This window comes from Oculina patagonica, chromosome 1, assembly GCF_052425735.1.
Source record: "Oculina patagonica isolate OP01 chromosome 1, crgOcupat, whole genome shotgun sequence".
Classification (NCBI taxonomy): Eukaryota; Metazoa; Cnidaria; class Anthozoa; order Scleractinia; family Oculinidae; genus Oculina; species Oculina patagonica.
This window is the reverse complement of record NC_135758.1, coordinates 45368633-45489911: the sequence shown is the minus strand read 5'-3', so window position 1 is coordinate 45489911 and position 121279 is coordinate 45368633. Positions and strand designations below refer to the sequence as shown.

General features: G+C 37.5%; 8 protein-coding genes across 10 annotated transcripts; 2 read left to right on the top strand and 6 right to left on the bottom strand.

The window, feature by feature from the left end:
• The first annotated feature begins 2158 nt into the window (after positions 1 to 2158).
• LOC144634414 (uncharacterized) lies at positions 2159 to 7043 on the top strand. Its single transcript, XM_078493368.1, has 6 exons — positions 2159 to 2353; positions 4036 to 4376; positions 4478 to 4627; positions 4705 to 4827; positions 5836 to 6071; positions 6681 to 7043. The coding sequence occupies exons 2-6, from the start codon at positions 4061 to 4063 to the stop codon at positions 7041 to 7043; spliced, it is 1188 nt and encodes a 395-aa protein (XP_078349494.1). The 5' UTR covers positions 2159 to 2353; positions 4036 to 4060.
• A 10494-nt stretch (positions 7044 to 17537) lies between these two features.
• On the top strand, positions 17538 to 26430 carry LOC144647327 (uncharacterized). Its single transcript, XM_078507114.1, has 7 exons — positions 17538 to 17853; positions 17950 to 18099; positions 18177 to 18299; positions 19567 to 19812; positions 20905 to 21285; positions 23668 to 24024; positions 24218 to 26430. The coding sequence occupies exons 1-7, from the start codon at positions 17538 to 17540 to the stop codon at positions 24841 to 24843; spliced, it is 2199 nt and encodes a 732-aa protein (XP_078363240.1). The 3' UTR covers positions 24844 to 26430.
• On the bottom strand, positions 25927 to 39371 carry LOC144647319 (uncharacterized). The gene is made up of 9 exons (XM_078507100.1): positions 39128 to 39371; positions 38757 to 38828; positions 34705 to 34871; positions 34154 to 34216; positions 32591 to 32803; positions 28935 to 29189; positions 27292 to 27420; positions 26569 to 26889; positions 25927 to 26246 (listed from the first exon to the last, which is right to left on the bottom strand). Exons 1-9 carry the CDS (start codon positions 39301 to 39303, stop codon positions 25927 to 25929), a joined length of 1716 nt encoding a protein of 571 aa, XP_078363226.1. The 5' UTR covers positions 39304 to 39371.
• LOC144634192 (uncharacterized) lies at positions 36119 to 36971 on the bottom strand. Its single transcript, XM_078493095.1, has one exon. The coding sequence runs from the start codon at positions 36969 to 36971 to the stop codon at positions 36207 to 36209; it is 765 nt and encodes a 254-aa protein (XP_078349221.1). The 3' UTR covers positions 36119 to 36206.
• A 2339-nt stretch (positions 39372 to 41710) lies between the features above and the next one.
• On the bottom strand, positions 41711 to 70262 carry LOC144647310 (uncharacterized). The gene is made up of 7 exons (XM_078507094.1): positions 70151 to 70262; positions 47347 to 47686; positions 46817 to 46966; positions 45410 to 45664; positions 44374 to 44763; positions 42494 to 42836; positions 41711 to 41762 (listed from the first exon to the last, which is right to left on the bottom strand). Exons 2-7 carry the CDS (start codon positions 47672 to 47674, stop codon positions 41711 to 41713), a joined length of 1518 nt encoding a protein of 505 aa, XP_078363220.1. The 5' UTR covers positions 47675 to 47686; positions 70151 to 70262.
• Positions 70263 to 74764: 4502 nt separating this feature from the next.
• On the bottom strand, positions 74765 to 76967 carry LOC144650967 (melanocyte-stimulating hormone receptor-like). The gene has a single exon (XM_078510813.1). The coding sequence runs from the start codon at positions 76149 to 76151 to the stop codon at positions 75228 to 75230; it is 924 nt and encodes a 307-aa protein (XP_078366939.1). The 5' UTR covers positions 76152 to 76967; the 3' UTR covers positions 74765 to 75227.
• Positions 76968 to 80177: 3210 nt separating this feature from the next.
• LOC144633883 (uncharacterized) lies at positions 80178 to 87960 on the bottom strand. 3 transcript variants are annotated; one of them, XM_078492800.1, is made up of 6 exons: positions 87469 to 87960; positions 84173 to 84533; positions 82675 to 82821; positions 82210 to 82255; positions 81826 to 82119; positions 80178 to 81208 (listed from the first exon to the last, which is right to left on the bottom strand). In XM_078492800.1, the coding sequence occupies exons 1-6, from the start codon at positions 87676 to 87678 to the stop codon at positions 80914 to 80916; spliced, it is 1353 nt and encodes a 450-aa protein (XP_078348926.1). In that variant the 5' UTR covers positions 87679 to 87960; the 3' UTR covers positions 80178 to 80913. The 3 variants fall into 3 exon arrangements, with proteins under 3 accessions (XP_078348926.1, XP_078348943.1, XP_078348936.1); XM_078492817.1 differs by lacking the exon at positions 87469 to 87960 and adding an exon at positions 87085 to 87199; XM_078492810.1 differs by lacking the exon at positions 87469 to 87960 and adding an exon at positions 87071 to 87227 and having other exon boundaries at positions 80180 to 81208.
• A 10055-nt stretch (positions 87961 to 98015) lies between these two features.
• On the bottom strand, positions 98016 to 105603 carry LOC144633964 (uncharacterized). The gene is made up of 6 exons (XM_078492902.1): positions 105396 to 105603; positions 101728 to 102064; positions 100974 to 101120; positions 100303 to 100348; positions 99230 to 99517; positions 98016 to 98636 (listed from the first exon to the last, which is right to left on the bottom strand). Exons 2-6 carry the CDS (start codon positions 102053 to 102055, stop codon positions 98348 to 98350), a joined length of 1098 nt encoding a protein of 365 aa, XP_078349028.1. The 5' UTR covers positions 102056 to 102064; positions 105396 to 105603; the 3' UTR covers positions 98016 to 98347.
• Positions 105604 to 121279: the final 15676 nt, after the last annotated feature.

Genomic DNA, 121279 nt, shown 5'->3' with positions numbered 1-121279 from the left:
TGTATTAATATTGACTTTTGCAGCACTGTTTTTAATTTAATTTGTTGGGGTAAACTTGTTTGCGCTCCTGTTAATTTTAAGAATACCTTAAATTTTACCTCGAGAAGAAAAGGCACAGCATTAGTTACTATCATAAGGGTAAGGCCATTCATTTTGCTGAGTTGATATTTACACAATTTTTACTATTTTGTCGATACAAGTTTTTTTTTAATAGTGTTGAGTTTTCTTAGCTAAGGTTTTCATGACAAGTTTAGGATTTGACTTGATCTCTATTTGCTTACATGCACCTGTACACATTGTCATTTTGAATTTTTTTTTTTTCTTGTATAAAATAGGTGCACCTTGTGACTGCTTCGTTGTATCGGTTCGTGTTTTCTAGTGTATGTGATGTAACAAGTTGTAATACCATTTTATAGCTTACTGAGTGTTGTAATTTTTCTTATCAGAGTAACTTATATTTTATTAATTTATAGTAGAAACTCAGTGGTGTCCGAGAATCTGATTGGTTCTCCCATTACTTTCTATTTAACAATAAGACTCCTCATCCTCGTTTTCGAATAGTCAACTCGGCTGTGCCTCGTTAACTATTCGCTCATAGAAAACTCGGGTTCGTAGTCCAATTATTAATTGTAAATTGTAATTCGGAGAACCACAGTTTTGTTAGCTCCGCTATTTAGTGTCACCCGCAGAAAATAAATACTTTTTTATAAACTTACTTACGTACTAATACCAAACGTTGGATGTATTAACATAGGCGTACGAGCCGGGGGGGGGGGGGGGGGGGCGAGGGGGCAGTGCCGAAATATTTCGGGCAAAATGCTTAGAATTCGGGCAAAAAGCCCAGAGAAAAAAGTAGAAAATAAGCCGACAAATCTCAACGTTGCGTTCAAAGCGAATTACATCAACAGAAAAAGTATTGGAAATATAGTGAACTTTGTGGTTCAAGTCTAAATTTCTCATTTATCTGTTTTCATTTCCTCTCGCAAATTGTTATAATCGTGTTCGATTTTTCTCGCAAATTCTGCGTGAGCACTCATTTTAATGTCAGTTTGATTCAGTTGCAATCATTTGGAAGTGAGTGGGAAATTGGCAAGGGCGACCAGAAATTATGCTTTTGCATAGCCTGAGCGTTTGCGCGCGGTGGATCCAGTGTTAGACCTTTGAAACAAAGCTGTTACAAATGCTTGTGACTCAAATGCTTAGAACTTAGGGCTAGCTCAAAACTTTCAACGAAATGTTTTAACCCATTTACCCCAGAAGGTTTCACACGCTGTTGTATAACTTTCAAGTGGGGGGAAAACGATGTAAATTTGCTCCCCCAAAAAAGTTTAATTTTTGCTGAACAAGAGTGGCTAAATAAAATATTTCTTAAGATAATTAAAGGGATTCAGTGTATTGACATCTTCAGGCAACGCCACGAAATTAATTAAGGAACTATAGTTTCTTTTAAGGAAGCAGGTTTGTACACAATTATTTTCTAATGCACGTTTAGTTGTCCATTTATATGCCTCTTTATTCGGCTTTCAACGCACGTCATATATTTTTCGGGCAATAACGCCTCCGCCCCCCCAGTTCCTATGCTAATCAATACTATGCGATGATATGGATACTTTTGAGATGTACCTAACTGCGATAACCTTGTGATACAAAAGAGAAGAAATGAAGAAGACAAATTGAGATTTATTAGCTCAATCATTATCAATAGTTTGCATCATTCAGGTGGAACCCATGTTACTTTTGCAAAAACAAACTAAGAGAAGAAAAACTATACTTTAAAAATTTACTACAATCCGAGGATGTAGTTTGTATGCCTAATTAACTCCCACATGGCTTTTGGCAATTGTTTGCCAGCGAATGAAACAATTACCTATCACGAAGCGAGTCATAGTGTCCTGGAAGCCTCCTTAATCGCATTCTAATTAAATCTGTGAGAACAAATCTCGAGGCTTCAATTACTTTGCAGCTGACACATAACTGAAAAACGAACATTGTAACACTGAATTTAACTAATGTAAAAAAGGTTGTATCTGATACGCGATCAGTTCAGCATGCCTATCATTTGAAACCATCACACAAAAAGGTGATTGAATAGGTTTTTCCATCACCTAAGTTTTCCTTCTCGTTGTCAACGCAAACAAAACGCAAGGAAGCCTTTCCTTTCGTTAATGATTAATAGGTGTACGTTTTCAAAAGTGTTACATTAATACAGCTTGAGACAGAAAAACTGTCAAAAACTTTTCACTAGAGTAGACGGGGGGTAATGTTTAAAGTTCTTTTCTTTTTTTCTTTTTCATGAACATTACAAGTTATCATTTTGTTGAAACAAGGAAAGGAGAGACAGTGCACTGTGTAGGTAAGGTAATACATTTCGCTTAAATTGATCGTTCGCAAGAAAATATTTATTTGGATTTGTTTATTAGATACACGACCTCAAAATAACAGTTTTCTAACAGAGAAAAACAACAAAGGAGTAATAATAATGCGAAATAAACAAGGATGATTTCAACTGACGAAGATTAAGATGGATTACGAACAACAAACTTGAAAAAACTTGCCAGATGCGTTTTCCGTGATGTAGCTCCTTTAAAGCCATCGATTCTGTGGGTTAACTTCTATTAAGGCTCTGACATTATCGTGTTCTATTTATTCACTGAGCATGTAAAACACAGCAAAACTCAGTGTTTAATTTACATTTAAGTTAATCTTATGTGGAAAACAGAAAATGTAAGAAAGAACTTGATTGTAAATTTGTAATTGTAAAAATGTATCAGTTATCTTCAGAAGTTTTGTTATCCGTTATGCTGATAAACAGTTAATGTTGTACGGCAAACAGAAAATACAAGAAAGAACTTGATTGTAAATTCGCAATTGTAAAAAATCAGTTACTGCAGAGGTTTATAACGCATTATCAACTTCCGTGATATGGTGTGCTAATAAAATATTGAATGTGAACTTGTAATTCTGAAAAACACAAGTTAGATAAGTTATTTGTTGTCTTAGGTTGCGAAATCTGACATCACTTTTGCGTTAACCAAATCGGGATATCTAACCTGGCCCAAAAATATATCGACCATCACACAGCAAAAATGAAATTTCAAAAGAAAACTATTCTGAGTTTTTTTATTCAGTTCTCAACACTAAATATAATAAAGATTATTCGAACGCAAGAAGATTTCTTCATACAACATTTATGAACTCAGATTGCCAATTTGAATAATTCAGTCATTCTTTTGACTTTTACATCGATCTCAAGTCACATCTTAAAAAAAAATAAATAAAGACGAATTGATATATTCCTTTAGTGTCCTTAAATACGGGAAAAAGTTAAGAGAAGTTAAAACTTGACAATGCAGGTTAGGGAAAGTTTCTCTATTTAATTATTTTTTCTTTTGTTTAATGATATTTACATTTGTGGTATTCTCGGTCACGAAAACATATACCTAACTTTTTAATACTTTTCTTGGCTAAGTTTTCCTTCCAGTAACAGAAATATTGTGTAAATATGTGGGAGATTCCGTCCGCTTTTGAATTTCGGTTGACACAATTCTTCGCATGTAACAAGCTTACTTTTGAAAACTGATTAATTGTATAGAAATCAGTTGTTAAGTTTCATCATAATCCATGCCTCATTAGTACGTTCTTCGCAGTAGAAGGCGTTGTTGTTTTCCAACAGCAAGAAGCAAGCTCTTATGATCTCTTGTGTTTAACTGACCAAGGAAATTTAAAATAATTGAACTCATCTTGATCATCTCATTAAACTGCCACAGTTACATGTAACCAAAAAAATTCATGTGCCACAAAAATCAAACATAGCGCGGCAAGGCTTAAAAAAATTAAATTCGATCTCGTTTCAGTTGAATATGGGTAGCCCTTAGTTACAACGATAACGCTATGTAGTTTTTTCCTTCTAATAGTTTTAAACTTTCGAGATCGAGGAGAAAAAAGGTTATTATTAGGAGCTTGTAGTGGCTATAGGTAATGTGACCATTGCGAAATTTACCAATAACAGGAAATACGAATGCCTTTTCTTTGCAGGACATTTTTCCTCACTTAAGCTGCAATGCGTCCAACTCAGTTGTTTGCAGTTTTGTTTTTTCTGGCGTTGTCCTGGAAGTGTAATGGTGAAGCCGCTGACCAGTGCCCGGCACAGCAACCAATCTATGGCAAAGCTTTGAAAGGTTTCACATTCACGTCTTTGGCGTCGCCAACTGCTTTTGGATGCTTAGTAGATTGTCATTATGAAGACAGATGCCAGAGCTACAATTATGTTATGAAGACAAATATCTGCGAGATGAACAACAGAACCAAGGAGGCTAAACCAGAACAATTTGTGTCAGATCCAGATCGGTTCTACATGAAGCGTGGAGCACATAGAAGTAAAGTTATTATGGTTATAAATCAGTTTGAATTATTAGTGAAGATTTCATCTAAGGTGTAAGCTAATATTGTTGAATTACACTCTTTTTACTCTCATCAGAGCAACTTGGTTCCATTCCCGCGCTGACAGCTCAGTCATGCAAGGAAATCAAAGCAAATGAAGGAGGACAAGCGGTCAGCAGTAATTCGTGGTTGGATCCTAGTGGTTCTGGAAATGTTATCTTGGCTTACTGTGACATGAACACAGAAGGTACGGTTTGGTAATGCTTCATTTGAGTCCTATTTTAACTGTGAAACAGTGCTTCACTCATGTGTTGCGATTTCTAGTTGCAGATTTTTGCATCCGGCATCGCTGCCAGAACGGTGCTTCGTGTGTGAATGGTCACGTGAACTACACGTGTCTGTGTAATGCAGGGTGGACTGGTACCCACTGTGACTCATCTATGACAGGCAAGCAGATTTTCATGTCATTCAAACAAATTTTTCATATTTCAGTGATGCAGATCAAAGGCTTGGCAAAGGAGTACTTATTCTGCTGTTGCACTTGTGTTAAGCTGTTCACATTCCCCTATTTAGTTCCTCGTATTGTTGTTCTGTTGTTGAATGCGGGCAAAGAATAACATGCAATCGGGCCTTTTTTTTTTCGCGGCGGGAGGAAAGAACTCCCGATCGCAGGTTAGGAAAAGAATCGCAAGAGAACGGGAGGCACGAGGAAGTGGGTAGGGCTTTCCACAAGTTGCTCGAAATTTCTGAAAAAGGTGCTCGTAAGTTTCTCCAAAAATCTAAAAAAGTTGCTTTTGGTTTAAAAAGATGCTCGAAAGTTGCCCACCAAAATCCAAACCGCTGCTTTTTATCAAGAAAATTTCTCCAAATAAATGCTTATTTCCTTTTGAAGGTAAGATTTCTAAGCGGTTTCATGCAATTTCTCTGCAACAGAAGTATCTAAATAACATTTTAAGGCAAAAATTTGTTTAATTACAATGATTTCTTTCACTGAGAAAAATCGTGAAGACGTCATATTTGCTGACTAATTTTGAAATAAATTATTTTAAGTGTGAATGAGTTGAAAGTCGAAACGTCTTTGGATGTTTCACAAAAATCTTCGGAAACTTTGTTAATCTTCGGAAACGTTCAGTTGGCCTTCGGACAACACTCGAACAATCTTCAGAGATCTTCGGTACCGGTCTAGAAATTGCTCAAAATGCAACAAGTTGCTCGAAAGGATAAAAGTTGCTTAAAGGGGAAAACGTTGCTCGAAATACGAAAAGTTGCCAAAAAGTTGCCGAGCAACTCGTGGAAAGCCCCAGGGGGTGGGAGCGGGGAGCGAGGAAAAAGGCTATCTTGCCCGCTCGTGGTTATGGACCTTCGTCGAAGGCTTCATTGCGAACCACAAACACCCCTAAAAGAACCTGACCAATATTCACCATCTTGGCACTTGTTTTCTCCTATACGATAAAGGAACGAGCTGCAAGGAGATAAAAGACGTATTCCCGCATGCTCGTGATGGAATGTACCAGGTACAACCGGAGAGCAGGCTCAGCGTATTGGTGTACTGTGATATGACGTCATTTGGCGGAGGATGGACAATGTGTTACTCAACCGACGACAAAGTGAATCTGAAGACGGAAGTGACGTATGAGGAGGATCTGCCCTATGGTACAAACGGTTACAGAACGGACTGTAACTACATCCCGGTAAATATCACGCGTCTAATGTTTCCCCTGTTTTTGGTTAGAATGCCATTCATGCCTCCACGGACCTGATTGTTTCTGAGCTTGTAGTATTTAAAAAATATTATATTAAATGAGTAGCAAGGGGTAACCTTCTACTATGCAATAAGCGAGAGCCGGCGAGTTTTCCTTCCCTTTTCAGCTGTCCTATTAAACAATAGAGTGTTTCTGTCGAGGAACTATCGGCTGACAGTTGCCCCGCGGTTGGCCCGAGAAGCGAATCTTCAAAAGGGAAATATGCTTGTTTTACTGCTGGAATCAGCAATGTCAATAGCGTACTCTATAGTGATAAAAAAATGAAATTTTAAGCTCGTTAGTGTCGGGTGTCACTTTTAAATCAAGTGAGTCTCTCCGTAATGCTCAGTGGTTAGAGCGCCTCCCCTTTGTTTGGGAGGTCATTGGCTCGATTCCCGCCGGGACTCAGTTTTTTCTTCCTAGGATTGTGACGTGATGAATATTACATCTTTCTCATAAAACTTACAATCTTTCTCTTTTTTTATCATACATGTATCTTGCTGTTGCAAAAATCGAGTTCAACAAGGGCCCTTGCAATATTTTTTTCTTTCGTTGCAGTTTCGTGAGATCATGTTTGTGGACGAAACCACAGGAGACAAAGCCATTTTCACATACAAGCTCAGTTCCACTCTTGTTGCCGCGGAAAATTACGGAACTCAGTTACCGGAACTGTGGATAGGGCGAGGCGTAGCAGACACGAGTTATGAATACCAGCTACTGATCTGTGATCTGTCATTTTATTCTGGTTTCTTCGTTTCTGGGTATACCAACTGTTATAAAGGATGTGTCCACTGGTGCGCTGATACCATCTCTCCTTACTTCCGAACAGCAACTTCGCTGTCAAATTATGGCGGAGTCGCTTTCAACGTCAATGGCCATCGCCCCCTAAGCAATAGACTGATCAGTGTGGGGCTGCGATAAGATTAGCAACGATAACGGAGACTGGGTCGACCATGAAGGAGTGAAGACGTGTTTTTCACCCGCTCCGCTCGTTTGAATCGAAAATTGTGTTTCTTTAGCGTCTCCTTCAGTGTATGGCGACTGAATTATCAAGCAATTTGAAACGAAAAACCAGAAATAGCAGCAGCTCTGAAACTGCCTCCCCTGACGGCAAAAGAATTTGCGAAGAAAGCGATAGTACCAACAACCAGTTCATCGCAGAGTCAAATATGTCCGAGGTCATAGCTAAGCAGCTCCAACAAATACTAGACAGACTGACGAGTGTGGAAGGAAAATTGGACGGTGTTCTTCAGAAGGTGCAACACCTTGAAACTGCTTTAAGCGGTGTTCAGTCTGAGATAAACGCGCTCCAAACCAAGACTACTAAAATCAAAGAAGCAACCGACGTGATGGACGCGGGGCTTACTAATCTCAACACCGAAGTACAAGAACTGCGGCGTAAAATAAATGACAACCAGAAGGAAATCAAGGCCGCTAACGATCGCTGTTTGTATCAGGAGGTTTATAATAGACGAGAGAATTTACGCTTGCTCGGCGTTCCTGAATCTAGCGACACAGAAAACACCAGCGAAGTAGTTTACCGTTTCATCGAGATGGAGCTTGAAATCGATAACGCTAGGGACATAGAGTTCCAACGCGTTCACCGCATTGGTAAGAAGAAAGTCGGAGCACACAGACCGATCATTGTGCGTTTTCTGAGATTCCCCGACCGAGAAAGAGTTTTTAAAAAAGCACTAGAGCTCAAAGAAGATACCGAAGTCAGAGTGTACACAGATCTTCCCAAGGAAATTCAAGAACGCCGTAAAAAGCAATGGCCGAAACTTAAAAAGGCAAGAGAAGAAGGAAAAGTCGCCTCTTTCGACAGAAAGGAACCAGACAAGCTATATATTGATGGACAGTTTATTTCAATGTAATGAAACATTTAGAAAGTAAGGTAAATTGTTTTTGACGCTTTAGAATTGTGTTTTTCCCTATATTTCGTATTCAAATTACGGAGTTGGTTTCGCTCCAGATCCCATGGGCTGCATAACGGATAACAATATCTGCGGTCTTTATAACCTTTTATTGTATTTAGTGTTAATCGTGTTTAATATCTGTACCACTGGGAATCTCTCTACTAATTACAATTCATTATTCCTATATTCTTTTTTCGTGTGCAATTGCAAGTATAAAACGAGCTTTGTAGTAGATTTTACTGCCATCATTCGAGAAGGAATGCGCAGATTTTAAATTATTATCGTTAAATGTTCGAGGTATTCGCTCTCCAAAAAAAAGAAAAGCTCTCTTCATGTGGTTAAATGAACGGAAATATGACATCGTCTTCCTCCAAGAAACATACTGCACTGCGGACGTTGAAGACATCTGGAAAACACAGTGGCAAGGTAAGCTTTTCTTTTCGCACGGTACTAACCATAGTTGTGGAGTAATGGTCCTAGTAAGAAGTGATTTAGATTTCAAATTAAAATCTGTCGAGGTAGATAATGAAGGACGCTACATTATAATGGAAGCCGACGTGCAAAGTTCAAATTTTTTGTTTGTAAATATTTATGCGCCTAATAAGGTACAAGAACAATGCCGATTTTTTGACAATTTGAACAAGGCTATCGAAAATTTCGTTGTCGACAAAGAGAATAAGATCATTATTGGAGGAGACTTTAATGTCACGCTCGATTCCGATCTTGACTGCGCTGGCGGAAACCCGTCTAACAAAGATTCAATAAAAAATATCCGAGATATATGTCTAGATTTCGATTTGGTTGACATTTGGAGAATAAGGAACCCAGATACTAAACGCTTTACATGGAGACAGAAGAAGCCGTTTATTCAAAGGAGATTGGATTATTGGCTTATAAGTGATGTTTGCCAAGATGATATTGAAAAATCTGACATCATATCATCAATCAACTCTGATCATTCTGCAATTTTTCTTCATTTTAATAATATTGTTGATCAAAAACATGGCCCTTCATTTTGGAAATTCAACGCTAGCTTAGCCGAAGACGGCAACTTCGTGACCTTGATAAATGAAAGCATCCCAACCTGGCTTGAGGAGTTCAAAACAATTGATGATAAGAGATTGCTTTGGGATTTAATCAAATATAAAATACGGCAACTTTCAATAAAATATGGAAAGGAAAAGGCACGCAAGAAAAGAAAAAGGATAACGGATATCGAGGCTTCGCTGAAGATCTGCGAGGAAAATTGCAGCAGATGTCCTTCCGCTGAAAATCGTGAACAATTCGAAATTTTAAAATTAGAGTACGACAGTATTTATGATGATTTAGCTCAAGGTGCAATTGTTCGATCTAAAGTAACTTGGTATGAAAAAGGAGAAAAGAGCAATAAGTACTTCTTGAACCTTGAATCGCACAAAAAAGCAAAAAGCTCTGTCCGTAAGGTTTTAAACGAAGATGGTGTTTTAGTAACCGATCCAAACAAGGTATTGTACGAAATTGAAAAGTTTTACTCGAACCTTTATAAAGCTGACTCGCTAGCCCCATCGAATGACTCGCTAACGTCTTTTTTAGAAAACCCAGTAATCCCTAAACTCACCGCCAATGATGCTCAAGTCTGTGAAGGGAAGTTAACAGTTGCCGAATGTTTTAAGAGCCTCCAATTATTTGAAAAAAACAAATCGCCTGGCGATGATGGCTTAACGGTGGAATTTTATAAGGCTTTTTGGAATGTCGTTGGCAAAATAATGGTGGAGAGCTTAAATTACGCTTACGATCACGGTGAACTGTCCAACTCACAGAGACGGGCTATTATTACACTTATTGAAAAAAAAGATAAAGATAGAAGGGACATTTCTAACTGGAGACCAATTTCGCTCATTAATGTCGACGTAAAAATTGGTTCAAAAGCCATCGCTAAACGACTGGAGGCTGTTTTACCCAGTATCATACACTACAATCAATCTGCATATGTCAAAGATAGGACTATCTGCGACGCTGTTAGGTCTATTGAGGATATTTTGGAATACACAAAAAGATACCAGATTGAAGGGAGACTGGTCTCAATAGACTTCAAAAAAGCCTTTGATTCTGTAAGTAGGGACTTTCTGTTTCGGACTCTTTCTGCGTTTCACTTCGGACCTTCTTTCAAACAATGGATCCAGACTTTTTACACCAACATTTCAAGCTGCGTTTTAAATAATGGGTTCTCCACTGCCCCTTTCGAAATTCAGCGTGGGGTAAGGCAAGGAGACCCGCTCTCCTCTTGTTTGTTCATCATGGTTTTGGAGATTTTGACTATTAATATACGAAGCAACAAAAACATCCAGGGAATCACGGTAGATGGAGAAGAGATTAAATTGGAAATTTTTGCAGATGACATGACTGCATTTTTATTAAACGATACTTCTTTGGCAAAGTTTCTTGACCTTTTAGACGACTTTGGAGAGTGTTCTGGTCTCAGAATGAATCAGGATAAATCAGAAATAATGTTACTTGGAGGATGTTCAAATTTGTTACCAGATCACCTTGTTAATCGTCTAGAAATTAAGACGTCTGTTAAAATCCTTGGAATTCATTTCACGTACGATTTATGCGCCAAACGAAAGTTAAATTGTGACGATCTGATTAAATCGATCAAAGAAAAGCTAAGAATCTGGAGGTGGAGGGACCTTACAGTTATTGGTAGGATTCAAATTATTAAAACTTTCATTATTCCAATTCTCCTATATCGTGCAAGCATGATATGTCTAGACAAAGAATTCTTAAACGAGGCAAATAGCATTATATTCAATTTTATCTGGAAAGGAAAAGATAAAGTCAAACGTTTAGCGCTTGTTAGCGATGTCGAAGATGGCGGACTCAAAGCTCCTCATCTCGAATCCATTATTAGAACCCAAAGAATACTTGTTTGCAAGAGACTTGCAAACGAACAGACCAGCAACTGGAAAACTATTTTATTGCATTACCTTAAACCTGTTGGTGGCATATTTATCCTCTGTTGCGACTTTGATGTGAAAACTTTGCCTATCAAGCTTCCACCCTTTTATGAAGAATGTCTAAAATACTTTTCAGAATGCTCTGTATCGAATAAAGGCGTACAGAACCTATCAGCTGCTGAAATTTTAAAAACTGTTCTTTGGAATAATAAAGCTATTTGCATCAATGGCAAGTCTGTATACAATCACAAGCTAGCGAGCATCGGTATACGTAAAATAGGAGATTTAATCGCTGAAAATAATGAACTTATCACGAAACATAAGTTACGTGAATTAAATATCTCCCCATTAGATGCCTTTAGACTCACTTGTGTCATCGAAGCAATTCCAACCGAATGGCGAAGATGTCTAAAAACGTGTCAATATATTACTGCGAAGCCATTCAACCTACAAGACCAGATACAACTACATTTAAACGGACAAAATGTGCAGATCAGTAAAGCTGTATCAAAAATCATTTACAAGGAATTACGTGATAGGATCATTACTCCACCTACAGCGCAATTCAAATATAATGATCTATTCGAAAACGATGTGTTGGACTGGAAGCAGATATATAGCTTACCGCATCGAGTTGCCCTAGACACAAAACTGCGCGAATTTCAATATAAACTTTTAAACAGATGTCTCGCAACGAATGCTTTTCTTTGCAAAATCGGCATTTTGTCATCTCCAGCTTGTTCTTTATGTGGAGAAGCGGACGAATCCCTCGAACACTTGTTTGTAACTTGCCATTATTCTGTAAATTTTTGGGGGGAGGTTATTAAATGGATTAGCAGCCTTGACATTCAAATAGTCTCTCTTTGTTGTAAAGATATAATATTTGGGATAACAGTCTCGAAAGAAGAATTGTTTGTAAATCACATTTTATTAATCGCGAAAAAATATATTTATTCTTGCAGATGTAATAAGGTTAAACCTTCTTTTCTGGTGTTCCTTGCTAAAGTTAAGACTATCTACAAACTAGAAATGATGGTAGCTAAATCTGGCAACAAATGGCCAACCCATTTAAAAAAGTGGGGCAAGTTTATAAAAGTGCATCAAACTGATTGTTAATTATTATCGCAGAGCGTTTTTTTTTTTATACTTGCAATTTCATCACTTGCAATTCAATATACTTATAATTCAATTGTTTTTCACAGAGCTAGTATACCAGTAACTCCCAGGTGGTACAGTGTGTGTGTGTTTGCGTGAGTGTTTTATTTACTTATTTATTTCTTTATTTATTTATTTTTTTTTTTTGGATATCTGTGTGTTCGAATTGTAATATAAATATGTATGTTATCTTTTGTGTGCTGTAAAAAAAAAACCTTTGAGTATGAAATAAATATCATTAAAATACAAAAAAAAAAAAAAAAAAAAAACGATAACATAAGTAGTAATTAACAGACGAATTCTTAACCGTTTGAGGGAGCTACAATCCCGGCCGAAACTCTTAAGATTCAATGTTGTTTTTTTACGAAAACGTTTCTCGGCACACATACTGTAGCAAATGTTAGCAAAAGCGAATGTCAACATTGAATGGGGGGGGGGGGGGGGGCGGAAGGAGTGAGGACTGTTTTCATTTCTCATGTTGCAATGGCTGTAATCACTGCGATAAAACATTGAGAAGAGAAGTTGTCTCAACAGGTTTCGTCCGGGATTGTAGGTCAGGGTTTTTCAATTTGGCGAATATTCTTCGAATTTTCACTTATGTCCTGGATTCAACGCAATTATTGTTTATTGAGTAATTCATGTTTTACTGTGTTATTCGACATTTTCATATTACTTCGTATTTGACAGATTTTGGTGTGTTTTGTGAACTTTTATTAATGAGAACCATTCGTGATGACTGTCATGAAGACGTGCATCTCATTAGCGTTCAATCCTGAACATATCTGATATTACTTTGTGTATTTATATGAATTACGTAGACTTGATAGACTTTAAGGTGATGGTTTAAAATCCTTTTCATTTATTCTCGGTGAAGATTATCTGTTTTGGTACATAGAGGTTCGTTAAATCGAAGTTGTACCAAAACAGAAGATTATCTGTTTTGGGTCCTTTTTAGGGAATATTTGCCACACTAACACTGATCGTTCAGTATTGAGTTCCATCTGTTCATTGTGACATCAAGTTATAAAATAACACCACGAGTACAGAACTACCCATACTATCAATTTTAAAAACTATTAATTACACAGTTGAGTGAACAATATTAAACAAGGCGACGGTGAATTTTAATTTCCGAGTCCGGGCTGAGCCTGCAGTTTTCGTCTCGCTTGGACAGATATTGTATGCTGAAAATATTATGTCATTATATTACATTGAAACTTCGATTTAACGAACCTCTCTATAGCGCAGTCCTCGATATAACGAACGATATCCTTCGCCCCAGTAATAGTAAAATGTATGAGAAAGTACCTCGATATAACGAAACCTCGCTATAGCGGACAAATTTTGCCAGTTTCTTGGCCCTTCGTTATATCGAGGTTCCACTGTATCACCAGTAAAGGGCCACCCATACTATCAATTTTTTAAAAGCTATAAATTAGACAGTCGAGTAAATAAGAACCAGGCGACGGCGAATTCTGCTTTCCGAGTCCGGGCTGGGCCTGCAGTTTTCGTCTCGCTTGGACAATAGCGACCTTCAGATTTGACTACGAGTACGAGATCGAGTACGAGTACGACTTATAATTTTGGGGTGATAAGTGGTTAAAAGAGGCACACGAATTTGGTTTGAAAACTCGTACTCGTACTCAATCTCGTACTCGTAGTCCAATCTGAAGGTCGCTATTGTATACAGTCCCGAGAGTAAAAACCTTACTTTTTTCTAACTTAGCCTAACCAGGGTCTTATATAAATGGTCGTTAACACACATTTAGGCTATTTACGTTCTTAAAATAAGTTCTTATTTTCTGAAGAAAATATACATTGATGCTAATAGTACTTTAAGTGGTATTCGGCTTATTCCTTGTATAAAATCTGCATACCACATAAGTGCTTATGTAAAATTGAAGCACTGATCATTTAGAATATGACATTATATACATGTACAGTAATGCTTTGTCTAAACTTATTTCTAAGAAGTAAACATTTTTAATTAACAATTAGACTACGAGCCCGAGTTTTCTATGAGCAAATAGTCAACGAGGCGCAGCCGAGTTGACTATCGCTCATAGAAAACGAGGGCGAGTAGTCTAATTGTTTTAGTAGAAACTCTAAAGGATTGCAGTCCGAAACCTACAATATTGTGCACTTTTAAGACAAAAATCAAGAAAATTTACCGCTTAAAGAGCTACTCTCGCGCGCGACTGTTTTCTATCGGCGAATAGAAATCAGTGGGAGAACCAATCAGATTCGCGGATTTCCAATAGAACACAGCTGAGTTTCTACTAATCAATTTTAGAAAATAAGAACCTGTCTCCAAATTTGAGGCTAAATAGGTCTAATTGCTAAATGGCGTCTAATTTGCAAATTTTAGCTTAACAGGTTCTCAAATCTCAGGTTCATACTCACGGGTTTTTACTGTACTGTAAAACTAACTTCATTATATTAATAGTATATTAGCTTTTCTGTGTGCAGCATTCATCCAAAAAGATGCGTATTATTTATCCTTATTCTATTGGCGATAAAGCACGTTGTAGAGTTAACAAGAACCATGGGATGGCGAATTCTGGTTTCCAAAACCGGTTCGAGACCGCAGTTTTCGTCTCGCTTGGACATATACTATATGCTGTAAATATGATTTCATTATATTACTAGAATACAGCTTCTCTGTATGCAGCATTCATCCAAAGAGATGCGTATCATGTATCATGTATATACATGATTGCACCAGTGATGGATCTAGGGGAGGGAACCGGGGGGCCGCCCCCTCTCTCAAGTCTCCCTCTCTCTTCGGTCCCCTATTTTCGGTTGAAGCCCTGGCCGGGGCACTTCGTTATGTTCTTGGGCAAAGCTTAAGACACTAATTGTATAGTAAGAATCGGCGAAGTTACTGCTGGGAGTAACCCTGCGATGGACTAGCATCCCATCCAGGGGGGAGTAGAAATACTCTTAGTCGCTTCAACTGGGATAAACTACGGCCTGATGGGCTAACAGGCTCGAACGCAGACTTTGCCTTACCTTACCTGTTAATTGGAGCAAAAAAAGGGCCCGTCTTTACTTCACCTCCCCCTCTCGGAGCAACTGTGTATTAAAGAAGACTGACTCATAGTAATATATATATATATATATAGATGTTTTCTTCGACAAATGTAAGCATGTTACCATAGTTTTAGGTAAACAAAATTGTAAACGTTTGTGCTTTGTTTGAAATTTCAAAGAGTAATTTTTTTATCGTTCAACACAAAACTTGTCGTCCACCTTTTTGTTAACGAACACATTGTATATTTAAGCTTATTTAAAAAAATATGCGTTCTGGCCATCAGATAGGCAAGTCAATTGTGGTTGTCTGTTTCGGCAGCGGCGATGTTGGGTGTTAAGCGCTCGCTGCATGTTTTTTTTTCGTAGAGACGTTGGGCTAGAAAGGCCTAAACGTGAGCCGCATATGAAGTCTTTCAGATCAGTAGTAATTTAGCTCAAACAAAACCAGCGGATGGAAATTAAACACGTAACCTTAATTATGGCTAAAAATAAATGTGTATTAATATTGATCTTTGCAGCACAGTGGGAATGCTGCAGGACATGAGCTTTGTAATGTTAATAAAGAAGGAATTTTGAAGTCTTTAGAACTCTCTTCAGTCATAAAATATTAATTGGTCACGAGCAGTTTGTTGAAAGTAATCAGTTTTCAGTTTGATTTGCTGGGGTAAACTTGTTTGTACAAATGTTTTTAAGAATACCTTGAATTTTACCTCGAGAAGGAAAAGCACAGCATTAGTAACTATCAAAAGGTAAGGCCATTCATTTTGCTGAGTTGATATTTACCCACTTTTCTATTTTATATACTCTGACGATACAAGTTTTCCTTTATACAAGTGTTGAGTTTTATTGTCAAGGTGTTTCATAACGAGTCAGTTATGATTTCTGTTTTCTTACATGCCAGTACAAATTGCCATATTGAAAGTACTTTTTTAATGATTCGTCGTAATTTGGTACACTTTTCCTGAAGCTGAAAACCCGGATTATTTTCTTATAAAACGCAATTCCTGTCGCCTATTTTGACAGTGGCAAACTACATTTCCTCGACTGTCAGTGTTTGAGTCTAGTCAATGGATAACAAACTGAATTACAGAAAGAGAGCCTAGAAAAGGAAAGGTTACGAAAACTTGATTGCGAATTGATAACTTTCGAAATAAAGACCTTAATAGAATTCGTACTAGGTGACGTAATTGAAATTGTTGGCATAAATCTTCATTCATTCAATTTGCACATTCCGCTATTTAAACAAATATACAGTTTCTTCAGTTTACGAAACATAATGCATACGCTTATAATCAAGCCAGCAACAAAGAAAGTTATCCAGCTCTTGAGATTGTAAAGACAATTTGTTTCCCTTTCACAAAACCAAAGGAAAGGCTCCCTAATGTTAAGGTAATATTTTTCACACACATTTCAAACACAAATATTGGAAAAAAACATTACAAGTCAGTCGTGCAGTTTTAAAATAAGGCGTTCTGTTTTCACGAATGTTCAAAGTGCTTGTTACTGGTAGCGTGGATCACTTCTAGCAAGCAGCCAGGTTTCAGTTGTTCAAAGGGTGGATACATCGCTAGTTTTCATAAAAAGATTAAAATCATCCACCCAAGCATTATATACCGTAGCCTGTTCCAGGTTCTCGGTTTATGGGGAAGAGCGAAAGAAGCGGGCGAGCGCGGAAAAAAAAACGAGACGGAAGAAGGCGTATATATACCGTAATGTCGATCTTTGTTTCGTTGCAAACCACTTTTAATTAACCTCGGGCGACAAAAATAGCCACATAAAATCTTGGGTGGGTTTGTCATGATATTCTTGACTTCTCTCAACTTGTCCGTTCCCAGGATTGTTTTTGAACCTCCTTACTCGTTAATGCGGATCCTTAAGTGCTAACCGTACTCTAAATTACTACATAAGATTTAAGATGCCGATGGTCTTGTGGCAGTTCATGTTTCAAACATGAAACACATTCTGCGCTGGTTAAACCCGACGCTTTAAACGTCAACTTCATTACTATGATAGACGGTTTCCGAGTAAATAGGGATCGCAAATTTGTGTGAAGTTTCTCCAGTGCAAAAATGGGTTGTTTTATGCATAAACGAATAAACTTAAAAACGTGTTTGGAGTTTTTTGCCTTATAGTTGCAATGCATCCAAACCTGTTCAGTTTTATTCCTGGCGTTATCCTCTTCAATTCTGCCTTTGTATGCCGACACTTGAATTATGACAGTTACATGTAAGAACAGAACAAGATCTAGAATTTAACTAATAAGTAACAGGCACCTATGGTTATTCGTACGACGTGATCAGTTTAATTAAAATATTTTTAATAACTAAAAAAGTGTGCAATTTCTTTGCAGGACATTTTTCTTCACTTAAGTTGCAATGCGTCCAACTCAGTTGTTTGCAGTTTTGGTTTTTCTGGCGTTGTCCTGGAAGTGTAACGGTGAAGCCGCTGATCAGTGCCCGGCACAACAACCAATCTATGGCAAGGCTTTGAAAGGTTTCACATTCACGACTCTGGTGTCGCCAACTGCTTTTGGATGTTTAGTAGATTGTCATTACGAAGACAGATGTCAGAGCTACAATTATGTTATGAAGACAAATATCTGCGAGATGAACAACAGAACCAAGGAGGCTAAACCAGAACAATTTGTGTCAGATCCAGATCGGTTTTACATGAAGCGTGGAGCACACAGAAGTAAAATTATTGTGATTATAAATCAGTGTGAATTGTTTGTGCTTCTGTTAAATTTAAAGCTGATTTTGTTTAAAAACTTTTTTTTAATCTCATCAGAGCAACTCGGTTCCATTCCCGCTCTGCCAGCTCAGTCATGTAAGGAAATCAAAGCAAATGAAGGAGGACAAGCGGTCAGCAGTAATTCGTGGTTGGATCTTAGTGGTTCTGGAGAGGTTATCTTGGCTTACTGTGACATGAACACAGAAGGTTTAATAATACTTAACTTCTCATTTTATGTATATAACTGTGAAGTAGTGACCTCACTGGCGTGTTTTCTTTCTTAGTCGCAGATTTTTGTATTCGGCATCACTGCCAGAACGGTGCTTCGTGTGTCAATGGTCACGTGAACTACTCATGTTTGTGTAACGACCAATGGACTGGGACCTCCTGCGAATTAAATGCGACAAGTAAAAACACTTTTTGGTTTTTATGCTTTACATATTTTATCTTTCATAAGCATGGTAAATTCCATTTGATTCTATTTATTTAGCCTAATGTAACTCAAAATGACGAGAAATTGGAACATTATAGCTAACTTTTGCTTACTTTATGACATTTGTTTACTGACATTGGCATTGACAAAACTTTATTTATCCACGGTTTAAACATCAGTTTATTAAAATAACTATAATACTGTTTTACGTGTTTGCCGTGTGGGTGCCCGTTAAGGAGTAAACGTCATTGATTCTCTTTCTAAAGCTTGAAAGGGTTAATGGCTTACGTAGTTTAGATGGCAGTCCATTCCAAGGAACAGCCTGGAACAACCAAAACTGCAGGGCGTTTAAGATAGTTAGATCTTAGTTTAGGTATTTGCAGGATGTTCTCAGAGTTACGGATAGGGAAACGGACAACATTGGAAAAGGGCTATAAGGCCTGATTTCACTAGCGACATTAGCATAAGCACAAGCATAAACATAAGATACGTAATGATAGCACCGTCATACGCATAAACATAAGAACTAGCACAAGAAAAACGAAAACACTTGTTCTTCTTGTGTTCTATATACCAGGAATCGCCACGACATAAGCATAAGCATGTCCCTTCCGCAGTACCTTCTCCTATGTGTAGTATATAGTTTCTTTATATTGTTTAGTGAAAGATTTCCACCGCTTCTTATATTAATTTGTAATATTTCTGATCCGTTGCCACTGTATTGTGAATTGTAAATGGTATTTTGTAAATAGCGTTGTAATATTGTAAGTATTTTTTTTTTTTTGTGTGTGTTATTTTCTAAATGAATAAGAATAATAATAATAAAAAAAAATGTCCCTTCCGCAGTGAAAATCAGCCTTTATAGGTCACAGACGGGATAATTGGAGAAAATGAATAATTTGTTGGGAAGTGACTGGAGAAAATACTCTTGGAGGATTATCACACAAACAAGTTCTACTAGATCACTGCTTCATAGTTTTTCATAAAACTTAGTCTCTGGGCAGGATTTCATTAGTCTGGACAATGTTTTGCCCTCGGCCTTTATGGGCCGATAGAGCAACCTCCAGTATAATACTTTAAAAAAGGTGTTTTATATCGAAGTGCATTTTTTGGTATCTCATCAAAAGCAACACTCCTTCATATCGGGTACAGTCCCTATAGGAAGGTATTTTCTCGTATTTCCCAATGAATTTCTCGCTGTTCTTAAGTTAAACTAATTTCTCAAGTTTCTTTTTGTAAAGGCACGACTTCCACGTGGCCATCCGGGACTTACGGACTCCCTCGAACCAGGCTTGGCTGCCCTCAGTCTTACGGCTTTGAGTGGAAAACAGGTTGGAGGTATCAAAATACGGAAGATACCAACCCAATGAACGACTATTCCGACATTTTTCACATGGACGCCACAGTCTGGAAAAATGATTTAAACATAAGTTTCTGCATTAAGGAAGAGAACGCTTCTGATGCAAAGCGTGGAATATGGCCGAAAGGTAAGAAGTTGTTATTTAGGACATTATCAATGAAGGCTACATTCAAATCAGGGGCTGCCAACAGCGTTAGGCCTTTCAGTACTCTACAGTTTACACATGCAACTAATTCACACATGCTTGTTAGTAAGAATATTGTAGGTAGGATATTTGCGTTATTTATTTGCGTTATTTTCCATTTATTTTAATGCAATAAATACATTTAAAATTTTATTACCAGTAAACAAGCAACTACTTATACCTAATCGTACGTTTTTGGTACGCTTCGGCGGCATATCAGGCGAGTTTGGTCAATATCCATGGCGAGACCAAACGAGCCTGATATGCCACCGAAGCGTATTAAAAAGGTACGATTAGGTATTTACCGTACCCAAATTCAGCCAAAAATCCGGTAATATTTATTGCTCTGTTGAAGTTATGCTTGCAAGGTACGTACTGCAAATTGTGTTGACTTGGTCTTCAACACTTTTACCAAGTTCCTGTTCTGCCTTTTTTCCACTCTTTCCACTCATTTGTTTAGAGTTTCATTCTCTAAATTTTCAAAATCAAAATTAAGCGAAAATTTGGAAATTCCCACTCCATTTTTTCAGTCTGAATGTCTCAGTACTCGACGGCAAACATCGCGCAATTGGCGAGCGCGCTCAAGTTTAGTTTTGGCGGAAAAGTTTTTCTCTTTTTACGACCACTAAACACCGCTAAATTTAAATTACGAAGTTCTGTTTTATTGTTAAAACCTCTTCTTAATTCATCGTACAGTAACACTCCTTTACTTCAAAGTGACCGTGATATGGTGGCATATCAGGTCAGTGACTTGATATCATAGGATATCAGGACAGTAGATCGCGCTTCTGATTGGCTACTTGTGAATTTGGGTACGGTAATGATTGGAAGGGGTTGGTAGTGTTAAAGAATATGAAATTAAAATTAAGCTCTTTTCAGTACTCTGTTGCGTGGATGTAGAAAATAACATACAGAATGTAAGCTTTGTGTGTTTGCGGGTTTGGTGGGGGAAGGGAATCTCCACAGTATTAACGCGGTGTAAATTATTTCCAAAATTAATATTACTGATATTTAGATACAAATAACTCTTTTCAGGTCAATATTGTATCTACAAGAAAGGGGTTTGTCCAAATGGACTCAACGACGGATTTATATCCTGGGATGACGAAGATGACACCGACAACAGCAGTATCGGAGGAACACTTCCTGATGGCATATACGACAGCGATACTGAGATTTCATTTTGTTGTCGAACGAATGGTGACAAATCAGATCCCATGCCCCTCCCTGTGAACAAACCATTTTATTTGCTGGCTTATGGTTCGTCTGAGTGTCAGCAAGTAAAAGGAGCACTTGTTACTGAGGAGTTCATAAAATATGATACCGAGGACGATGACAACATAGATGATTGGGATGGTTCTCACCCAAACATTACAAACCCAGATTTTCCTACAGTAACCTATTGTTACTACGAAAGTAAGTGCTTACTAAGACCGCAACTAGCGCGCGTACTTAATAATGCGTAGATAAAGGTAAAGTTTGTGTCCGAGCCAAGTGGCCTATACTGCCGGAGCTTATCCCGGTTTCCGTAGCATTAAGTGACTAGGAGTATTGCTACTCCCCCCTGGATGGGATGCTAGTCCATCGCAGGGTTACCCCTCAGCAGTAAATTCACCGGTACCCATTAATACACCTAGGTGGCGAGAGGCACTGTGAGAGTAAAGTGTCTTGCTCAAGAACACAACGCAGCGCCTCGGCCAGGGCTCGAACCCGAGCCGTTCGATTCGGAGTCGAGAGCGCTAACCATTAGGTCACCTCGCCTTCCACATACGTAGATATTAATGTTTTATAAATGATTTCCACCTGTCATCCACATGGACAGTCTTTCGTGACTGAATGAGATCACCTGAAGGTGACGTTTACAAACCTCAAGTACCCTGACAGCCTTATCAACTCTACCATTTCTCACTCTGTCGCCTCAATATTAAATTGACCGAAGATGCGGTCGTGCCAGCTCAACTGCCTGTCAACGAAGATACTGTTCACCGAGTGGTTTTGCCATTTAATGATCAGAACTCGACCGTTGTGCAAAACTCTTATCGCTAATTTTTATTCTTAAAATGTTTGTCCAAATTTAATCCATAAAGTAAAACTGAGGAAAAGCCTGACTCGTGCAATGTTATCGTTTGGTAAAAATCAAATAATTGACATCTGCGAAAATTTATTCATACTACGACAGATCTTTTTTATATGAAAATAAAACAAGAAATCCACCGAAGGAGTCCATATATCATTACTTGTTGAGATTATGCTCCATTTTGAAACATAACGGTGCTAAAATTATGGCTAAGTAGCTTTTCCCCCTCCAGAGATGGGCCTAGAACAACAAGATGAAGTTATGATGTGAATTATTCCAGGGATGCTAATTGTAATAAGTTTTCATTGATTTTCGCAGGAAAAGGGGCAGATTGTGAAAACGTCTGCACGACTTTTTCAACTTGCGATCAAAACCTTGTGCATACCTAACTAAAAATAATCCCCATTTACCTCCGGTGGACGTGTATGGTTATTTTTAACAAAGCGAGACAACAAATTTTACTGTGTTTCTATTGATGTACAGTTGGCTTTTGACTGTTTTTTTTTTTTTTTTTTTTTTTTTTTTTTTAAATTCATTCACAAAAACAATAACACTTATTACACGAAAAGAAACTACGTAAAAAATTACTTACATTAACAACATACAAAAAAAGAAAAATTAAATAAATAAATAAAAGGGCGACTCCTCTGCCTAAAAAGGTTGGCTTTTGACTGTTGACGTTTCGATTTGATTCTCACGATAGTGCCAGTGATAAGTGGTGTATATAATAGTCTCTTACGACTTTAGGTTGCTTTAACAATAGGTTTATTTCTTTTATGTATGAGAGTTTTAATATTAAAACGTCCCGTTTTTGGCTGTATTCATGGTCCGAACGTTAGACTATTCGTGAGAATTTAATGGACATTTCAAAAGCATTTGCGCTTACACAAGCGATGAGAAATCGCCGGAGAAATGGCCTGCAATGAGCGAAGTGTAAAGAGCATCTGAAAAAAGTCATGAGTTCGGTTTTGCAGTCGATTGGGTGGTAGGATGAGTTTAATATCAGAGTCCCTACCCTTACTACGAATAATTTGCAAGGCAGAATCGTTAAATAATTAAATATCTTTTCCCTTACAACTCTAAAGTACAAAGAAAATTAAAATTAAAATGAAATAGTTATACAGTCAACTCTCTCTAAGACGGACACCGTCGGGACCGGCCCCAACTGTCCGTCTTAGAGAGGTGTCCGCCTTATAGAGAGTCGAGTTAACCTGACACCAAAACTTTTGAGATGATAAAGCTAAAATGCTATGCACAACGAATTCACGTCTGTTTTAAGTCGCTAACTTTAGCAAAACCTAAAAAGTGGAACAAAAATAATATCAGAAATTTGTCTCATTTGCTCATTACAAACGGTAATACTGTAAGTAGAAAACTACCTCTTTGGTGCCCATACGCAGAGAAGTAATACGTAATAGCGGATTCTTTTTGGTAAGTTTGGTATTCTAAAGACGCTGACTCGATACCAAGTTTTGAAGTATTATTCACTAAAAAATAACTTCTTGTGCGTGTCCGTTAGCGGTTTCAAAGTGTCCGTTGTCAGTCTTAGAGAGGTGTCCGTCTTACAGAGAGTTTTGTTATAGTAAAATAACTGAAAAGCGGCAGGGACCATAAACAGGTGTCCGTCTTATCAGGTGTCCGTCTTATAGAGGTGTCCGTTAAGAGAGAGTTGACTGTAGAGTGTTCTACTAAGCTGATTGGTGCGATTTCTTCTCTTACAGCACCAGTAAAAGCAGACGCAGTCAGCTCATGCGCGAGCCTCCTAGAGAGGACAACTGCATTTAGTGGTGTGATTCGCTCAAACTACAAACCATTGTACGGTCCTAATATGGAATGTAACTGGACGATCTCCGTCTCCTCTAATGCCACTTTGGAGTTGGTCTTCTTGAAGCTTACAACGGAGGTATCTTTCGACCTTATTCAGGTGTACGATGGTGGATTAACGTCTTCTCCGCTGATTGGCAGCTACAGTGGAACGTCTGTACCTGATGCTGTCAACAGCTCGTCAAACCAGCTCCTCGTCACATTTACATCCGATTCATTGTTCGAATATTCTGGATTCGTAGCCACATACCAAGGTATGGGTGATGATTTTTGTTTGATCTTCCATGTTGTTGTTGCAATTGGTCACCTACTCATCCATTACGTAGCCTGCCCCCAGTTTAAGTCTAATAATGTCTTACGCAGATAAAGGATTTAAAATAAAGATTAGAAACGTTATCCACAAGAGCTGAGAAGTTTGTTTTCTTTTGTTCTTTTTTGTTTTATCAGCTGTTGGTCCTGGCTCTGTTCGTCTTGTTGGTGGAACCTTCTCTTGTGGAACAGTTCAAGTATTTTATAAAGAACAGTGGGGCACAGTGTGTGACGAATCCTGGGATATCGATGATGCTCACGTGGTCTGCCGACAGCTTGGCTTCTTTGAAGCAGATCACGCATTAAGCGGAGCTCATTTTGGTGAAGGATCGGGGCCGGTGTGGATGGATAAAGTGGCATGCACCGCCAGGGATTCGTTCCTTTACAACTGCAAGCAGCGTGGATGGGGAAGCAGCGACTGTGCTCACAGCAGAGACGCTGGTGTCAAATGCGCCGTCGTTCGATTGGTAAACGGTGACGTCAACTTTGGACGAGTGGAGGTCTTCCATGACGGCCAATGGGGGACAGTTTGTGGTGATAACTGGGACATCACTGATGCCAATGTTGTGTGTCGCCAGCTCGGTTTCTCGAATGCAGCTTCCTTCTCGGGTAGTGCCAAGTACGGTGAAGGCTCTGATCGCATCTGGATGGACGAGGTGGACTGTCAGGGAAGTGAAGCTTCGTTGTTGGAGTGTGCTCATGAAGGCTGGGGACAGCACGACTGTATTCATAGCAAGGACGCTAGTGTGGAGTGTGTCAATTAGCTAAAAAAAGCAAATGTTCATTTTCGTTTTTTGAATTTCTTCTTTTCTGAATATAACACTCCGGTCAATTAACAATTATCCTGCGAAATCGCGCGTTATATCATTCTCATAATGGCTGCGGTCACATCTTGGCTACGAACTATAGTTAGTCAGGGATAACAATAGTTAGATATTTCGGTAATGTGACCGCTTCTCTGTTCACCCTTACTATAAATGTACGCCTCGGTGCCAAATCAATACAGACTTACTAAAGTCATACTCAAGCAGGGTTCTGGGTTAGGGTCGATTTGCACTAGCGGACAAGTTTGAAATGTCATGAATTGTTCGCGACAACATTGTCCAGGCAAGTCAAAGACATCTTGAAGAGAACAAAAGGTGAAATTTTTAGTACAATAGCTTTGCACGTGCTTCTGGCATCCCTGTACATTTCTCAGCACGGTCGTCTTGGGCAAACAACAAATATACAGTACCACGCGGTAAAAAATTCTTAAAAAATTCTCATTTATAGTACGCATGTTCTCATGCAGTGGAATAATGAGTCGTCTCAAGATAACTTCTTCTTTTCTCCTTCTTACATTGGGCAAACACTTCGCTTATAAACATGCTTTGCCAATCGCAGAAAGATTTTGCGGCTAAATTATGATAGTATGTTACATTCTGCTCATTCTGAAAGATTGAACAGGATAATTGTTTTATTATCAATCGAAGCTTTCACAAAACACTACCATATCATTGGTCATCAGAAACCTGTACACGAAATACTTGTAATTGAACAGCGTACGCATCTTACCCAAGTAATTGTACAGTACGCGTCATTTGTGCGTCCTGTCTTTTTAGTTTATCGTGTAAAAAAACTCAACTGTTATGTTTTTAATAATTTTGGTTATTGTTAACAAATGTTGTTATAGTTCTGATTAACTGATAAACTATTCAAGTTGCGAGTTGTAAAAGTGTTGTAAAAGGAGTTTTTTTAAACAAACAATAGTAACAACGGAAATATGATGAAATGGTTAAAAAAGGCTTCCAGATAGAACATCCAAATGAATCTCAAAGGTGACGTGTGAAGGGGTACAGTTAAGTGTTTTAATATTCCTCGTAGGGAACACCTTCAGCATAATCATAATAAGGTTCGTCGTCTTGATCATCTCCATAGTAAGTATGCGGAACAGAAAGAGTAGGATCGACGCTTGCCATAGGAATCGGTTTAGCCACTTCATCATAATACTCTTCATCGGAATAGCCCGTTTCCTCGGGATAATCCATGCCCTCGGGATAGCCCTCGGGATAAAACATTTCATCTCCCTTGTAACCCATTTGGTCAGGATAGAACATCTGCTCATGACCAACACCAGGAAAGAACATTTGATCGGGATCATACATCTCTGCAGGGTAGAACAGTTGATCTGCAATAGTAAGGAACAATTTTTATCAAAATCGGTAAGGAACATTTAAACGGGATTGGGAGGGGAACATTTGATCACGATTAGTGAAAAACATAATGTTGACTGCATTATGTTGTTATTGTAATGTATGAGTTGACAACCTACACAAAATGAAAACATGAAGTTTTGTCAAACAAACGGGGGGTTCTCCACTGAAATCTAGAGATTGATTAAAATCTAATAAATCAAGAAAATCGTGTCATTATTTACCGTGAGAATAGCATGACCTACCCAGGAGTGTTGTTCAAACCTGGGAGCCCCAATCGCAGGACTGAATACCTACCCTGATATGCAAGCTCCTTTTTCTTTCTACAGTTGGCACATTTTATGCACATTTTCTTCAACATCAGGATGATAATGATTAACAGAGCTATGCCAATAGCACTGGCGCAAAGCACAACAAGGATGGTGTCCCAAGCACCCCTTTTAAGGTCCTTCAACAAGTACTTGGGTGTTGTGAAGCGGGTCCGTCTGTTTGGGCTGCACTTGGTGATTGCATTGCCTTCGTACCCTTTTGGACACACGCACTTGAAACTACCAGGCGAATTACGGCAGTAACTTTGTTTGGAGCAGTTGTGTGTCCTGATCTTGCACTCATCCCGATCTAAAATTCATCAGAAAAAGGCGGTTTCACAGTAAGAACTCGTTACCTACCCTCACACAACAACAACAACAACAACAACAACAATAAAACAGCTTCTTTTGGCCAAAAAAAATTATTCCTACATACCAAGAGACGAGAATTAACAATTGAGCTACGACAATTGAGGTAAGAGCCGCCCTGATATGCCACCAGGCTCAAACCCTAACTTAATACGGAACCTATATAGATCAGAAGTACCTCTGTATAGATTGATGATATAGAGAGTGGAAAAATAGATCAGATACTTCTCCACCTGGGTGCATGGTTGCGTTAGTTCAACACCAGCCAACAGCATTTTCAGTGTCAAAATGCAACCCATAGGTAATTTATAACAAATATATAAAACAAAATGTAACAACCAACCTTTACATTGTCTGTCAGCATCAAGGAAATACCCATGGTCACATTCACAATTATAGGACCCCGGAGTATTGATACATTTCATATCTCCCTCACAGAGCCGCGTATTTTTATCTGCACATTCATCAATATCTAAAAATGAACAATTAAATTAATTAATATTTTTCAGTACGTTCAAGTATTTGTTATTGAAATTTGTCTACGAGATGCAGAAAGAAAAATGATGAGATATTTTTCAGCTTTAAAATGAGCAAAAATGACTGATGTTATTACAACCTCGTTCCCAGAGCCACACTCCGTTTACTCCTTCGGGTAAAAATTTATGCAGGTAACTCAAATGAGAATTAAAAATCGCTTTACACTTAAGCGTGCACTTTCGATTTATGGTGCACACAAGAAGTTTGGAGAATACGAAAGAAGCAAACGAGTTGCGCGAGGCGAATGCCAAGAGCAAATTTAGCTTCCTGAGTGTTCTCCAACAAACTCGATAGTGCACAGCTAAAAGTATAAACCATTTGTTTTATAACATTGCCGGTGGAAATGTAGACCTAAATCCGCATTAGAAACTCGTGGAGAAGAAAAAAATCTGGACAAAACGATTTACACATGCTATCAGCCAGCACTAATGGATATTATAGTTCAACGATTCTAATTGATTTAAATTGATCAAGTGACGCGATAGTGTTCGTCCGCAAAGGGCACCATCAGCCCATAGTGTCTGTCCGAGAAAAATGCCCGGATGTATAGTACTCGCCCGTTAAAAATGTTTTGTGAAAAAGCGAGCCTTCAGACAGAAAAACCCAATAAATTCACTGCATTTAGTGGGTTTCTTGTCTGGTTTTCTTCTGTTTGTGATTTTGGCTTTCAATTAGGTCTTTTATCCTAAAAAGTAAATTATACTTCAAAGATGTTCGTTTTTGAATGGGTACGCAAAAGGAAATTTAGTGGTTAACAATAAAAACGATAGAGTGTTTTTGCTTCGGAACTATCAGTTTGATAATTGCCCCTTGGAAATTCGATGTTCATTCTTTGTTTTAAGAACATTAAATTTTCAAGGGGTAACTATCAGTCCATAGTTCCTCGACAGAAACACTCCAATATTTAATTTCAATGGTGAATTTGATTGCGCGGCTCTGCCGACTATGTTATAATAGTTTAACCGGCTCATTGCATCACGCTCTCACTTGATCATACAAGTCAAAGTATATGAGACTCCTCTCTCTACCTTGCCATAGCCCCAAACCCCAAGACTAACAGCTACTCTAAAGTTAAAACCATGGCCCTAACCTCATCAAGGCTACTTCCACTACTCAAGGATACTCTTGCTGAATTCGTAGGCTAGCCTCTAACAGAGGGTCTCAATGGGGTAAACCGTTAGCCGTAAAACGGCAAACATTTAGCCGTTAGTCGAAAAGTTGTAAAAGTTTACTGTAAGCCGTAAAATATGTTAATCGCAGAAATTTCCAGCCGCTAAAAGGAAAGTCTCATGATTCTTGTCAAGCCTTTTTGTGTTTTTCACCTTAAAAGGCCAATACTCTTAATTAGGAAAAACGGAATTGATAAAAGTGTCTGCCGAATATGTCATGTCTGTATCTCTATAAGCTTTCTCTTTCCACGTATGAAAGAATAACCAGTAAAACACCCACCTTTACAGACATTTCCATCCCTTCTGTAGTGTGATTTACATTCACAGCTGTAACTGCCTTGAGAGTTATGACAATCCATGTTCTTATTACCACAGGGATTATTCAAACACTCGTCAGTGTCAAAACATTCACGAGCTTCGCGCTTGTATTCAAATCCTGTCTTGTTACAAATGCAATCATAAGAGCCTATAGAGTTTTTGCAGGTATTACTTTCATCGCCGCAAACGTACGGGGTTTCTTTGCATTCATCGATATCTGGAAAAGCAAAAGAGATTAATGGCAGTTAACCAAGTGGAAGGTATAACTTAAATATTATTTTTAGCATCCATCAGAACATAGGCGGCGGAGCAGGGGGGAGCAGGAGGGTTGTAGCCCCCAAACCCCCCCCCCGCCCCCTCCCCCCAGTCATATAATGCCGGACTTTCCACAAACCCCTTCTCCGCACAACGCCACTAGTAGATGTTCAAAAACTGTTTTATGGATTGTTTTTGACGCTATCTTTGACATTGGCAACTTCAGAGCCAACATTTTGTGCCCTCCAACGACAAAAAAGCTTCCCAAAAAGCATCATAAAGTAGGATCGCCTGGACTGTCATTAAAAAATTAAGGGCAAAACTTGTTAAAATAAAAGGATTTCTCTCACTGAGAACAATCGTGAAGAAACTGGTTATGTCTTGTCTGCTGACGAGTTTTTAATGTTGAACGAGCGAAAAACAAAACACCTTCGAAACTTTCTTTATCTTCCAATAAAGTTCGAAAAATGATCGGAAATGTTCGTGTGGCCTTCAAGCAACAATCGGAGACAGTCTTCGGCCCCACGTTCCAAAACGCTCCGCCGCCTCTGCAGAGTACGAAAATGACTCCAAAGCACATCATCCTGTAGCACTGATAAGCATACACTTTTTATTTCGCAGATTATTAAACCCTTCATTTCCCTGAATTTTAGCAGAAAAAATAAAGTGGATAATTGCCATTAAACTGAACCTTTAAACAAGTGGTTGTAAAATATTTGATATTCGAAGTAAAACGTTGGAACCTTTTCCAATTAAGAAAACGGACAGAAACTGAACTTCTTCCAGCTCAGGATGTTTTTTTTTTATTTCCTTCTCAACATCGTTTCCTAACTTTGGAACCTCAAGTCACTTTGAATTAATAAATCTCCACATTTTTTTCAGATTTTAGTGACCCATAAATAGTGATTACCTAATAGAGATATTTAGTATATACTTAAACAGTGGATAGCGTTTTTGGCGCTCGCTGATTGGCTACTCGAACTCCGAACATCCTTGTTGTTATTCAACACATGCGCGCGCCGCCCATACATGGTCAAATTGTTAACGTTATCTGTCAATAATAGTTGAAAACTGCGTAGCGTCTTTTATGCTAGAAATAAATGTTAATGTTCCAAAATGACGCTAAATGGCGGTATAAAAGTGCTCCGACGTTTCGGCAATACTGCCTTTTTCAGGGTGGCACGAAGAAATAACGAGTCCGTTATTTGTAGTCGTGTGCCGTTCTGAAAATGTTTTGAAAATGTTCCTGGCACGCGCCAAAAAATTGCGCGCGCGTGTGTGTGCGCGTTCATCCCTTGGGGAGCGAGCGTTTGAAACTTGAAGATTTGTCTCATCTCCTCTCGTTGGCGGACGTCTTTTTTGAAAGCCCTGATTTGAGTATGGCGACCCGAGCGTCATCAAGTGAGTGGCCTGGGCTGTTAAAATGAAACGCTACAGGCAAGTCATTCCTCTTGTGAATAACGTCGAGGCGGTGTTCTCGGAAGCGGTCAGCCAATCTGCGGCCTGTCTCCCCGATGTAGACTGTCGTAGGGCATTTACGGCACGAGATACAATAGATGACGTTATCTGTGGTGCATGTAAAATGCCCTGTGATCTTGATTTGTCCCCCTGGTGATGGGATTGAGGCAGACTGGTTGATGTGGGGGCAAGTACGGCAGATGGTACGACCGCAGGGGAAGGTACCCGGTTCTTGCTCTGGTTGCGTTTGAAAGTCGCAATGGACTAACAGGTCCCTCAGGTTTTTGGCCCGTCTGTAAGCCTTTAGTGGTGGTTGTGAAAAGATGAGTTTGGTGGAATCATCATCTGCCAAGATGTTATGGTTGCGGCTTAATATGTTACTGACGGGCGTGTTCTTGGGATGATATGTTGTGACCATTGGCACTCTGTTAGTCGCGGTCTGGTTTGTGTTCTTTTCAGCCAATAGAAGAGTTCTTGGTGTAGAAGCTGCCTTACGTCTGCCCTCCCGCACAAGTTGAACAGGATAACCACGCGCGACGAAGAAAGACTCCATTGTGGTGGCTGATTCTGCGAAGTCGTCGTCCTCGCTGCAGATTTTCGGCAATCGTAAAAATTAGCTTGTTGGTATAGCCGCTTTACACTTGAAGGGATGCGATGACTTGAAGTTGAGGTAAGAGTGGCTATCTGTTTCTTTGTAGTATATCGAAGTTGCGATGCGGTCATCACGAGGTGTTATGTACATGTCCAAGAAGTTTCAAACGCTCGCTCTCCAAGGGATGAATCGCGACTTTTCATTCATATAAAGTACACACACGCGCGCGCAATTTTTTGGCGCGTGCCAGGAACATTTTCAAAACATTTTTAAAACGGCACACGACTACAAATAACGGACTCGTTATTTCTTCGTGCCACCCTGAAGAAGGCAGTATTGCCGAAACGTCGGAGCACTTTTATACCGCCATTTAGCGTCATTTTGGAACATTAACATTTATTTCTAACGTTATCTGTCATTCGTACATAACAGATATCCTGCGATATACGTAGGTTGCGAAGATTATTTCGAAATCTTGTAAAGCGCTGCATAATGACAGTTTTACTATCTACAAAATGTGTTTCGTTGACAATTTGTTGAATAATAAAACAATTATCCTGCTCAATCTTGCTGAATATCGTCTGATTTTAGCCGACTCGGCCTACGGCCTCGTCGGCTGAGTATCAGGCGATATTCCACGCGATTTCGCAGGATAATTGTTAACGTATTCACCTCCGAGCAACGCGCGCCAGAAAAGTGTAATCGTTGCAGGGATACATTAGTCCAAAGTCATCCTTTCGGGTAATATTATCTCACTGTTTTAGTATATACCTGATTGTAGAAACGTTGACCCGTAAAAAGCAAAAACCGTGAACGATGCGACCCAAAATTAATGTTTACTAAGAAATCTGACAAAAATCATCCCCATCTGTGACAGAATAAACATTATGATATGAGAGGTTGCATAAATCATGCCCTTTATGCTCTTTATACCCCAAAAGAAGAAAATATCTTGATTATCAATAAATAGAATATATCTCAGCGCACCAATGTTGCCTTCCCAGAATGACATTCGGTCTTATCGTTAATGATTTATGCTTTTCACAGGGTCAACCTTTCTTCAATTAGGTGTATACTATACTTCAGTGTTGGTGGCTAGTGGTGGATATTTACCGAGCCGCGAATATCCACCACTAGCCACCTCCACTTCGGTGAATAGTTGTTAAATAGTGATCTCAAGCAGACACCCCACTAATTTAAAATCTCTAACAGGACTCACTTATCAAGCTCTCCAAACACATTACAGAATTAGGCTACATGGTTGCGTTTCCTAACTTTCTGCAAGCAAAATTAATGAAAAGTTATTAACTGACCAACACATTTATCTTGGTTCTTGCTGAAACCCGTTCGACACAAGCAGAAGTGGCCTCCAATTGTGTTGTTACATTGTGAGGTTGTTTCATCACACTTGTGAGCACCAGCGTCGCATTCATCGATATCTTTACATTCCCCACTTGTGTTGTAAAAACCTTTCTTGCATTTGCATTCATATAAACCATTTGTGTTTGTACAAATAGCATTGTTGTCTGTTCAAGAAAAACACAGAAAAAAAGAAACAGTTTAAACCTTTTTAAAACTTTAGTTTTTACTACAGTCACACCACATTAATGTCAAATTTTCTTTAGTTTAGATAAGCATCATGTTTACAAGGTCAAGTCTTGAAGAAATGCCTCTGTTTGTTAAAGGTTGCACTCTTATTAGACGTTATTGATGGACCCGGCCCTATGAAACTAATTAAAATAGATTAGAAGAGTCCTGTTCCATTGATTTCGTGATCGAGTAAATTGATCTGTTTTTAACTAAGACAACATAGCACACCACAACAGTCCACGTTTGTCGAATAGAGATGGAACATTTTATTTTATTTATTTATTTATTTATTTTTTTTTTGGGGGGGGGGGGGGCGGCTCTTTTGTTAACACAACAGAATGCAAAATGATAGAAATATAAGGCTACCATAATAAAACATACTTGTGGTTAGGATAAATACCGGCTCATGGGCTCAATTTTCACATTTTATGGTAAAGAACTGGGTCCATAAAAGAAGTGACAATGTTAGCGTTAGGTGTCCATTAAGTGGGGTTCAAATATATTCCGTAGCTATGTGACTACGCCAAAAAGTGACAAACATATCCAGAATTATATCCAGCAATTAGTTTTTGCGCGCGCTAATTGGACAAAACGCGTCACGTGGTACAAAATCGGACGACGGGTATCAGACATACCCCGTCCCATTCGATATCCATCTTGTGATTTTAGAGACAAGCACAAAACAACGAATCTCAAATCCAACTTTTTAACTGAAACACAGTGTTAAAAAAAATACGTAAACCAAACACCTTGCATTTATTTCAACCACAGTAACGCCGTAATTATCACTGTAGGGTATTATTCCTATTTACCGGCGATAACAATTCTTTTCGCACGTGCAAGATGGACATAAATATGCAAAACAAAGCGTGAAGGGAAAGAAAAAAAGACAAACACCATGCCAAGATAGTACATATCACCAATGTTAGCAAAACTAATGCTTGAATTCTTCGGCTTCTAGCATCCTTACTTCATTTTATTTTCTTCAACGCCGAGATTCCGTGCAAAAATAGAAAAAATAGAGAAACAACTAGACACAGATCAACGACAAGGGCTGTTATGAACTAATTTAAATTCGAAATTATTCGAAAGCTTATAAGAACTAACTATAGTTAACTGCATTGGTGTGACCGCAAAGACGGCCGAAAGCATCGATGTGACTGCAGCCAGTGTCCATGATCAACTACCAGATATACTCAAACAGATGAGCATCTTTTAACATAACTGCTTTTTGCAAGGCACTTAATAACTTTGGAAGAACGCGGTTCTACATATATCACACATACCTTCTTGTGCATTTCTTTTTTGGATACTAAGGAATGGTTGGCTGTCCATATGTTCAGTAATATCTATAGCGAAGAAAGAAAAAACGGACACAGCAAACATATTTTAATCAGATATATAACCTACAACGCAATAAGAACACGTACATATCATTCGATCAAGCTGTGATTTGCCAAAGTTTTTTTTTGGTTTTACAATACTATTCGATATTGAATCTATGGTCAGCATCAATCATTTAAGATCTTTAAAAAAACCTTTCAATAATCCTTAAAGTGCACCTAACCCCAAATTGTTTTTCTATCTTTCTCAATTTTCCTTTTTTTTTCTGATCACTTAAGTGAAAAAAGTATGGTCATAGGATTTTTACTTTATTTTCTGTGAATTTTCAAAGTTAGTAAAATTCGCGCCTTTTTGCTTTACCGCCGAATGGAAGGAGAATGGGTCCTAGTTGGGTCTGTGACGTCGCTGGGGAAGCCATCTTTTAAAGCGAAGAAGAGCAGATGGAGCGAAAAAATCACTAAAGATCTTGCAAGGTTTGTCCAGGGAAACTCACCACACAGGTTGAATAAAGACTTAAGAGCTTTGTTGTGAATCTTTGATGGTGTGGCACATTGTATACTGTCTCCATCTTGAATAAAAGCTGGTGAATTATCTCTTATAAGCTTCAATCTAAGCAATTCAATATTACAATCACAGTGGAATGGGTTGCCTGTTAGATACCTGCAACAACGAGAAATATTGATTGAGATATTTATTTTAATTAATATGAAATTGCTTCAACAACAAAGCTGAGTATCTTTATATTTTTACTTGTTTTATTCAATAGTATTTAGCTTGCCTTTTTATAGAGTTTTTGTCACTTTCATTTCGTAACGATTAGTGCTAAAAGGGGCTATGTCAGGCAATTTTAGGCAATTTCGGCACTGATCAACTTTTCATAGAATTAACTGAAATATCACAATAACGGCTTAAAACTATAAAATAACTCAAAAGAAACATAGAAAGGCCAAAAAGGGCATGGATGGGCAAAATTCGAGAGGGATAAAACGGATTGCGTTCGGGTAAACTTGAAAAACATCGGCCCGACTTTTTTCAAGTTTTTCTCAATTTGTATGAAAGTGTCATTTACAATGCTCAAAAATCATACTTGATTGTTATGTGGCCGTGATTTTGCCAATAAAAGACTTTCTGCTCTGCCAATTTAAAGTTTAGAGCTCTAATTAACAAAAATAAGTTGAGTTACCTAAAATACCGTGACCTGGCCCCTTTAAATATTTAATCGTAACTTTTTAATTTTCGTGTTTTACACTCCCCTGTCTTAGTCTACCTATAAAAACATTTACAAAAGCTTCCTTGTAAAACTCGAAAATGACCTCAGACAGAAAAGTCGAGAGATCGTTTTTATGGTAAGTCTTCTGAATTCATCGTATCCTAAAAAGTCTTTCGAAGAAACTGTCTGACTTAAATAAGATGAAATACAGTATGCAGTCACGGTAATTTCTGATAGAGCAGGGGAGCAGGGATGGCGCAGTGGTGAGAGCGCTCGCCTCCCACCAATGTGGCCCGGGTTCGATTCCCGGACCCGGCGTCATATGTGGGTTGAGTTTGTTGTTGGTTCTCGTCCTTGCTCCGAGGGTTTTTCTCCGGGTTCTCCGGTTTTCCTCCCTCCACAAAAATCAACACCTCTAAATTCCAATTCGATCGGGAATCCGAGGGCCACAGGTTTGTCAGTCGAAAGACTGTTATGTGCAACCCTCGTAAAACAAAGTTGATTTGATAGAAATAACAGCTATTTGACAAGAAAAGCAAAACGTCTAGTTATGAACTTGATCTGGACATCTACAACGCAAACGTCTAATGCACCGTATATCAAACTGAGCTGTAGTTATTTTAGATAGATAGATGGATAGATAGATAGTTTATTGATATTCTTAGATTGCAGTCTAAAAACTGAATTGCGTAAAAATTTACAGAGATAAATTATTAAAAATACAACTATTAAAATCTATTATAACTATATTAAAAATACAACTATTAAAATCTATTATGACTATATTAAAAATTTGACATAGAAGGAAAAAAACTATGTTTAAAACGATTTGTTCTAGCCTTACATGCTTGAAAATGACGTTGACTTCTGAGGTTATACATATTTACATTTTCTTGTGGTATGTACTTATGTAATTTGTGGCTACTATCGAGCATAATCTTATTAAAGAGTTTCTTGCACAGGATAGAACGTCGTTCCTTTAGGGTGCTTAGATTGCAACTTGATAGGATATCCTGATATGATGCTTGTGGATCGATAATAAATAGCGCGCGTTTCTGTACACGTTCTATATCGTCGCTTAGGTAAGCGGGAAGGCTATGGTGAAAAGCCGGCGCGCAATACTCTAGAACTGGTCTTATGCATGTACAATAGAAGTTAAGAATGACCTTTCTTGGGACACAAGCTCTTTTTAGTAATTTGATAAAATATAGTCTTTTGTTGGCCTTCTTTATGATTTCCGTAACGTGGTTATTCCAATGCAACGTATCGGTGATGGTGACACCTAATATCTTAACACTGTTGACCAAATCTAGATCTAAACTATTAATCGAAATGGGAGCAAAAGACTGTTTGATTTTCTTAAAGTCTATTGTTAACTCTTTGCACTTGTCCACATTAAGTTGGAGCTTGTTGCAGCGCGACCAGAGAGCTACCGTGTCCACAGCTTCCTGAATGTTACTTTCACTGTCCTTTGCGATCACTTCAGCAAGGGTAGTGTCATCGACGTATTTCCAAGTCTGTACATCAGAGGGGCTGAGATCATTTATCATAAGGACAAATAACCAGTGGCCAAGCTTGGTGCCTTGAGGCACGCCAGATGGTACGGTTCCCCATTCTGAGAAACAGTCGGCAGAGAGTTTCACACGTTGTTGTCTGTCCATCAAAAAATCACAGACCCAACGAGCGACACCACGTGGTATACGAAGAGACAAGACTTTGTTGACTAATGTTTGATGATCGATCAAGTCGAAAGCCTTCCTGTAGTCTAGTTGGATTATTCTCACTGCAGCGCTGGTTCCGTCTGTGGCTTGTGCCCAAGTGTGCAGCATGGAAACCAGAGCGTCGGCGCAGGAGGACTTCGGTATGGCGCCAAATTGGTTGGGGTCAACAATTTCCAAAATAGCAGGGCCAACATAAGCATGGACAACAAAGTCCTCAGCAACCTTTGACAGAGCAGCGGTTAGCGAGATTGGTCTAATGTGCTTCGAGACGACCGTAACAGGCTTGACTTTGGGTAGTGGGGTAACATCAGCATATTTCCACTGCGAGGGGAGCCTTTGCTCAGCAAATGATGAATTTAGTATTGAACACACCGGGTCAGCAAGACAGTCCGCATACTCCTTGAGAACCCAATTAGGCACTTGGTCTGGCCCCGATGCCTTGCGAGGATTTAAAGCAAGGAGGGCCGAAACAACACTGGTAACACTGAGGTTGACAACATCCGAGTCAGGATCAAAGGGAGGAAGAGTCTCAAGAGGGTTGTACTCCTGCATAGGCTCCAGCAGGGCGGTGTTAATAAGATCAGCAATTTCCTTTGGTGACTTGTTCTCGATAGCATCCAAATGGAGTTGCGATCGAATGTCATCTCCGCCTGTAGCAGTAGTCATCCCGGCGATCTTTTTCACTTCACTCCACCACCGACTCGGATTGGTGGTCTTTAAATTGTCCACCTTTGAGTTGAAGTAACTTTTCCGGCATAGCCTCCTTTCGCGATTGACATGGTTACGCAAACGGCGAAAGTTTTCAGTGTCTCCGCGAGCAAAAGCTTTGCTGCGGGCTTTAATGAGATCCTTGAATTGAGCTGTTATCCAGGGTGCGTCATTCACATGAAGTTTGACCGATCTTAGCGGCATAATGATATCCATGCCGGTCCTCAGAAAGTCAAGAAATACGCGAAGCTTGTCCTCACATCTAGCCAGAGTGTCGAGCACAGACCAGTCCACTGAACTTAAGTACCTGCCAAGTTCAGCTCTTCGACTGCCTCGGGTGTCCCTTCGAATTACAACACGCCGACTTGAGTTACGCGAGGGGCGTGGCTTAGGTTGCAGGAAGACAACAGAGTGGTCAGACAGGCCAAAGGGTGGAAAGATCTGTACTAGATTCTTATCGTACACTTGTGACATATTTGTTAAAATAAGATCTAGAGTGCGTTCGCCGCGAGTGGGTGTGCGAACAAGCTGCTTCAGTTTGAACTGCGTCAACAGGCGGCTGATATTCAAGCGGTTGAAGTCTCCAGTCAAAACAATACCACATCCGGGATACAGCCCCTCGATGGTCGTAAGTGAGGTCGTCAGATACTCCAGCATTGTGTTGTCGCATGCACCTTCTGGGTGAAGAGTGTGGTACACAGTTCCAAACACAATGCAAGGGTATTCCCGAGGCAGGCGAGAAGGCCTGAGATGAGCCCATAACACCTCCAAGTTAGGATGATACAGGTCAGTCAGGGCCTTGAACTTGATACTGTTGTGAATGTAAAGCCCAACGCCGCCGTGGATACCAACTGTGCGGTTTTCTTATATAACGTACTGTTTAAAAATATTTTCCATCAAACTTACACTTTTTGTAACTTTTCAAGGTGTTTCCAATCTTCCTGAGTGATATGTGTGATAAGGTTGTCTGTAAAATCACTGAGTGAGGAAAAGGACAAGAAAAAGGATGAAACATCTAAATGTAAATACGCCATATTAAAAAGTTATTATTTTACGTTGTAGACGCTTTCTTTTTTGTCAGTGTCTTAGAGCATACCGTTTTTTTGCGTGCAATGATCTGTGCATTTTACTTTAAGGACGAAGTCCTTAGCAAGAACCTTTTATATTGACCTGAAACCGATTTACCGTAAACATCGATGAGTAGACAAGAGGTAAATATTTCTTCAGGAAAAACTGTATTTCGGACGTCAAGGAAAAGGTAAAAGTGCTTTACTTACGCTATTTGTATTCCCTTCGGTATCTTGGGTATTCTGCTCAATCCCACCCCCCTGCACTGTAGCTTTTTTCCAAACTGAAGTACTTTGCATCCGGGGGAGGCGCTCTTCTCTCCGTTTATAGAAGCGATGATCACCCCAAGAAACACTAAAATATACATGAACCGACGGCCGCCCATCTTTTTTTTTTTCTTTTCACATCTTTGTGTTGTTTTTTGTTTGCTCTTCGCTGTGACGCAATATAATGACTTGCTAATTGAGTTTGAATGTACGTCATAGAAAGAAACTTACATGGATCGATGTGTCAAAAATGGAAGAGAAATTAAAAGCTGAAGAAAAGCAATTACAAAGAACTAAGGACTGCCTTTTTCATTACATCTATGAGTCACCTTTCAGTATATTTTCAAAGTTAACCTTAACTCAATACTCGGCCCCAGAATTACGCGAAATCATAAGCGCGCGCAAGACTTGAACGAACGGAAGTAAGCTTAATTATCTCATGATTTTACAAAATAATAAAACCTTTCGGTGATGGCGACTTTGCTGTTGATTCCAATTATTTTTTTAAGGTTTATTAGGGAAGGGGGTTGGGGGTCAACTTTCTCTTTCTCAAATCATCACTTGCAGAACTCTAGTGCGCGCGGTCACACTTCTTAAACATAGGTTCGTGTTTTGAGCATAGAGTGTTTAAATTGCTTGAAACGCAAACGAGATATTCGCATAAAAATCTGTACCCCGCCTTAAAGGATATGTGAAAGAATTAAAGTGCACATTTTGATACTGTTCAGAAAGCATTTTCCCAAAATTTTAAAAATAAAAATAAAATGTTGTAAGTGGCTGAATATTCAAAATATTCAAAGCATAAAGTTACCTTCCTCGTAGATTGCGATGATTCGCCATCCAGATTGATTGAGCAGGAGGGCTTATTAAAAACATTGCACTTTCAGAGCTGGGTTATTTGGTTGTGGGCGTGTTAGGTTGCGTATTTACCTTAGAAAACTTGCCTCGTGTGAGTACTGGTATAGACAATAAGCTTTCGATCCTACCAACAATTTGTCACACTTGGAAAAATAAACGCCTTTTGTTATAACAAAGTCGATTATTTCCGCGTGTTTCGGCGTTATTTCCGTTAGGTCGAACCAAGTCTACGGACCTATTTTGAACTTTCCTTCAATTTGAAAGTAATCAGAAAAGTGACTTTAAGTTATGTGTTACTGGCAAGTAGCGAAAACAAATTAAAACGGATTCCGCTGAAAGTTCGAGCAATGAGTGCGAAAATTAAGTACCAAAAATCTACTCATTGCACGGCAACATTTTGTATACTATTTAAAAGATCTCATCGAAATTCATTTGTCTTAGTGACCCCGCAATTAAATTCTAAAGCATTCTCGAGAAAATTAAAGTCAAACCTCGAAAAAATGTATTAAACGCGCGCCATTTTGTTTTGAACTGGCGCAAAACGTCCGTTTTAACTGAAATAAAGACAACTTCAAATCCATTTTTCTCTCGCGGGGTCAGCTTGAGTGCTAAATTTTTGGCAGGTTGTTGTTAGCTGTACTAAAACTGTTGCCATGCTAAGAGGTCTTTTTGGTAACTTTATTTTTGCCTGTATTGCTCGAAAATTGTGCGGAAACCATCTTAATAACTTTGCAAAGTACTTCATAATGTAGTTATCTCAAAGATGTTGAGCCGTTTTAAACTAGACTCAGTCAAGTTTTGCGATTAGTATTATTTGCAATAAAAAAATGGTGATCAAATTTGTTTGTAGCCCGAAATCTCACCCGTTGGCATTCGTTTCCATCACTCAATCCCGCACGCACAGACTAACATGAAGCTGTTATGGTTACTTTTTGGCGAATGCGCTGTTAGTGATTTGTCTTCCAGATTTATGATTTTAGTAGTGACTGAATTTAAAACTAACAAAACATTTCGGAAAAAACACTTTAATAATTGAACCAATCACTAGATTAAATTACAAAAATTATGTGGCGAGCTGATCCCTTCTTACCTAAAAAAAAGATCGTAAGTAAATGGGACGTTTTTGTGTTGAATATTCTTTATTGATCTTCTGCACTTACAACATAATATGAGTTTCTTTACCATGTCTCAGCTGCCTGGGGATTGGAGGGTGAGGGAGATAACCCTGTATAAATTACATAGTTAAGTGCCGCTTGACCGAAAGTGTAATTTTCGTACATTTCAGTCTGAAGATGGGCGTGATTCAGGATCAAGGAATCAGTTTTCCGGAGTCCCGAAGGCCGATAATGTTAAGCTGGCTTAAGTACAGTTTGATATCTTGAAACGAAATTTAGCACCGGAGATGAGTTTCTCTGGAATAGGGTGCCGTACAGAATAAACGATCTTAGGGTCGAGCGACACACCTCACACAAACCCCTGACACTTACTCAAAGGACATATTCACAAAGTACAGTCAATCAATATTAATAATTTATCTAGCCTGCGTCGCAGACAGTCAAAACCGCCGGTATGGTCCGTCTGCGCAACGGCTCCCAAAAGCTTGTGTTGATATCCCACAGTTTTGCGAGGATTTTGTGACATGTCCGGCTACAACGCAGGCTTTTTTAATCATGCCAATCTCACGTCCTTGCATGAGGAGGCCACTACAAAACTGACAAATCTGGAAATATATAAAATATTTACAGTCACTGGTAAAATATTAAAGGCACTGTTACACGATAATTCGCATGCTTGTGATTGTCAGAATAATGATAATACCATAGAAAAGTGAACTTTACATGAAAAAAACGGATTCGAAGAAAGAAAAAATCCATTCTGTAGCAAAGAAATGACCAGAGAGGTTTTTAAACTACATAAGAGTACGCCAATGAACACTGTAGAATTACTGCAACGTGTCTTTACAAGGAAAAAAATGTATGAGCAACAATTATTTTCGCAATAGTAAATTGCTTGTAATTGTGTTTTTCGAAAAAAAATCAAAATCTGTACGCAATTATCTTAACCATTTGTGTATCTGGCTTTTTTCATTCAGGAGAGTCTTTCAAATTTGCAAAATGATCATGATCTGTGAGATATCGTGCTACAGTGCCCTATAACACACGCAAAACCTTAATGTTTTTTTAATACCAAAGACATATTCTCTGCATGTACCTACCAACATCTACTCACAGTTACATTATGGGTAAAGGACAAACTACCGAGAAAGTCACACAATGAGACATAAGCAATTTTGGCCAGCCGTCCACAAACGATGTTTGTCTAACTAAAATCGTACAGTTTAGAAAACACTTCCAAAGTGGGAGGTTGTTATACAGGACCGTAACTAGCAAGAGGCAAGACGAGGCACTTGCCTCGTCTAGATTTTTACCCAAAATTAAAAACCAAATTAACCTCTCATCAGAGGATTCGTTCGATGAATCAGATGTGAATATGACGAGGAGCTGGTTTGACGAACTGTTTACAGCACCAGGCACAAAGGTTCCACTGTAGCTGCCAATAAGTGGAGAAGACGTTGATTCACCATCGTACACATGAATTACGTCTCGTGACTCCTCTGTTGAAAGTTTCCGGAAGACCAACTCCAAAGTGGCATTGATGGAGACGGAAAGCGTCCATTGACAATGTGCATTAGGGCTGTACTGCGATTTGTAGTTTGATCGAATCACACCACTGGATACAGTTGTCTTCTCTAAGAGGTTTGAACATGTGCTGACTGCTGTTGCAGTTGACGGCGCTGCCACAAAGAAAAAAAACAATGTACAATGAGTACGTTTGCTGTTGGGTCTCATTGTTTGTCAGGTAGACAAACAGCAAATCCCAAAAGTCTCGTTGTTACAAAATCTTCCTGTTTGCAAATACTTCAAGTTTATTGACTGATAAGTCAAGATGTCGTGGAAGAATGGCAATGAACGAAAAATGCACGGGCAATTGAACCCACAAACGGATAACACGTTTTTTAAATAACCATTTAAGATTAACAAAAAACATGATACTAAAATAAAATGTAATTTGCAAAAAATATGCGAGTGAAATTGGTTAAGTATCAAGTATTGTATAATATGTCGACAAATTGGTCCTTATGGGCTTAGCCCTGATATAGAACTGAACATAGAATTTAAATCAAACTTTTCCTATTGGTTTTTTACCTTATAGGAGCATAAATTTTGAAATGAAAAGGGGCTCACCATATTCGTTTAGGAGCAGGAGGACGTTGTATATCCCGCATAATTCCTTTGCGACACTGCAAAAGTGCCCGTTTCCGGTGATAGCCAGTATTTGTCAAACGTAGAAATTGATTTTATTCATTTTAAGGTATTAGAACTGCTATAAGGTCAAAAATAAACCATACCTAAAAACTCGCTCTTTTCAAAGATATTAATAAAGTTAACACAAATACAAGAGATGGGGGCTTCTTTTAGCTTAGAAGTGGAGAAAAAAAAGGCGAAAGTTGGTTGCTATAAGCGCCATTTTGCGATGTTAATGATTAGCGCTCTGCCATCCGAGTCGATATGACCTCGCGTTGACAGCAATATTACATGAATCGGCTTTACAACATGCGATCGTATCTACGCAGTTCGAGCGAAATTTTAGTAAAAAACGGCAAAATTCTTTCGTATTTCATCTTCAAATATAATTCGAAAGCATCGACTAAATCTATGCCTCTTGTTAAGCCTTCTAAAGCTCACAAAGAAGCTGTCGTGATATCCGACCCTCGCACAGCCCAGAGAAGACGCAGCATGAGTTCCGTAACGCAATTGCGAAATCTGGCGTTGCTATGTGTATAATATTTGTTTACGCCGCCATGTTTTCGCCGACAGTAATCGGAAAAATCCGTATTTTTTCGTGCTTGTTCGTGTAGCAATCGTAACAATGCGGCCTTAAACACAATGTACAGCGGTTTACCTCTGAGAATGCGTGATGCGTTATGCGTGATGCGTTACTCGGAATAATTGTCTTTTGTCCAGTGATTTATCATTACTCGCGCCACGTTAATAAAAGGCGAGCACAACATAGCGAGTTTACCGACTAAGAAAAATCACATCTCAATTCACACCGCGTGCTCGATTACACTTCCCAAAACGATAAAAACATGCATTCCTTGCTTGATGCGTTACTCGGAATTATTGTCTTTTGTCCATTTTATCATTTACTTATCGACACTGCCATCTAAAATTACGCACTCTCGTACCAGTACCTTTTCTAAGTGCGTCAAGGCCCGCACTTTTTAACCGGTGGTTACCACTGGTATTCTAATATAATTCAGCACTTACTTTGATAGTAACAGTAAGTTATTATACGAGAGGTCGTTGCATCACCATCCCTTATATTTGGGTGAGCACCACTCCATGTATCTTTGTTGTTAGTGTCCTCGTTATCATATTGTATGAACTCCTCAGTTACAAAAGCTTCTTTAACTTGCTGACACTCAGACGAACCATAAGCCAGCAGGTAAAAAGGTTTGCTCACGGGTAGGACCATGGGATCTGATTTGTCACCATCCGTTCGACAACAAAACGAAATGCTAGTATCATGGTTGTATATGCCATCGGGAAGTGTTCCTCCGACAGTGTTTTGGTTGTTACTGTCTTCGTCATCCCAAAATATTAACCCCTCGTTGAGTAGTTTTGGACAATCGCCTTTCTTGTAGATGCAATATTGACCTAAGAGAGTGTTTTAGTTAGTTTTTAATTAATAGATATTTTATTTTATAGATATTTTAAATTTTTGAATTTTAGATTGTAATTTTAGTTAGGGGACCTAAATAGGGATGACCTCGTGGTTCTGCTTTTCAGATTAAATTTGTGTGTGTTTGAATAAATGATTATTATTATTATTATTATTATTATTATTATTATTATTATTATTGTTATTATGAATGCTTAGTTACTACATCAACGGACAAGTATAATTCTGATTTCAAGTAACCGAAGAGTCTTATGCAAAAATGGTCGCCAGTGTCTTCAGCTGCCTTGTCAAGTTTCTCCTAAAAGCATTGCGTATTCAGTAAGCATACAGCAGGATCCCGCTATAAAAAAATTGTCTCCAACAATTTCTCTTAGATTTAATCATACTTTTCAGTCATTCACTGTTAAAATATCCCCGCTATCTCAAACTTGGTTATCTCCAACTCTCCTCTATCCTTAACAGTTTGCGGTTTCCCTGTTAACTCGCAAAAGTTTTCTCTTTTCCTTAAGAGTTTGAGATAGTGGGTTCTTCTATAATTAAGCATACACTGACTACTACTTCTAAAAAAAAGCATTTCTAAAGTGATACTGTTTTAGCCTAGAATAGTTTGCAGTTTGTTACCTTTGGGCCACATGCCTTCATTTTCAACCGGATTGTCCTTTACCTTGATGCAAAAACTTTTGTTCATATTATCTTTCCAGATCATGGCGTCCATGTGAAAACCGTCCGAAAAGGCGTTTTTAGGGGAGGAATTTTCTGTGTCTTGATATCTCCAACCTGTTTTCCAGTCAGAGGAGTATGACTGAGGACAGCCCAGCTTGGATCGGGGAAGTCCGTATGTCCCAGATGGCCAGAGGTAACTGCTTGTTGTCGCAACTAAATTATTTAATGAAAATTGCAAATAGTTAGCATCACACAATTACCCCGAGGTTTCTGTCGACAGACAGTTGTTGAGGAGCGAATACCCATTCAACTATCAAAAGTCGATAGAGAACAAGAAAGAACAGTCTGATTATTTTAGCAGAACAATGCTAAAGCAATCAGACTGCTCAAACAATCAGACACTTGCATCAGTGACCCACTCGCCTAGCAGCTCGTGTGTCGTTTTTTTTCTCGCTTCATTTTGCCATCAGCTGTGATCTATAACTAAACAGACGCACGACAAAATGGAATCTATTTGTTGAAATATACAGGCTACATGTTAGTTGCATTGAAGGCCCCTTCACATTTTCAGAGTAAAACATCTTACATCTTTTGACAAAAGAAGCAATGTAAATTATGTAAAAACGTTTAAATGCAAAAACCGGTCGCATTCACAACTTCACGTAAATACGGAAGTTATCAGTAGCGTCACATGGGTAAAAACTTAAACATTTAGCCTTGTTTTTAAACAAGGCTCAAAAGTAAAAGGTAACTCCATGTAAACTATGATAGATGACGATAGCTTACGTATGATTCTCTAAAACATTGAAACGTTTTCACTTTGCTCCTCCTTTATTCTCCGCGCGGTTTGAGACTGGCGCTGCTTACGCATGCGAGTGTTTTGTTTCTTGCGGTGTGTTCACTAATAGTTCTCGCCATGCTAGCAGCTCACAGCGTGCCAAAATTTCCAACCACAGAATAATGTCCTTAACAATAACCTTGAGGTATGTAGAAAAGGCAGGCACCTCCTTAACAACAAGGATTACTATAAGCTGTGTTTTCTAAACTCATAACCAGGCTCTTGTCAAGAGAACTTCCGGGAAGTAATGTTTGGTCGGTTTATTAAATTGGCTTGATTACAGTGTCTTGTTGCCTTCTTAGGCGAGAAATTTCAGAAGATCTCAAATGCCACATCAGTTGTCATGTAAGGCATCAAACACAAGAGAGAGAGTGTTTCACCACATTTCTAAACACCGAGAAGAAAGTTGCAGATGCGACGCGCATCAAAGTATTTTGACGACCCTCGAGGTGTTTGAAAATCGTAAAAATCTACAATCATGCATTATTTGTATCCTACTTAGTAAAGTTAGACAAAAAATCACTAGCCTGTCATATTTAAATAACAATGGATCAGAGTGGGCTCTCCAGTACTGTGACGATCCAACCAGTAATTTCCGCTGACCACTTCTTCTTCTTCACTCGCCTTGATTTCCTCACATGACTCAGCTGGAAGGTCGCGGATGGATCCGATGGGTACTGGCCGCCAAATTAAAGAGAAAGTAAAACATAAATATGTAAAAACACCTTTCGCTGTTTCAGTTTCATTTATTTGCTTACTTGAAAAAACCTAGAAATTAATAGACAGGCGCCTTTACTGGTCAGTCACTCGCCGGATTTCTAGCCGAATTTGGATACTGCCTGTGAACCGATCCTAACATTAGTTTAAATTATCTATATCAGGGACCTCTGAGGTCACTGCGGTAACTTCACTGATACGTCGTCTCTCCTTTTCTATGGCATTTGCAAAACCATTTATAGTACTTTACATACTCACAATGTTAAGAGTAAGGAAAATAACTACACTCAGTAAGGAAAATTAATATTTTCAACTCGGAACTCTCTGTCTAAACACATACCCCTTTTAAAGTTATTGGACATGTAAATTCGGCTCGGGTCAGTGACGTAATCTGCAGGTCTTGCTTCCTTGCTTCTGTTATTCAGTTCGCAGATATTATCTTCCATGACATAATTTAGGCTTTGGCATCTTGGATCATTCTCACATCTTATGAGGCAATCACCAGGCAAGGGCACCTTGACTTTATCAAACGTGTGACCTTTAAGAGCTTTTCCGTAACTTGATGATTGCGATCCGCATTGACCAGCGGCCTTAACGCGACTCATCCGGGACACCAAGAAGAGGAAAGAGGCGACAGTCAGCAGTCTCAGAAAGAGATGGGCCTTCATTTGAAGATGAGTCTTAAATAAAAACAAGATACATAAGACATGACACATTTTACAGGTTTCAAAAAAGTAATTCTGTTTCGTTTTGCGTTTGCTTGTTGAGGTTTAGAAAGGTGATGTGACATTCTATAAAATTCACCCCTATCCTTTAGTAGCCTTGAGCTACTCCACGAGATCGATACAGATAGAAGGTTAACGCTTCAGATGTTATAACCGAAAGGCGCTTGATGAGATGCCGTCTCACTGCCAATCCTTTAAATCTTTATCTCTCCGTTTTTGTTCAGTTTTCTTCAAAGAAAATCGAACAATTGAACTTCAAAGCTTGAAAACTAACGCTGGCACGGTATTTGAGACTAACTATTGCTTAAAATCGAGGAGGTGCGATGGTAATAAATGCCCTTAGGGTAAGAGAAACTCCTAAATAATAATAATAATAATAATAATAATAATAATAATAATAATAATAATAATAATAATAATAATAATAATAATAATAAAACAATCTTTGAAGAGGAAGCGCCCGTCACGTAAATACGTGGTTTTCAGGGAGGTCTTCTATGGAAATAAAAAAAGTATTAAAATCTAAAAGGAATTACAAATGTCACCGATCTAAAATATACAATAATTGAAACTACTAAAACTACCTACTATCCTAAAAAAATTTAATTACAAATAGTTATCTATTAACATAATATAACGTCGTACAACTAAAAATATTTGTTCATCGTCTAAAAATGTTCATCCATTAAGAACCTTGTAAGGTTTTTCTTAAAAATCGTGCATGGCATTGACTTTCTTAAAAATACTGGGAGAGACATCCAGACGTTTGTAAAACGTAAGTAGGACACTCTCTTTCCGCTTTCCGTTTGTCCTGTTCTTGTGTACTCAAGCTTGTAGTCAAGTCGTTTTTCAATTTGTCAAAAAATTTAATTAATTTTAACGGCTCCTCTAAAACGTCGAGAAACTCCTGCTGTGTGCACCTAGTTCAGAGTCACGTCGTTTTGATTGGTCGAGAAATGAAAACTGTTTTTACTGCTATAAATAAAATGCACGAGAAACTCCTGTACCTAAGTTAGTCACGTGGCTTTTAATTGGCAAGAAATACATTAACTGACTTTTTAAATTACCGGGGAAACTCCTGCTCTTAAATGAAATGACGAAATTTCGACAGCGACATACAAACCCGTTCGAAATTGCGACTAGACAGGCTTTCAAATTCAGACGGGGGACAAACATACCTAACCTAACAGAGCCTCGACAAAAACATGTCGTAGGGTGACAAAGTTTTCCATATTTTGTGAAGAGCCATGAAACGCATCCCGAACATTTTCTTTTCCACTTCCTCTGTGTACTGAAATATTTTAAAAAGTATTTTCAATCATTTTGTTCCCTTCTTAAAGCGAAATTCTCTTTTTCCCTCCTACGGTTTAAGCTTTCGGCTTTTCAGACAACTTAAACCATTCTTGATTTGTAAGATAGGCTCGCTACTTGCGTGCAAATTGCCTACATTATCGTTATGAATGGTAATTATTTATAACATTAATGTCAATCTTTACTATAAATAACATTCATTTTCTTCACTCTTACTGGCTAAGAGCATGTAACCAACATCATTGTTATTGTTTTTATCACATCTTTATTTATTCTTATTCATGGTCATTGGCACACTAAACACAGCCGTTTTACTTTTTTCCCGTTTAAAGTTCTCACAAGTTATTGACAAATGGAACACATTTAAAAAGCCCCGCTACAGACAAACACCATTCAACTTCTAGAAAAGAAAAAAACAAAACAGTAACAATGTAGGTTTTACTGAAACAATGTTGTTATTAAACAGCCTTAGTTTTCTAAACATTTCACACGTTTAATAATTCAAATCCATTAGGGTGCTGACATTCATCGTTAGCAATTTACGGAATCCTTACACCTTTCAAGTTCCTTTTTTGGAAAACTTTCCATTTGTCATAAACTACCGAGAAATGTTTTAAATAACACCCCTCTAATATTCGTACTCGTTTTGTGCGTAATTTGTACTCCACGAAGCGGAATTAGATAGTAAATGCGTATATTGCAGCACACAAACACTAAACAGCACCGGAAGACCCTATTGCAACAATTTCGAGAATAAGCCGAAACTTTGTAGTATAAAAGTCTGTGTAACGGAAAATACCGTTCTATAACTGACCAAAGTTTTTCCAAACAAAACAGTCTTCGTTGTATAAAATATTGAAGCAAAATTGGTCAAGCAAGCAAGAAAGAGTCAGGAAACAAAAACAGCTCCTAAGTTGACAGTTTCCAGAATTTTGTTTCAAAGAGTCATTAATGGGAACGCATCGCGAACCGCAGTGAAATGTTCGAAAAAGTGCTTCACATACGTTCCTACTTTCTCAAAGCAAAATTCTCTTTTCTCCCCCCACGGTGTAAGCTTTCGGCTTTTCAGACAACTAAAACTGTTTTTGATGTTGTAAGAGATAGGCACCGCTACTTGTGTGCAAACTGCCAACATTATTGCATTCGAAGGTAATAACATTTCCCTAGGTTATAAAGTTTCCGAATTTTATTTTTAAGAGTCCTAGCGGACGCGTGGTAAATATTTATTTCCCAATGCCTATCACCGAAATTTTACTGACCTTCCTTAACTGAAGCAAACTTCTATTTTCTCCTCCGACGATGTAAGCTTTCTTCTTTTCAGAAAAGGGTAAAAAATTCAATGCAACTAAATTTGTCCTTGATGTTGCAGGAGATATGTTTGCCCAATTTTTATGAGGTACTTGCGTACCATCTGCCTACATACATTATATAATAGGCCATTTCCGAGTTACCCTTTGCCTCTGTTTCAAAACGAGTCTACGTGCGAAACTATTCATATGAAAATGAGTTTCACCTACAGGTCCATTTTCATGCAAATCAAATTCATTTTCATTTGAATGGTTTTGCACGTAGACTCGTTTTGAAACAGAGGCAAAGGGTAACTCGGAAATGGCCTATCGCAATTTAACTTTTATGTTAATTTATACCTGAACAGAATTATATTATGTATAGGCAATTTGCTTAATATTCACGATCACACGATGTTATGGCCACAGGTTTCAAAAAACTTTACATGACTCTTCGCAGAATTTTTCCATAATAAGAAAGACAAATTTGTGAACGGAATTTAGTAGAGCAAGGAAAGGAAATAAAAACAGTCCCTGGGGTGTCGTGAAAGCACTAATGAAAAATTATGTTTAATGAATAAGCAATGCCTGATAAACAAATATGGCAAATGGAATCTTTTATTTATCATCCTAATAAAGACTGGCATAGACAGTTTCGAGAATAAAACTATTATCACGGGAGGGAAAATACGTATACCTTTCTGTAATTAAAACTATCAAAAAATTGAAACACTCTTTGTGGAACAAAATTTCGAATTGAAATTAGTCGAGCAAGCAACGAAGAGTCAGGTATCAAAAACAGCCACTTATGTGACAAAGTTGTAATTCCCGAATTTTGTTTTAAAGAGTCATCAATAGGACACTACATGCACTGTCCCGCGTTTTTTTCACATACCCCTTTCAAAAAAAAAATGAAAACCAATCCTGAAAAACAATCCTGAAAAACAATCCTGAAAAACAATCCTGAAAAACAATCCTGAAAACAAACCTGTAATCAAAACTTCTTATACTCACAGCGGAGCGTTTCATAGTATTTTATTTATAAAATGCATGAAACTTATGATCAAATATAATAAAATATTATATTTGCTCCTTATCTTAACAACTGACACAAGCCTGAAAACATTCTTATAATCTTTTTTATTTTTTTACTGGCCTGAATTCTAATCTGGAAATTAAATCTTGAATACAGTGCTGGCAATACGCGATAGCTTTTTTGGCAGTGTTAGTGCGTTTAAACAAGCCTTTATTCATAACTGAATTATTTATCTGTTTGATTCAACATATTGTTTCACATCTTGAAACAATTATCTTTACGACAAACTTTTCCAACATCTAAAATATATATTATTTACTCATTTCAACAAGTCATCAGCTCGTTGTATTGAAGATTTTTTTATATTAAAACGTTCTAGTAGCTCCTTATATTCTTTATAAATCTGTTCTCTTTCTTTTATCTCAGCTAGTGTTGTATGAAAAAATACATTTTCACCATCTTCCTTTATTTCTGTTTCTGAATATTGTGTTGATTTATTTGAATCCATACTTATATATATACATTATATAATTTACAGTTCTTATAAATTGATGCTTTTATTTTGTATTTTATTTATAAAATGCATGAAACTATGATCAAATATAATAAAATATTATATTTGCTCCTTATTTTTACAACATCTTTACAACTGGCACAAGCCTTTATTTCATAACTGAATTATTTATCCGTTTGATTCAACATATTTTTAAAATTCTATTGTCAATCTCTTTATTAATTCATGCTTTTTCTCGCTTATTATGTCATGTGCATCATCTCTTGATTTTTCATTGTATTTGGCTATCGTTCTGTATCGTTTTTTGTTTATATTACAGTCATAATACAAATAATTATCTTTGGTGTTGTCTTTTATCTTTATTTTACCATCTAATTGAGCTATTCTTGATCGCAATTCTTTTTCAGTTTCTATTTGTACTTTATATTCAATTTTTTTAACTTTTTTCTTTATTGGATTCATTTTTATATTTATTAAATTATTTCCGTATTTGGTAGCATATTCTTCGATATATTTACTTTCTACTTTTTCAAGAGATTTTCTATTATCACATGGGCAGTTTACCAATAATTCTATAATCGGATCATGGTTTTTCAATTTATATACTTGGCTGTTTTTATTAGTTAAATGCCATTTAAAACGTGTTTTTATATCCTGACATGTGCTGCCAATGTATTTTTTATCATTGTTAAATGAAACTATATATATTTTGCCATATATATACAAGCTATTAATTCGTGAATTAATTAGCTCAATATCGGGTTGTTTCCTTATTTTATAAACACTATTCAGATCGTTGTTATTTAGTCTAATATATTCTAATTTTGTTGTCCTTGATAAAGCCGTATATAGCTGTTTTTTATCCATTCTATTAGTATCAAATATGTTATACGGTTCGTTGATATTTGCGCCCTGATATTTATATACAGTAATACAAAAGCTAGGAATAAAGTTATCCTCAAGTTCTTTCTGGTTAAACCAAATATCATTTATGTAATATAAAGTGGTTTCTCTTTCTTCCTTGATATCTTCAATTTTGAATTGCATTGTATTATATATATCTTTGTCCTTGATATTTGATGTTGCTATTAAAGGCATATTTTTACAAACTACATAAGATTCTTTCTTGCTATTATAATTGAAATTTACCTTGTAATGTTGTTTGTCTTTACAGAAATCTTTACAACATTTAGTATTTACATCTATCCTTGTTTTGTTTAGATAACAAATGTTTTTCATTAATGTGTCATCTGTTTTTTTAAACTGATGGAATAGCTTACCTTTTTTTAAGAATTTATTTAAAACAGTATAAGCTTGTATTATCATATCGAGCACAATCCTTGATATATTTTAATGTTTCAATATTTGGGCACATTTGATGGATAGCAGATGATTTTACATAGTCATATGATATCTGAGATCCGTTTTCTACTGCTGAGCATTGATTAGGGTCTCCGAACAAATATACTTTGATATTATGTTTTAAAAATGCTTGATATAGCATTGTCATCCATTTATTAGGTACCATAGAAAATTCATCTATAAAAAGGGTTTTTCCTTCAAGAGAGCTCATATCTCTTCCTTTCCATTCGCAAAAATACGAATCGAAAGTATGACATATTTTATTTGTTTCATTGATATCGAAATCATTTTTGATCAATCTAGATTTGACGTTTTCGATAGCTTTGTTTGTATAGCTTAAAACCAATGGCTTGTCCTCTTTAATGACCATATTGCATAATTTTTGTGTCTTTCCTGTCCCAGCTTTTCCATTGAATATGGCTCCCTCACCTAAAAAATCCTTATATTGTGTCATATCAATATTATCTCGATACTTCTTTTCAAAGTAAGAAAAACTACTATCAGTCACATATGCTTTTCCTATGCATTTTATATCAAATTTGACATCTTTTTTATGCTTGAATAAAACTCGGGGATTTTGTATGAGAAATCCATCAGTATTAATTGAAATAATTTTACTCTCATCATCATAGCATTGGTTTAATAGCTTTATACATTTTAATATAGCTCCTGATATTACGAATCGATTGATACTTGTATAGTCCGAGAATAATCGTTGAATCTTAGTCTCTTTGATAAGAAATATATCATCGTAATTCGATATTGTAATATCCCTATTTTCGTTTAAAGCACTAGTCCAACAGCATAAAGTAGTATCAATATCTGATGAAATAAATCCATTGTTTGTTTTGTTATATTTGCGTCCTAAATTACCTATAAAAGCATTAACCATCATTTTTGCTTCCTTTTCATCAAAATTATTGAACATATACTCGATATACCCTTTGAAAGTGTCTGGTTTTAATGCTTTTTTTGATACGATTTTGTATTTTATCTGGCTCCTCGGCATATTTAACATATCGATGAGATATTTTATGAGATCCTTGTTATAAAAACCTGCCTCAATTTTAATTGGAGCCTTGTAATATTTTAACACAAACTCATCAATATAGTATTCACCATTGTCGTTTAATTCGTCTTCATAGTCAAACTCTTCGATATCGTCGTGAATCGTATATATGGGAATTGGTGATGAATTGTTTAATAATATGCTTGGATAGCACTTAGATATATCAATAGATACTAACTTCGGTATATCTTCGTCTGTTATTTCGTCCATAGTCGCCCATTGAAGGGCCCTTGGGTAATATTCGTCGAGAATTTGACGTGTTTTGATATTGTAAGATGACTCCGGTATAAAACCATTTAATTGTTTATAAAGAGCTGAAGATATGCTTGTAAAACTTTGATTATACCATCTAAAATCATCCGATTTGTATATATCAAACAACTTGTCACATATACTTTTTCTTTTGTCATATTCATTGTTAAGCACATACATATTACGATTGTGATCAATAAAGCCATCCAAAACACCATTATTGTCCCAATGCATGTACTCGACATAGTAATTAGATTTTTTTGTGTATAGGTCTATTGCGATGGCCATTTTTGTATCCTTTGGTAATATAATAATTTGATTTGTACATGTAATTGACTTTATTTCATCAATATTAGTTAATTTTAGTATATTTTCGTGATATGAACTCCATTTGAATTCTGCCATATGTTTTAATATGTTTTTGCATCTACCTTGATTAGCTTTAGATGCGGTTATTTTTAAATTTTCATCTGTTATAGGCCATAAATGATGGTCTTTTACTATATATACAAGGCTACAAATACAATCATTTGCAATATGAGATATAAATTTTTTATATTGACTGTCAAAAGCATGAATAGATAACTTTGGATGACAAACTGAACTCCATTTAATAATCTCATATGTGCTTATTTTTGGTCCATTATCAACATATCTATATATTTCATCTCTTAATCTGCTATAATCATACTTTTTGAATCCTTGTTTGTTTTTAACTTGATCCCATATATAATCAATAACACAGGTATTATTTCCATGCTTTTTAATTGGTCTTTGGTCCCTTAACAAGTAGTTTACAAGCTTAAGATTACCCATTTTGTGTTTAATAAATCGTTTCTTTTTCAATACAATATAACTGTATTTTATGTGTGAAATATGCTCTCCTGATAACATATTTATATTTGATTGTAAAATGGTATATAAACTGAATTTTAACATGTCTTCATGAGATATATCATTTGGTATTTCTGTTTCAAATGGACCATACGATTTTTGAATTTCGGAATTCAGTATATCATTTATTATTTTTACATCGATAGTTAATGATATGTTGGTGTTTTTATCCATTTTGTTCAGTCTTTCTTCAAATAAAGAAATAAACGATTGTCTGTATTTGTCTTTTGCATTTGATATATTCTGTTCATTTCTCCTTGCATTGTAATAGAGAAAATTGCTCCATTTCAGATTCTATAATTTGATCTGTCTTTTTATCTCTGTGTTGTTTTTCGATATTTTGTATTTTATCGTATTTTGATTTGAATAGTTTGTCTCGTGTTTCATGTATTTTACTTAATTTTAGTTCTGTTGTAATGATTTGTTTTATCTTTCTGTGATATTTGATATCATTTATTACATTCTGACGTGTTTTTTTATTTAATAAATCTTTCCATTTATGGCCTAAAGCTTTGGCATCTTTTAAATATTGAGATGATAATTTTTTCAAATAGCTTTGATTTGTTTTATTCATATTAATATTATTAGAGAATATATTTTTAAATAATACGAGTTCTGGTGAGATCGTATTATTTTTTAGCGGGTTTTGAGAGCGTTTTTTGAGAGCGGGTTTTGATAATTTTTTTGTTTTCATTTTTTTTATACTATATGAAATTAGTATTTCTTTAAGTGTTTATAGTAAAATTATTTTTTTTATTTTTTTTAATTTCATGTTTTTGAATAACTAGATATATTTATATATTTAGTCATTGTTAAAGTGCATGAAAGTGTTTTATTGTGTATTGTTATTATCAATTATTTCAAATCTATCATCATCTTCTATTGCTTTGATAACAGCATTTTTGATATGTTTTTTTGACTTCAAATGTGTCCATTTAGCTGCTAATGAACTATCGTAATTACATATATCGCATTTCCATCGTTTATTTAACATATACTTAGTCTTTGAATTTTTGATAGCGTTTATTCTATCAGCGTCGTTATCATACTTTAAATTTCTTCCCATTTTCTCTTATTATACTATAAATGATATTTCTTTATATCTTTTACTATAAATATATTGTGCGTTTAAAAATAACCAGTAATAAAATATTATTGGTTGTCATCAACAACAATAACAGTATCATATCAATACTGTGTAACCAGCCTTATAGCCTTCTTCAATATATGTTACATAACTTGTCTTTATATATGTGACTGTTATAGTGCGTTTAGATATAAACAGATAATTATTTTCTTTAATATATATATAGAATGACTGATATAACATTAAATATCAAACACCTTTTAGAATCTGATCAAAGCTCGAATGATATAGCCTTCATTAATAAAATGTATTGTATTCAGAGCATCCTTAAAACAAATATTTGTATTATTAAAATGCTATCTTCAGACATATCAAATGAAGACAAAAATCATGTACGTTTAAAGTGTATACCTGAAGACCAGAAACGACGACGGGGAAGGCCTCGTAAGGATCAACATTAAATACATAATTATTCAGTTTACGGTTTTAGCCATAAGTTATAAATGATTAATGAGTACAATGTTTTTAATGACGTGATTTCTATTGACCAATCATATTTCAACAAATTTTACTCAAAAAGTTTACTCAAAAGTTTACATAAAAGTTTATACAAAAGTTTACTCAAAAGTTTACTCAAAAAGTTTATTCTGAAATTTACTGCCAAACACAGCTGTGCCGTGAAGTTATGTGTGTTATATATATAATGGTTTGTAATTCTGAAATCCACGATGAATTAAAAAATTTAAAAGAACCTATATGCCCTTTCTGTGATCAACTATTGATAAAAGGTATCAAGGATGCTGAGCAATGCTGTAGTAAGCAGGATATAGAAAATATAAATGGTATGGATGTCTGTCTAAATTGCGGTTTGGTTCATAGTTATGATTATGTCAGTGAGTATATTGATTTTTATGAAAATATGCATAGAATACGGCGAGAATCGGTATATCATCGTAAATATCACATCGAGGCTGTTTTAAACGATTTATGTATTAAAAATAGGGTACAATTGACTAGTGATCAAAGGAATCGAATTTATAAAGTGTTTGATATTATCGAATCCGGCGCTATTCCTGTTGTAAACAAAGGTAGAAAAAGACTTATATCAACCAAATTCATAATTAAACAGCTTTTTTTGATGATGAATCTACCTTGTGAATTTATCAAAATTAGCAAAAGCAAGAAAACGTTAGCCTATTATCGATTGTATTGGAATGAGATTTTGTCATTAAATTTTGGCGAAATAAATCGGATCATCCAATAAATTTCTTATCATATTTTCGTAGGTACTTGTCGATTATCGGACAGGTATCCGTCACATAATCGTCAATGTTCTTCATTGAAATTATGACGCTAGACGGATTGTAATCACCGCATCTCATCGTGTTTTTAATTGAGTTGAGTAAATGCTGGTAGCTCTGATATGCATATGTACTATTTTGAATTTTTAAATCGAGATTTTGATGATGCATCCAGCCTTGTATTAAAAGCGCTATTGTACTAATTGCAACCAAACTAACACCTCCTGTAGCAATACTTGATGAAATGGAGCCGGATGCAAAGAGAATAGACAATGAATTCCCTAATAATTTCCATTTTTTGAAACGTTTAACAGCCTGCTTATAAGCCCAACATTTTCGATGATATGTTTGATAATAAGCTTTCAATTCTATAATTTGTTCTTCAGTCAGTTCGCTTGATATATGGTTCCATGTAAATATGCATTTTCGATGTTTAGTCATATATATTAGTTATATATGATTTTTTTGCTTTATCATTTTGTTATTTTACCATTGCGCTTGTTCTTTATTGTGTAATACAGCTTCCTTATGTTTTGAATTAATCTATCAATAGAATCAATAATATTGCTAACCAATTTCACTGTTTTCATATAAGTGAATTAGATAAAATCGTTGGAGTTAGATAATTTATTCAAAGAATACATCGTATGTTTTATCTAAAAATTGAATTTTATGATAGATGGGCCCATTTATCGGGTATGTATTTTTACTAAAACCGATTCTTTGTATATAGTAACCTGAAGAAATTTGAAGGCTAGATGCATTCAGCGTATACCCCGAGAAAATTTTATCGAGACTAATGCCGTTGTTACAAATACCTATTCTAAATTGATTACCTATTTTAGTATACCAGAGATTCAAATATTTACCTATATAACCAGCTCTAATTTGCTCATAAGATACATCTAAATCATAATCGAGTGATAACTTATTAGACTCTACTTTCACCCATGGATAGGAAAAACTACTAACATTGTCGAAGTTAATTTTAATTCTTTCAGCGGATTTATAGTCATATTTAAATACCATATATATAGTCCAGTCATCGGATTCAGTGACATTTTCATTTAAATTAATTTCGAAACCACTCATAAAGCCCTTTTTTGGATCAAAATCTGATAACAATTTTGTGGGATTAAAGACAAGATTGCCATTTAATCCAGACACTACAGCACCGTTACTATCTGACATGATGAATTCAGATGGATCTGTTAGATCATAAAAATACTCAAAAATTTTATGGTAATAGCTGATGTTTCTTTTTTTATCCATTTTTAATTCAAGATCAGACTTCAAATTGTCCCGAAAATTTTTTAACTGTTCAAAATTAACAGCTTGGTCATTAGTAGTAGCTGGTTTAATACCATAAATAGCCTTTGTTTTCATATCAATCGATGCATTGAAAGCTATTCTATCATTTTCAACATAATATAGCTGATCGTATATCCTAGGATCAACGTTACTCTGATAACCTTTTATTCCATAAATCACGATATATGTTTGTAATTTTGGGACATATGCGTTCCCTGATTTCATCTTTAAAACGATATCAACATAGAGATAATTATTAGGATGTTGCTGATATTTATTAATTTGTGCTATTGTTCGACTATATCCATCATAAACTCGCGTAGTTGATTTGTCGATGTTGTCGATTGATGATACAATATCGATATCTAGACTATCATGATCTATTTCAGCTGGAAAAAATAGCTCGAAAACCATTGTGTATCGATTGATTGGTAAACTATATACATTGATACCTAATCTGCTTGAGTAGTATCCTTTATTGCTGTCAAGTACCAGCTTACTGTCTACAACTTTCGTATTGATCTTATGGTATGAATTCGGATGATCGATTAAACTGCCTAACTTTATATCATCTTCCTCGCTTAATTGATTGATACTATCGGCCATTATATGGGCAAACGTGTTTTCTTGGCCAACGGAAGTTATATGACTGCTATCAACATGATCAAGCATATATTTTTTGTTTACAGCGTCTGTATCATTGGTTGGGTTTTTTAGATGGGTTATATTATACCCACCCATATGGAGATTTGCCTGCATCATGTTACTACCGTGAATATCAAGCTTGCTTTGAATTTTTTGAGTCAAAACGCGTCCTACGACCTTCTTTAAAAAACTGTTATCAACGTACGATTTGTCTGCTTTGTTTTGAAGGCTTTGAGCTAAGACACCTCCTGATTTCTTCGTTAAATATGTATTATCAGCGTACGATTTGTCAGCCTTAGTAGCAAGTTTGGTATCAATTTCAGTCCTTACTTTGTTATCCTCAACACTAACATAGCCTACGTTTGGTACAGATCGATCGTTATATAAACTTGGATAATACACTTCGGTATTTTGCAATGAAAGGCCGGCACAATCAAACACTGTTTCATTTCTGTTCTTTTTAAGGAAGAATTGGTTAAGATATCGTTTATTTACGGCCGTCTCGAGATCCCTTGAATAATTTTCAATTGAATCATCAATCGCAACGTCATCAGGCGTTTTTAGCCCTATTACTCTCTTTTTATTCAAATTGAAATTACCTTCAGGCGTAACATCAAAGCCGACTCCTGGGTCACCCTTTTCACCTCGAGGGCCTTTAATTGGTGTAATATTAGTGTTATTTGATTGTAATAAACCGTTTGAGTAACTCATATTATATCAATCAGTTATATTATATTATATTTTTTCATTGAAATTCTTAGTTACGAATTTTCGTGGCTTATCAATATATAAAAAGCTAAATGGGTCTGCAGTTGCTTTGAGATAGTCGTTTTTACTGATTCCAAGTTCTCTGCAAATCATTCCTTGTTCATTATTAGATGGGAATTCGAAAATACAGTGATGAGTACAATTTAATCTGATTGTTTTATCGGTATTATAATAGCTTTGAGATAAATAAATGCAACTGCAATTTTTATTTCTTGAATTTGTAAAATAGTTGCGTATTTCGCTATCATTTTTTGATCCCGTATTGAGATAATCGTCAAAGATGACTAGTTTTTGGCCTTCATCTGATATTTTATCAAGCGGTATTATTTTATCATTACTTGCTTCAATAACAGAATAACCAGCCTCTTGACTAATGGGTTCAAAGGTATTGAAAAGATGTTGATATTTCGATTGCTGAAGATTTTTCCCATAAAGATATATTTTATCATAAAACAAAAGCCGGTATATCATATCAAGTAAAAGGTTGGTTTTACCCCCACCCGAGGGAGAATAAATCAACATTCTGAAACATTGATTTGGCATGAAATCGTATAGTTGTCTAAAGTTTGAGGCCATATCGTCTTTAGTGTCATAATTCGGTATTCTCATTATATTATATGGGTATATTATTTTCAGTTCAACAAGGTGTTCAACACGGTGTACATCAAGGTGTTAAACGCTATGTTAAATGTTGATTTTTATATTCAATTTTCATTTTTTATGTAACGTAATAATATAAAATAAAATGAGTTTACTTAGATGGAAAGATCTTGCAAAGAGTAAATCTGATTTGGGCGATAAAATCAATTATGTTAAAAATGCAATCACACAAAATAATATCGGTCAGCAGACAAGCCAACAGTCATTAGCGAAGGTATTCAAACCAGTTACAAGTAAATTAGATGAGGTAATAGAAAGTAATTTGCAGATTCCCAAAGTACCAAAAAAGCGTGTCAAAAAGGTGATGAAAGGTGAACAAGAAGGTCCAGATTACGCCCCCGAGGTTGATCCTTTTGAGGAAATGGACGTAGATAATATCTTTGAACCTCAACAACAAAAACAAATTCCAAAGCAACCACCTAGATATTCAGATGTTTTTGGAAAAGAAGGGCCTGATTATGGGACTTTTACTGAAGATGAAGGTGAGATTGTAGAAGCAGAAAGTGAAGAAGACGCTGATGATGATATAGAAGTTGAAGATGAATCAGAAGATGAAATAACACCCGAAGATTTTTATCTACCTTCTATAGACGATATCAAAACAAAATTAGTTGATAAAAAGAATAAGACAACATATTTGAAGAGTATCATTGCACAAGCAACCCATGAACGAAACAGATTAAAAGGTTTCAAAGCAAGCAATACGAAGAAATTATCAGCAAAAAAAATTAGTGCTAAAGAAGCTAAGGAAACTGGTTATCAGTTGGATAATTCAAATAAAGTTTTAACAGCTTATATTAATGAAAACAATGAGCTTCTTAAAACTATTCAAAAAAAAGGTTCAGGGATTAGAAGAAAGCATAGAGGGGGTTATGTTATGTTTTTCAATGATCCTAAAAAACTCCTAAAGAAGCTGGAGATCATCATCGGTTCAATAAACGCAGGAAACACATCAGTTGAAATGCGAAATATGGGAGTCGCTATATTAGACACGCTTTTAAAAAGGTCAACTATAAATAAACAACATTATAAACAGATATATAATCTGTACTTTAAAGTCTAATTTATGTAACTGTATTATATATATGGATCGTGAGTTAGTATTATCATCATATAGTGTTAAAAATCAAGGGAATAACACTCCTCAAAATTTTACAACTAAATTCAACAGGCCTATAACATTGGATAGCAATTACCAATATATGATAGGTCTCAATCGTATTATTAACATGTCATTTACATGGTTTAATGTAAATCCCTCATATGGTAATCAGCTGATTAAATATAGTTCTGATAATGGGAATAAATTTGAAGACATAACTTTCCCTGCAGGTGTTTGGAATTATTCTGAATTTGATGAATATATTAAAGAGATTACTAAGACGGGAGATGATGATAACCCTATATATCCCATCTCTATTGATTTTGATTCAACAACATTTCGAGTCACAATCACTTTATCTCAAAATTATCAACTTGATTTGACGCATAGCAATTTCAACGACCTTATAGGGTTTGATAAAAAGGTATTAAAGGATGCGGTTAATATTGGTCCAAGAGTCCCAAATCTAAGCCAAGATACCGATATATTAAATGTACATTGCGATCTAGTCAATACTTCTTTAGTCGATGGCGAAGAGTCGGATATCATTTATACTTTTTCAACCAGCGTACTACAGCCGAGTTATTCGTTTACAATCGAGCCTCGTAGGGTCACATTTAATCCGGTTAATAAGCAACAGATAAGTAGCATTCGAATATACATCACAGATGGGAAGAGACGGTTAATTAACCTGAATGGAGCGGATACGTCTTTTTCATTAATTTTGAAAAGGATAGAATAATATAACATAATAGTATATAATGAAACCATATGAATTCAAGAGGTTTTACCATCCAAAATTTGGTAAATTTGTATATATGCACAAAGGGTCAGGGATTATCGTTGATAACATTTTCAAACCGATGAAGAGTGTTATGTCGTCTGTTGTTAAAAAAATTGTCAAGCCCTTAGGTAAGAAGGCGATAAAATCAGGTATTTCTCATGCAGGTGATAAACTGGGTAAAAGGGCATCAGAAAAAGCCGGAGACCTTATAATGGAAAGGCTTAGGAATATGAGGAAGGGGAATTCAGGGCAAAAGGCACTATCCCCAATCTTACAGAAAGTAAATGCCTCACCTGTCAGACACCAACAGAAAAATGAAAGTACTGATATGATCATCAATAGATTAATATCAGGATCAGGTGTAAAAAGAAGGCGTTGAGTAAAATGAATAAAATGATTAAAAAAATTGGTACATAATTGCAAAATTATGTAACATAATAATATATGTCTTTTAGAACAAGCGAATACTTACAGAGGTCCGAGTTGGTTCGATATCAACTCGATGATGTTATTCGAGTCCCAGCTAACGGTCAGCACCAACTTAAAAACGGCTATAAGTTCACGATTAACGATAGAAGTTCATTCTACGATTGGTATAATGCGTATTTCGAGGTGCAATTCCAGGTGCAAATGTTAGCTGATGGAGCAACAACGGGGGCAAATCGTATCACAGTTATTAATGGAGCACATTCATTGATTGCCCACATGATGATTAAATCAGCAGGAAAAATCGTTTATGATACCGATAATCTCCATAAAGTTACTTTCGTTAAGAACCTCCTCGAATATAGTGACGATTTTAGTCGCTCAGTAGCAAAAAATAGTCTTTGGTATCTAGATACCGACCATAGGATAGCAAATGCTAATCAGAATGCAGGGTTTGAGGCTAGGCGACTTTTGACGACAGGTCTCAATGATGTCAATGTTGTTATACCTCTAAATCGTTACAGTTTCTTTGAAGAGCTGGAAGGTCGAATGTTACTCCCAATGCAACTCCAGTTCAATATACAGTTACAGAATGACGCCGAATTACTTCAAAAGGCCGATGATGTAGCTGATGGACGAGTGGTCCTTAATAGATTCCTTCTATGGGTCCCAAAATTGACTCCAAAGGACAGCCTATATGATAAGTTTGTTAGTTCCTTCTTGGTAAAGAACACTTGGACGTATATGCGCAAAATGTATGAGGTTTCCGCACCAACGAATAGCAGTGGATTCTTCCAGATCTCATCCAGTATTGATAATGTTAAGGCTATCTTTGTATATCTACAGCGAGCTAAATCAAACAATGCAGATGAAAATCCCTATGAATTTGATACCTACAATATCAATCTTGACCGTGGGAATGGTAGTTATTTGACAACATGCCGATTGGAATACGGCAACGGAGTGTTTTATCCTGAGACCGAATATGATAGTGAGTCCAAAGTTAGGATCTTCAATGATTTGATGTCTTATGGTATGAGAAAGAATGATTACAACAGCGGTACACAACTCAACTTGGCAAATTACAACTCTCTCTATCCTATTATCTTTTTTGATTTATCATATCAAGCAGAGCGAGTAACTAGAGACCCAAAGCAGTTGATATTCAGATATAAACTAAACGCTAATAGTGCGGGAGATAGTCCTTTCAACGTCCATGCCATCGTTCTTTATGATGAGACAATCGTCATTGACAAGGTGGGGAATGAGCTGGTTATTGTATAAATCAATCAATTGAATATTATGTATAAACCATTCTATTTTGTATACGTTTTATAAACAAGAAATTATATAACATATAATATATATACAAGTAATGACAACTTATCACTCTCATAAAGTGAATCTGTCAGAAGGACAGCGAAGGAAGCTTTTGACTGCTTATAGAAATAAAAGTGAGATCACTATTCGCTTAAGCAATTCAGATATGACTGGCAATGACAGTTTAATGCTAACTCAACGACAAATCAATAAATTGAATAAGGCTAAGAAGTTAGGTGTTGGATCTGATTTAAACATCTCAAAGGCACAAATTCGAAAGGTCATTAGGGTCGGTCATGGGGCACCGCGAATTGGTTTTCCAATGATTGGAATTAGTGCTCCGAAAACGCAAACAAGATCAAGAAGGTCAACAACTAACAAATCAACAACTCATGACACAACAACGAAAAAAGACGGGGGTAAAATCAAACTACCAAATAAGAGAAATGCATTATCTTACAGACCGCCACCATTCATTGGTTCTTGGGATCAATATAATAAATTTCTCAAAACTGGGGGATTAGTTCTTCCAAATTATATTTCAAAAAAAAAAGATTTCAAAACCCAAAAAAAAGTAATCAAGCCAAAATTTCATAAGAATATACCCATGAGTAATTTTGATCTCATACAATGGTGTAAGTATTTGAATATACCAATAAAAGATGTACTAATGAGAGATGAGACCGTTCCACATAATCACAAATTAGGATTATTCATTTATAATCTTGAACCATCCTATATGAGCGGAAGTCATTGGGTTGCAACTTATGTAAAAGATAACGCTATCAATTATTTTGATAGTTTCGGTATGCCTCCATTTCAAGAAATAGTCGATCACGCAAAAAAGAAGAATTTAACATTGATACATCAAAACAATCAGATACAGAGCATAAAGACTACCACCTGCGGATACTTTTGTCTATACTTTCTCAACGAAATGAATAAGGGGAAATCGTATTATAATTTATTGAAAGTGTTTGACATATATGACACAATGAAGAATGAGAAATTCATTCAACATTATTTCAGAAATATATAACTTATATATATATAATGGTAAAATCGTATTGTGTGAAACAAAAAAAAATAACAAATTGTGTACCTAATTCTGAACAATATGTAAGATCAAAGAACGGAAGACTTATGTTGCGTTGCGTTTGCTTAGAATGCAAAATCATTAAAACCAAATTTGTCAGTGAGAAAAAGGGGCAAGGAGTTGGTGAAACGATTAACAATAAGGTCGGCGAAAAGATACCCGGGTTCAAACAATCACAAGACGTTGCAAGCTTCATAATGGGTATTACCGGTGGTGATAAGGATTTATTTAAAAAATTTTGGCGAGGTGATTTTGCGAAAGGCATGGTAAACCCTCGTAGCGGTATTCAAACAAAGAGTTTTTGGAAGCCAGCAGGTTCGTATGCTCACGAAAAAACCGATCCAAAATGCAATTACAGTGAATATAAAAACGGTAAATGGATTAATCATTATTGCGATTAATATCTAATCAATATATATATAATGGTTAAATCATATTGTGTTAAACAAAAGAAACAGACAGAATGCGTACCAGAAAGTGAAAAATATGTTAAAACCAAAAATGGACGTTTAATGCTTAAATGTAGATGTGTTGAATGTGGAATCATTAAAACTAAATTTGTCAAAAGTCAAAGTGGTGGAGCTCTTGCACGTTATAAACCCCCTTCTACTGTTGATAAAATAGCCTATGTAGCATCAAATTTCGTAACTCCATCACCTAGCTTTGCTTCAATGGCAAGACTTTTAGCAGGGCAAGCTCTCAAAGGTGTAAAAGACAATGTTGATTACTATAAAAAGGGTAAGGGTTTTGATATCCACAAAGCTATTCTGAAAGTAGCTCCAAAAGAAGGCTTTGTTATACCCGGCCATAAATATACCGGTCCCGGGAATCCTCTTGAAAAACAGGTCAAATGGGATCCAAATACTGGTAAAATACTTAAGATATATCAAAAACCAACTGGTAAAACAGATGCTGTATCGATGCAACATGATGTAGATTACAGCGTCTGTGCAAATAAACCCTCAAAAGATCAAGTAAAGTGCAAAAATGAAGCAGACAGGAAAATGGTTAAATCCTTAGACGCAATACCATGGAAAGACAGGCAATGGGGACATGCTTTGGCTCGAAATATAATAGCTGGTAAATCGAAAGTAGGTATGGGTATAAAAAAAAAGAAGTCAAAAAACGTAAAAAGCCGTCGGGCGAAGAAAACTGGCAAGAAAAATTAGCTGATGAATTACACACGCAAATAAAGAGGAACTTTACTCGACGGCGTGTTATTGTGAATCATATTGACGAAATATGGTGTTCGGATTTGGTCGAAATGCAACAGTTTAGTAAATGGAATAAGGGATATAGATATCTTCTCATGGTACTGGATGTTTTCAGTAAATATGGTTGGATAGTGCCTCTAAAAGACAAAAAAGGTGAAACTGTAACTCAAGCATTCAAAACCATATTCAAAGAGGGACGTAAACCTCAATATCTTTGGACTGATAAAGGGAAAGAGTATTACAATAAAAATATGAAGGAGCTTTTGGAAAAGAATGGTATAACACTATACTCAACCGAAAATGAAGAGAAAAGTAGCGTATGCGAACGATGGAATAGAACAATTAAAACCCGAATGTGGAAACAATTCACTGCTCAAGGTAATACGACGTACATCGATATGCTACCCAAGCTGATAAAACAGTATAATAATACCAAACACTCAAGCATTAAAATGACACCCGTAGAAGCATCGAGGAAAAAGAATGAAGGCTTAGTATATTTCAATTTATACGGTGATATGAAAACATCAAAACAGAAACCGAAATTCAAAATAGGTGATAAGGTTCGAATATCGAAGTATAAAAGAAATATTTTCGATAAAGGGTACACGCCAAACTGGACAGAAGAAATTTTTACCATCGATAAGATACAATACACTAATCCTATTACTTACAAATTGAAAGATCTCAATAATGAAGACATACAAGGAAGTTTTTATGAACCTGAACTGTTAAAAGCAAAACAGGACGTATTCAGAATTGATAAAGTCATTCGGAGGGATTATAAGAAGAAACAAGCTTTAGTGAAGTGGAAAGGATATAATGATGATTTTAATAGTTGGATACCAATGAAGGATCTACAACATATATAAAATTCGTGCTTATTGACTTAGGCATCTTGAATCAATTCTGAGAATAAAAGTTTATTTTATGACAAACGTTTATATAAAAGTTTGTATAAAAGTTTATTGTAATATGATTGGTTAGTTAATATAAACAATAGAACATTCGAATGTATTGTATTGAACCAAATATTATGAAACCATGACAATAATGCAGATGTTTAACCTTGAACTATAAAATATTAATCACCATAATTTTAAAAAAGTCATAAATATATATAAAAAATAACGAATCACAAGAAATATATAACATTAAAAATTTACCATAACTGTCGGTTAAAAATATATAAAAATTTCTAAAGTATATATATAAATGGTTGAAGTTCGAAGATATTTTACTGAAAAAGACAAGATGGATGCAAAAAGAAGGTCCAAGACTTTATATGCATCTAAAAAGGAATGGTTTTGTGTCATTTGCAATAATTATAACTATAAATTATCCGGTAAATGGAGACATCTTTTGACACAAAAGCATATTAATAACAGCATCATTTACAACAAAAAATCAGATTAAACGCACTGTATAAATGATATAAAAAATAATGTATAATAAAATATTATAATGGCATCAAATTACATCAAAGAAAAATTCGTTGAGATGATGAATATCATAGAAAAACATTGCATTAAAGACAATACACTTTTCTTACAATTAAGTGAAAAGGAACAATCAAATATATTAGTTAACATTTGTACTGATCTCGGTATAATATCAAATATGATCCTACATAAAAACATGTTCAAAAATCTGATAAAAATACAAAAATATTATATTGAAAATGTAATATAAGACGTTCATTTTAAACGCACTAAGATGCAAGATTTTTAAAAAAGAGTATAAGAGATTTTGAAATAAATTTCAAAAACATCATAAAACTCGGCTTCGCTTGGTTTTTCCAGATTGATATTTCAGTTATGATATCAAGGCTTGTTTAAACGCACTATTAATGATATAAGAAATTAATATATTGTGTTATTAATATATAATGGATAATAGAGCTGAGTTTAACAAGATGTTAAATGTCTTATTTAAGCATTTAAAACCAAACGCAAGTGATATAGAAGAATTAAAAAGTATAATCAAAATTTGTAAAGAATTAGGCTTTTCCAGAGACGAAACTTGTGCTATGTTTCGTTATAAAAGTATGAGTGATAACTTGTTAAACATTCAGCGCTATCACATGGAAAAGGTAATATATAAGAATTTTTATAAAGATCGTAAAAGAGATGATCAAACGCACTAATATGCAAGATTTTTAAAAAAGAGTATAAGAACTATTAAGCCAAATGCCACAAACAAATAAATATAATTGATCATATAAAATAAAATTTTATATGAACAAGATTTTCTCTTTTATTTTATTTTAGAAAATAAAAAAGAAAAGCTCCGCTAGAATCCATAGCTTGAATCCATAGCTAGAATCCATAGCTTGAATCCATAGCTTGATTTAAACGCACTTCCAATATTTTTTAAAAAGAGTATAAGAAGTTTTTTGATAACCAAATCTAAAACCAACTTTGAAACCAATTTGAAAAAATAATACATTTAAGAAACAATTTTGACTAAAAAATGAAAGTTATGATTGGTTGACATACTAAACATAGGGCAGATGTTCAAGGTGTTTAAATATTAATAATGAGACAACTCAGCGGGGTATATACCTGATTTTCCATATTTTAAAAAGAGTATAAGAAGTTTTTTTTTATTTTGAACCTAGGGTTGAGTTAGGGTTGGTTTTTCAGGCTTGTGTCAGTTGTTAAGATAAGGAGCAAATATAATATTTTATTATATTTGATCATAAGTTTCATGCATTTTATAAATAAAATACTATGAAACGCTCCGCTGTGAGTATAAGAAGTTTTGATTACAGGTTTGTTTTCAGGATTGTTTTTCAGGATTGTTTTTCAGGATTGTTTTTCAGGATTGTTTTTCAGGATTGGTTTTCATTTTTTTTTTGAAAGGGGTATGTGAAAAAAACGCGGGACAGTGCATGTAGTTAGGACGCATCGCAAACAATTTCCGCTTTCCCCATGCAGACGAGTGAAATGTTTCAAAAAGTACTTCACACACTTTCTTACCTTCTCAAAGCTAAATTCTCTTTTTCCTTCTACTGTAAGAGCTTTCGGCTTTTCGGACAACCAAAACTGTTCTTGATGTTGTAACCGACGGATAGGCACCACTTCTTGCGTGCAAACTGCCTACATTATTGCATTCGAAGGTAATGACTTTATTTATAACTTTCATGTCAATCCTGATTAGAAAAAATCAAATCAAGTGTATCTTTCTTACTGGCTAAGAGCATATAGCTACCATAGTGCTCCTTGGCACACTAAACACGACCGTTTTACCATTATCTTTCTGTCGAAGATCTCGCAAAATAAAATGAAAAATAAGGTCAGACAACTGAAAGACACCGTTCAGTGAAAGAACAGAAAAACAACAAAGCAGTAAAATGTAGGTTATTAACTTCTTACTTAAACAGTGTTGCATATTAAAACAGTTTAAACTATTTTTTTTAAGTTTTATATCGTTTAAAAATTCAACACCATTACAGCGGTGGCATTGATCAATAATAATTTATCACAAACGGAAGCCTTACACCTTTCGAGTTCCCTTCTTATAAAAACATTTTTTTTATAAGACGCGGGCAAAGAAATGTTCAAAAATACACCAGTTGTATTTGATCCGCGTCTCCAATCCTTCGTGTCTCACCCGTTGTTGCTTTAAAACGTGAAAACGCGAACTTTAGAAACTCCCACGTCACCTTTACTCTCTCCTGGCATTTACCGTTGAACGCAAATCATGATTGTCGTGCTGTTTAGGATGAAAAGGATATGAGACAAGCGAAATGCGACAAACTAAACAGCAAATAACCGCTGTCTGGCAAATGATCTTACTTTTATAGTACTTTTCTGTAAAACAGATGGTTATAAACTCTACATTAAAGCCATTAAAGCAGACATACCGTATTTTCATTATTAAATGCCCCCGGCGTTTATTAAACTTACCCTGGTGGACTCGGCGTTTATTTGGCTTATGCAATTTTTTCGAGTCTGTTGTTATCAAAAAGGGGTTTTATACATTATTGTTGATAATAATAAGAAGAACTTTATTTAAGTGTCTAGTCTTCTAGCTTGGTCATATCTTGGTCATATCTTGCAATTATCGCGATTTTTTGAGCGGAGCGGGACGAATGTATACAGGCTATGCAATTACAACTACAGCTTTTATGCCTCAAACACAGGAAAACCTGGCGTTAATTCGAGACCCAGCGTTTAATCGAGAAAATACGGTAGACTATGCGAACGATTTGGAATCAGAAAGGTCACCGATAATCTAAGCCAGGCTGTTCGGTGGCATTTTGTAATTACTACGCACTTTGTACTAAAGGATGCAGCATTTTGTAATTACCTGTGATATTTTGTATTAAATGGAAACACAGGCGGCCCAAGCTCACGCTGAGAGGAGTTTGATAATTAACATAGTAATCGTTTGAATACGCGAAACGTTACTCGTCGGGCTTTGCGACATATGGAGGTGTTCGGTGTTAAAACGGTTTGTATTTATAAACGTTTGTATGGGAAAAACGCATTCGGATTTAAAGCTAAATATCATGATTTTTGACAATAAAATCAACTTACCTCTATTCATTGTTGCCTCGTCTGTTATTATCTCGTTTCTCAAGCCGATCCAAGGCCTTTTAGGCGAGTTATGTCTTTTCGAGTTTCCACTGCTAAGAAGAAGTAGCAATGGACAACAATGGTGGAAACTCGTTTCGTGCATTCAAACAATTAATATGTTTATTACTAAAACTCCTCAAATCATGACCTTGGCTCGCCTCAACGCATTTTGTAATTAGGATTTGAGCATTTTTTGAAAACGGTAAGTCTATGCAATTTGTAACTATTTTCATAAAAAAGTTTATTTTCTTTTGCCGTAAGTTGATTTTCTTTCTCCCGCGTGAGTTGATATATTTTGATGTGAGTTTATTTCATATTGCTATGAGATTATTTTGTTTTACCTCAAGAGAATTTGTTGTTTCATAAGATACTCATCTTGAACCTATGGGCCACCGTACTTTAAATATTTTTGCTGTTTTTTTTTTCTTGGAAATATTAGCGGAGCTCGCAAGGCGCCGAAGGCGCCTTGTGCGGAGCCCCATAGACAGGCAAATGGTATGAAAGAAGGAACACTATGGAAATGAGTTTTCATGGTCAACATGGATAGCGGCATGGTTCGCGGGCGCGTACGTACGGCGTACGGAGTCGCGCAAGATGGCCGCCATAGTTTGATGGTAGAAATAGTGAAGCAAGAAGGCCGTATAAAGGCGGCCGTATAAAGGCGGCCTTTAAAATTTAAAGAGGTTTGAAAAGAAAAACAAGAAGCAATGAAACAAAATGTGGCTGAAAATTACGTGTAGAAAGTAATCGACCGCCAAAAAAATGTGGACATTGAGAGCCATAATCGATCGATGACTTCGGTACTCGTTGAATATATCCTTTATCAATGTAACAGATATTGTGGAGTCTACTAAACTGTTGCGGAACTATAACAGGATCGCGAAACTGTTTTCTATTGCTACAAAGCAGATAATTTACTGTACTCTAAAGTAATTTTTCGTGCCATGAGTAATGATGTTGCCCCGCTTTAAGATTATTATTTCTGTCGTACTGCTGACATTCGGTTTAACCGTGAGCTATTTAAATTTGTCTTGAACCTATAAACCGCCATAAACATTAGTACTTTGGCCGCTTATTCACTAGAATGAAAACATTGTAAGCTCCAGTGAAAATTAAAGAGGTTTGAAAAGAAAAACAAGAAGCAATGAAACAAAATGCCATCTTTTATTGTCAATGAGTATGAATCAACTTTAAGAGCATCCATCGGCAAAACGCGTTTGATTTCTAACGTACAGTTAAACGGAGTTTTGGGGTCAGGGGAGAATGATGTACTGGATAATTGTGAGCTCGCTTAAAGAACTTTTTTACCGTTGTACGTGTATTCGAAGTCGGCATACGTGATGGCAGACTAAGTTGACTGATGTTGAATTTGACGAGTGAAGGCCGGTTAGTGTCATAACTTTTGAAACCTTTCCAAAAGGGAGACCGATGGCAGCAGTATCTTGATTTATAGATTGCAAAGGTGAGCTATCTGAAATCATTGTTTGCTTTGACGTGCATTGTTGTCGATAATATTTAACTTTTCCCTTCGCGACTCGCCATCTTCCTTTTACTGCTTTTGATAATATTTATTCGGGTATTTATCTCAAGCCATTAAAAATAACACAGTGACGGTATCCGTATTCCTATTTTTACGAGAAGCCAGAGTTCACTCAGAAAGAACTTCTACCCTATTGCTGATTTAGCTGATCTAAAATGTTTTGTTTGATAAGTTGCATAAATGCATGTAAGTGATTCTAGTAAGCGGTGTTGACTTCATTACATTTCAGACCATTTCAATACGGAAATTTCACACAATCTTCAGTATCGACTAGGGGTGGAAATCAAATCTGGGCCTTTCTGTTGCTAAATGACGAAGTTCATAATGATTTAATGTATTTATCTTATCATACTGTAGGTTTGTAATGTATTGGAGGTTCGTTTTGTAGTCAAGGCAAATAAAAATTAAAATGAATAAGAAAAATGCAATTTCTGGGATCATTGTAAAGCGTTATCGCCTGTGCATGCATGTATGCGTGCCGGTTATTATACTCAGGTTATTCCCGAAGGGGACAACTGCGCAACATAGCAATTGACTTGTTTGTTCAAAGTTGGGCTCCTTTGTTGAATAAGGGACTACTTATCCAACAAAGGAGCCCAACTTTAAACAGACAAGTCAATTGCTATGTTGCGCAGTTGTTCCCTTCGGGAATAACCTGAGTATAAAAACGATGTAGCCTTGTAAATAATATTTTTATAATAATAAATAAAAATAATATTTATAAATAGAATATCGATGTGTAATTTGCACTGGTGTTACACTTTTTGCACTATTGTTACAACTGAACTGCACTGCTCTCAGCCAATCAGAATATTGAAAACAAACAGAAGCTTGTTGAAATTCCCAACTTGAGGGAGACTGACCAGATAGCAATATACAAAGCGTGGGGAGATTGAATTCGGTTTCAGTGATTTGTTTATCCCTGCACACGTACAAGTGCTATGTGTATCCCTTGAAATATGGACGTGATTTGGGATTACAACATTTACAATACAATTACAATAAAGTTTTTAATGAAAACCTGTAGTTGTAAATTTTTAAATGAAATGAACTTGTAATTTTTAATTAAGGTTTTTTTCAATTAGTTTTAATGTCGTTTTAAATATTATCCTTATTGTAATGTAATAATGTAGTTTTCATTCTTATAGGGCGTCTATTGATAGCAGTAATTTTGTAATTTATAATTCTTGAAAGAGCAACCCTGTTTAAATAAAGGCACTCTTCTTCTTCTTCTTTAATCAAAAAAACCTAATTAAAAGGAGCAAACAAACCTTCTAAACTTTTGTTGAGTAAAACGGAATCTGAGATTTGCAATATTAATTACTGTAAAAATAACACAGCCAGTTAACAGTTTAACAAAATAACATAATACTTCAGCAGGTTACAGTTACACTTCAACGCTTATTACAGTTATATATGATCCACGACAAAATATTTTCTACGTCGGCTTTGCTGTTTTTCTATACTTTTTTTTGTATCGGACTATCCCTACTTCGCTGTGAAACAGGTGACACAGATTCACCTTTCGAGACAAACGGAACTGGGCACACAGAGATTCATTATAAGGTTAAAGAAGAGATGTCATATGACCCAAAAACCCTTCCAAACTCATTTCTTTGTAGGCTTATTTGAGCAAAATAAGTAGATGACTGTGGAGAAAAGAAAAGATAATTTGGTGCCCGAAATTCAAACGAATGGGTTTATAACAAATGGTCTTTTCCTATTATTGCACGTTTTCCCATTTTCCTATTTTTTCTCCATCTTTCCAATCCTCCACTTTTACTACTGACCTGTAGCATTGTAATTTATAAGGACTTGTGTTTTAGGACAAGGGGCATTCTAGTAAAGGGTTGTACGCTTTGTTCTAAACTGATTTATTTAGACTGGTAAACGGCTTGATGTCAATACGTTGTTAGGTTCGAGTCCAAGAGACAATTAATCAGAGAGACAATTCAACTGCTTGATCGTGTCCTTGACTGCTTGTTTAACTTCTCTCATCTTCCAACAGTACAAAAATGGATTCAAGGTTGAGTTGAACATAAGAAGAGTATCTGTTACATCCCAGGCGAGGATAAGAGAAGGCGATGGTAATCCAGTAACAGCCAGTATAGCTGCGACAATGCCAAATGGGAGATAACAAGCAACGAATGCTATCTGCACCCACAGTGCGCAGGACACTGTTTTTCTGTAGCGCGCTATATTCAGTGGAATTCCGCCTCCTTTCGGGTGTCTTTGGTGAACATGGTCTTGAACTGCGGCTTGGTGATGGCCAAGCTTGAGATAGATTTTCGTATAATAGAAGGTTGAGGTTACCATGCATAACAACATTGATGCGCACATTATGTTCATAGCAATACGGTAGTTATAGAATGAAAATATTGCAAAGGCAATGTTTGAAAGCCAAAAAGTAACAACGAGGGCCCATATCCGCCTCAAGGTTACCACTTGTCTGTATCTTAACCCCAACAACAGGGCAAGGAGTCTGTCCACGCTAACTGCAGTCAGTGTTAACAAAGATACTCCACAAAACACTACGCCTAACGTCTTAGAAAGGATTGCAGAATAGTAACAATGTTTGGAATACTCTGGAGACAACAACCCGTAAGCGTAGATAGGCTGTGTGATGAGACCCACACAGAGATCAGTGCTTGCAAGGCAACCCAACAGAAGTTTTGATGGCGGTTGAAGGGACGAAACCTTTTGAAGAGCAACAATGACCATGATATTCTCCAGAAATGCAGTGGCGGACAGAAGACTATTTAACGCTGAAATAAATGTCTCTGTATGTCCGTCATACCCAGGCATGCAAAGAATCTCTTGAGTCGTCATGTAGTTTCTATCGTCAGTTAAGTTCGTCATTTTCTGCTTGATATAGTCGTCTTCTTTGCAAGGACTTTAGGTACTGTTCCTTAGCTGATTATTCAAAGAAAAATTTTTTATAAATCCATCCAGCCAACATGTTTCGTCGTGCGGGTCACTTGTTTCCTGTTGATTGGAACGTATAGTTTAACGGCATAAATCGCCATCAGAAGGGTTTACAAAAGTACTGGGGTTTATTTGCGTAGAACGAGTATTCAGAGTTGTTCTTTTTACCTTGTTTCACATTATCGAGCACTGATCATTTCGCATGTCTTAGCATTTGTATGCTCTTACGACTCGTGCTTAGGCTTTGAACAGCAGAGGAACGTTTATGAAACACCCTTCCTTTGTCAGTAAAGGTAAGTGAATAGGTTCACAAATCGACATATTTTGACTTTGAAAAGCTCACAGACTGCGGAATTTCGCGATAAATTGAACGGATTCGCGAATTTTGAAAATAAGGTGGATCGCGGATAAGCGTGCGTTTCTGAAAAGTCCCGAAAACCTTTCGAGCCCGAAAATAGTCCCGTAAAGCTCCCGAAAACGTTTCTTCGTGTTTCTCAAAGTGCACAAATATTTCGGGCCAAAAAATCATTCTGTCAGAATTCGGCAGTACAAACAAATTTCAAAACATTCTCGGGCGCGACACCGAGATGAACTCTCCTCTTGGCGCAGAAACAAAACGGTTCGAAACGTCTTGAAAAGTTGGCATCAGAAAACAAACATCTTCAGTCCATTGCAGTGAAACTAAACCACAGAACGTTTTCAAGTAGACCGGATCCGGATTGGAACGAAAAGAGTGGAAAATCGACCGATTGGGCCAAGAAATAGCACGGATCGGCGGATTTGCATACCCCTCGACCCCTCGTCTCATTGTTTTCTATCTGTAATGAAAAGCCACGAAACATGCATTTTGATTACTCCCTTGGAAAACTTTGGAATTCCATTTGTAGCCCTCGATTTTTTCCCTTTCCAGAACGTTGCTGGCTTCGTTTTTTAGCAAATGGCTCCAATCGATTTTTTGTTCGGTAAATAGGAACATGAATGCTTAATGCTAATCTAAAGTAACATTTTTGGATATGAAAACCTATATTAATATTATTTTATGTACCTGAAAGTTCGGTTTCCAATCGCTTGTTCGCATATTTTTGAAGCGAATAGTCCCAGTTAGGAACTTTAAGTCACGTTTCAGAAAAGACGAAACTGAACTCTATCAGCTGCTGATATTTAATGGCTTACGCTAGAAGCTTCGACAGGTAGTCAAACCAACCCGTGAGATGTTTGACGCCGAATAATTGGCACAGTTTTTCAACCGTTTCCATTAAGAGCAAGATTTATGAACAACAGTTACAACGTCATCATGACGTAAATGTCGAGGTAACATCAGAGTAAACTGCGTTGGGTCTATTCAATGTTAAATTTTGATGTGTGTTTTGATGTGTGTATACATCTGCTCACGTATCTCGAGAAAAACAATCGGGTAAAGAGTTTTTACCCATTTCTTTTTCTTGAAAATTTTCTTTGTCATCAACACACTGGTACGTAAATTTGTGTTCTTAAATCAAGAATAGAGCGAAATAAAAACTATTGCCAGAAATGTCGAAGCAAAGCTTGTCTTTTTTTAATTTTCCTGAGTCATGAGACCATATCCTCAACTTCTTGAATGTCGAACTTACAAATATATATATGTTATTTGCCGGCCGGGAGGTCAGGCGGTTCTGATTGTTTGTGATGTCGATGTATGACGTTCCGCTGCATTTTGTTGGCTTCACTTTATAAAAGAAATAGAAAACCCGAACATTTTTAACGTCTACTGATGCCTGATGAAAACACTCGGGGGAAGAACCAAAGAAGCACAATTAAAAGCACCCTAAGTTGAACATATACCTTTGAATTCTTGTAATTGTAAACTGCTCGTCCATTTTCATTTACTTAAATAGCGAGAGTTACAGGTGGCACCAAGGGTGCTTACCATTTAGCCAAAAAATCGGAAATTTCGGTTTGAAGTGAAATGGAAAGGTAATTTTCCGGAAATCGTGGACTACGTTTTGAGGTAGTCCTTTTATTCCGGTTGGAACGAACCGACGGAAATTTTCTTACCATTTGGACAAATCTTCCGTTTCCAGGCCCTTTTGAGGACCTCCGCGCGGTTTTTGACATGTTTACAATATGGCGTCTCTATACCGATATAGAACGCGTATGTTTACTTCGACCATAGAAATGTCAGCACTTGTTTAACAGGAGAAATAAGCTGCCTGCCTCTGGTATTCCACGTTAGAAATGTGTTAATAATTTTTCTCAGGACAGGATCAAGCTCGAACGTGCCAATTGTCACCCGACTGTGAAATTCACTCGGTGCGTAGGTGGGAACAGCTACCTTAAAATAATCTTGTATTTTGTTTAAATCGCGTCTCATGGAACAGCTGACGGCAGTAATAATAATAATAATAATAATAATAATAATAATAATAATAATAATAATAATAATAATAATAATAATAATGATGATAATGATAATGATAATGATAATAATAATAATAATAATAATAATAATAATAATAATAATAATAATAAAAGCTTTATTTAACCTGGAAAGAAATAGCATCAGCTAATCTTCTTCGCCAAAAAGTTTGTTTTCTTCCTCAAAATATTCAGCTATATCGACAGAAAACAACACTGAATTTCGCGCTAGATAGAGTGAGCGGAAAGGAACGCCTGGTCGAATAATGGTAAGCGAAATCTCATCCGGTTGGTCGTTATATTCGGAAAATCGCTTACCATTATGCAACGGTCACACCAGCCGGAGTTTCTTACAAATGGTAAGCACCCCAACAAGGAACTTGCTAAAGATTTTTTGAAACTATACATGAGTGCGCGACGCAAAATTAGAAGTAAAGCGCACAGCGTAATGCAGCCGTCGTGTTTCTCGCAAGAAATTCTGATTTCCCTCTTTAACAAAGCCTTGCAGGCTACAAAATGCCATTTCTGTGAAAAATAAAGTTGCGTGAGAAGTGCTCGTGTACAGCTCGCGTGAGTTTTGCTGAAAAAGGCGAGTAACTTTTTCAATACGTTACTGTCCTACATGACAAAATATTTGTTTGCCCCTTTTATTCACGCGTCACGAAGCGACCTGCTAAGAAGTCTAGACCCACCTGCGCAGCAGCATATTATTTAGATGATAGAAAATCCTAATAAAAACGGTAGAGGGACCTGAATTTTGTTTAGTGTATACACGTTCTGTCCCAGCAGCATGCCCATTTCGTGTGCGACGTAATAACGTAACAAGGACATTTGACCCGGCCAACCGATAAATTCTGTTGGAAGCTATAGCAAATGGTCAGGAATGTGTATACAATAATAAATGTACATAAAAAAAAGAAGTGTCGACAATCGATTTCCATATTGAAAGTATTATCTTTCTGGAGAGAATGTTCATCGAGTTGAGTGCCATGAGGCCCAGGGGGGTACTCCGGGATCAAAGTGACGGGGATGATCGAATGGAGGCAAAACTCAGGACCCAAAAAAATCCCTAAGTCTCCCGACATTACCCAAAAAAATCCCTGGACCAAAAAAAACGCCCAAAAAAATCCCTAGTCAAATTACCCCTAAATTGCCAAGGCCGCGCCAAGGCACTTTAGTTTGATTTTAATACCCAAAAAAATCCCCTATTTAAATCAAGTCACCAAAAAAATACCTGCCAAATTCTCCTACCCAAAAAATCCCGGAATCGAAAATTTCGACCCCAAAAAAATCCTTCGCACATCCCCGTCACTTGGATCCCGGAGTACCCCCCCTGGGCCATGAGGCAGACAGTCACGCCATACCCATTTAGTTGCTTATCGTGGGGACACAAAAGACCTGCTTGCTGTAATGTTAGATAGGTGATATATAGCAATTCGACTCATATATTCACACAATGGTCAGTATATTCAGTTGTATTTTTCAAACAGTTTCACAATGTATTATAAGAATAGCATTTAAAGCTTTACAAGATAAAACTACTCAACAACTATTTAACAGATGAATTAATTTGTGAGAATTTCTCAAAGAGATGGGACATTGGTGCAAGTGTTGCAAGTAAGTAAGTAAAGTCTTTATTTAACGAGGGTAACACTAAAATAGCATAAAAACACTAACAAACCAGTGGCCCTCAATAATTATTTACATTAAAATATAAAAATACACAGAACAATACGAATATTAAAACTATGGATAAACTATGAAATATTACGAATAAAAATACAAGAAATACGAGATAAAATATTAAATGGTAAAAAGAGTAAAAGTGTAACTAAATTACAGAATAAAATGAAAGTTGCCGTGAGTCGAAAGCTTGAACTCGATCAGTCTCCTTCTTTTGCTCTGATAAAATACACCGCTGATATATTTAACGAAATTCGCTCAAATTGCTAAGAAACACAACGTAATGATAAATAGCAACACCGGCTATTATTCGTCCCCTTTATTCAGCAATTTGACTTTTATCTGTAGTTTCAAAATTCTACACAGACTCGTATTTTTAAAATGTTTTGATATGCAGATATTATGCTTGGCCTTCCGATATTTCATCCCTGAATTCACATGATTGGAAGGCGAGAATCAATACTTTTGTATCACCACATATAGAAGAGATGAAAGAACCTTGGATAAGAGGTCGAAATTTCTCAGAGACAAATCCAGCCGTGCATAGATTAATATATGCGCCGTTAAACCTCGTGTAATCTACACAGAAACAGGATTAAAACTGGCGGTCATATGCAAATTAGATGAAGTTGCTAAGTGCGTGATCAAGAAACAACTCGTTCTTTAGTTCAGTCTCCGACAGCTCGTGTGTAAAAATAGTAAGATCGCTGAAGTAAGCGTGAGTTGTAGTCGCACTGTCCCTCTTCAAGCCGATGTCGTAGACGGAATGGCCTGAATTCTTGAAGTCAAGAACTGGATTGTCACTGATAACAATTTCCGCTTTCACCTCTCCATTGATGTACAGTCGAACTTTACGATCCGCACGTCCCCAAGTCATCGCCACGTGTCTCCATACATCTGTGTCCACAATGTTACTACAAAAGAATACGAAGTGACCTCATACCATAGATAACAACGTAAAATGACATCTAACTCAGATTTATCACAGCAAACTAGGACTTTTAGCATTATTTATCTTGAACTTAATATGTGTTTATTCCGGCACCAGACAAAAACAAATCGAATTACCCTTCTTTGACTTCTTTATTAACCAGAGCTTGTCCTAGACATGAGATAATGTTGATTATAGCCAAGAAACTTACAAACTTCATTTTTAGATTCATTTTCTATGGATGTTCCTAGACGTTGAATTAAACTGAAATTCAAAATGATTCTTTTCCAATGATTTCATAAGCTTTCATAAAGATATATTTTCCATAGTGATCTTACATTCCTCTGTGATCCCGCAAATGGCGATGAACAATAAAGTACGCAGTTTCTAGATGTATTTATAAGTACAGCGCTGTTTTTGTGATCGAGAAGAGCAGTTTGAGCTCTGCCTAAAAAGCATGTAGATGGTAAACAAATAATGCAAACGGAATTTTTTTAACAGCACAAAAGTTCCCTTTCTTCCAACAAACGCCGCTTTCTTAATTTCCTCGCCTGAAACGCTGGAAGCGAGGGTATATTGAGGAGAAAAAGCCTCACTTACTTAGACCCTGTGCTAACGCTTATCACATCACTGATCGCCGCAACGTTCCGTCTTCCTTGAAAATGCAGTCTACCATCTGGATGAAGGCCAAGCCGAAACTGGTGAGGAGATGACCAATCAGCATAAATTTCTTGTGAACTTGATAATGGCGATACCAGTTTGATCCACACTGCAATGGTCAGGTCGGTTTGTTGGAATGGAATGGCTGATGTCTCGGCAAACGTCCCTTGTGTTCCGTCCAAATACAACACTTTTCTACCACTTTTCCTTACAAACTTTGCAGTTCCGCGTAAACTATTAACAAAGACAATAATTTTTCTTTAATTGCAAGGTTTAAAATTAGATTCGAATGGAAATCTTAACTAACAACTATGACATTCTTACTTAAGCATGTTGTCCGTGCCACTGAGCGTCCAGTAAAAGAGAGTACCTGGAAAACATAATGGATCGATATTGATATAAACGGTATGTCCGAATCTAAAGCCCTGGCCAGACGGTAACGCAAGTGGACGCAAGTAGTAGCAAGTTAAACTTGCGTACAGACTTGCGTTCCCCAGGTGGCCAAACGGACACGCAAGTTTTAGTCGCAAGTGCGCGCAAGTTTTAAAAAAGTCATTTAACATGCAACGAGGTTCAATTCAGTATTTAAAGTAAACTGCAAAAAATGCGTTTACTCGAGCAACCTTTGCTAAAGATTAAGCCGTCTGGTAGCATCACCAGACAAGCTTTGACCTGTAATCTGCAATAGGGTCTAAAGACAGATTCTCCCTGTAACACCTGAAGAAGCTTCCTCATAAAAAAGAGTTGGCATGCACTAGATAGAAAGAATGCACAGAACTAAGGACTAACCTTTCCCAATATGACAATATATCTGAATGGCTTTCCCAGTTCTGTTACGATCCAGCCAGTAATCACCGCTGACTGCTTCTTCCCCTTCAATCGCCTTGATTTCTAAACATGATACTGCTGGTACCTCGGGGACGGATCCAATGGGCACTTAGCAAAAATAACGAAAAACAGAGCAGACACTAGCTTTACGATTACAGTGAAAACTGACATTTAGCAGCTTACGTTTCTGTTTGTCAGTAATCAATTTCTATGTTGAAAAACTAACTTGTTCAACCTTCATTCTAAGAAGGGAAAGATCGTGTTATAAGTCACAACACAATCATAAAAAAATTATTTTCTCGAAACAACCCAATTTTTCATTGTTTCTTTCCTTCTGCAGCACATAAGACGTGTAAGCCTTTGATCTCCTTTAAAAAAAATTTTTCATTTCAATATATGCAAGAAGACCGATGACAGTTTGCGGCTTCTCCGAGCATGCCGAGACTTTACGAGAATGGGGAGAGCACGAAAAACTTAAAAAAAGACTACATCGTGTAGATTGCATTAATGGCCAACACATTCTCAGAACAATTAGTAAAAGAAATGTGTACCAGTCAATAAGGAGAGTTAAGGAGGCTCGATGTAGTTTTTTTAGCCGAAGGGTGGTTGTTTTGAAAATTAAAATTACCTAGGAAGCCAATGTTCGATTTTTGCCAAAATACACCATAATGATCAAATATGACCAAATTTTAATTTTTTACCAGTCACTTAGTCACAACGGTTACCATAGCAACGATTGACGTTTTCTTTTGTTCTCAAACAAGCTTGATTTTCTCGAAATCTAGATTGATTCTTGGTGTTTATTTTTTGATATGTTAAAGTTTAGTACATTGACTAACTGTTGACGAAATTTTAGAAAAATCTGTAAGAGCATTTTCAAGTAAATCAAGAATGAAATTTTCAGAAAAACACCGTTTTAATATAAAATAGGCGCTTTAAAATTGTTTCGTATTATTTGAGCACAGTTACTCTCACTGAAATATAAATACTTACACCATCAAAGACCATTAACTAAAAGCGAAAGACATTTTGCTTTAATTTGTTAAAATATATCGACTGCCGATTGTAAGAAATTATAAGAAAATACCAAAAACTTCATTCTTGATTCACTCTAAAACGCTCTCACAGATTTTCCTAAAATTTTGTGTACAGTTAGTCAATCTACTATACTTGAACATATCAAAAAATTAATACCAAGTGTCAATCTAGATTTCGAGAAAATAAAGCTTGTTTGAGAACAAAAGAAAACGTCAGTGGTTGCTATTTCTGACAAAGCGACGGGTAAAAAATTAAAATTTGGTCATATTTGATCATTATGGTGTATTTTGGCAAAAATCGAACATTGGCTTCCTAGAAAATTTTAATTTTCAAAACAACCACCCTTCGGCTAAAAAAAACTACATCGAGCCTCCTTAAGAGTTATTTATTTTAAACTTGGAGGTCCTGCATGAACACATACCTCTGTTAAAGGGAACGGTCATGTAAATCCTCTTTTGGTCTGTAACATAATCATCAGGACTAGTCTCTTTGCTTCTGTTATTCAATTCGCAGATATTGTCTTCCATCACGTAGTTGAGGCTGCGGCAATTTGGTTTATTCTGGCATCTTTTGATGCAAGCATCTGGCCTGTTCACCTTGAACTTGTCAAACGTGTGACGTTTAAGAGCTTTCTTAAAAAATGACCCTTGAGTCTTGCATTGCTCAGCGGCATTACCAAGTGTGATCCGGGACACCAAGTAGAGGGAAGCACCAATGGTCAGCAGTCTCAAATAAATATAGACCTTCATGTAAGCGCTCTTCAACAATCTGTCCAGAGGGCCCTTGAATAAAAACAAAACATTACAACACATTACTACTGACTCTACTTAAACTGCTGGAGCGATCTGTGGTCATACCTTAAAATATAAAAAAATGGTTTAAACAGATCTAAAAATATAAAAGGATACTTTAAATTTTCGATCGCCTTCTGCGGTCTTCTTCAGAGAATGATGGATTTTGCAAGGTTCGCAGAATTCTAATAAGTTGCATTGACGTTATTGTTCGTTGCCCCCCCTGGGGAGCAACTAGCGATGCGTAAACCCTTGGGAAGGGCGCTCTTTCGTTTATAGTGTTTTTGTCGAGGAAAGAATGTAAAGACTCCAGAAACAGTCTTTTGTTCTTGCTGCTTACACCTGTTTCAAGAATTTCGGCGTAACTTGGATGTATGTCGTGGCCGATTTCTGCATGATGTTTAATCGCGGAGTTGATATTTCCGTTTGTTCCGGGCTTGTGTTCGGCCACTCGTGATTTCCAGCTTCTTAAACAGCCACTTACACTCGATAAACGCCAACATTCAGTTTACAGTGGAGATGCCTACAACAGCTATGGGCAAGAACAGCATAGCCTTCCTGGACACCAACAATACCGTTAATGAGGATGGTAGGATCGAGGTGGGTGTATACCGCAAGACCACACATACGAGCAAGTATTTAGACTTCCATTCACACAGCCCAACGCAAAGCAAGAGAGCTGTCGTTAAGACTCTAATGGACCGAGCTAAGTGCATTCCATCAACAACCGCGCAAAGACAAAACGAGAAACAACGCGTTATTAATGACTTAAAAGCTAACGGTTATCCCGAGAGCTTCATCAAGTCAGCTGGCGAATCAAACAAAACAAACATGCAACCAAGAACCCAGGAGAATCCGAAGGCATACACGTCCATCCCGTATTTGAAAGGAGTGTCGGACCGCGTTCGACGGATTTTGAGCCGCGAAAACATCAAGACAGCGTTTAAACCAGTACGAACGTTAGGAAATGTCTTCAAAAAGCCCAAGGACCGACCGAATAAAGAGCGGTTGAAAGGAATTGTATACAAAGTGACTTGCAGGACATGCTCATTTGCATACGTTGGGGAAAGCAAAAGAAGCTGGAAATCACGAGGGGCCGAACACAAGCCCGGAACAAACGGAAATATCAACTCCGCGATTAAACATCATGCAGAAATCGGCCACGACATACATCCAAGTTACGCCGAAATTCTTGAAACAGGTGTAAGCAGCAAGAACAAAAGACTGTTTCTGGAGTCTTTACATTCTTTCCTCGACAAAAACACTATAAACGAAAGAGCGCCCTTCCCAAGGGTTTACGCATCGCTAGTTGCTCCCCAGGGGGGGGCAACGAACAATAACGTCAATGCAACTTATTAGAATTCTGCGAACCTTGCAAAATCCATCATTCTCTGAAGAAGACCGCAGAAGGCGATCGAAAATTTAGAGTATCCTTTTATATTTTTAGATCTGTTTAAACCATTTTTTTTATTTTTTTTATTTTAAACATTACTACTTTGTAGTGTTCATGTTAGCAAGTGTGATTTACCAAACTTTTTGATGCAGTGAATCACACAACGCAGAGTAAAACCCAGAACGTCTTGATGCCGGATCTCTTTTTGTAGAAATGCTCGTACCAGACGTCACTTAAGCGTGTAGGAAAACTAATTTAAATGAAAGGCTGGCACAGCGGCAAGGGCACTTTTAATAATGTAATAAACCAATATTTTGAATAGTACAACAAGTCTTCTTCAGGGTCAGCGCTAGAATGACCCTGAATAAGACTAGTTGTACTACTTGAAATTTTGGTTCCTTAAAAGTGCCCATGGCGTAGTGCCAGCCTTGCAATTTAATTAGTTTTTCTGTGAATAACTGTTTTGCCATAGGGCGATTTTTGCAGAAGTCATTGGTGTGACAATCAAAGTAGTTTGCAAATTTTATGTCGTCCGGCATCACGCACTGTCCAAGAAGTTCGCCGAGCATCCAAATTGGATACCTCAGTGATAAATTTACAATTGTCCTTCTTAGTTTCTTGTGCTTTGACCCTAACGAATAACGGGAGCGATAATGATAACGTAACAGTTTTAAATTTAATTTTTGTAAGATAATTTCAAACTCTGTAGGTACGCTTCTCAATCAGGTGAAAAAAAGCATCTGCTAGACACCCGCTGGCTTTGTCTTTAAAACTTGGCAATATTGTTTTCTTAACATCTTACCAAAACGACCATAATGACCGATCATAATCCATAATCCAACTCCATTTCAACAATTGGAGCGGTATAGCCTAATTCATTTTATCAAACACTCGAGACAGTATTTTATGGCATTCCCAAGCCTCGAGGACAGAGTTGAACGACACCCAACGGAGAAAAGATACTTAGTTATTTTTACGCCAAAAAAAAATTAATAAACAAATCGAAATTAAGAAACCCGAGAACGGAAACGATCAGGTTATATAGTTTTGCTAACGCTATCACGGGACCGATTATAGCGAACCTTGCACGTTTTTGTTGTTGTCGTTGAACTGTTTTACAAAATTTTCTACTTACATGCAATTTCCTACCTGTGCGAAGAAACTTTCTCCTTCTCTTTCAATTACGGAAGCTATCGACAGCTGGCTCACACTGTTCTTCGTGTAACAGGAGATATGCTCGCTCAATTTGAAAAAAAAATTGTGTAATTTCTTGACGTTGGACTACCTTCACCCTTGACACATGACTATTTGTACTTCGTCGAGCATTTAGTTTTTCTTTTGCGAAAATTTGATCATATACAGTCATCGCTCTGATTGGTTATGGAGTTGTTTGCACGAGGTTACGTAAACACGATTACCATTGAAGTTCATTGTATTTTGGTAAATTTGTTTTGAAAAAGAAATTGCCGGAAAGTTCTTCCTTTTGTTAACGGGCAAACTAGCAAAGCTTACTACTTTTATGCAATTTTTTACCTGTTTGAAGAAAATTTCTCTTTCTCTTTCTCTTTCAATTACGTAAGCATTCGGCAGCTGGTAAATCCTGTTCCTTGTGTAGCAGGAGATATGCTCGTTCAGTTTGAAAAAAAAAACTACCTTTGTGTAATTTCTTGACGTTGGACTACCTCCATCCTTGACGCATGATTGATCACAATGAATAGTCATAACTTTATTAATACTTTTCATATCAATAATTTTTCTTTTATAAAAAATTGATCATACAGTGTTCGCTCGGATTGGTTATAAAGTTGTTTGTATGAGGTTATGCAAACACAATTATGATCGATGTTCATTGTATTTTGGTGAATTTTTTTTAAGAAATTGCCGGAAAATTCTTCTTTTTGTTAACAGGCAAACTAGTAAAACTTACTAACTCTGCTAAAACTGAGCGTATTTGGGTCTGGATAGCTTGTACAGCTTGAAGAAACTGTGTCTATCCGTAAAAAGAAATTAATTATTAATGGTTCGCAGATCTCGAAACTCTGTAGGGACACTTTGTTAGTTATTTCAGTCTCAATCATGTCAATATTTTACTCGGTGGAAATTAACATGTTAGTATTGCACCCTCTCAAAGAAATGTTAGGCTTCCCTCTGATTGAACAGCCTTTCAGGCGACCTGTTTGGACGACTGGGCAGACTTATTTACACGAGGCATGGACTAACTGAAAATACAATCTGATAATTGCAATGACACTATGATTCAGCTACCAGAAGATAAGAAATATAAAATTCCCGGGTGTTTACGTAGCAACAGTCTGATGTAAACACTCGGGAATGTTAAGAAGAATTTGAAGGTACTTATGTAGACACTCGCGTTTAGCTCGGGTTTACATAAACTTTCTGACTTTCCCAAAGACTCGAGATCAGGCTTGCAGGCTGTCGGCTATCACCAGGCTTTGTAAACACGCCCGGCATTTATACCTTTTGACGCCGAATGCAAAGCGTCAAGCTAGTAGAATAAAAATTATTAAAGGCAAGTTCTCGAACTCCTCCAATCATAAGGTCGATTAATAAAACGTTGTTTTATGCAAACGTGCAAAAGTGGTGGACCGGAAAACGTTTATTTAGAGCAATAAAATACAAAAAAAGGCGAAAAGTTAATATTTATGTGATCAAGAAATAATTAAAAACAGTAGTGTAAAACTCGAAAACACTATATTCATTCTTACTTCTAGACACATTGCTACCCAGTCCTTACAAAAACATGGAACAAGCCTTTTATTCAATATCCTCTTTATACTACTCAAGCAAACTCAAGTTAAGTAGGGAAAAGTTCTACGTTAAAGATGGCCTTAAATTGGTTTCCACGAAATCGAATATCACGAACGCATGATCGTCTCACTTTATCTCCTTGTTTGTTTGGAATGGGCAACTACTACTTTCGTAAAATATGACAACGCTAGACAATGCCTGGCGACATTAACTTTGAAATAACTTTTAGAACTAAAGAACACCTCATGATTTCGTCTGCTTCAATTTTAGCGATATCTTCCGTAAATAAAAAATAATAATAAATGGTGTTTATAGTGGTCATGCACTTAGCTTCATATCTCTACGAGGTAGCTAGTTAACATTCCTTTACTTTTAACTTCATTCGCTCTGTCCTCGTTTTTCATTTGATTGGCCTTGCTTTATTGATGTCAGATGTCATTTTTCAGATTAAGGAACTGAATCTGAAACTCCGCTCTACTTATTCAGCACAAATACGTTAAGGTCAAGTCTGCATACGAGCCTAGTGGCGCCCATCAGCGTGTATTTTTTTTAAATTTAGTTTTCTTTATGTTTCATATCCGTTTTCTGCCGTTTGGGTTGCTGGCCGTAAATATTATACCTTATTATAGGAAATTAACGCTTGTGTTAATTAAGGTATTGGAAATTAACGCGACTTAAATTAACGCGAATTGAAGGAAAAATTACTTCCCAATAAAGGAAATTAACGCGAAAGAGAGGGTAACACTTCAAAATGAAGGAAATTAACGCGACGTACACAACTGGAACAAGTTTATTTCAACACTTGTAGGCGTATAATCTTAAACGCAAACAATGTTCATGGTATTTTTCCCACTTCAAGCGTTCTTCGCAGTATCAGCGAAAGTGGTAGATGACCACCCTGATAAAATAATATTTTTCCTTTGAGTTAAGAACGTCTGGACTGTAACGAGAAATTGGGGCCAAAATAATGAAACAAGAACATTGAGAAGCTTGAGAAGCTTAAAATCGGGCGCTTTGCCTTGAAAGGCAGGGTTCAGTACAGCAGAAACCACGAAGCAGTTACTTAAGTAGCACTCAGTCCGACTGTGTTTGTGTAAGTCACAGGGCTTGCATGAGCTGTATTAGTGTGCATAATATAATATCTAGAACGTTGTCGAGATTGCATTATTACTTATGACATGATGGTTTCAATTTATAAATGTATCTCACACATACAAATAAACGATTGAAGTAGACGACTAGACAATGTAAAGTTTTAAGACTTAGCAAAGTGCAGTGTATTGGTATACTGTAAGGTGCGGTTTCACCTGAAGGTCGGTATTTTCCAGGCATTGCACTTTGATGGGACAGTACTACAACTGTTTACCGGGGAACTACTATTGTCAAGAAAATATAACTTTTGTGTGGATTTTTTACTTATGTATAGCAATAAGGTTTGTCCTGAACAAAGTACTGGGAATATCTTATGACCTTAAACGGAAATTTATTGGTGTTAGGTAAGAATTATCATATTTGCGGAGTTTTTGAGTGAGGTGGGGGTCAATAAATATGTTGGGATGGAGAGGACAAAAACGTGACCTGGGGTTTGGGGGTGGTTCCCCACTGTCTTTTTGTGTATGTTGGTGTTCCTAAAGGTTGGAATTGCTTCGATTTTTTTCTAGGCTTAACTAAGAATACGGCGTAGCCGGTTGGTTCTGGCAGGTGCGTGTTTTGTCAAATCTTAAAATCTATCTCGAATAGCGATCTCATTAACGAACTTCAAAAAAAATTAATGTTTAAAAATAAAAGTGTAGTAGTAATAACGGGATTAAGGCCCGGCCAAACGATCGAAATTTGAACGCAAATATCCAATTTTGCGTTCAGTGTTGCGATCTGCACCTTTGCAATGTTGCAACATTTGGATGATGTTGGGCAAGTTGAAATGGTAATTTTCACAAATCTCGCAAATTTTTGAGTTGCGTAGTGTTGATTCGTTTGGCCACATTCACGCAACATTGTTGCGCCTAAGCATGCGCACTAGTTCGATTTGTCGTTTCAAAGAGCCAGTGGAATCATGGGTTTTTGTCTTTAAAATGGCGGACAATGGCGCGCAATTTGAAGAGGCAAAAAAGAAAACGCCAAGAAAGTGGACCGAGAAGGATACAAATTCTCTGATATGTTGGGGCCCGTCCCTGTCTATGGAACGTATTTGAGAAATATACCACTCAAGGGAGGCTAGTAGTAGCGCTACTGATGATATTGCTAAAATGCGCCAACGCCGAAACAGCTCATACTCCTCCATATTGGATACAATCAGCCCACGCTCGCGCCAGACATACGCGACAGATGTTGCGTGATGTTGCGTGCGTTTGGCCACCGCTTCGCAACATCTCACAAATACCCAAATGTTGCGATTGTTGTGTTGAATGTTGCGATCGTTTGGCCGGGCCTTTACATCAATAATATAAAAATCACAAATTACCGTACAGAAATAAAACTTAAAATGGTTCATAAAATCGTTCATCAGCTGTAGTCGTTCATAAATACGTAAATACAGTCACGAGAAGCTTGTTCATGCAAGTCGATGGCTTTCACAATCACAACTACAAGCAAGTCAATCGCACAAAAAATTATTTATTGAGCTGCAGTACCTTTGAAATGAAAGCGCTTCAATTGTATCCTCTTCGATTTTCTTTGGTATTGGATCGTTGATAATTTGAGGAATATACTTTTCTTCCACTTCTACAAGCTTTGAAGCTGAAGACACTTAATATGAGATTTTCGTGCATTATTTAATACTACTCTGAGTTTGCTGACGACAGGTAAACTATCTTTTTAAATCGCGCGTGGATTTTGACAGGAACGATGAATATGAAAAATCTTGTTCTTTTTTAAAATATATTATTTTCTGTGCTTGCAATTCACAGTGGGGTGGTCTTGATGTGTCTTTACTTGTAACTGTACTAGAAACGCGGACTTGTAAAACGCCTCTAGACATTAATTCCTTGGCCACATCATCTTACGGCTCTCTTCAATACTATTCTCAAAAAAAGTAACCTCAAAAAAGTCAGAAGCAAATAAGTCGAAAGACCAATTTGAAATATAACGGAAATGTTCTATTCACGAACGTAGGAGTCGTGTAGGCCCGTCACCTTTATTTACCACATACTGCCCCCAAATTAAAACAGTAACCTAGAAAAAGTCAAAGAAAAAGTCGAAAGACCGAATTTAAAATTTAACGGCAAATATTCTAATGTCACGAACGTAGGAGTCGTGTAGGCCCGTCACCTTTATTTACGATTGACTGTTGATTTCTGGACGGGCCCCGTTCTACCTCGTGCGAGCAATACAAACGACTGCACTCAACAGGCGTCAAGTAGTGGAAAGAAAGAAAATATACACAACTATAGCATCAATCCCGTTGTTTTAGTAGGGGTTTGCAGAACGAAATGTGCTATACTGCAAACTCTCCACGCTAAAAAGACTAAGTGCTCAAAAAAGCTAGAAATATGCCGTCGAAGAAACACACAAGAGCTTCAAACACAAATTGTTTCGCTCGCTAAACCGTTTAGTTTTATCCGATTTACAAGCGCTTGTTTTACAAGTCCGTTCTTCAAGTCCGTGCTTAACAAGCCCTCGTTTTACAAGTCCGCGTTTTACAAGTCCGCGTTTTACTAGTCCTCGTTTTACAAGTCCGCGTTTTACTAGTCCGCGTTTTACTAGTCCGCCTTTTACAAGTCCGCGTTTTACCTGAGTCCGCGTTTTACTAGTCCGCGTCTTACAAGTCCGCTTTACTATCCGATACTACGACCCACTAGTCCGGTCTACTATCATCTCTACTTCCCCCCCTCTAAATATCCTCGGTCCCTCCTATCTCATCTTTCTCTCCACCTCTTCCTTCTCAATGATTTATAATTTTTTTTTTTCTCTTTTCGTCTTCCGGCGTCGCTACAATATCATGGGTTACTACTTTTAATTAATTTTTTTGTTCCAACCGCTATAACTAAACGTCGAGTGTATCTTTCATAAAAAAAATCCGTTATACGCCGATCCACTCACCACTACCTACTCACCAACCTCCGATATTACTCATCTTCTTAATTTTTTTTTTACCCACCTCACCCAAAAATCTCCGCCCGGTTAACCTTTTTAACCTTTCAAAATTAGCGTTCAAATATTCCGTATAAAAAATAACCTTTACCACACTCTTTAAAATCCTCTTCATGAATTAATTTATTTTCTTTTTTTTTCTTTATACTTCATTTTTATATTTTTCATTTTTTTGTTTTTATAATTTTTTTTTTCGTTCCTTTCTTTAATAAAATAAGAATTTTTTTCTGTTTTCTCCGCGTTTAAAATTTTTCATCACTTTGATTTACTTTTCTTTAATATTTACATTCCATTTTTGCTCAGGTCTTCAGAACTCTTACTAACCAAATCTAAATATTCAAAAATCTGTACAAACTTCTACTCTTTGTGACAAACGACTTACGACATTTTAATAAATACACATTCTTTAAATAAAAAAACTTTTACGGCGGAGTCAGGCTCAAAAATACCGCAGATCACACCCCCTTCTATCAGAAACAAAATTATCTAAAAAACTCGTGAGTCATACGTACCTTTTTCTTTACAAAAAACTTTAATTTATATGGGCCCGTCTCGGCCACTTTGTGTTTAACGCGTTTTTTCACACTCCAGTTGAATCAAAGAAAAGGTATTTCCTTCAAACGTGACTGATTCATGTGCTTTAAGTATCTTGAGTTTGATCGTTCTTCGATATAGAAAGCTCACACGTCGAGTTTACGCGGAGGTAGGTGAATTTGCATTCCCGAAAAAGTTGTTTGTTTACGGCTCCAAATTCATGGCTGTAGTTAAATTGTATTTTATCCAAAAGCCCCCACCATACGAGCTAGTTTTTGGCAAGTGAAATAGAAATTTTTCTGTTCATTAATTTTCGTTGAACCGTTGTATTTTTTGGTTTTTTACTTCGAATTTTTTCTTGCGACGTTTGCGTATTTGCCAGTTCTCGGCCACCCTGCTCGCTATCACAGCTTAGCGCTTGGTTTTTAATATAATTTTCTGCTGCTGCAGTAAAATAATTTTTTTTTTCTGCTGACTCTTTTCTTTTTTTACCACTATTTTATTTTCATAATTTGGTATCGTCCCTGATGCGCTAATAGGCGCGTTATCTTCTTTCTAAAAAAAATATAAAAATTTGGGATCGTTATTAGTTTAGGTGATTTTACTGTGAAATATTAGATTTTTTTAAGAGAACTTTTTAGTGGCCGAGAACTGGGCCAAGGTGGCCGAGAACTGGGCCCACAAATGGAGCTTTTATTTTTATTTTGCTCGGGCATATTTTTACCGTCGTACTTTCACAAAACTATTTGTGCTCTGGGAGACGTCTTCTGAGGAAATTACGTAAGTGGCCGAGAACTGGGCCAAGGTGGCCGAGAACTGGGCCCACAAATGAGCTTTTATTTTTATTATTCTCGGGCATTATTTTTGACCGGTCGATAGCTTACACCAAAAGCTGAATTGTAGCTAGCTCTGGGATTTCCTCGGTTCTTCTGAGGTGAAAGTTTACGTATGGCCGAGAACTGGGCCAAGGTGGCCGAGAACTGGGCCCAAAATGGAGCTTTTATTTTTATTATTGCTCGGGCAAATTAATTTTTGACCGGTCGATAGCTTTACACCAAAAAGCTGAATTAGCTAGCTCTGGGAGAATTTCGTTCCTGCGGTTCTTCTGAGGTAATTACGTAGTGGCCGAGAACTGGGCCCCATACTGTACTTTGCACCGTAAGCTTTTTTCTCTGTCCTTCCGCCGGCAAACCTGATTACACATAACCCATCGCAGTGTGCCTGCACATTTCTGTCAAAACTAAAATGAAAACTTCGGTATGCGTCACCCGTAGCGGTTTTGTAGCCCCCAGCTATCCCCTCTTTTTGGCCGCGCCAGGAGACTACGCTCTAGGACGACCAAAGGGTAAACCTTAAATCGGCCACGCCCGATTAATTAAGGTCATGGAAATTAACGCTCCACTTAATTAACGGTGCGGAAATTAACGTTAACAAAAATTAACGCGACTTAAATTAACGCGAATTTTTGAAATTCGCGTTAATTTCTATGACGCGTTAATTTCCTATAATAAGGTAATCGGTAATATTTAAGCTGATCCAAGCCTAACAAGTAGATTTGTTGCTGGAAAAGTAGCAACAAATGGGGATGCCGTAAAGATGTTTTATGCTTTATAATAAACCGTAGACTATATTGGTCGAAAGAGTTCCGTTATAGTTTTTTTTATGGTAAGGGCAACAGTGGATATAGTCACTGATATAGTTCAGGATAAGATTTTTTAAAACTGAGAAACTGAAGGACCGTAAACATGAAGACATTCAATAAATTAATTCAAGGTGCCTTTAAACACACTAAAGAGGAGTACACGGTGCAGAACCTGATAAGGCTCCCTCTTATTGTCCCTCGGGTAAAGTGCATGTCTCAATCTCGGCACTTCTCACTGCGAGCGAAAAAAATAAGATCGACAAAAGATTAAACTCGGAGAATTTCTTGGACAACCATATTTATATATGGCGACCGGTGAGCGGGTGGCAACCTCCTCCAATAGAAAACAATTTTTTTCTCGGGAAGCATTTTGTAAGTTTGTAATATTGGATATTATAATTCAAACTATTCCGCGAAATTTTTTCCTTTGATGTTTCCGAGAATCATTCTAAAAGAAAGAACTGTGGATTACAAAAATTACTTTTAAAATAAGGCTCGTGAGAAACGTCGCGTTGCTGTTTTTTTTTTTGGTTGGTTTCATGAGGAACGAAACGTTTTGTTTTGGATTCGATGTGAACTATTTACACAGCATGTCTACTAGAACGCTCGTTACCACAATGTCAACACGTTGTACTGAAGGTGAACAAACTCTTTTTTCATGTTCTTCAAATATCAAAAGGATAATCTTCAGCAACCCCAATGCTTTTAACAATGCTTTTAAAGTTCGAATAAAGCGATGTATTGGCGAAAAATATAAAGCGACCTCTTAGCGTGTTTACTTTATTGTTAATTAAATTTAAAGAACACGTAAAAAAAAGTTGCGAAAAACGTCTTAATTCACGAGTACTTTTTACTACATTTATACAGTCAAAAAAACTCTTTTTTAATAAAACTTTGTTTAATTAAGAGTACTGTATATTATTTATTTGAGTCAGCGGCATGTAACTGATTTTAAATCAGTTACTGCGGCTGACTTTTCCCATAACATTAAATAATATACAGTACTTGTGATTAATTAGCAACGCACTGAAAGTGTAGAATTTGACGGAACGGCAAGGAATTTTAGCTTTCAGGAAGGAAATTTTCGTGGCTGGTCTGTCCGCCAAAGACTCATCAGGACTCGGTGAAGCTAACTCGTCGAACATCGCGCGGTCCCGCTAGCGTCAAATGGTGCTTCTTAATCGCGTAGCATCCAATGCGTAACGTTAAATTGTAATGAATACTTTCGTGGCTGTCTACAAAAACTTTTTTGGCATAGTCAACGTATTTCCGCCAGTCGCTTTAACGATACGAGGAATGAGAGTCAACTGTAACTGAATAATTTAGATGTTAGCTAGTTCGGGCGGTTTATTCCCGGGTTTATAACATAGAGGGCAAAATTACTGAATGCTGATTGGCTGAGACAGAGGGCATTTTTCCTTAATTTTGGTAATTGCCCCGGGCAAAATTACATGATCCTGATTGGACAAACAGGAAAATTGCTCGTTTCTGATTGGCTGAGCGCGCTGCACTTTGTTGGCTTCAAGACGGCGGGATTTTGAGCAGAATTTTCAAACACAGCGCTCGCTTGTACATAGATCTTTTCGAATTGGACTTCAGTTTCCGCAGATAAGTGATGAAAATGGAATGGAAACGGGGTGATAGCTTGAAACGAAAGCTGAAAAAGAAGATTATTACAGTTAAACGGTAAAAAATTGCATCAGACACTTGCGAGTGTGCGACGATTCAAACTCATTCATAGCGGCCGGCAACTGACATCTCCGTTTCACTTCTTCATCTCTAAGACTCATCACCGGCAACCCAGGATATAAAAGGACATATATAGTTTGTTCTGTGAAAGAAGGTCACATTTACCGGACAAATTATTCTACAATTTGTTTGAGGTCGTCGTTTGCTGTTATCTATGTCGAGGACTGACATGTGAGCCGCTCGTAGAGTAAAGCTTCAAAACGTGCAAACAGGTGAATAAATTAAGCTTACGTTTATATTGAGTGTTCGCTTGTTTAGTTGTTAATAGCTTTTTTTTAATTATTTTCACGACTTTCATACCTTTCTTCATACAACTGTCAGCGTTATTCTCTCCGACGTCAAATTGCTCGTTACGAGGAACGTTTTCGTTTCGCACCAATGCTTCGCGCTGTACAGTTTTATTAGCAGAAATTTAAATTTTACCCTCTTGTCATAAACAAGTAATCACATTTTCCTCGTAAAATTAAGGATAAATAAATTGCAGAGTCGCGAAGCGACGAGGGCAATTTCCTGACTAATTTCCTTGTCTTCCGCATCAAAACCTGTTTTCCTCAATTCCTCACAATTTAACCCAACCTTGCCAAAACCGGTTTACTCAACACCCAAGGGACCAATATATGATGCTGTTATTGGTTATTTCGGTTGTTAATCCAATTATCCTCATTCCCAAGGGAAATACACACGCACCCTGAAAACAACTAGGATGCCCTTAGGCATCCCAAAAACAGAAACGATATACGTACTTTGCCTGCTGCTTTGGTTTCGACTACCTCCATAGTTTAATAATAAAAATAATAATAATAAAAGCTTTTATTTATACACGATAAATGTTTTGCAGCATAGCTGATGTGGTCGTGTTTACAAATTACTAACTGAGTAACAACCAGTGTGGCTAGGTTTAAGGATTTCCAGTCTATGAAACCGGTATTCGGCGTTCCCCATTCAGCATAACTTACAATTCGACTGGTAACTAATAAGCTAGCTAAAAGCATTGTGGGAAGGAGGATAACAGTCCTGTCATTTCTCCTTAACACACGCATAGTCTCCTGAGAAGATGGCAATATCTTCCTATTCTCCGGTGGACTGGTTGCCTTTAAAAGGCGAGCCTTGGCCAATGGACAGACCTAACCTTTTAATGAAGCGTATCTACTAATGCCAATAAGAAGAATTGCTTTATGGCCTTTTTTAAAGCTAACAATCAAGAGGAAAAATACTCGGCGAGGATTTAAGCAAAATCTGCAATAATGACAGCAACGAGCTTTATTTCTTTATTTGCTTGTAAATCTAATGGGCTTAGCCTAACTGGTTATTGACAAAAGCAAAAGAGTACATAGATTTGGCCTTTGAAGATGTATGTACAAATTCACACCCAACCTCCAAAAAAATAATGTCTCTAACATCGATTTTAAAACTGTGAATGTCTACTGTCTGTTTTCCTTATTAAAGAAATCAACCCGAACTTCAAAAATTTGCGTTATATCATCTTATCTCACCTCGTTTCACCTCACATCAGATCAGTTTCTACCAGAACATATTATAAAACGATGTCTTAAAGCCTCGTCGAGATGATGTAAAAACCTGGTATTAGTGGGGTTTCCTAAACTAATGGCAACGATCTTAATGTTCAAATTATATAAAACTGTGAAGTGGGTGATTGAAAAACAATTCATTTTTCAGTTCAGTCTCCAATAGCTCATTGATGAAAACAATGAGATCGCTGAAGTATGCGTGAATTGTAGTCCCACTGTCCCTCTTTAAGCCGATATCATAGACTGAATGGCCTGAATTCTTGAGGTCAAGGACTGGATTGTCACTCATAACACGCTCCAGTTTCACTTCTCCATTGATGTACAGTCGAACTTTACGATCCGCACGTCCCCAAGTCATTGCCACGTGTCTCCATACATCCGTGTCCATACTGCAAAAAAATTGCGAGGAAACCTTATACGATAGAAAACAATGAAACTCGATGTAAATTATTTAAATTACAGCAATTCAGCAATTACAATTCAAAACTCAAACATCCTTTATGGGCATTTCTATTTTATTTTCGTGAAAGCCAAATAGATAAGCAGGTATTTTTTGATATTTTCCTGTGGATGAGGGGCCAAATAGGATGCATTAAATGTCCCCTTTTTATATTAAATTAAAATTACAAAAATTTTAAGGTTTTATTTTTTATTATTATTTAAAAAAAATTTATTAATTTTTAATATAAATAAATAAATATACTTCTGATGTTTATAACCGTGTATAAAGAAATGTAATAAATAAATAAATAAAAATAATCCTTCTCTAGAGGAAACTGTCGAGCAAACAGATAACTGAATATGATTTGAGTTTGAGCCGTCTTTCGAAAACTATTATCTGGACCTACCTCGAATATTACATTAAATTCAAGCAGTATCTAATGGGAGCATAGCTTCTATCAGATGCGTTTCGCTTCGTTTATCAGATTTAGAGCTAACTTGATATAATTTTATTTAGGCCGTGTTGCAAAAAAAACATTACCTCGTCCCTGTGCAACCATGGATCAAATCATTGGACACTTGATTTCTTGCTTGGACACACAGCTTGCCAGCTGAATGAAGGCCAAACCGAAACTGGTGAGGAGATGACCAGTCAGCATAAATTTCTTGTGAACTTGATAATGGCGATACCAGTTTGATCCACACTGCAATGGTTAGGTCGGTTTGTTGGAATGGAATGGCTGATGTCTCGGCAAACGTCCCTTGCGTTCCGTCCAAATACAGTACTTTTTTACCATTCTTCTCTACGAACTTTGCAGCTCCGTGTAAACTATTAACAAGGACAATAATTTGCAATTAATAACAGGGTTTAAAATTAAATTCGAATGGAATTCCAACCACCAAATATAAATTGAAGAAAAAAGAATGGAATCACGTAAGTCAACTAATGTGTTAACCCTCGGACGTACAAGGGGGGGGGGGGGTGGATGCCACCCCCCCGTAAGGTTTTTTCCAAATTTTGAAAAAAGCATTTACCCTACAATGCTGAAACTTTCGGTAGCTGTTCATTCATCCTTTGCGGAAATTTTGATATGTCAACCATGTGCCCATGGTATATGACGTTGCCATGGCAACGTCATAAATACAAGCAGGTCTTGCCCAAAATCGTCATTTTTAACATTTTTCTTAATTTTTTCCAGTTTTTTAAAACAGAAGTGCAAGATTTGTTTATTTTTACATTCCATAAGCATTCTAGCTTGATTTTGCATCAATTTCCGTTATTTTGTGACTTTCTAAGAAAATGTTGAAATCCAAGATGGTGGATCCAAGATGGCGGCTCTTATGGCGTCACGTGACGTCATATGACGTCACAGCCAATTAAAATTATGTCATCTTGTAGAGTAAGCTAAGGGCTTTCTTGTCAGAGTAAAATAATTTCGCTACGCCTTAATATAACGAAAACTCCGGGGAGGGGTTCCATCCACCCCCCCCCCCCCCTTGTACGATGATGGGGGTATGAGTTTGCTTGTACGTCCGAGGGTTAATACCAAAAACCCCTTTTTACTGCATGCACAACAGAGTTTTACCAAAGACGTCCTTTATGACATTCGTTACTTTAGCTGGTTGTCCGTACCACTAAGCGTCCAGTGAAAAAGAAAACCTGTAGAACAAAAAGAATGAGCTTTAGTGATGGAGGTGTTAATCTTTATAAACTGTAACTTCGAGTTGACCAGTTTTCTAGCTTCATTCATTTCTTTTAGGTTGTAAAGAGTTATCCCATTTCAATATCTCTAGTGTATCATATCTTACAAAGATCATTTGATTATGCCGTTTTTAGTAGATGTAAAATCTCAGAAAACCTTTGTCGACAAATTTAGAAGAATAGTAAATGGAATCAGAACAATTAAGAGTGCTCGTTAAATGATGTGGAAACTAAAAGTATGCATATTCCACAGATCAAGGTATGAATGAAATAGTAACAATTATATGCCATTTCAACGAGCTTTGACAGAGATCTGGGCAAACTCCAGTAAAAAAAGCTATTCAGAAGAATAAATGGAAATGCCTTGGGCGCACCTTGCTAAAACCCGCTGGTAGCATCACCAGACAAGCTTTGACCTGGAACCCGACAACAACGCCCCACGTTTCCATTAAAGAAATCAAGTTCTAGACAAGATTTAGCACGCACCAGTTAGAAAGGGATGCACAGAACAGGAGGATGTGCAAGGAGTGAAGAGCGAACACATCTACCATTTCGTTCCATATAAAAAAAATTAGGGACCAACCTTTCCCAATATGGCAATATATCTGAATGGCTTCTCCAGTTCTGTGACGATCCAGCCAATAATCACCGCTGACTGCTTCTTCCCCTTCAATCGCCTTGATTTCTAAACATGATACAGCTGGTACCTCGGGGACGGATCCGATGGGTACTAAGCAAAAATAACAAAAAAATAAAACATTCACTAGCTTTTCAATAACAGTGAAAACTGACATTAATTTGCCAGTAATCAATTTCTATGTTGAAAAATTTACTGGGCCAGCCTTCATTCTCAGAGGCGAAAGAACTATTAATTCCCCCCCCCCACCGCGCCGCGCAACAACCACCGGCCCCAATTCATAGTATAATCACTCTTTAACAGTAAATTTTTTTTTCTTGAAGCAAAAAAAATCTGACTTTTCATTTTTTCTTTACTTCTTTAGTTCTGAAAAAACAATATTCTTCCCCAATACATGTCAAGAAGACGTGTAACAGTTTATTACCCTGCAGTAGGGGGAATAAGTGCCAGTTGATGCCACTTGTCCGAGAAGTGACTGAGCCCGCGGTTTTCCTCCCACAACTTGCTAAGCAATATGACGTATTTATACGCGGCTTTCGGATCGCGCTAGATTTTGATTGGATGAAAGACTTCGGTGATTCTTCGAGTGCTTCAATGACGATTTGCCAAAACTGGCACTTATTCCCCCGACTGCCTGGCCAACCTGGGTATCCGGGCACATAGTTTGTTTAAACTCGGGGCTCTCACCATGAACACATACCTCGGTTAAAGGACACGGTCATGTAAATCCTCTTTTGGTCTGTAATATAATCATCAGGTCTCGTTTCTTTGCTTCTGTTATTCAATTCACAGATACTTTCTTCCATCACATAGTTGATGCTCTGACATCTTGCCTCATTCTGACATCCTGTGATGCAGACATCAGGGCTGCTAACCTTGAACTTGTCAAACGTGTGAAGTTTAAGTGCGCCACCGTAATTCGATGACTGCGATCCGCATTGCCCAGCGGCTTTAACTTGAGGCATCCGTGACACCAAGTAGAGGGAAATAGCTACAATCAGCAGTCTCGCAGAAATGTGTTGCTTCATGTAGGGACCCTTGATGAACAGAATAATCTTTTTAAAAAATCAAAGAATAAATGAACGATGCTTGTTTTCGATTTGAGTTTGCTCAGTTGGTTTAGAATTTGCTGCACACCTTTGCATGGATCTAGTCCACCGCTAAAGCTCAAATAAAATCTCCCATCATATTTTTTTTTAAATTGATCCATCGATCTCATTACTTTTGTGCTGCGCATTTAAAACGTATTTTTTTTTTTATTGAGTTTGGCACAACACAAATTTTATGTTAATATTTAGTGATTATTATTATTTTTTCGGAGAACCAAGAGGGGATAATGCAGATAAAACCTTTGCCGAAATTTGACAGTGAGCGACTGTCCAGCGAGCGTAGAGGCAACAACGAATAAAATACAAAAAAAAAAAGCAAGGAAGGCAGTGCCAATAAATCAGGCCCTGCTAGGGTAAATTCCGCCAAGCAACACGGCGTTTAAACAGCGACATGGAAGAAATAAAATGGCGAGGAACGACAAGACTTTTATTTAATAGCAAAGTATAAGGAAATACGACAACTAAGCCCAGATGTCATTTCCGCCGAGTGAGATCAACCCGCCTTTGAAAAATTGACAGTGAACGCTTGAAACTGCTGACAGCAGTCCAAAAAAATCGCCCGTAGAGGTCGAGAAATCGGTGGTGAAATTTTTAGCGATCGAGAACTTTTGATCAGTTGAGAACACGTCGTTTTTTTAATTAATCTGTCAAAGAATTAAATTAGATTAATTTTAACGGCTTCTGCTCCGTGTATAAGTTCAAAGTCACGTCGTTTTTTATTTGGTCAAAATTAAAAATTAAAAAATTTGATCAAATTTAGAATACTGTTTCTTACTGCGATATTAAAGTGCCCGAAAAACTTCTGCTCAGAGTCAAATCATTTTTCTATTGGTTGAAAAATTTAAATTACTGTGTTTAATGTGAAATTAAAGTGCTCGAGAAACTCCTGCTCTGTGTACTAAGTTCAGAGTCAAATCGTTTTTTGATTGGTCAAAAAATTAAAAACAGCTTTTTTTGCTGCTCATTTTATAGTGTCCTAGAAACTTCTGCTTTGTGTACCTAATTTATTCACGTCTTTTTAAATTAATTTATATATTGGTCAACACATTAAAAACGTTAAATGCCTTTTTAAAATACCGGATAAAGTTCTGCTCTGTGTACCTAGGCTAATCACGTCTTTTGTGTTCTAAAGTTAGACACATCGTGTTTTAATCTGTCAAATAGTTAAAGGGACACTGTCACCAGTTTCACTTCAAAAACTCAAGAGGCTAAAGGCATATGGAAACTACGAATAGTGGTCCAATTTTGTTAAAATCACCAACAAGTGTACTGAAGCGATAAACAAGTGATATTATTGTGATGCCATCATAAACTTAAAATCTCAACTTGAAAAAGTCAGGCTGATTTTTCACACCTTGTGGAGTGGAAAAATACCTAAAAATTATTATGGCTCCCTCTTTCTTCAACAACAATTTACTTTATATCTCTACCTCGATGTACTCTTCGCATTTCATGTACGAGAAGACCTATTCGCCAATTTTAGTACTTTTTACCGAAAAGCATTAAAATCCCCGTGAATGCACGAGAAACTCCTGCTCCGTCTATTAGTTCAGAGTCACATCGTTTTTTAATTGGTCGAAGATTTAATACACCGTATTGAAAGAAACTCCTGCTCGTTTTTAATTATTCGAGACACTAAAAATTAAATTCAATTAAACTCCTGCTCTGTGAACCTAGATTTCTCACGTCTTTATTAACCCAAAATAAATAAAAATTTTCCTAACCGAAGAATCACGAACGAAGAATGTAGTTTGCCTATAGGTGTCAGAACTGGCTGAATATGTAAAGACAGTGTCTAATTCCAACATGAAGAAATAGGAAAAAATTTTTCACGTTCTTCCAAAACCTAGCCTGCGAATACAGCCATCTTTCATCATAACGACAACAATAACACACGCTTTATAACCAAGCGGGAGCGATGGGAGGCGGCTGTATTCGCAGGCTCCCCAAACCCCCAATTTCGTCAATTAACGTTTCTCAAATAACGACTCAAAGATGCTTTCTCCTTCACTTTAAGATTATTTTGTTGTGCATGTCGACGACACCCTTATTCTTACTTGTCATAAAATAGAACGGGACAGTTTTCTCGAAAATAAATAAATTATATTTAGACATGTATTTAGAGAGGAAGCCACTTCAGCTCTAGGTGGTTTTCATGCGGGTCCTCTATCCAGGTCGAACTGGAATTTGGACACCAAGGTTGTTTTTTTTTTTGGAGAAAGGAAAACCAGAGAACCCGGAGAAAAACCCTCATAGCAAGGCGAGAACCATCAACAAACTCAACTCACGTATGGCACGTACGGTATGGAAATATTATTCCGGTTTTAAAGATACTTAAACCTGGCAAATGAATAAATCGCACTTTCATAGATAGACGGTACGCGCTACCTGCTAATCGCACACAAAGATGATTGTTTTTGTTATTTGCATTATAGGTTCGACTCATGTGATTTTCGACGTTTAGCCCGGGCCTAAGACACACAAAATTGACTCGAACGCACTTCGCTAATCTATGATTACTACTAGTATTAGATATATATAGCGCTAACGTCTAAGATAATAAAGCTTTTATCCGCTATTGTCACATCAGGGCAAAGTATTCTGCAAGTCATTACAACAAGCCGGTTCATGTTTCTTAACGTCAAAACTAACAGACTTGCTATCTTTAAATTGCAATTTTCATTTTTTTTTTTTACAAAATTGCCAATGTAAAAACTTTAAGAATACGTGTGAAATTAAATGTTGATTTAAAAGTGTTAATTCTAGTTAGGAGCCCAAATTACCGAGTGCGATGTAAACACCTGCCTACTGAGAAAGCCAAGCATAATTTTTTGGTCGGTGTCCGTGTAATTGTGTAATTTCTTAATCCAACTGACATTACTTTATAAAGTTATTGAGACTCTAAATGATCTTAGTTTTAAACTATTCACTTGGTTCCCTTGCAATCGCACAATTTTAGGTTAATCGATCGCTTCGGCGAGTATAGGAAAGCTGAGTAAGAAATTTCCTTCACTGCCATGTAAGTCAATTGGAAACGACTTGGAGACAAAACAAACTCAACCAATTGTTTCTTTTAAGTAGAGATGGAATAAAGATAATTATTGAACGCAAGCTAAGCAGTCTCTAAAACTATAGAGTTCGCAATTTCTTGCTAGTCCTAGCATCGGCGAATCGAAAACTCTGTCAGGTTGCCCACTACCTTAAAACATTTACAAGGTGACACAAATGTACCTACATATAATGTCTGACCATTTCTTACCTATCGTAGAAGCAAAACTCCTTCTCTTCGTCGATCCTACAAGATACGATTCCTGTGTCTCATAGCTAACTGAAAATCCATAACACTCATTTTTTTTTGCGATGCAGCTCGATGTTACTGGAGGAATAATTTCGTGTTCCTCGTCAATTATAGGTAATCATGAATAATTTTAGGTATGCCTTCAGAGAGTAGTTTCTTGAAGCAGGACTTTCTTTCTCCATAATGCATAATTTATTACCAATCCTGTCTGATTACTCAAATGATAAAGGTTAGGTCACTGCGCCTCCCATGAAGTGAGAGCATAATCATTATTAATTAATAAGAGGTGCAGCCTTTAATTAAGCGGCTTCTAATTTTCTTTTGAAATAAATTATACCTATGTAATAAAATCAGGAACTTAGTAATAAAATCTAATTTAAGCTATTGAGTGCTTTACAACTGATTCTTTGAAATGAATGAATCGGCTGATGCCGCTGCTAACAAATCACAATCAATCAGGATATATTATCCTGCCATTATGGTAGATGGAATTTATAATTTGTAATTTTCATTTAATTGTAATTTACCCACGTAACACAGAAGAACTCTCAGGGCCTGATTAGCCCCGGGCTAGCTCGGTTTGCCGAGATGACTTCGAGCGCGGTATTACATGAGCCGAGCTAGCTTGGATTTGGCACGAACGACGGTTTAAATTTAGCACGAATGATTTTGGCGCGAAGATTGAGTCGGCATCACGATACCGGGATCTCGCCTAACCGGGCTGGCCCGGATGTCATTTTATCGCAAAATTGAGTTTTGTTGCGTTTAACAGCGTGTCGAGATCTCGGTAAACCGAGCCAGCCTGGCTCATGTAGTCAGACCTTCAGTAGCTTGTTAGGACGTGTATGTGCACCGAAGATCAATTTGAAAATTGGAGTGTTGGGTTTTGTGGAGGGAGTAAAACCGAAAGGACCGGGCAAAAACATCAGAGCAAAGAAGAGAACCAACAACAACCTCAAACCACATATGGCACCCACCAGGCCGGAATCGAATTCGGGCACATTGGTGGGCAGCGCCACCCCTGCTCCCCATGTATCGGTGAAAACACGTGATATATTCTTGACACAATAAAAATACAAAAGCTAAAAAATTAATGAATGGCTCACTGAAGTATTTCATTATGCAGTCCATCGTTTACGGGAGTATTATTCCCGGGGGGGGGGGGGGCGGGGTATTATTCAAGGGGAAGAAGTTCAAAAATGAAGTATATTCCTTCAGGCTAAATGTTGTTTTACAACTTATCTTGGAAAATTTCTGATATACATTCTGAAATGTTTTGTTTAACAAATGCTACCTACTATAACTATTCTGTCTTTCATTGCTGCATTTATGTATCAGTCAATTCCAAAACCGCCCATGCCCCCCCCCCCCCGGGCAAACCTCCGGGTATTTGACTTTTTTTAAATTTTTGGTCAAATTCCCCACTATATTGACAGCTTACATGGTCAAATGCCCCACCGGTTAGGGTCCGGACTTCAAAGAGGCCGATGTTAAAGGGCCGATGTTACTTTTGCTCCATGTAACTTGAAAACGCTTTTTTTCTAGCTTAGCTATAACGAAAACATAAGAATAAAATCTCTTCTGACAACGAATCCACACCTAATTACTTTTCAATAAAGGCAAAAGGCTATCAAATCAAAAACAGAGGTGGAATCGTGAAATGACAGGCGTTCTGTGAACATTTTCATAGGCGTACGGGCCGGGGGACAGGGGGAGCTGCAGCCCCCCCCCCCCCAAATTTTGGGCAGTTCAGATTTTTTGGGCAGCAAGAGAAATTTGGGCAAAGCCAGATATTAAAGAAGTTTTTTTTTTCACACACATGTACAATAGGAGTTGTGGCACAAACCGTGACAACTCGCTCGGCTCGCCCAGGCTCGCCTCGCTCCTTGTCACAATTTGTGTCCATAACTCCTATTGTACATGTGTGCGCGGAACGCAAGACGCCTTTCTTACCCCTCTTGCGCCACGAGTTGCAAAAAAGGCGTTGGCGGCACCTCTAACGGCCCGCAGCAACAGAGAGCGCCACCTGTGTGCTAGATTTATTTTTCAATTAAACAAATATTTTCTTTGGTATATACAACAGATGGCTGCCGCAAGATATTCGTCAGAAGTTTTGCAAGCTATGATGGAGGAAAACCTCCGTGAATTTCAAAGAAACCCCCAAAGAAATTTAACTTTTTTACTGGCCAACACCGATTTTAACGATTGGCTCCGAGTATGGAAAATGCGAGTACCCGAAACCGACACAAACAACAAAGATCTTTACATTTTTGCAAGAAAAAACAAAAAAAAGTTTTATGATCTTTTGGTAAGTGAAATTGAAGACTTGAAAGACATAAAAACAAGCTTTGGACTTGAAGTAAAATTTTCGATACAAAGAAACGGAGTCACGCAACACATGGAGCACTATTTTAGAGAAAGAGAACCACACGTTTTTACAAAAAACACCAAAGACCAAATAAAAAAAGAGTTTGACAATTTTATTGAAAGAGCAAAGGGAGAAATTGAGGCTTGGTCAGAGAGAGGCTCGGGGTGGGCCATTGAAAGAATAACAAAGGCGTACATCAATGTTGCGCGTTATCAGCCATTGAGAGGTGGTACTTATTTGCCTTTGCCCCCCAAATTGGCAAACAAAAAAGCAATTATTAACGTGCAAAACAGGGATAACGAATGTTTGAAATGGGCTTTGAGAGCTGCATTATTTCCGCCAAGAGATGGGAAAAATCCGCAAAGAACAAGCAGATACCCAGTTGACGACGGAATAAACTACAATGGAATTGATTTTCCAACGCCACTAAAGCAGATTGACAGGCTTGAGGCGCAAAACAGAGGCCTTGCAATAAATGTGTTTGGATGGGAAGACGACTGTGTGATACCCCTCAGAAGAAGCGAAAAAGAAAATGGAATTTCCCGTATAAACCTTATGTTGATTGAGTCAGGATTAATACAGCACTACTGTTTTATAAAAAGGATAAACGCATTGCTTTACGATCAGACAAAATCACACAACAAAAAGCACTTTTGCATGATGTGCTTGACAAATTTTACAAGAGCAGACTTGCTTGAAAAGCACGAAAAATATTGCAATGGGGTTAAAGGCAGGCCAACAAAAATCGAAATGCCGGAAGAGGGAAAAAACATCCTTTCTTTTAAAAACTACCAAAAACAAATGAAAGCGCCTTTTGTGATTTACGCCGACTTTGAGGCATTGTTAAGAAAGATGCACCGATGTGAACGCGAAACGCCCAAGGACCGCCAGAAGAGAAAAGATTTTGGTGAAGAACTGGAAGACTTGAAGCCGAAAAGCTACACAGAAAAAACAGAACAGCACGAGGCATGCGGATTTGCTTACACAGTTGTAAGGAGTGATGGCAAAAACGAAAAACCAATGGTTTACAGAGGAGAAAATGCCGTTGAAGTATTTTTGAACTGTCTTTTAAGTGAAGAAAAAAAAATAAGATTTGAATTGTCATTGCCAAAACCTCTTGTGATGACGCCAGAAGACTGGGAAAACTTCAAAAAAGCCGAAAACTGCTACATTTGCGAAAAAACTCTGGTGAAACAAAACTTTTTGGACTCTTTGCCGGTATGGATTGAAAATAAAGAGGGGCTTAATTACTTTGGACAGCTACACAAAAAATGTTATTACAAAAGGAAAGAAACAGAGAAAAGTCTGGATACCGGAAACTACTATAAGCTAAAAAAGCTTGAAAAAGAAACACACAAATCAGCCGCGAAAAACCAAAAAAATTGCTTAGCGTGCCAAAAGCCGCTTATCCAGCCGAACTACAAGGATGTGGTAAAGGACCATTGCCACATAACAGGCAAGTTTCGAGGAGCCGCGCACAACGTGTGTAACTTAATAATGCGAATAAAACCAAAAACAGTCCAAATACCAGTTGTATTTCACAACCTAAGGGGTTATGATGCGCACCATTTAATGCAGGCAATGTCAAAGATTTCAAAAGAGGCACAGAAAGAGGTAAAGTGTGTCGCAAACAACATGGAAAAATACATCACATTTTCACTAGGGGGTTTAAGGTTTATTGACAGCTTGAACTTTTTACCTGGGAAGCTTGAAAAACTTGTAGAAGCGACCCCAAAGGAGTCATTAAATATAACAAAGGATCTTTTGGAATCTGAAGAAAGCGAAGAATGTTTTGAACTTCTTTGCAAAAAGGGAATCTATCCTTACGAATACATGGGCTCATGGGAAAGATTTAGAGAAACAAGTTTGCCAGAAAAAGAAAAGTTTTACAGCAAACTTAACGACGAGCACATTACAGATGAAGAGTATGAACACGCGCAAAAAGTGTGGAAAACCTTTGGCTGCAAGACCTTGGGAGACTACCACGATTTGTATGTTCAAACAGACGTGACCCTGTTAGCCGACGTTTTTGAAAACTTTCGAAAAATCTGTCTTGAGAAGTACGAGTTGGACCCCGCGAATTATTACACGTCGCCAGGCCTTTCTTGGGAAGCACTTTTGAAAAAGACAGGCGTGGAGCTTGAGTTACTCACAGACTACGAAATGCACCTCTTTGTCGAAAGGGGAATAAGAGGCGGGATTTCGATGGTAAGCAAGAGATATGCAAAGGCGAATAACCCATATGTTGAGGGATTTGACCCGAGTCAACCAAAAAAATACATAATGTATCTTGATGCAAATAACCTTTACGGGTGGGCAATGAGCAAGCCGCTTCCAAAAAGTGGTTTTAGATGGAAAAAGGTTATGCCAACAGAAAAAGAAATAACGACAAAAAAAGAGTATGCAAAAGCTGGATGGATTTTAGAGGTAGACTTGGAATATCCGAAAGAGCTGCATGACGCCCAAAACAGCTATCCATTAGCGCCAGAGAAAAAGAAAATAAGCAAAGAAATGTATTCACCTTACCAAAAGAAATTAATAAAAAATCTTGGGTTAGACCCCCCAAACACTGAAAAGCTTGTTTTAACTCTTGAAGACAAAACTAATTACGTCGTGCATTACCGTAACTTGCAGTTTTATCTAAAACAGGGAATGAAACTTAAAAAAGTGCACAGGGTTTTAGAGTTTGAACAGGAATGCTGGATGGAGCCCTACATCCGGATGAACACAGAATTTCGAAAAGAAGCAAAAAACGACTTTGAAAAGAACTTTTACAAGCTAATGAACAACTCGGTTTTTGGAAAAACAATGGAAAACTTGAGAAACCGTGTAGACATAAGAATAGCGCGAAGCGACGAAACAAAGAAAATAAGAAAATTAGTTGCAAACCCATTGTATTCAAGGCATGTAATGTTTTCAAACGATCTAGTTGGAATAGACATGCGAAAAAGTAAGCTTATTCTTAATAAGCCTGTCTACACTGGGATGACTATCCTTGACAACAGCAAGATACTAATGTATGATTTCTTTTACAACCATCTGAAAAAGGTATACGGTCCACGTTGCGAGCTCTTGTATACGGACACAGACAGCCTTTTGCTCGAGATCGAAACAGAGGACATCTACGAAGACATGGAATGGAACAAAACTCTGTATGATACAAGCGACTACCCAAAAGAGCATCCACTCCATTCATACGAAAACAAAAAGGTCTTGGGAAAAATGAAAGACGAATGCGCAGGAACCCCCATATCAGAGTGTGTTTGTTTGAGGCCCAAAATGTACTCGATAATGACGGAAGGTGAAAGCAAAAATGAAATTGAAAAAATAAAGAAAGACTTCCCTGAGGCGAAAATAAAAGAGTGCACCTGCGAAGGAAAAAAAAATGCAGGCAATAATGGCAAACGACGAAGAATTGGTCAAAAAAATAAAAAAGAAACATCCGAAAGCAAGCGTGTCAAAATGCTGTAACACGATAAAAGTGGACGAAAAAAAAAATCAAAAAAGCAAAGGGTGTAAAAAAGAGCGTTGTAAAGAAGAAAATTGAACATGAAGATTATTTAGAAACGCTTTTTGGAACAAAGCAGTTATGGCATGGAATGAACATACTTAGGAGCGAGGGTCATGAGATTTACGGAATGCATCTCAACAAGGTCTCGCTGTCGCCTTTTGACTCAAAGCGATGGATAGCGGATGATGGGATACATACAAATGCTTACGGGTATAAGTTTTGCGAAACAAAGCCGACATAAACAGAACGTTTATAGCTTTTCTGAGCCCAAGGGGCTCAAGCACTAAGTGCTTGGTGGTAACTGTGTATTTGGAGGAATAATAAGCAATTCTTCACGCACAAAGCCGCGCTTTGGACCATCGTGCAAGTAATAAAGCACTGGCTGATCAGGTTTAGTAACAGACCTTTCGATGCTGTAGACTTTTAATGACCAAATCGGATCTGTTGCCCTTTTTACGCCGCCTTCTAGCTCGCCAGGTTGGTAGAGATAGCGCACATTAACGAGAGAGAGTATTTTTTTTCTTTCTTGCCAACAGGCCTTGTATATTTTGAGGACGGTTTGGACGAAACAGCCTTTTCTTTGATTGCAGTAGCAGGTTTTTTTCCAGTAAGACTGGTAACTTCGTTGTTCAGAGCGGTAACAACTTCGGGAAGCCTTTTTACCCACGCTGTCGACCGCTGGCCAGATGGCAGGTTCATCTCGACACCGTACTGATAACCAAACAGGCGCCCTGCCAGTGTTTGATTAAAACGTTCAACAATAGCTTGATCTCTGTGAATGTTAACACGCCCGCGTCTAATATAGGTTTTGTGATTTTCCATTTCTTTAGTAACAGCTCCCATGAATTCGCGACCAGGGTCAACTTGCAGCATCTGTGACCATTTTAGTGCACTTCGCCTGTAAATTGTCTGAAAACCTTTTGCAACCTCAGTTGAATCTTTGGAGGTCAAAGGCTCGGCCTCTTTGAAACGGCTGGCAACGTCAACAACAGTCAGCGCGTATTTGTAAACTTTTCGCCCTCGCGGCAGTTTGTCGTGTGGCAGAAAAAGAAGGTCCGCCTGGTGGACCGCGTTAGGAGAAGAAACATCGAATTTTGGGCGAGGAACGTATCGTGGTGCCGGAAGGTAGATCTGCCAAAGGGCCTGCTTAACTAGCCACTTTTTTGCGGCATCTTCGGAAACCTTAGCAGCCTCGGCTAATTTTTTTATCGCAGCAATTCCCTTCCAGTAGCCCTGGGGGCTATAGTAGACTTTCGAGATCTTTGCATCCATGCGTATACAAGAAAAAAAGAAACGTTTAAAGAAACCGAAAGGCAGCGTACCCAAGTGCAAGCGCGCCAGCGCCAACGAACATCAGTTCACCTTGTTTCTGCTGCTCGCTTGGCTGATAGAAATCAGAGAACTTGGGTTCTTTCGGAGGAATCATTTGTTTGTCAGGATGTGCCTGGTTGTAGAGTTTGAAAGCGTAGTCAGTGTTTGTGAAGTTCTGTTTGGCCTGCTCTTTTATTTCCGCGTTGGTTTGTATCCAGTCGAGGAGCTTGGTGCGGTCGCGAGAGTATTTCGCGTAAGCTGCCTGGTAAGCCTCGAGAGCTTTGTCGTGTCTTTCTTTTTCTTTTAAAGCGGCGTCATCTCCGCCACCCAAAGCTCGAGCAAGGTAGTTGCCGCCAATGAAAGCAGCAGCGTTCAAGATAGCTCCGCCAGCCATAATCGCTACGCTTGCCATAGTAGAACTTTGTTATTATATTATGCGAATTTTTTTTAATTGGTGGGGAGGATTTTCTGGTCCTCGAGATACTGTTTAAGTGCAACGCTGCCAGCCATGACGGCTGTGAACTTTACATAGTTCATAAAACTGCTGCTTGGGTCGGATGTGAAGTTTTCTTTCACAACTTTTTTGGCAGCCCAGCCGATTCCGGCGGCGAGACCTGTAATGGTGGCGGCATCCATGAGTGTTTTCACGAGCTTGTTGTCCGACATGACGGTTCAGTATAAAATAATAAAAAATATTCAATTGAAAATTTTTTTTTTGTTTATTCTTCACCGTTTTGCGAAGCAAAGTTTGCAACTTCTTCACCAGATTCAACTTTTTTTGTTTTTTTTTATACCTCTTTTAAAAATTGTATCCTCATCCTTATGCATCTGAATAGCGGTTTTAACGCAAGTTTTGGTAAATTCAAACCAAAGTAATGCAATACCACCCATAGCTGCACCTTTAACAAGGCTGTCAAGAATAAAACCAAGGGACATTGTCGGTATAATAAATGAAAAATAAATGTTTAAAAGAAATTTTTTTAATCCATCGGACGGATTCCTCTTTTTGGTTGCGGGATTCTCGATGCCGCAGGTGCCTTTGGCACTCTCTCTCTTTCTGAGTTTTCAACACTTTGCGAAAATGTGCCTTCGTTTTTCTCTGTTGTAACTTGAGAGTCAGCAGGAGCATTTCTTATTTTATTGAAAAAGGCTCTGATGTCTTCGCGTTTGACATAAGTTGTAATAATTGTAACGCTCAAACCAAGCAAAGAGATCCATTGGGTTGTGCTTAAACCGCGGGAAGCAGCCTCGGGTGTCTCTTCGGGAGCAGTTACCTTTTGCTTCGCAGCGGCAGATTTCTTTTCTTTGTCTTTTGCAATGATTGCCTGGGCATCAATCGCGGCTTTTTTTTGTGCTTCACGAGCCTGTTTTGTTTTTTCAGCTGCAAGCTTGCCAGCAGCTACTCGCTTTGGATTTTTGGCAGGCTTTGTTGCAGGAGTTGTTGAAGTAACTTGTTTCTGTTCTTCTTGAGCGATCGGAGTTTGTTCGAGCTCGGCCATTATATAATGAGAAAAAAATAATATTTAAATAGAAAATTGCTCAGCAAGATTTTTTGGTAAGCAATTGCTAAGCATTGTTCAGTAATTACTTAGCATTTTCTTAGCATTGCTCAGAAAAATCTTCAGTAGTTGGTGTTTCTTTGGTTTGCAACTTTGTCGGGACCCCTTGGGCGTCTTTGACGCGTGCTGCGCACGTCCCCGCGCCAGGCGCGGCTTCGTTTAAATCAATGTGCTTTGTTGTGATAAGCACAGCATTGGCAAGGGCAAGAAAGCGGCCGCATTTCAAAGCCAGACCGCCTGCCACAGTGGACAGCTCTTTGCTGATGATGTAGTCGTTTTTGAGTTCCTTCTGATAATCATTGACGTCCTTGATATTTACTGCCATACCAACGACTTTAGTAACAAGAAAAATAAAGCTGTCAATCAAGCTGTCGGTTGTTTTGGATCCAACGTATGCCTCATATCTCTTTAAGTACTTTTCAACTTCTTTATCTGTCAAGCGCTTCACCTGCTCGTGTGTCAGTTGCACACCGATTGCTTCTTTGGCTTTTCCTGTTGAAACAAGGATTGCAAGCTGTTCACGCAAAGCAGGAATGTCAGGGCCTTGAATGAGTGCCATAGCGCTTTCTGTACTTTCTGGTTCAGCTCCTAGCAGTTCCATTACGGAAGCTAATTCTTGTTTACTTGCAGCGCCCTTGACGCTCTCGGGAGGAGAAGTTGCGAACGGGTCAGCCATTTATTACTATAAAAAATATGTTCAATAAAAAAAAATTGTTCCGTAAGGGTGGCGATGAGAAATGACAAGATGCGAAAACTTATTTTTTTTTAGCTTTAAAATGATTTCTTTGTAATCCTCATGGGCAAGTTCGCCAGCGTAATCCTCAAAGATTGCCTTCGTGGTCTTGGCAGAGGGGGTGTAAAAGAAAACGATTGCCGCCACATTTTCGCGGAATGAGGCTGTTATGCTTGTCATTTTTTGAGTTAACACCCATATGCTCAAGCCTGCGTGGCGAGCAGAGAAAGCAAGATTCACCAATTCACCCGTTCTTCCCTTTACATCTTTCGATGCAGCACAGTCGTCGAGGATGATAAGCGTGTTCGTACCCTCAAAAAGAAATCTTGAAAGCCTTAACCAAGATTCCACCTCGTGCTGCTCGCAAATGAAAACAAAAAATCGAATATCTTCCTCAGCAAAGCGATAATAAGTCTTGTTGTGCTCGAAAGTCGGGCAGATGAGCACGATGTAGTCAAACTTGCCTCGGAAAGGGCCACAAAGCTGATTGACCACGTATCTTGTTTTTCCTGAGTTCGTTGGTCCCACAATGAGGGCGTTGAAGGGTATGTTGGCAGGATCCATGCTTCGCTTTGCGAAAGCTATATCAATACTCAACACTTTCTAATTCTTTATTTACAATAGAAAATTGTGCATCAGCGATAGCGAAAATGTAGCATTTGACATTCCCTGATCCTGAGGCTGTTCTCTGTATCTCTAAATTAACGCCATCCTTTGTGTTCACCAAGCGGAGCCCGCTGCCGTGCATGTTGTTGTCGCTCATGGAGCGAAGGTCAATGAAAAGCCCGAACTTTTTTTCTGCATAAAACTTTGTGGCGTTATTAAACATTTTTTGGTCTGCGTTTTTGCCAAAGAACCTGAGAACTTCCTCCCACATGTCTCTTCCTTCAACGCCCTGACTGTACACCTTATTTGGAACGCCGTTCACGCTGATTTTTACATTTGTTATGTCAGGGTTAAAGAAAGATTCTGTATCTCTTGCACCTGCGGCGTGGGGTTCAGGAAAAAGAAGTAGAAGTCCCTTCAAGGAGCGCTTTGGGACGTTAATGCTTTCGTTTATTATCGTGTCAGTAGCTTTTTTTACTGTGATCGTTTTGTAATTATGCACATGCTCGTAAAAGAAACTTTTGCCGTTAATGTAAGTGCTTTCTACTTCTCTTGCAAGTTCTTTGTGATAAATAGCCTCGTATTCGAGTTGGATGTCAGTTAGCTCATACCCAAGTTTTGATGAATCTGTTCCTCTTACAACCACATTTGGACTGTTCAGTTTTATCTCGAAGACAAGCTCGTCTGCGAGTGCGCGCGGATAGAACACGCCATGGTCTCTCAAAATCTCGTGATCAAGCGGGATACGATACTTGCTTCCATAAACTTCTGCCAGCTTCTTTTCCGCGTCAACTCCTGAGGTTTTTTTGTCACCAGCGTTTGAACGGATTTTGCATAAATCCTCGGACTGTATACCTTCAAGAAACATGTTGCTGCGCTTTTCTACCGGCAGAAAAAGGTCCTCGAAAAGTTTGTAGACGTCGTAAGCGTTCGTATCCTGCAGAGTATCTCCTGCAAACTTGACCACCATCCTTGAGACAAGCGCCCGGGTGACGTTGTTTACGAGAAAGTTGTTGGCATGGCCGCTCACCGTCAAGTTGAACACAAGAGCCAGGGAGCCTGGCACGAGAACGACGCCTTCTTCAAGCTTTGGCACAGCAACTCTCAGAATTTCTTCTGGAGACGCTTTATTCGGGTTAAATGTAACGCGATGTCGCACTCTGTCTGCCTTGAGCGCGTTTGGAGTTTTCTCTTCGAACGTTGGTCGGTGTCTTTCGCTCACGACAGCCATTGTATATTTAAATTAAAAAATGTATTTATTTAATATAACATGGCGGCAGAAGGTGGCTTTGGTGACAGAGATACTCTTTTGGAACATACAGACAACCGTGACGACCGTAATGACAACGATGACAGCGATACAACAGGCCCATTCCAACCTGGAGGGGCATCAACGCCCGGACCAAGCGAACAAATACCAAAGAGAACTACCACGATGAATAGGCCGGACGAAACAACAACGATGTTTCCTGAAATCCCCGACGATAGTGCGACAACAACCTTCACTGCTTCGAGTTATCTTGACAAAGAGTTTCCATCAGCTGACAAATCAAAGATTAAATACAAAATAGATGAAAATGGAAGGCTGCAAGTCGGGTTAATTAAACCAGGTAAGCCTTATTATTATTTAACAACCAAAATTCAAGGCAAGGAAGAATACCAGATAAATATAAGACTTCCCAAAGAAGTTTTAAAAGCCCTTGGTCCAAGTCGTCGATTAACTCTTGAAAATGAAATAAGAGGTCTTTCAGAAGGCATCAATAACAACAAAAAAACAGCAGAAGATAACAATGAAATCCCGGAGGAAAGAAAAAAAGCTAAAGAAAGAGCAAAACTACAAATTGAAAGGCGCACTGATCTACAGAAAGAATTAGATCGGTTGAAAAAAGTAGAGTACGAGCCTGTGATTGGGGTAACAATACCTTTACAAGAATTCCAGCAACACGAAACAGAAAGGCAAGAAAAGGAAGAGGAAATACGACAAGAAAGACAAGAACAGGAAGATATAGCAAACGACGAAAACAGGCCACAAGCTGAAAGACAACAAGCTCGTGAAAGAGTTGATGCCTTGAATCAAGAAATTAATGAAATAGAAAATGAAAGAGAAGAAGAGATCGAAAGATTGTCTTTAACAGACAAATTAAGAGAAAAGGTAAAAGCGATTTTCAAAAAATATGGCTTCACCGTCACAGCAGTTTTGCTTGCCGTTGGCACGACTATTGGCGTAATTCTGAGTTCTCTCTCAAACGGTTTAAAAGGTTTAGCAAAAGGTGTTGGTGACGGTCTTCAGACACTTGGCAAAAAAATTGCAAGTATTCTGCCGGGCCTCCTTGGCTCGATCGCCAGTTTTGTGTTTCGAACGGCCGGCCAGGTGATCAGCTTCCTCGGCAAGAATGCTTGGCTTTTGATTGTCGGTGTTGCTATCTTTCTTATCGAGCGAGTTACAAAACGAAGCGAGCGCTAAGCGCTAGAGGGCGCGAAGCGCCGGTGCCCCTTGGGCACCCTCAAAGAACTCGGCTGACTGCAAACGCAACAATAACGGCACCAGCAATAAGGTAGGTCTTGTTTTTTTCGTGTGCTGTATCTTCAGTGTCTGGCTTCTGCTTTTCGTCTGTTTTTGTCACAGTACCCGCTGAAGGCGTATGTGGCGCCGGCTCTTTTTTTGCAGCTTTGTGAATCGGGTTTGACGGACGACTTGTTGGTCTATTAACTTTTGATGGCCCACCGCTCATACTTGTTGCGCCCACTTTTTTTGTAGCTTTATTAACCTCATCATTCACTCCTAATTTCATCCCAACAACAGCCTGCTTAAGCTGGTTATTGTAGCCAACAACGCTTTCTGTGTTTATCACCATACGAGCGGGCATCAGCCAGGCACCTGGGCAGACTGCAAGGTTAAGCCGAACCTTAGCTTCGTCGATGGCTAGTTGGTATCTTTGGACCGACTTTGCCAGATCAGGTTGCCTTATAGCGTCTTCAACCAACACGAGGAACTCACTTTGCGCTTCCTTTGCACGGCCGCCTGTTCCAAGTATGCTACTTCGAACGTTCACCTGCGAACCGAGAATACAGTAGACAAAAGCCTCTATCGACTGGTTTACTCTCGACAAACCTGCCTGAGTAAGCCCTTCAGTGCCGTTAGGACAAAACCAGTCTGCCTGTGCATATGCAGCGTCGTCTGGCTCGATGTATTGAATCAAGTTACCTTTGCTTGCAGTTCCACCTTCATCCGAAAATTTATCGTAATCGGGGTATTTTGCTCCAGTTTTTTGTATACCATGCCCTGATATCCAGATATAAACGTTACCAAGTCCGTGGTTTGCGCCTGTTGTGAAACGGAAATCGCTTGACGGGTCGACACCGAACTCAGCGCATATTCTTTTGTAAGAAGCCACGTCGTACTTGTTGTCAAACTGGCTAAACGTTGGGTCGCCAGGCAAGGCGCTTACGCTCTGAATCCCCCCCATCTGAAACAATATTCGCCTTATCGTGAAATAAACGTGAAAAAGGTAAAAATTTCGCACAATCGGTGGCAAGCTAAGAGATGAGTGTTCTTCATCGAAAATTTCTCGGCTTACCCCACTGCCTGTTGTCGCACACCAAACAGCAAAGTTAAGTTGATGAGGCCAGTAGCCCATATTTTGGCTAGCAAGCCACCTTTTTGACTCTTTTCCTGATGTATGCTTCAGTTTTGTTTTTTGAAAAATCTCTCTTAATTTCGTTGTGAAATATTGGTCTGGTGTGACGTAGATGTTTATTTGGCTGTTAAATATTTTTTTCAAACTCGGTGCGGCTTCGTGAAATCCAACCGCGGGAATTGGCAAAGATGAGCCTTTTGCGCCGCTTGGTGACAGCTGTTGTGGAAAACCGCCTGAAATTTGATTCACCCCCAGTGCTTTTTTCATCTCTGGGCTCCAATATTTGCTGTCAGAGCCAAAAACATTTATCAAATGGCCTTGCCCTGCCTTGTAATAAATGTCTGCCGTTGCTGTGTGGTTGTACGCGAACTCAACCTGTGCAACAAATTTTGTTCGGTCAGCGTTTGGATATTTTGCAAGAAAAGGTTTCCATGCACTGTCTTTTGCCGCTTCAGAAATTTTAGTTGCTTCTGGGGTTTTCATCCACTTCATAAAATCTCTTGTTTTCGCATCCATGGTCCTCTTTTATATTAAACATTTTTTATTTTTATTTAATATAAAAATGGTTGTGCTGACTGTCACCACAAAAGAAAATCCGAACACTGTTTATTTTGACCAGCCTATTCCAAAACCGAGCTATATCAGACTTCTGTCATCTCATATCCCTAACTCTTGGTTTAATCTTAAAGAAAATGGATTTATCAGGTTTTTGGACGATCATGAAAAGCCTGTCGATGTGCCCTTTCCGGCTGGTCATTACACTCTCAAAAGGTTGGCAAGTGAATTGAAAAATAATTTTTCCAAACATCGTATTGAATTGCCCACAGATATTAATACTCCACTTGGCCAGCTTGTAATCACAAATGCCCAGTTTAAAAAATTAATTGTTGATCCAAATATGTCTAATTTACTACTGCGAAACAATTACACTTAGCATTTAGGAACTATAACTTATATAAAAAGATTAACTGATTCTCCCACAACTTATTTCATTCATTGCGATTTAGTTGACAGAGAACAGAATCTCTTTAATGGTAAACCATCTTCTGTTTTAGCTTGTTTCGACATCCGAGGAAAGGCTTACGAAAACATAAATTACAAAAGTGAACAGCCCAATGTCTTGCGTGACGTTATGGCTGATGCACAAGTGACATCTCTGACCCTTTCGATTAGAGATGAGAATGGAAATCCATTCGATTTTAACGGCTCAAATCTTACATATGAGTTGGAATTGAATTAAATTAAATACAAAAATAACTTTTATGTATACGAGACCATGTCATCTGCTAATGTTCTCCCGAGTGCACCCGCTTATGGTGATCGCGAAGAAACACAACTTTATCCAAGCCTCCCAACAAATGCCGAGAATTTTCGGCTGACTGAAATAAGTAAAATTGAAAAAGAAATATCCGCTGAAGCTGAGCATTACAGGCTTGTGTTAAAAAAATATAAAAAAGTCCGGAAAGTTATTCACTATTCCGTGGTCTGTCTTGGCGCCGTGACGGCAGCTCTGTCTTCTGGAGCTGTTGCGACTTCACTTACTGGTGTTGGAATTGTTATCGGCGCGCCTGTTGCAGCAGTAGCAGCTGTATCTGGCGCAGCTTCCACTGGCCTGTCAGTTATCAACAAAAAGCTTGAACGTAAAGTTAATAAGCACTCAAGAATCCTCGCTCTGGCTGTTGCAAAACATGACTCGATAAACAGCTCTGTCTCACAAGCTCTGAATGATAATCTTGTTTCTGACAAAGAGTTTCAACTGATCTTACGAGAAATGCAGAAATATCGTCAACTTAAAGAGACTTTACGTTCAAGCTTTGCACACAAACAAACAAATTCACAGCCAGACATCGAAAAAATACGACAAGAGATCATGAAAGCAGAAAGACAAAAAATGAAAAAAAAACTTCTCGAAAGCACCACCGACATTTCGAAATAAAATTTCAGTCCAATAGAACATTTTTTCATTTAATGAAAGAATGATTGTCTGCGCTCATCTTGTTGTTTACTTTGTGATGGAAGCATTGTCGTTCGAGTTGCAAAAAAATGTTCGAGACATAACCCGCGATGTTGTTAATTGCCTGAACGAGGCAAAATAAAAGGTTACAGCGCACTTAAAGTG

What these genes read in the sequence shown, in the direction of transcription:
- LOC144633883 (XM_078492800.1), bottom strand. Translation starts at nt 87,678, where the DNA reads ATGAAAAGTATTAATAAAGTTATGACTATTCATTGTGATCAATCATGC. An exon ending in GACCGTTCCCTTTAACAGAG is followed by an intron (nt 82,822 to 84,172) that starts GTATGTGTTCAT and finishes ATTTTTGCTAAG; the next exon opens with TGCCCATTGGATCCGTCCCC. An exon ending in AGCGTTAGCACAGGGTCTAA is followed by an intron (nt 81,209 to 81,825) that starts GTAAGTGAGGCT and finishes ATTCTTTTGTAG; the next exon opens with TAACATTGTGGACACAGATG.
- LOC144650967 (XM_078510813.1), bottom strand. Translation starts at nt 76,151, where the DNA reads ATGACGAACTTAACTGACGATAGAAACTACATGACGACTCAAGAGATT.
- LOC144647327 (XM_078507114.1), top strand. Translation starts at nt 17,538, where the DNA reads ATGCGTCCAACTCAGTTGTTTGCAGTTTTGGTTTTTCTGGCGTTGTCC. An exon ending in GCGTGGAATATGGCCGAAAG is followed by an intron (nt 19,813 to 20,904) that starts GTAAGAAGTTGT and finishes AACTCTTTTCAG; the next exon opens with GTCAATATTGTATCTACAAG. An exon ending in AACCTATTGTTACTACGAAA is followed by an intron (nt 21,286 to 23,667) that starts GTAAGTGCTTAC and finishes CTTCTCTTACAG; the next exon opens with CACCAGTAAAAGCAGACGCA.
- LOC144633964 (XM_078492902.1), bottom strand. Translation starts at nt 102,055, where the DNA reads ATGAAGCAACACATTTCTGCGAGACTGCTGATTGTAGCTATTTCCCTC. An exon ending in ATATTGCCATATTGGGAAAG is followed by an intron (nt 100,349 to 100,973) that starts GTTGGTCCCTAA and finishes TTTGTTCTACAG; the next exon opens with GTTTTCTTTTTCACTGGACG. An exon ending in GGTACGGACAACCAGCTAAA is followed by an intron (nt 99,518 to 100,302) that starts GTAACGAATGTC and finishes CCTTGTTAATAG; the next exon opens with TTTACACGGAGCTGCAAAGT.
- LOC144647319 (XM_078507100.1), bottom strand. Translation starts at nt 39,303, where the DNA reads ATGGGCGGCCGTCGGTTCATGTATATTTTAGTGTTTCTTGGGGTGATC. An exon ending in CTTGAAAAGTTACAAAAAGT is followed by an intron (nt 34,872 to 38,756) that starts GTAAGTTTGATG and finishes TCGTTGTTGCAG; the next exon opens with GTATCTAACAGGCAACCCAT. An exon ending in GTCTTTATTCAACCTGTGTG is followed by an intron (nt 34,217 to 34,704) that starts GTGAGTTTCCCT and finishes TCTTCGCTATAG; the next exon opens with ATATTACTGAACATATGGAC.
- LOC144634192 (XM_078493095.1), bottom strand. Translation starts at nt 36,971, where the DNA reads ATGATAAATGATCTCAGCCCCTCTGATGTACAGACTTGGAAATACGTC.
- LOC144634414 (XM_078493368.1), top strand. Translation starts at nt 4,061, where the DNA reads ATGCGTCCAACTCAGTTGTTTGCAGTTTTGTTTTTTCTGGCGTTGTCC. An exon ending in CTGTGACATGAACACAGAAG is followed by an intron (nt 4,628 to 4,704) that starts GTACGGTTTGGT and finishes TGCGATTTCTAG; the next exon opens with TTGCAGATTTTTGCATCCGG. An exon ending in CTGTGACTCATCTATGACAG is followed by an intron (nt 4,828 to 5,835) that starts GCAAGCAGATTT and finishes TATACGATAAAG; the next exon opens with GAACGAGCTGCAAGGAGATA.
- LOC144647310 (XM_078507094.1), bottom strand. Translation starts at nt 47,674, where the DNA reads ATGAAGGCCCATCTCTTTCTGAGACTGCTGACTGTCGCCTCTTTCCTC. An exon ending in TGAAGGCATGTGGCCCAAAG is followed by an intron (nt 44,764 to 45,409) that starts GTAACAAACTGC and finishes ACACTCTCTTAG; the next exon opens with GTCAATATTGCATCTACAAG. An exon ending in AACTTACTGTTACTATCAAA is followed by an intron (nt 42,837 to 44,373) that starts GTAAGTGCTGAA and finishes TCTTTGTGGCAG; the next exon opens with CGCCGTCAACTGCAACAGCA.